A 129,312-nucleotide genomic window follows, 5' to 3' on the forward strand; every position below is an offset into this window, starting at 1 on the left:
ATCCAAATGTCCCGTGACTTTTCCTCTGGTGGACTTTCAAAGTCAGCTTCACTGGCGAAGTACACTGACCAGGTATAACATTATGACCACCTTCCTAATATTGTGTAGCTCTCCCTTGTGCCTCCAAAACAGTTGTGACTCATCAGAGAATAGACATGGACCTTCTGAGGGTGTCCTGTGGTGTCTGGCAACACAATGTTGTTAGTGGGGGCCCACAGATACTTGATCAGTTTGGGATCTAGTGAATTTGGAGGCCAGGTCAAAACCTTGTGCTTTTTTTTTTAGTTGTTCCTAAAGTGTCTTTGTGTGCTGGGGATGGCTGCTGCCATCAAGTAGTGTCATTGCTATGGGGTGGGGGTGCCTGGTCTGGTGTAGGTGGGTGCTACATGTCTAAGTAACATCCACACCAATGAATGCCAGGTCCAAAAGTTTCCCAGCAGAACATTGAATTGTCACAAGATGGTCAATGTTATTTACTTCTCCTGTCAGTGGTCATAATGTTTGCCTGATCATCAGCTCTTCAAAGTACTTGCGGAGGATTAATGAGGGAATCTTTTGGTAACTGATGCTCATTAAGTCTTTCCCGATTCGTACTTCACTAATTAACTAATCATTAACTAAGCGTTAACTCCTCCATGGAATTTGATGAGGAGTTGCTCATTAGCTAATGGTTAGCTAGCAGTTAATAGTTGTCATTCCTTCCTCAGCAACTGTTTAAAAATTTGCATTCTATATCATAAAATGTTAACAATGTTCTTAATAATCTACTGAAAGTAAGAGTATTATTCCCAAACAAACATGGATGTTAGCATTGTGACTGTGAGCATGCTAGCAAGCTAACGCAAGCTAACGCAAGCACCATTTTGGCTAAACGCAATCACGGCTTTACAGTACCTTTGTACTGATGATTTATTTTATCCATAGCTTAAGAGGGACTTCAGTGTTTCTACATAATTCTACTTTATACATAATACTGTACTTTAAAGATAAACTGCATTTCAGTAGGAACGTGACCTTTTAATCTTCAACATTTATCTGACAGCTAGCTGCTGAATGTTGCAAATGGAAAAAAACCTTTATAATGATCTTCTTATTTGTTTCTTTAAAATAGATTGCTCCCATTGTGCATCCACATTATCCCCCTCTGCCTTAAACGTGTTACATTGATCCGGAGACTATTCTTATACCCGTGAACACAGGAAGTACACACTCTGCACCTTTAAATGAGTCAGTGAGTGCAGTTAACACACGTGGCTGATACGGAGGGTAAACTCGTATGACACCTGCTCGTAAACGGATCTGATGAAATAAAAAAAAATAAATTAAAAAGGTGCAACTCCCCCCTCCACCTCCCTCACCCACAGCCCAAGTGGAAACTGTATTCAAAAATAAAAACGATGACGTTTCTGGCTCTTGGCTGTCGTCAAGACGTCATAGGCAGTTTTCCACCCAGGTCTTCGGAGAGTGTCCCTTTTTTCAGCTGATTATTTTCGCACTGTATCTCAGCTAAACTGAGCCCCGTGTTCTGAATTTGACCTGTTAAAGCTGCTGGTGATTCATTACGGGAGGATGTCTTGTAATTTTTCGACAGTGCTTAGTGGCAAACACCATCTGTAGCAAAGTTTTCTTATTTTTAAATAGATAAAATCAAACAATACTGGCTTTTACAGTTTGTGAAGCATCCTCTAGGTTCCATGTTTAGCTTTTTACTGGCAAAGTGACTGATAGATCATTAGGTTTCCTGAGGAAAGTTCAAAGGCCAAAGAAAGCCTCTTTGCTGTAAGATATTTACAGGTGCATCTGAGGCTTGTGTTGGTCAGTGTGCTGCCAAGGAGGGTGTCCACATGAAGCTTAGGCCACTGGGACTCACTATAGGTGACTAATGAGTTTACTGAAACCCTTTAAAGCACCAGGGAGAGGAGCCAAATATGCCGTGTGTCCCAACAAATAAATAAAAAGAAACAAATGTGTCAGAAGGGATGTTTCTTTGAGGGGCGACAGTGAATATTTATATAAGATCACAGCTGATTTCGTGCATCCAAGACCAATGATGAATGCAGTGCCTCATGTGTACGCTGTCACACGTGCGCCGAGGTGTGATGATCACACCATATTGTGTGAACGCCGAACTCTCGTTGCAGTTCTTCTGGAGAGATCGGAGCGAGAGCAGTGTGGCAGGAGATGTCTGCGGAGGGAAGGGATGCGTCACTGGATTAGTGCCTGAGAATCCGTCCCAGCCTCTTCCTCCTGAGCCTGCTGAGACGCCTCCAGAAGGGCACGGCACTCAGCGCTCGCTTTTTCCCCCCCTACACCAAGCCTTCCACATGAGCCAGCCAAGCCTTACCTCCCCACCAGGATGAAGAAAGAAAAGAAAACGCATGCTTTACTGTTTCTCCTCCTGCTTCACTTCACCTTGGGTAACAGTCTGTTGTTTTTATTTCTGTTTCTTTTCTCATCTTTGTGTGTTGTTAAGACTTCTTGCCTTGCTCTTATCTGGTTAATCCTCTAACCCACAGAGGGCATGTCCATCTTAGTGTAGACTCTTCATGCTGCTTGTGCTTCTTTAAATTCAATGTGTGATGAATGTGTTTTTTTTTGTGTTTGCATTTTAATAGTACCGCCTTAAATCCAAATATATGTGTAATTAATCTTTACCTTCCTCCCTCCTGCTTTCGATTCCTGCCCCTTTTAGCAAGTGAGTGCAACACTTCTCACCTTATAGTTAATGTTACGTAAAAACATATCAATGTGATTTATGTGTCAGGTTTATATTCTATGTGGAGTATTTTTCTTTATCTGCTGCTGCTTAAATAACCTGGATCATCTGTTTTTATCATAAAGGGCAATCAGACTACGCTCCCTATTTTCATGACAATGGTCCTGGCAGTACAAGTGGGAATATGGCCTTGTTCAGCATCTCTGAGGATACACCTGTTGGTAAGTCTCACGTGCTAATTAATAGGTGTTGTAATAGTGATAGAGTTTGGATGATTTGGGAGGCGTGAGGTGAGGTTTAGTGTCGTTGAAGGTGTGTATTTTAAGCGCCGAGGTGTAATGGTGAAATTATGACACGTGGTAATCGAGGCTCCGGCTAATCACGGTAATACCTTTTGGATTGTGACGTACGCCAAGACTTACGGGAAGAAAACAATATGGATGGCGCCTCACGTGACCCGTGTTGTTTACACCGAATGAGAAACAAAGGCTGTTGCACATATGCCGCATGATTTTACACAAACAAACCTTGATTTTTCCCTCAAAGGAACACAGATATACATCCTGAATGGCACAGACCCGGAGGGGGATCCGGTGCGATACGGTCTGGCTTTTGAAAAGGGCTCTCAAGAATATTTCAGGGTGGAATCCAAATCAGGAAACGTGACACTAATCAAGGAGCTCGACAGAGAGGTGAGCCTGTTAATGGAGACTCGGCAACAGCAACAACAACACTTTTGCCCAAAGTGACAATAAAATCATTCTTTTTATAGAAACAAGACGAAATCTCAGTGCTTGTGAGCATAACAGACGGCCGCAATAAGGTTAGTTTTTATTGATTGCTTGGTATATTTATATCAGTTCACTGTCAATATAGTCAAAGCAATGTGCTTGACAAAGTAATACTTTTAAATATATGGACTATTTCAATCCTTTGTTGTTCATTTCTCACTGGAAAATGACCCAGTCTTTTATTTGCAGTTGCAAATTTATTTCCTTGTTGCTTCCAGGTCGTTGAGACCGTGAGAGTTTTTGTCACGGACGCCAACGATGAACCCCCTGAATTTCAAAATCTGCCTTTCACCGTTGATATTCCAGAGGTACAGTATATCAAATAAAACACACTATATACTGAATATTATAAATGCCTCTAAAGGTTCTGCTGAGCCACTACCGACATCTGAATCTTGACAACTGAGTCAAACATGTTACGATGATTTATATTAAAGTGGTTTTTGGCATTTTTGCATTTCTCGTCTCTTTAACAGAACACCGTTCCAGGAAGTAGCATCTATAGAGTTCAAGCGGTGGATAAAGATCTGGGCTCGGGAGGCAGTGTTTCCTATTATCTGCAGGTAACTTAAATTTTCCATTTTTATGCAGATGATGCACTTCTCTTTCTTTGTAAATATGAGTGGAAAACGGTTTTAAAAATGAGTCAAATCAGAGACACGGGTAAAACTCTGTGTTGAATTCCAAGCGCTAAACCTAAACACTTATCCATATGTGTGTAATTCAAATTCATAATGCATCCCAAACCAAATATTTCTCAAAAATATTCATGCTGTTGTTTAGTTAAGCTCAGGCAACTCCATCTATCTCTACTCTGCCACTAGGCAGAAATAACTCTCTCCACATGCAATGCCCAGGATTTTACGGCAGCACGTGCACAGAAAAGCGACCCAAAGTAACCCAGGCTAAAACAGTTAAAGCTTTTTTAGCCTCTTCGCACATGACATCAGGTTGGAGTCACATATAGGGCTCTTTGTAGCTTGATTCCACTTACCTGTGCATCTGTATCTCTTACATGTTGGAATACACCCTTATGGTTGCCAGGAAGTTTATCCCCTTTCGTTCCCAAGACCTGATTTGAAAGCGTGAACAAGCATTTGTTTTTGGTTTATTTCTTGCTATTGTTATCTATTGTTATTTCCATTTGAAGTGTGTTTTCATTATTAAGGCTTTCACCACTTTTCTCTGCATTGCGATATTGTTAACTGGTTCGGTATGGCCCTAACACTCGGGGGTAAGACCAGAGGTCGAGGTGACATCATGAGAGCTGTGCTGCCATGTGGAGGGAGGAAAAGGGCATTCGAGGGATGGGATAGTGTGCGGAGAGAAAGATTAATCTCATACCAGAGAGCAGTCTGGTTATGGTGTTACTTTAATGGATTAAATTTCAATTACATTTGAGCAAGGCATTGAAGGCTTAATAGGGGCTTAGGTTTGGTGCGGGCCAACAGCTTACAGCACAGTAGTTGTTACTGTTCATGTGTCTGCGGTGCCACGAAACTATCCTGAAAAGTAAAAAAAAAAAAAAACTGGTTGGAAATACCCTGAAGATGACTTAATGTGTGATTGTTTTTGTTATCAGCCCTCTCCATTCGCCAAGTTCACCATCGACGGACACAGCGGGATCCTCAGAGTTAAACCTGGCGAGACTTTGGACTATGAGACCACGCCAACACATTTTATGACAGTAGTTGCAAAGGTGAGAGGTCACTGTCATGCTTTATGTATGGATTGGTCCGATCATTTTGGTTTTTCCTGCAGCTGTAACCAATACACTAATCAGCCACAACATTAAAACCACTGACAGGAGAAGTAAATAACATTGACTATCTTGTGACAATCTTCTGCTGCGAGACTTTTGGACATGTACACCCACCTACACCAGACTAGGTACCCCCACCCCATAGCAATGACACTCCTTGATTGGCAGCAGCCATCCTCAGCAGGACACACAAACACACACAAAAACAGTGAGGAACAACTCAAAAAAACATTAAGAACAGCACAAGGTGTTGACCTGGCCTCCTAATTCACTACATCCCAAGTATCTGTGGGATGATCCACAGAGGCCCCTCCCCTCAAAGGCCCCCAATAACAACATCCTGTTGCCAGACGCCACAGGACACCCTCAGAAGACCCATGTCCATTTTCTGATGAGTCACAACTGTTTTGGAGGCACAAGGGAGACCTGCACAATATTAGGAATATATGGACATATGTCAAGTTTGAAGTTCAACATTCAAGTTATGTATTTTTGACATTTATTGCATTTGATTTGTTATTATTATCTTGGATTTAAGACAACTACCTTTCTTTAGGAGCAGTGCTTTTGATGCATATATTCAGGTGGTCTCTCAGTCTTTTATTGGACTTGTCTGACAAAGGATTGATTGTGTTACTCCTACAATGAGTCTAAGCAGTTCCGTTGAAAAGATTATTTTATTTTACTTATGTAGACAACACATATTGCCACTAATACCTGGCTTCAACTCATCAGATACTGAAAGGTTGCATAAAACTCACAATGCAGCATGACTGGGCCTTCATGCTGCATTAACCCTAACCCTAACCCTAACCCACCTGTGCGACTTTACGACAACTAACACTCTGCCTTCCTTCTGCCTCCCTACTTGTTCCCTCAGGATGGAGGTGGAAAGTACAAGGGGAAGCATCAAGTCTTGACCTCCACAGCCACCATAACAGTCAACCTTATGGACTCCCAAGACATGCCTCCATCCTTTGTAGGAACCCCATATTTTGGCTACGTCTACGAAGTCTCCGTTCCTGTAAGTCTTGTTCTCAACAAGTCGATTATGTTGCTGCTTTCGTTTACATGCCTTAAATAAATATATTTATATACGTGTCCTCCAGGGTTCCGAGATATTCACGGTGTACGCTAAAGACGGCGATCAAGGCAATCCTAACCCCATCCATTATTCCATCATGAACGGTAAGAAATGAGCCGAGCTGCTTGTTGTTAATTAAGATTTATTTCCATCTCCAAACCCATCTGCAACATTTCTGTCATTGCCTTTCAGGTAGCGATGGCGTCTTTGACATAAATAGCACCAGTGGATGCGTCACCCTGACAACGTATCCTTCCCTGCTGAAAAACGAGCTGTACGAAATAAAAGTCAAGGTAACCGTCGTGTTTCAGCCGCTCACTCTCCTCTACCTCTCGAAAATGTGTTGGCTGTTATTCCTGAATGTGTTAATTAAAGCGTCGTTTTTAAACCCAGGCGTCTGAGGTGGGACCAGACAGTCAACCGCAGGACTACGACGTTACCACAGTGACGGTCCGGGTGGTGGATCTCAACAACCACCCTCCGACATTCTACGGGGAAAACGGGCCACAGAGCAAGTTCGAGGTCACGATGTACGAGCATCCGCCTGCGGGGGAGATCCTCAGAGGCTTTAAGATCACAGTCAATGACTCCGATCAGGTAATTCATTCACAAATTTCTCTCGTGTCACTGGTGCTTTGATTCTTCAGGGATCTGCTACACAACAAAAGTACTTTTCAGGATTCATTGACTGTGTTTCCTTTTGAGCACATTGCATAAATACTACTTACCAAAATATCAACAACAATTAAAAAAGCAAAAAAGCCAAATCTGCTCCTTAATTCAAGATAAAAAACTAATGGTTGCATTATATTTTATGGCTCTTATTTACGTTATGTGCTTGTTTCTTAGGGAGCCAATGCTAAATTCAAACTGAGGCTTGTGGGGCCGAGCCGAGTGCTTCGAGTGGTTCCCCAGACGGTCCTGAACGAGGCCCAGGTGACCATCATTGTGGAAGACACATCTGGCATCGACTATGAAAAGGGACCAACGCTCTCTTTTAAGGTTAGACTTTGTATACGTGGGTTATAATACAATCCATTGCAATTGATTATTAAGTGTCATATTTCATTTGTGGGACAAATTTACTATGCATTTTTTACATAACTATATCAAGACAGGTCAAAATTTTGTTTGCCGTATGCTTTGGGTTATAAACCAACTAGTTTCTCCCAAAGCTGTGTCCGTGTACGATAAACATTTAATAATTTCTCATGTAATAACTCAAATTTTATAAGGATTATTGGATTTTGAGGTTAAACAATAATTACTTTTCAGATTAAACCAAGACAATTCTGCTGGTGGTGAAAGAAAATTGCCATTATCTTCCAGCAATTTCTGTTATTTTCGCACTGTAAAAGAAATAATCACATGTTAATACAACTTGTCTCTCTGCAGCTGCTTGCGGTGGAGATCGACACCCCTGAGCGCTTCAGTGCGACGGCCGACATAGTGATCAACCTGCTGGACACCAACGACAACGTCCCCAAATTCACGTCCGAGTATTACATCGCCAGGGTCCCCGAGAACTCTCCCGGAGGCTCCAGCGTTGTGTCTGTGACGGTGAGTCAATCACGATTAAACTCTGCCTTAACCCGAAGCAAAGTGATTACATAAGCCATCAATCCTCCGATAAATGCATATTACTCTGTGGCGGTTTATTCGATGAAAGCAGGTTGGTGCCAGACTCAAAGAGCTTAGTGCTCGCTTGCTTTTGTTGTGGCAGTTTCTGAGTCGGATTCTGGCATATGCTCGGATTATTAATAGAAATATTGGCACATTTGTCTCTTACCTTCCATAATACTATATGTACCCTGCAACCAGACTGTACTGTAGTCGTTTCTACTGCGTAGTAAATAGATTAAGTTTGCTCCACGGTTAATCATGCTGACCTCTACCCACGGCACACAGTGAAAGACTCTTAAGACCACCTAAGATCCTGTTTCAACCCCTCATGTGACTCTATAAAATATAATTTACCAGCTAGGTAAACAATATTGTTTGTTTCCCACAGTGTGTTGGACAGTATGCGCTTTGAGCATTTGTATAATCTGTTCTAATTTTCTCCTATAGGCAAATGATCCAGATTCAGGCGCTTGGGGTGAAGTCAAATACACGATTTATGGATCTGGATCAGATTTGTAAGTAGAAACCTTTCCACTCCTGCCAGTTTAGACTCAGTCTGATCAGATATTTAACTCTCGCATTTCCGCGAAACAGGCTAAAAGGACACCAGTCTCCATCCATGTTTGAGTCTTTGATGGAAGCATGAAGCCAATTTGATTGGCCCCTCTGCTGCACAAACAGCTCGCTCTAAAATGGCTGCGAGTTGCTGGCTAATCTCCTAATTGGATTGGAGGGTTAAAAATAGACAGCCTGGCCCGTCTCACATAGGCAGAGCCAATTAACATGCAATGTGACAGCTGGAGCTACAGGAACGGCAGCTTTGAAGAGCAAGGCAGCATGCGCTGAAGGAAAAGTGAGAATTTATGCTCGTCTGCAGGCGGCGACCTGAGTTAATTGTGCGAAAGTTATCAGTTTCAAGGCAACTCGTGAATTTTCACAGTGGAAAACAAGACAGAAAAGTCTGCTGAGTAAAATGGCAGCGTGCCCGCGGCTCTACTACAAAGTATTGAGAGAGCACTGTAATGAGTGCCTTAAATTTCATACTTGTAGATATTCATGGTATCATTAAGTGTTAAAGTTACCTATTAAAAAATAACGCAGTGGTAAAGGACAGTTAGTAAAGATTGGAGGAGTCTATCACATGGTAGGGGGTGTCTAAAACATGGACTGTCTGCTAAAATGAATCAGGAAAAACAACATCTAATTTGTTGTTGTGTATTCTTAATAATCTTGAGTCTAAACCATGACTATATTTTTGCTATATCTTCCTTCCAGTAGAGGTACTAAACTTTCTTTTAATAAATAACCAGTTGTGTGTGTCATACAAAGATTCACAGGAAGTGAATTAGATGTACCTGGTCTGTTGGGATGTCTTTGCTTGTGACTCATACGCTGTCTGATCTAAACTGCAGGTTCACCATCCACCCGTCATCCGGCCTCATCTCCACGCAGCCCTGGACCAGCCTGGACGCAGAGGTCAGGTCCAAATACAACTTTTACGTCAAGGCCGAGGACTCAGAGGGGAAGTACAGCTTGGCTGAGGTGTTCGTCACCGTCCTTGACATGAACGACCACTATCCGGAGTTTGGTGAAGAGCTCCTGGAGAAGACCTTGGTTATTGGCACACCTGTCAAAGTTGAGGTACGTCATGCTGTATTATATTCCCTTTGTAATGAAAATAAAGTTTTCTGAATCGTTTTCTGAATCCGAATCTTTAGTTTGACGACGTTTTATCCAAAAAAAATATATGACCATTCTGCCACGAAAGTAATTGTTGCAGTCCTCTACTGTATAGAAGTCAATGGTTGCCAATTCAAGCTCATTTAAAAAAATAAATAAAATCTAATTCAATTTGTGTGAACTTAAAATACAACAAGACTGCTTTAATTTCCATGTCTAATCTTCTGTTTTCTTTTACCGTCATCAAATCTCACAAAAAGCAAGTGCCTTTTTTTTATCCAAACACTGATATAGCTCATTGTTCCGCGCTCCACTGTCATTTAAAAACTATTAAAATACCATCAGTGAGTCACATCAACACACTGGGTGTCATCTTCCTAATTTACTATAAAAATATTCGCATGAACATTGAGTCAGTCCCACATGAATTGTCCTGCAGCAGTAAAACTAACGAGTACGTCAACTGTGTAACAATGTACAGCTGAATATTAGCCAAGAAATACACAATTCTCCTTTTGTTTAGTAGGAAACTATATCATAGAAGCATATATTTGTGACACATCTTCAAGGCATTAAAGTGGAACTACTGTTTTTTACAAACTGGACCTTATTTTTGGCATAAAATACGATCATTTACTCACCCATATAACATAATTTGTAGTCCTTCGGGAGATATTTAGATCTGCGTATATCCATATAGTGGGAGTGACTGGGGCACCGAATCGCAGCCTCTAAATAGCGCATTATCTGCCGCGAAACTAGTTAATTTCACCAATATTTTGTCATCGTACGCTAGTGCTATTCCCCGCTATGGTACGACCACAACCTCAGAATTTGAAAAATATTCAGCCATGTTAGCAGTAGCAAATTACAGGCTAAACAAGCCTACCGTCGCGGGTGCACGTGGCTCTCAGAGATGACATCATCCAGGTCAGAAGACATCATCCAGGGTCTGTAGGTCAATCTACATCCGTATGATGATAACAAGTAACTTCAGACTCAACGGGGAATAGCACTAGCGTACGTTAACAAAATATTGGTGAAATGAACGAGTTTCGCGGCAGATAATGCGTTATTTAGAGTTTGCGTTTCGGTGCCCCAGTCACTCCCACTATATGGATGTACGCAGATCTAAACATCTCACGAAGGACTACCAAAAAACACAAAAGTTATATGGGTGAGTAAACAACCATATTTTATGCCAGAAATAAGGTCCAGGTTGTAAAAAAAACAGTCGTTCCCCTTTAACTTATGCCAAACATAAGTTACTGTGAATGCTTAGACTGACACTCTCTTGAATGTGCAGGTACACACAGAAACATCAAATATGAACTCACTCAATATTGCATTTAGGTCATTGAACTGTCAAAACGTGTACACCTGTATTCATTTTTTTACAGGCAGTGGATGAAGATGCAGAGTCTCCAAACAACGTCATCGAGTACTCCATCATGACAGCCGATCCCGACAATGCATTTGACATCAACGCCAACACCGGGGAGATCAAGCTGAAGCCCTACATCAAGTCCATGGAGATCGTGCAGAACATCACAAAGCAGAAGGACTGCAGATGGTCCCTGGTGGTCCAGGCCAGGGACCGAGGTTCTCCGTCCTTCAGCACAACGACCGTGGTCAACATCGACATCACGGAGGCGGTAAGATTTTGACGTGACTCGTGGCAGGCATGCTCGCAGCGCTTCCTGTTCCAAGCCTGAGCTATAGATTTAAGTTTTCATGCTACTACTGCATGCAGCTGCTAATTCAGCATCCTTGTTTCAGCCACTCACATTTCACCGACTGTATCTTCTTTCAAGGATAACGCTGCTAGTTCTGCTAGGGCTTTTTTTATTTATTTATTTTTTTGAAAAGACTAGAACCAACAATGAATTTGTCCTAATAACGAGATGTCTGTACTATCAAAGCCTGATGAAGCTAATCCTCTGCTGTTGCCCAAAAGCTATTAAAGCTGAATTAGCGGTATTTCTGGCCTACTTATTAATTTGTTACGGATATTAAATATAGCATTCACACATTAAGAGGACATGGAACAACATTTGCATTTATTTGGAGCTGTTCGTTTCTGGATATCTAGCTTTAACTCTGCTAACACTAAACTGACTTTTAATACGTTAAATCGTTTAGTTGTACACGTAAAAAAAAAATGGATTTTCATCAAAGCAAGTGGCCAAACCGAAAGATTGCTCTGATTAACGGCATGTGACTGATCTGCAAAGCATCATAAAAGCCATTGGTTACAACTTAGAGAGCTAATTAAAGACGCTTTTACGGAAAAATGTCGATATTGCTTCATTACGGTGATAAAGGCCTGTAGAGAGCAGTTGCAAAGACACAAAGAGTCTTTAAAATAAACTTCAGTGGTCATCTTCACCCTCCGGAGTTGTTTTGTTCTCTTTAATTTAATTAAGCATTGTTTCGTGTCTCACTATAAGGTGTCCCATGGTGAGACACTCAGTCATGCTACTCACAGAACTGGGGTTATCGTCATAACCTTGAGTTTGATGTGTTTCTAATAGAATAAACTTTCTAGCTGTGGCTACACACATATTATTCGTTTGCAGAATAAATTCATACTGGTTCTGGTCTCTTTCTCACATTTATAATGTCAGTTTAAACTATACATGAACTGCAGCATTATCCCTTAAAGGTTTTGGTCGTTTACATGAATCCATGTTTTCCAATACTTCCTGTTTTTCACTGTGCATTCATTCCTTCACTCTTCATGATGACTCAGTGTTTTTGGTTCTGTTTTTGTCTTGTGATCGTGCTTTTCAGATCAAAGGCCGAGTTGTTTCATACTTCATGGGCCTCAGCAAGCGTCCGCTGACTGTTTTTGGAATTCAGCATTGTCACGTCCCTCATTTTACTAACCATCTGCATATCCACCATCCTGTACTGTAATGCAGTGAAAAAGTCCCGAATCAACCCCGAGAGTAACTATATTAAAGTGGTGCGCAGAGCCAAGTGAGGGGTGACGGATACCACTACATTATTCACTGGTAACCCTTAAAAAGATGTTTACTGGGTGGCTATTGTCTGTAAAGGAGTATTGGAGCACATTTAAAGGAATAACTTTATTTTAATCAAATTTTTGATTTGAAAAAATATATATACACGCATTGTCTTTCTAATAATGCAGCTTTCATTTTGCTCACTTGTAATTAATTTAATGTAAATATGTCTAAATCACATCTTTATCTAGAGCATGACTCAGACTGTTTGGCTTTAAAATGAACTAAGATGAAGCCTTTTACTTGAGACTTACATTTGGATTTGTCCACTTCATTTTTTCTTCACACACTGACAGTTTTCTCATGAACTGTTGTTGTTCGGCCCTCGGCCCACGCATCAGTCAAAGAGAAATCCTAACGCAGCGCACTGCCAGACGCATTCCCAACAACTTAGCTTTGCATCAGCAGTCCCGTACTGTAGAAGAGAGGAAGAGGGATGACTGTGTGTGTGAGCGTGAGAGTGATGTATTGTTTTTAGACATGTTGTTTGGGCCTCCTCTGTCAGTGCTTTGCTCATCCATCGCTCATGCTTTCATGCTTTGGACTAACGCTGCGTGAAAGGCTTGGATTCAAACTACTGTATTTGTGCTCTTTTACAGACTCCTCTCAAGGGGCCTATGGCGGCCTTTTTAATGAAAAGTAGGGACGACCCTTTGAAAGCTCTAGTAATGGTCACTGTTATCATTAGTCTATTGGTAGGAGTGACTGTCTTGATCTCTACGGCTTTGTACATGCGCAACTCAAAGTCCAACAGGATCATGCCGGCGCGTCGCGTCATTAAGAGGCGACCCAGGGACCAGCAGGGACCCTGGACGTTCAAGATGCCTCTCATCAAATTCACCAGCCCAGCAGATAAGTTCCTGATCAGCGACGGGGATGGCAGCCCCAAACGGGACATCAGCAGCAGCAGCCCCCGGCAAAAACCTCCACCTCCCATTGCTCCCTGTCTGCCGCCTCCACCTCCTTCTAACACGCGGACCAACGAGAGGCCGTGGGCAGTCCCGACGATATCCGGCGCGCTGGCCTCCAGAGGTTCCAAGAAGGCGAAGACTGGCCGCCGCAAAGAGGGAAACATGAGCTCTGCTTTGGTGTCGGAGCTTAAAATGAAGCTGGAGCAGAAGATTATTGAGAACAACCAAGGTTATTATTAACGGTTCATTCTTTGACAGTTTCGCTGCTCTAATCTGAGCTCCGTGTGATGATCTGGTAGGTTGGGCCTACCCTGTAGATTATTCATGAGGGAACAACAAAGATTTGCAGATATTTATGTCTTAAGATATTAAAGAAACGGGCTGCACCGGATCCTCGGCTGACCTGTGAGCAAAAGAAGGGATTCGGCTTGAGTCGGCAGGTTGTAGATAGATCACCACACTGCCATCTCGAGGAGGATCACATCATCTTAACCGTAAGAAGCACCCACTGTAAATTGCCCGGGGAGAGGATTAATAAGACTTAATGTGTATACATAAGTTGCGTAACTTCCTCAAAAGAGTAATGAGAAGTGGGTTTTCAGCACAGAAATAGGATTTTTTGTTTTTTACCAAGTGAATCCTAAAAATAAAATCATGCACGGCCATGAGAGAAACAACACTGCTTATTATGAAGTGCTAAAGGACCCATGTGTTGATATTTTTACCGTGCTACATCAGCCGCTTGAAAGCTGAGGCGTCGCTCTTTTGTATGATTACAATGTGCCACTGTAGGTTTTCACAGTAACATGAGCTTGCTTGTACTTATTTGAGTGAGTAATGATAGAAAGTCGCTTTTGTATAAATGTACATGGGTCCGTTTTGAGTGTACAGCATTATTTGAATTATCCACGATCTCCAGTTGTGTATTGCAGCGGTAAATATGATAAACCAGACCATCTAACTCCACTAGTGGGCAAAGATTAGTCGTGTACACTTGAAATGTCCGAGCTCAGACGTATAACCTGCTTGGACGTTTCCCTTTATAGATATTTAAATGTAGAGTCCACGCGTTGTTTCTTTCCATGTTTCTCTTCAATGCCTTCATATGTGGGCAAACAAAATGTCATGGCTGTAATAAATATCTCGTATCTGACTATATCTTAACTGATTACTATTTTAAATAAGTTGAGAAAAACTGTATATCTTAAATATAAATTACACTTGCCTGGTCCTTCAATGTAACATATTTGTACCGTCTTTGTACTGTCTTTGATTTTGAATAAATATTTGAAATATTTATTTGGTCTGTGCTCCATTTTATCCAGAGATTACCGGTACTTTGTTTTAGTTTATTTCTTTAGTTTGTTTATAGTTTCATTTAATTAATGAGACATTTTAGAAAATACAAAAACAAAGGTTCTCAAGCAGTAACAGCATGATAAACAGCATGATAACTCAAAGGCCACTTTTATGAATAATAAAATATAATTTTTTCTACTTCCCTACATTTCAAGAATTTTTTATATTATTCTATTCCACTACATTTAACTTCGCAGATTAAGATAAACCTCCCATATAGGTTTACTGAAGAGCAGTTTTGAGGCTCAGTGTGATGGGCACTGGTGGTAGCCATCTTGGCAGCATCTGTTCTGCCTTTTTAGACTTTTTTAGACACTTTTAAATGGTCAGTTTTAATAAAATTGGATAGGGAAAGTAACTATACAACCAAAAATCATTGTTTGTACCAGGCTTTGAGCTCATTTATTTGTGCTTTAAAGCAACATATTTCAACACGGGGCTCTATGAAGACTGACTCGCTTTTGGAATCAGCCCCAAGTGGCCATTTGAGGAATTACACATACTTTTCCAGCCGCGGAGGTTACGTGTTATGTATGTTAATACAATGCTTTGAAGGTTAAGCCTTGGGTTTCCAACATTTTAAGCATGCTATCCCTTAAGATAAATTAAAGTAACTAAAACTTTAAGTAATTAAAATTTGTGGCCCGTGTTTCACGTAGAAACTGCTCTTCTTCCCTACTCTATTAACACTTTTACGACCCAAATTTATCTTGTGACCATTTTGAGAGGTCCAAGCCTTGGATGAGACCAGTGGACTAAACCACCTAGAGAGTACTCTAATAATATTAATAAATATTTAAACATTTTTACTTCCTGTAACTGAGTGTTTCTTCTGGTCAAACCATTAAAATGCAAAAGTGCGGGACAATTGTTCTATCCTGATTTTTAAAAATAATTAATAGCTTTTGGTTTATCTGTTAAAAACAAACGTAACATAGAAAAGAAAAACATAATAAGATGTGATAACTGCTGCAGCAGGACACATGTACGGACATAGCGAGCTTACAGCTGTCATTAAATGGAAATATCATGTTCTGCCGACCGGGATTCAGATAGAAAATCACTTTAATCTGCTTACCAGTGTATGTATAAATGCACGGGAAAAACACTCCTTATGCAACAAATCCTCTGAGTGATTGTGCTAAAAAATCTGAGCATGTCTCAGCATTCATCTTTGACTTCCCTTTAATCCACATCTATTCTCTCCATTGCAAGACAACTCATCAGAAATATGTAGAAAGCAAACTATAAAAAATAAACACGTGTTTTTTGATATTTTTTTTTTTTTAGCCAAGCCATTATAATTTGTGATGATAACAAAGAAATACATGCAGCACTGTGTGTGAACTTAACTCAAACATATTTTTTTTCTTTTTTTTTACACATTTAGCGTCTGGTATCAAAACACTGAGAAAAAAAAAGAAAAAGAAACAGAAACTTCTTGACAGATAATAATAAACTCTCCCTATAACAAGGAAGAAAGGCATCTCCATTTTGAGCTGATAGCTTGAGATATAAATTTACACTCACAGCCCCAGTTTGTGCCTGTTAGCACAGTATTTGAGAATTACAGTAAGACTGCAGCGAGAAACGAAGAAATAATATTCAAAATATAGTCAACCTACGTGTAATATATACATTTTCCAATACTTTATATTTGTTTTAAACCAAATCACACAACACATCAACATATTTCCTGTGTATTTGGATATGTCACATACGTTATGTAATTGTTGGGGTTGTATGAAGTACTTATACTTAGCCAGTGTGTTACCTACGACAAACCGCTGTGGACAGGGTCAGCAGTAAAATGTATTTTTGTCAACGTAAAGATTGATAACAGTTTAAGTGTATGGCGTATTAAGAATATTAGCATTGCTTTACTTTTCAAACAGGGAACTGGAACCTTTACATTGATCTATGCCACCAGACTCCATTGACAAAAACTGTAGTTTTACCTCAAAGAACAAAGGTGTCTGACTACTACGTTTGTTTGTCGTTGTGTGACTTTTGCGTCTAAGTTCTGATTAATGTGTTTTTAAACAGTAGACCCGCAATCACGCATGCTCTGTGTGGTTAAATTACAGTTTTCGTCAATAGAGTCTGGTGGCTTTAAAGAGAGCAGTGCAACGGCTCCAGGTCAACGTCTTACTGTAAGCTAAATAATGAATAATATTCTAAGTATATTGCATAACCCTTAAACTGAGAGATTATATATATTTTCGGGCCTTGCTTTAGGTGGACCTTATTTTAGGTTGCTGAAGTGCATTTTCTCGCTGACCCCACTGAATTTCATTGATTGGATTCCAAGCTGTTAGTACTGTCTACTTCCCTAAAACTGGGCTCTTGCTGATCACCATCTGCACAAGGCAATACACTGATTTTGCATACGAACCTCATACAAAATTTTATTTTGTGGCACACTATATTATTTCATGGATTGTAGGAATAAGCTCTGAACAGACATACGTTTGATTATAGATCACAGATATTTATTTTTACAGTGAAAAGGAGGCTTAACTCTATGAAATGTAATGTGAATCCATGAAAGGCACAAACTGGAGCTTCACTAAAAACCGGCATTATGTACATGCACACATGACTGTGCAGGTCTTGACTTTGGGCCTAGTACAGGTAAGCTGCACTTCCTCCTTTGCACTTATCCTCAGACTTCCGTCTCCTTTTGTGCCTTTCCTCTGAGTCCCTGCACAGGTCTTCCTCGCTGCCCGCCTGCAGGCTGTCGAAGGTCCCCTGCCTCTCCGTCCCCGGCAGGTTCTCTTCATGCATCCTTCGCTTCTTCCACAGGTCCACACAGCGCTCCACACAGCTGAACCTGGCCTCCGTGGTGCAGGCATACATGCCAGCCGGCACGGCCATCACCATGGCGCACACGATGACTATGATGTGGATGAGCCTCTCTCTTTGCTCCATCTCACTGATGTCGCTCCCCGTCACGAACACAATGCACTGGCCTTCCCTCGGTGGGTGGTTCTTCAGGCTCAAGCACACCTCGTATTTGGTGGCGGGAAGCAGATCGCTCACCGAGTAGCTGTTGATGCCCGGGCCGATGTAAATCATCTCCTTCTTGGGTGAATCGAATTTGCCAAAGTGGATGGTGAACCAGGTTTCTGCAGGGTTGTCCGTGGCTGCGTGCCACTCGAGGGTGATGCCGTAAACCGTCTGCTTGGCGATGCGAATGTCGATGTAGGGGTTCTCATCTGATGACAGCATGGGGACAGGTGGAGGGAGAGGGTCGGAGGAATTGGGGGAGATGATGCTGAGTGTGACGCTGACGGAGGAGTTGCCAATGAAGTTGTTGGCCATGCAGGTGTAGAGTCCTCTGTCTGCCAGATGAATGGAGGGAATCAGGAGCTGGGAAGTGACCGTCTCCTCATCTATGTGGGTCTCTGTAACTGCAACAAGCAGAGCACAAGAATGAACATCATTTAACTCAGTAGCTTGTTGAAATCTGGTAATGCTAAGGCAACCGTGAATAGTATTGTTCCTGTATCTTTTTATAAAATAGATGCAGCATTAATGTTTAAGGTATCTCTCACTAAGTGCTCACATTTTAATGGATGGTACTGATAAAAAAAAAAAAATCTTACCAGCAAATCCTCTTATAATCTTCAGGCTGTACATCCACTGGATGGTTGGGCCTGGTCGAGCCTTGACTAAGCATGTGAGTGTTGCATTTGCTCCAAGAGGTAAAGTGATGTTAGTCTCTGGGGCAGAGGCCACCGGCTGCATGCACGTTTTTAACTGGATCTCATGGAAAAACTTGTCAGCTCTGGAAGCGGGGCCCGAGCACATCAGATAAGAGTTCATCAGAATGATGGGAGGGCTGACCGCCCGGATGAATTCAACAAAGCCTTTGAGGCGGCAGTCGCACAGCCAGGGGTTGTCGTGCAGCCCCAAAACCACGTTGGACACCAGGCCTTCTTTCCCCCACGCTTTCTCTGCTTTTTGGTAAAGTGGCCAATTAATGAAGACGTCTTTCGATATGACACTAAGCTGATTGAAGGATAAATCTAAATAGGTCAGTGCAGGTAAGTGCCTCAGAGCGTGTTCGGGCAGCACATCCAGTCGATTGCGCTTCAGGTCCAAAATCTTAAGTGTCGGGGTGTCCTGAAACGCTGTCCACGGCACTGAAGTCAGCTTGTTCCCTTGTAGCCTCAGCTCCGTCAGGTTGGTGAGCCCGCCCAGGCTTTTGATATTCATCAAGGTGATCTCGTTGAAATTCAACCAGAGGAACTCCAAGGCACTAACTTGGGAGAAAGATCCTTGAGGCAACTCTGTCAGGTGGCAGTTTTCAATTCGGATTTTAGTGAAATCATTTGGGATGTCCTCCGGGATTTTTCCCATGGAGGTTTCCATACATAGTAAAGACCTAGAATGGTACATGAGAAATGTTTTGACCAGGGATGACAGTGACAAGCACGTTTTATCTCATGTAGTACATACAGCATCTGCACAAATTTATAGATCTTTAGGTTTCAGACACAATTGACTATTAGCAACATTCAGTATACTTAAATCTCTAGTTATCTCTAAAGTTTCAGTGGTTACTCACCTCCCCAAATTATCATCTGTGCAGGAGCAACCGAAGAGACAGGTTGACGATCCAGATGTGACGAGACAAAATACCAAAGCGATATGTAATGCGACATGAAAGGCGTCCATGTTCCTGGACGAGCTTGTGAAACAGGCCTGCGAGGGCAGGACATGCTCATGAGCTGCATGGAACAAAGCCTATTACCTTAATCTTCCTTGACGTAACACTTAATGACATGTGAGACACAGGAAAGGTGTATTAATAGTAGTGGTCCACTTTGTCCAGAAAGCATAGTCAGATCTGCTCAAAAGCACACAAACGTCAACATTTCATATTCACAAACGTCTAGTTTGTGAAGAGATGACGTGAAGTTAAGTTTGATAGTGCTGGAGTCCTTCTTTCAGGTATGACCCCAAAAGGCTTTGCATCCGTCTAATTACATTTATTTGTCACCCACCGAAGTAAAACAGGAGTCCCATCTGTGTCATGTGGGCCGGAGCATGTCAGGCTTAGTGGTGCTGAGAGGGAGGGCCGCAGAGAGACAGAGACAGATGTCTGGAGAGGACTGTAATCTGACCTCAATAATCTAAACACTGGTTGTCTCTCAGGTTGTTAAGGGCCAAATCAGCACATAAAGCAAGTAGTGTGAGACATCCACAGAGCTGTAGTTTCAGTCTTTAATGTTTTTCATGCCACGTACAAACATTTCATACATGTGCGTTCTGATTTAAAAGGCAAAAACCTTAATGGGATGATCCGTCGGTGCGTCAGTGTCTGTTACCGGATACATTTTAAATTAAGGACATACTAAATATACATTTTCGCAGGTTTGTTAGCATGCCAAACATGTCAACCAGACATATATACTAAATTTCTTATACAGTTTTTTTAAGCTGGTTTTTCCATTTTTTATTGATGGAAATATTTGTATGTATCCCAGGTTCTAATGTGTCACTTGCGTATCATGGTGGCTCTAGATGAGTCAGCTGCACGAGTTTTCTTAGCACTCATCCTCTGCAAAAGAAAATATCTGTACCATTTCTTTTTACATGTTCAGAAACTGATATACTTCAGCAAAGTGGCGGCTTGACCAACTACCAGACGAGCACTGCCACCCATGCTGCTAGCTTGGCTGCTAACACGGCTAATAACGGCTAATAATTTAATCTAGCCGGTTCAAACTAAATCTAGACACTCCAAATTATGATTTAAAAGGGAAATGTGTATTTTCATCTCATAATTTATGCTAATTCAGCTCACTCATCCACTAATACTTGCAAAACATTACAACTTTTAGTGCTAGCATACGTCCCCTGCCCCAAATTAGCCTGGTTGCGCTAAAGCTGCTTTATTTTTTGGTAAATTTGCAATTTTTACTGATCAATTAGAAAGTACATATTCTGAAATGTAAGAAAAAACTTGTTTGAATATAAAAAATATTTATTTTTTACAACAGTAGCTTCGTACATACACATATATTTCAGATTACAAATATACACACGTTATAAAATGTGCTGTAGTTTAGGTTTTCAATGCAACAGTCAACCTGGCACGTTAACATTGTACTGACATACTAAATATAATATTAGTATAATATTTTATATATTTTACACAATGAAGAGGTTACATCTTGGAACAAAAGAAAATTGACTGGTTTTAAAAGAGTTTAGGGCATTGAGACATTTTTTTTTTCACCTTTAAAAGTGCATGATGAATACAAAAAAAAAAGATATTCTTTTTACACATTTACACCAGATGTAAATATTAAAACGGTTTCCCTTTTTTTTTTGCTATCCACCAAATGAAAGGTGGTTTTTATTCCCACAAGGCTGAAAAATAATTGAATACATCCAGTGCTGGCAGAGCTATCAGTTCTCTGAAGAACCCTAAAAGAGGATCGTTTGAGTCTTTTGAGTCTCTGAGCACAACGGTTTATCTGTACACGTCACAGGCCATTAGAAGACAAAGTGCACCCTCTGGAAACTGAGGCATACGTTTGGTTTTTAGCAGAAGTACTCGTTTGGTGGCCCTTCAGTCCTGGCTGTGGCCTCCGAGTCAACACTGGACCTCGATGAGAGCAGCCTGTTGGACTCGTCGGGAGTCGTCATCCTGGTCAGATACTCGCCCTCCATCCCTTTCGCTTTTCCGCCAGGGCCCAGGGTCTCGAAGGTGACGTACGAGTCCTGCATTTCCTTCGTCTTCCTCCCCAGCAGCTTTTTGCAGCGTTTCTTTAGCGCCCCGCAGCACACAATCAGTGTCAGGGGGACAGCGATCACGCACGCCACCGTTATCACCACCACGTTAATGAGCTTCTGAGTGCCACTGGCACTGGCTGCCTCGTCTGTTGAGAAGATTACACACTGCTCCTTTTTCGGGATCAGGCCTTTGACGCAAACGCAAGCAATGTACTTTGTTTTTGGCACAAGGCCTTCGACGGTTATCCGGTTCTTCCCGGCGCCCACATTGATCCGACGCATGTCTCTCTCACCGAATACAGCGTATAGGATGCTAAATTCTGTTGTGTTTGTGGCTGTTGGGGCTCGCCAGTTCAGAGAGACTGTGTGGTCAGTGTCACCAATAACCTTCACTGAACGCACTACCCTTTTCTCAGGAGCTTGCTGCAGGGATGAGGCGTTGGCTGCTAAGTTACTCAAAGCGTCCACCTCCGCAGGACTCTGAGTGTCTGGGGGTTTGCCTCGCGCCAGAGACACACCGTCAGAGATGCTGTAGCTCTCTATCTCATACTTCCCAGTCACACCTTTGCCATTAAGAGGTTCAATTATGGGCTGAGCAGCCGCGGAGGTAGGTGGAGGAACGTATCTGGCGATGAGTTTCTCCTGGTATGCCGCTCTTCCAATGCCACCAGGCTTCTTCCCTCTTGTTTTCTTAGAAACACCACCAGCAGCACCTGCACCTGCTTCCTCAGACCGAATGGAGTCTGTAATCACCAAGGAGATGATGGCGTCCGCGGTGCCCACAAAGTTGGTCGCTTTGCACACGTATTTCCCAGAATCTCGGTAGGAGACTGCAGGCACGCTCAGAATCGACCAAATGATGCCCTCCTTTGAGATCTCTTCCTGAACTGAAAAAATCCAAACATCCACAGAGATAAGCTGATTGACGCAAAAAGAATAATCTCCTCGACACTTGACTGAAATAGACGATGATCTAATCTAACCGCATTTGCAATTAATTCGGCGGAACTCACCGGTGCCGTTGATTTTCTTGCCGTCGGCTCGGCTCCAGGACAGCTCCGGGATGGGGACCCCGACTGTGCCACAGCGCAGGAGGACGTTGTTGCCCAGCGAGCTCCGAACACGAGCCACCGCCGTGTGGACCCTGGGGCCCTGGCACCTCTGCAGCTCGGCTTCGGTGAAAAGAACCCCCGACAGGCTCTCCGGGTCAGCACACCTCAGCCTGGTGTCGACGAGAGCCACGGAAGACGAGGGGGACTTCTGAAACTGGACCAGGTCGTACAGCCGGCAGTCGCACAGCCATGGGTTGTCGTGGAGACCTGAAGAGGAAGGGTGACAAAGAGCTGTCAGTGTAAACACTTGCGTAATGTTTTCTCTGACGTGACGCTGAGCCATTTTAAGACCAAGAACCTATATTTGCAAGAAAGGGAATTAGTGTGACAACTTGTCACACTGCACACAATAACTAGAATTAGACTAATCCCATCTCAGCTTTAAACACTACTCAGTGTCATGCCAGTGTACAAAGAATACTTTCCAGCATCCTAAAATGTCACAGCCTGATCCTCACCAAGAATTAGTTTGGAAGACTCAGAGTCCTGGGGCGGCTTCACGCTCAGCCACATTGTGAGAACCTCAGCAGGAACGGTCGTCAGGCTGTTGCTGGATAAGTCCAGATAGGTGATGTTCTTTATGTACGCGGTGGCTTCGGCTGGGATGGCGGAGATCTTGTTGTTGTGCAGGTCCAGGAGACGCAGGCTCGGCATGTCAGTCAGAGACTCCCAGGGGAAGGAGGTGAGGGAGTTGCCGTCCAGCCTGAGCTCGTCCAGGTTATAGAGACCCCGGAAACTGTCGACGTTCAGCGAATTCAGTGAATTGAAAGACATCCAGAGAAACTCCAGACTGTTGAGGTAGTGGAAGTTCTCGCTGGAAATCCGAGTGATTGCTGTCTTCTCAATACGCAGCTTTGATGTGTCCGTGGGGAAGTTTGGAGGGACCACAGTGATTTCTGGATCATTGCAAAGCACACTCCTGCAAAAAAATAAAAATAAATATTATTTATAGTTTTATATTTAACTGTATTGATATTAAAGCTGGTTTTAAATGGGATGGGACTCTAGAAAGGTATTTAATATTAAACCAAACACATTTACATTAGTTTATATGAGTAAAACGTAGTAACCTATTGTTCGGTAACAAGGAAAGGAGATTAAAGAGCAACTCCAAGTTAATCCTCAACTATAGAGTGACTGAAGAGAGGAAAGCTGCAATGAAAATCAATTTTGCACGCAAAGGAGTAACACTTCCACTGACAAGTCAAATCCATTCAGAGTTCAGATTACTGTACCTTGCTTTTGATCCGTCGCTTAATTTATGGAAGAAGCAGCTGCACTGCACAGGGCACGAACTGCTCATCAGAGGAAGAAAAACTAAAGCCGCGCAAAAAGCATGAATAAAATGTCGACTCATGGTTCCTCTATAAGCGAGCAACTAAGCGCTATGCAACTAAAACTACAGTCAAATAAAAAAAAAATGAATAGGCTGCTGCTGCACGGACTAACGTGGCACCGGGCGCATGGTAGTGGCTTGCAGGCGCACAGCTCCACACTGCTCCGACTGGTCTGAATCCAGAGATAAAAAGGATAGGCAGGGGATTAGAGAGGGACTTGGGTTATTTTCATTCACACGATTAGGCTATTGCTTCCTGGATGCTGATAGGCTGTATGGTTTGCACTTTCAACCCCAGGGAACAACTTTCCAATATTTTTTGGATAGTTAATTATTACGCATAAAAGAAAAAACAACAACAAAAAAAAACATACATCATAAAAAAAGGGAGGCTGCAGGTGCTTCTTGCATACGGAACATGAATATTTGAATTAGTTCAAATCTTTGCAAAATGTGGAATTATTTGGCATTATTAGTTTGAATGCTTTCGTGTTCGATGGAGAACGATTCAAACAATTTAAGTTTTTCTTTCACGTCGTTTTATTTATTTATTTATTTATTTATTTAAATAGCAATGAATGACCACTAGATGGCAGTGAATAGTCGCTAAGGCGCACAGTGGACTGAGTTGTTATCAGCTCCAAACCTCCAGTTGACAGCAACAGTGTGTCTCCAACAAGGTGATCAGTGGGTTTAAATACATCATCTAAAGCATTTATAATAAGTCCTTTATTGGTATTAGATTATGTGTGAATTCCCCGCAGACACTATCCATAAGATCTGCGGCGTACACTTGTGAGTGTGACACACTTTGGCGCGCGACAGATGTGTTGACACTGTCTCTGAGGGGTTTTCACAGGTGCAGGGGTTTAAAGACGCGGCCGCCCGGCGAGATTCCAAATCCCTTAATCCAGTCATCTCCCCTCGTCTCTTATTATTAAATCCTTGTTCTGTTTCTTTTCGGGGAGGGATGTCCCAGACAGGAAAACCTCCAAACATGAACATGTCTCCAGACATCCTTTCCCCCCTGTAGAATCAGGGGGTAGCTAGATGGTGATTTGCAAGAATAAATTTTGAACCAAATGTCAAAAGTGTGTTGAATTATTGGAAATTCACACATTTGGAGAAAGGGAATAGACAAACAAATGAAATAAAAACTTTACAGAAACAGCGTAGCTCCAGGGTTAGCTTTGTTCATGGCTTATTGAGTTCACACCCTTTAGTCCAGACTGAAATATCTCTTTTCTTTCCCAGCTGCTACAAAGGGATTCATATTTGGTGTTTTGATGAATCCTGCCTCTTTAATTCGGTCATAATTTAAATATGCCAGTGCTTTGATTTGTGAAGATATCTGCAAAATTAGACACAGATTGCACCCAGGTGTATTCGATTCACACTTGACAAAATGCTCTACAACACTTTGGCGCATGATAGGAAACAAGCGGGAACCACTGCAGTCGAAAAATGATTTATCTTCTAAAACAAGCCTATTCTTTGTCTTTAATTCAGATCCTTCGCTGTGGTAAATCTATAAAGTCTAAAAATAAACAGTTACACGTAAAACTGAAAAAAAAAACGTGAGCAAAATACCAAAGTAAAAGGTGTTCTTAACCAAAAACATTATGCCTACGTGAAACTAAACGAAGGGAATGAATCAAGAAGGAAGAGTACGACTGTGGAGCGGGACAGAAATATTTCCCTCCATCTCTCCTCCCTTCTCGCCTTCTTCTGAGTGTCCATTAAGAATTGTTCTACGACCTGCTTATAATACTTCATATATTTGCACATTAGGCCAGCCAGCTCATCCGTAATATACACAGATCAGCCACAACATTAAAACCACTGACAGGAGAAGAGAATAACATTGACCATCTTGTGACAACACAATGTTCTGCTGGGAAACTTTTGGACCTGGCATTCATTCATGTGGATGTTACTTAGACATGTAGCACCCACCTAGACCAGACCATACCAGACACCCCCACCCCATAGCAATGATGGATGCACACACAAAAACACTTTAGGAACAACTAAAAATAAAACACGAAGAACAGCACAAGGTGTTGACCTGTCCTCTAAATTTGCTAGATCCCAAACTAATCAAGAATCTGTGGGATGATCCAGAGAGGCCCCTCCCCTCAAAGACCCCCACTAACAACATCCTGTTTCCAGACACCACAGGACACCCTCAGAAGGCCCAGGTCTATTCTCTGAAGAGTCACAACTGTTTTGGAGGCACAAGGGAGACTTACACAATATTAGGAAGGTGGTCATAATGTTAGGCCTGATCGGAGTAACTACTACTGTCACTGGCATAATTTGGCCATAGTTTTTTGTATCTTCTGTCCCACCTCCCTCTTCGCATTCTGTCTCTCTGCCCTCTAACCCCAGGTGGCCCTGCTGGTTTCAGTCTCAGGGTTCCTGTAAAGTTTCTTTAACACCGTACCTGTGAATTAATCTGCTTTACCGCCTTTCATTTCTTCATCGCTTCACAGGACTAAACAAACCCTCTTGTTTCCGTCACCTCGCTCCCGGACTTCAGCATCTGTTGGTACGAACGCGGCCTCAACAGGGAAGCCTTTGTTTCATTGCAAAACCAGCAGATTATGACGGAGTAATTAACTATTTGCCAGTGGACTAATGTTTAACCGCGAGCGTGCAAGCACTTCAGAAAGGAAAAAAAAGAAAAAAATATATTACACCCAGGGTATTCAGGTCAGTTGCAGACATGGGTTTTATTCCAGATTTTCATTTGTAAAATCACGATGAAAAAACCTTGTGATGAGATGACGTTAACCCTCTAGGTTTTATGGCGATTCCAATTTATAGCAGCTGATCGGTGTGCTGCGTTCACTCCTGCGTTCATTCCTGCTGCCTCTTGTTTCATCACACTGAGCTGCGGCAGATTAACAGATTGTGTCGCTGAATCTTTTGCGAAATTTGCTGCATTAATGCTCCTGTATGGTGCCACACTGCTCCCCCCTCACCCCCACCCTCCTGGCCTCTACCAAACACCTTTACAGGCTTCTTCTTGGGATTAAATCAGATGCTCTCTGGGAGATTTTACCTCCCATGTGTCAGAGAAGCGGACGCATCGACGCTGCTGGCTGCGAGGGAGTCTGTAACCGGACGGTACGCTGAGCTTTCAGTCCAGACAATATGGGCCGTTTCTGAAAAGGGGTTTTATAAGTCCATTGGGACACATCATTACTTCATAGTTAATGAGTTTGTGGTAATCTGTGGGCAGATTAGTGCTGCAATCAGACTCTGCCCAAATGTTACATTTTAAAAGGTTTCCGGCTGCTGCGAGGGGCCAAAGGTCACATTTGCGCTGTCCTCATTTGACGGGGTCATTTCAGTCAACAGTTCAAGACATAAAACGAGTAAATGACTGAAGTCCTGATTCTTTGACTGGCTTTCTGGATTGATCTTTGAGAATGGCTTAAAAGAAAAAGCTTTATTGTCTTGTACTGGACCGGAAATTTAAAATTAGTTCTCTGCGTTTGACCCATCCATTTGTCCTATTATTCGACTAGGTGACCCTCCAGTCCCAGACCGCTTCTAAAAACCACTAGGGTCAAATCTTAATGGTTTAAGAATGGCTTTCGTGAAATAAAGCATTGTGTAGTTGTTCACCAACTTAAACTTTTAATGTTAAAACTTTCCCTGGATTCCCAGTGAGCTTAGTAAACATGCTGACTTTGGACAAAGGCTGTAGTGGCCTAATAACTTTTATTGTGACACTTAAGCTTGTTTAACACACAAATTTACCACCAGGATTCAGAAAAACTTAACTGATTGCTTTAAGGCAGTGGTAACTTATTGTGGATGTGAATTAGGTCAAATCAACCAACGTGCACAAAGTAAAACAGGAGGTTCTGCTGGGAAACTTTTGGACCTGGCATTCATTCATGTGGATGTTACTTAGACATGTAGCACCCACCTAGACCAGACACAGGCACACACACAAAAACGCTTTAGGAACAACTAAAAAAAAAACATGAAGAACAGCACCTGGTGTTGACCTGGGCTCCAAATTCACTAGATACCAAACTGATCAAGTATCTGTGGGATGATCCACAGAGGCCCCTCCCCTCAAAGTTGTTTTTAAACAGCCAAGCATGCCCCTAACTGAGAGACTGCTCTGCAAGAACAATGCCCCCTTTAATGGAGGAAACTTCGGGAACCAAGTCCTCTAACAAGAAGAGACGTGCAATAAATGTCACATAATGTTATGACTGCATTAAAGTGATAACGCTGGGGTCGAGCCGAGTTCTGCTGCAGGATTGACCAACTCACCCTGCAAGATTAAACAACACGCGGGATCATTTACAAATCAATATCAATGTCCGATGAGTGAAAAGACACCATTTCCCATGTTTCCCCTCTCTTCCCTTATCTGCACTAAACAAACGCCTGATTTAAGTAAACTGTCCGACGGAGGGCCGGTCTTAAAACATACAATAACACCTAAAACTGTCTGTGCGTTTCGATCTGAGAGTTGCGCAGCAGCAAACTTTCCTCAAACGCGCAGGGAGTCTGCTCGTTAGGACATTCTTCGGGGGATTGCAAAAGGGGGTTTACAAAGATTAGGGTCTTGATGCTTTTTCACGTGAAAGAGCCTTTATAAGGAGTCGTTTTGCTGGAGGCTGGCGGTTAGTTACGCTGCAGCAAAAACAAAACACACAAAAAAGGAACTCGTCTTGCGCGCACAAAGTCGAATTTGAGCGTTTCAAACATGGCAGCGTATACGTTACCGGAGGGATTCACGGAGTTTGATATGTTTACATTCGGGACAGCGCTTCTGGTTGGGGGTGAGTGCACAGGGCCACACAGGAAATACACAGGAAGAGCTGCAAGAGTTAAAGGGATAGTTCACTCTGAAAATGCATGTCTATGTTTTCTAACTTGTGATGCCATGTATCCATTTTTTTTCACACCATAGTTCTTAAAAAGTAAACAGTTGTGTGTGACATGTTTGCTCCAGTTTTAAATGCATTATGTTTGCACATTTAAACTCATAAAGTTTAGGATAAGATGGACCGACACCTGCAGAAGTAAAAATGCTCTTTCTCGTTTTCAGGGTTGCTTGGGTTCTTCCTCAACGCCATCAGCATCGTGTCCTTCCTCAGAGTGAAGGAGATGCGAAATCCCAGCAACTTCTTCGTGTTCAACCTCGCCCTGGCCGACATCAGTTTGAATATTAACGGACTCACGGCGGCCTACGCGAGCTACCTCAGGTACAGTATCAGTCAGCCGTGTGTGTGTGTGAGCAACATTTGTTCACTAAATCCTTCGGCAAACCCCCCAAAAACAAAGAGAGAGGTCCAGTGTTATATTCTAAATAAGCCTCTGGCTTTCATAATCCAATCCTCTCCTCAATCCACTTTATTCGGAGTGAAACATTTCACAAGTAAATCTGTTGGAAGTTACCAAACAAAAGCAGTGTGACGCAAAATAATGCAGTTTTTAGAATCACTCTTGTTTCCTCTTTCCGTCTTTATTGACTCTCGGGCATCTCAATAGAAACAAGGTGTCTTTTGAGTACGGCAGAGAATAAACAAAAGAAGCATAGCCTGGCAAATGAAAGCATGCCAGGTATTTTTTATTATTTTGCCCGCCTAGTTCATCAGTGGAGGGACCCTTATAACGGTCTGTTTTATGCAAAACTTCTCTAAATCATCTCTAAAATCTCTTTATCGCCTTTTGGAAGGAGGACTAAACCATATTAGACATGCATTAATTGTAGCTAGGTGTAGCTAATAAACAGCTAACCCTGTGTAGTTCACTGAGTGGTTCTCAACAGCAGGGCTGAATTAACCCACTAAGGAGCCACGGGTAAAAATATGCTGTGGGCCCCCACTCCCCCCCCCCCCCCCCCCCCCCCCAATGTCTCTTGTGTGATTTGGGTTTCTGTTTAAAATATGCACAAAAGTTATTTAGCAAAATAAATTTAATTGATAAAGGTCTATGAACAATTTGATCTCCGACGATGGGTTCTCAACATCAGGTGATAATGCAGATGGTGCTTTACGGATCCTGTTGTATATGCTTTAGCGTCGCACATTTTTCGCCAACTTGCCTCGCTGCAAAATTATCAAAGATGCTCGGAGTTAAATTACTCAACCCGTGATGAGTGCTTCTGAGTAGGTATTGCTCGGTGGGTTACTCCAGAGAAACCATACGATTGTTCTGCAAGCAAAATGCAGCTTATGTGTTTGTTTATAGCCAACGTTCCTCTGCATAATGACTGAGGTTTCGTTGTGTACTCCAGGGTTTGGCCGTTCGGTCAGGAAGGCTGCAACTATCACGGTTTCCAGGGGATGATATCCGTTCTGGCCTCCATCAGTTTCATGGCTGCAATCGCTTGGGACAGATACCACCAGTACTGCACCAGTGAGTACAGCAAAAAATCAAGTCGTAACTCACTTATACGTCACAGAAACTGATATAAAATCGCAAAACGTGATGGTGTAGATACTTAAATGTTATATGATTTTGTATTGTGGGCCATTTAGCAACTGAAGAGATCAGTCAATCGAACAGTTCAGTCAGTTAATGGTGTTTTATACATATTTTAAATTAAATATTCCCAATAAACAACAGTAATTTAATAACTAATTTACTGTAAGTGATAGAAAGAAGATAAAAAAATGTCATGTTCTTAAAAATTCTATTATACGTGGGTTTGTTCTGTAGGACAGAAGCTTTTCTGGAGCACGACCATAACAATGAGCTGCATCATCTGGATTCTCTCTATCTTCTGGGCTGCTGTTCCTCTCATGGGATGGGGCGTCTATGACTTTGAGCCCATGAGGACATGCTGCACACTGGACTACACCAGAGGGGACAGGTAGACTTTACGATGCTACAACTGGAGTGTCTTAAGAGATGTTCTCAGCGACAGCAGCTAAATGTGGCATTTTCACAACTATTATCATGTTTCATATTGTTTTTTTCCCACCCAACAGGGACTACATCACCTACATGCTAACTCTGGTGGTGGTCTACCTGACGTTCCCAGCTATCACCATGATGTCATGTTACGATTCCATCAACAAACATTTCAAGAAGATTCACAACTACAGGGTAAGGGTTTAGCTGTTCCTGGAGTACGCAGCGTAACACAGCATCCATTGGATTTGCTGTATTTGGAGACACAATCCTCCAAAAGTTAGTCCAGTGGCCACTTGTGTCTTCCATAGACATGTACAAAAGCATGGTTTTAGCCTTTATAGCTAATTTCCCCATTTATAACAACTACACGGAGGTGAATCATATCAAAGCTTGAAGGTAAGCATATGTGGGTGTTGTTTCAGGGGGCTAGCTTCCCGCCTGCCTAAGCTCTACTCATGCTCCACCTCTTTGTCCAGTTTACCACACTCGGATTCAAAACAGTTCTTCAGGAAACCTTTGGGCAATGTCACAAAGTGTTCATCTTTCTGCTGATCACTTAAAACAAAAATTTAAATCAAGCCATATTCCAAAACTCAGAGATGATGAATTCATGGCAACCTGGGTTACATCCGTAACTTTCCACCAACTCCAGGGTGATGCAGCTTTCTCTAGCTCTGTCAAGTTATGGCAAACAAATCACTGCTGTTATATTGTGAAATACAGAGAGATTTACCTGCTGCTAAGATTCTTAATCAACATTCTTGTATTTACAAGGGCTTTAATGTAATCCCTTGTATCAAAGTCCAACGATATATATTTTAATTTACCAGTTATTATATATATATATATATATATATAAATCTCCTCAAAATCCACAATATAGCTGTGACACAATGAACTTTTATTTTCTAGTTCAACACCAGCGTACCCCTGAGGGTAATGCTGATGTGCTGGGGCCCCTACGTGCTCATGTGTATCTACGCCTGCTTTGAGAACGTGAAGGTCATCTCTCCAAAGCTAAGGATGGTGAGTGCTCCTTTTTGTTTAATGCAGTCACTGAAAAAGATGAATATGAGTGTCTTTGGTCTTACTTTTGTGTTTTTGGGCATCATAATAGACTCATCAAGGTGTGGGAAAGAAGTTAGCATGTTGCTAGAGCTAAACAGAACTCCAGATCCATCATGGTTTGACCTGCTATACTTGTCAGAGTTTGCATGAACATCTTGGTTCATTAATTAATAAAAATCATGACCATAACGTCTAAAATAAGATCCCAAGTTGCGATAAACCACTACTATCCTTTAAGTACACCATGGTTGAGTGATGGAATTGTTTCCTCTTGCAGCTGCTTCCGGTCATTGCAAAGACAAATCCCATCTTCAACGCTCTCCTCTACTCATTTGGAAATGAGTTCTATCGCGGCGGCGTTTGGCACTTCCTCACCGGACAGAAGATCGTCGATCCAGTTATCAAGAAGAAGTAAAAAAGAAAAAAAAAAAGATAAAACTCAACATGTGCTGGCAAAAAAAAAAAAATCCGAGGCCATCATCTGCTCTTGTGAGACATTCCTCATCCTGACGTACTTCAGTAAACATGAGTCATTATCATTTTCATACCATTTTAGGCAGTAGATGAAACTCAAGGTCAGATTTTCTTTTCCCTCTGGATTTATGTAAATCTATAAATTGTGCTGCAGGTAATTTATCCTTCTTAACATTTATTTTTTTTGCTCCTCCGTCCACATTTAACACTCACTCAATAAACACAGATGTTGCTGCTCTTCTGCTGTACGTCTGTTTGAAAATCTCCATAACTGAACGGCTGTTAAGTGAGAACCTAAATACAGAGATGCCCTTTCATGGATTAATCAGGAGTGTTTTTCCGTATCTAATATACTCGTAGAAAGAAAAAAAGAAAAAGAAAAGCCTTCATTGTTGTTGTGTGCATTCATTCATTCATCTTCTGTAACCGCTTGCCCGATGGAGGGTCGTGGGTCGGCCGCAGCCTATCCCAGCTGTCACTGGGCGAGAGGCGGGGTACCCCCTGGACAGGTCTCCAGTCTATCTCGGCTAACATAGAGAAACCATTCACACTCACACCTACGGCCAATTTAAAATCACCAATGAACCTAACCAGCATGTCTTTGGACAGTGGGAGGAAGCTGGAGTACCCGGAGAGAACCTACGCAGACACATGGGGGTGGTGTGCCACCTCATTGTGTGCATGATGCAATAAAACTGTACCCAACACAGAGATGCTTTTAAGAAGAATACAGTACAAACATACATATCAAAATACTCGACAGCATGCACTCATGAACAGTCCCATTCCCAGACAGAGTAAGACCATAATAAAAAGTCTGGTGGTGCAGGTTTTTATGGACCTGTATCTCCTCCCAGCAATGTCATGGAGTGACAGTGACTCTCTGAGGGAGTGGAGGTGCTGCTGTGTCTTCTTCATAACACGGCGGCGGTGTTAGCCGCGTCAGGATAGGTTGTTAGCGATGTGGGTTCCCAGAAACCCTTTCCACACAGCCTCCACTGATGAGGATGTGTGGGAGTTTGGCTTTGCGCTACCTGAAGTCCAGAATCTCTGGTTTAATTTGTTTCGCAGAGGTGATGTAACCTCTGTATTTAGCCAAGAAGCAGTTTCCGTGTTAAGGTTGTGTTATGCAATTGTGCTACTACAGAGGCAATGAGAACGAGGAATGTTATGGCGTATCCATCTCCAGGCAGTTTTGTGCATTTTGTTGCTTGAATACACAAACTTCTCCAAAGCTGTTACAGTATCGGTGTCGGAGAAGCGCTGTTGTCTCGGAGCAGCTAAACACATCCACTCCAGGAATAATCCACAGCGAGACAAAATCTGTGTCACGGAGAGTGACGCTCTTGCCACCAGGCCAGAGCGTCAGCAGGTGAAATCCTTTCACCGTCAATGGCAGCCAACGTCTTAACGGGGGGGGGGGGGGTGTCAGACCTAATGAACAGTCACGCTGGGTCAGAGTCCTGAAATAGTGTCGTGGGCTAATAGACGTATATAACACAGCGTTTAGGGTGTTGACAGAAAGTCACAGCAGCGGTACGGTTTCTCTCATGAGGAAATTACTTGATAATATGAGGTGAATGGTTAATTAGCCGGAAGCATCTTTAGTGGTTTTGTTTTTAATAATAAATAGGTGGAGATGGAAGACTTGACACTGACATAATTGTTAGTTTAACTCATTCATTTATAATCAAAACAACAGCGGAAACATACTGTAAAGCATGTTTTCCTTTAAGCTAGGGACGCTAGCAACACTTTTAGCTCAAACAGAAAAATTTCCATTGGATGAACAGTCATGATCCTCTGATTTTTGCTTCTGTGGATATGTTCATGTTCCATCCAGGCTTTGTTTTAATCTTTTCTGATGATTATTTATTAGCATCATCAGGTCAACACGTGAATTAGCCCAATACTGGTTAAATATTCCCATTCACCTCATCCATACTGTCTGCGCTAACGCTAATTAGCAAATGCTAGCATGCTAACAACCTTAATGAAACATCGGGCCCACAAAGCATTAGCATATTAGCACTGTCATTCTGATTTTGCATATTTTGTGTGTGTTATTATAAAGATCTGTTGGAAAGTTGAAGCTGGGAGAAAGTTAATATCCTAATGTCGGATGAGCTCATTAGGAGGTATTAAATGTTGAGAATAATCTTCCTCAAAACTCCACTGCTGCTCATCCACCCTGCACGGTTGAGGCTTTTCTCGGGAAACGCTGAAGAACCCGACAGATTAGCTTCAAATTCTTGGAAGCCCTTTGACACACGGCTGATTACAACACAGCGTGTTGTGTGTGGGCTAGTGATCTAAATGAGTCTGTGCCGTAGATAGAAGCAGCAGCAGCAGAAACAGGCTCACAGGAAGAAGGGGGACGGCTTGTCTCAGGCAGATATAGCCTCAGTGAGCTTTGCTCCAACACAAACAAGTAAATCTGACAACAAAGCTTTTTATTCAGCACAGTCAGAATTTGGACAGGTGTCCGCACACAAGGTGAGGGGAAGATGTGCTGTGTGTATAGTCACAGACAGAGATACATATATAAACAGATCAGGCATAACATTATGACCACCTTCCTAATGTAGGTCTCCCTTGTGCCTCCAAAACAGTTGTGACTCATTAGAGAATGGACATAGACCTGCTGAGGGTGTCCTGTGGTGTCTGGCAACACAAGGTTGTTGGTGGGGGCCTTTGAGGGGAGGGGCCTCTGTGGATCACCCCACAGATACTTGATCAGTTTGGGATCTAGTGAATTTAGAGGCCAGGTCAACACCTTGTGCTGTTCTTCATGTTTTTTGAGTTGTTCCTAAAGTGTTTTTGTGTGTGTGCCTGTGTCAGGCTGCATCTTACTGGGGATGGCTGCTGCCATCAAGGAGTGTCATTGCTATGGGGTGGGGGTGCCTGGTCTGGTCTAGGTGGGTGCTACATGTCTAAGTAACATCCACACTAATGAATGCCTGCCAGGTCTAAAAGTTTCCCAGCAGAACATTGAACTGTCACAATCAATGTTATTTACGTCTCCTTTCAGTGGTTATACTGTAATGTTGTGGCTGATCGGTGCAGATAGAAAACAGTAATTATGCAGCCCTGACAGAAGCCACATGGGTTCCCACATGGTACATGTTCAGAGAGATTTAGTTCATCACAGCCAGATTCTGACCTTAAGAGCACCAGGGCGCCAGGGTTGGATCCTGAAATAGTGATGATGTGAGGTGATGAGTTCCCACAGTGCAACGCCACACCCCACTGCACAACAGCTGGCATCAGGAACATCAAAATGTTCCTGTGCATTTCATCACCTCGAATCACTTCAACACATGTTTAGCAGCAAAAATAAATAAAATAAAGTAGCCCTTTCTGGAGATCAGCCACAACATTATAACCACTGATAGGTGAAGTAAATATCATCTTGTGACAATGCAATGTTCTGCTGGGAAGCCTTTGGCCCTAGCACGAGGCCCCTCCTCTGAACCCATAGGACCCAAAGGCTAGCACTATTCTGAAAGTGTTCCTGGCGCAAGACACGACAGGACACCCTCAGAAGGCCATTCGTGTCCATTACCCGATTAGTCAGAACTATTTTGGAGGCACAAGGGAGACCTACACAATGTTAGGCAGGTGCTTTTGCGTTCTGGCTGATCAGTGTAACTCAAATGTGGGGATATCGCTTAACTTTATCAAAGGCAAAGGTAACATCTGCATGTTTTGCATCTGAATAACAGTTTGAGCAAGCAAAATAAATAATGTAAAATCATCTGATGGAATGCACTTGTTTGCATAAAGTCCAAAATCACAGAACAACCTTGTACCGGCCCATCAATTGGCTTGTGCTTGAATAAAAGTCGAGTTTACTTGTGTAAAAGACAATCCATGTCAAAGGTGAGAGTCACTCATTAGGGACACAAAGCAAAGGTCGGAGTTAATGCGTCTTTAATCATTACACAATAGAGTCCATAGGTCAGATTATACCACGGAGAGGACGGAGACATGTCCCGTGATGAATGTTATCTGTTACAGCATACAGCATGTGTGTAAGGTCACTGAAACTTTGACAAACTGTGTCAAAGATGTGTCATATTGTGTCTCTCGTAATGTCTTCACATCAGAAACCAACAAATCCATAACTCAACCTGAGGTTTATTGTTGATGCCGCTGCCTCTCTGCAGGGAATGAGTTTGACTCAGAGATTATCCACGGAGGCACACATGTGCACGCTCTCTCATATCTGCACATCTGCGTTTTTAAAAAAATAAAATAAAACTCCGGCAATATCAAAAAGCATTTATGTAAATGGTGCCAAGCATCTCTCATTAGTGAAATTGGTTAGTTATTTCATGTGGCGCGTTAATCCGTGTTGCCGTTGCTGCTTCAGATAATCCACTGAACACGCCGTCTGCTGATAACATCGTCCAGTGTACTGTTTTAAAATATAGAAATATCTGGAACAAGTTCACTAGAGAAGATACAGTAGATAAAGGGAGTAAAATGCATAAAGGCGGACATCATGGTTTGATTGTCTTTTTTAGTATTATTAGTTGTAGTACAGTGGCACCTAATTAGATTAAATAAAATGGGATTCATTTATCCAATGAAACCCATTTGAACAACCAAACTTTATTTTGTTGTCTTTCATTTCTGCAAATACTAAAAGAGTTTGGCATCTTTAGCAGATAATTATTAGGCCTGTTAATCTGGTGTTCTCTCTCAAATCTTACTGATGCAATCAAACTTTTTTTTAGTTAAATTATTTACTTAGATTGGTTCACTTTAATCTAGTTGTTGAGGTTCCAGTCCCGTCTTTGTTGTCATCTGTTAGTCTTCACTGCCCTCTACTGGCAAACCCAAAAAGTAATCTGACAAATAAATAAATGAAATAAATAAATAAATAAAATGTATAGTTTAGACATAAAGTGTTTCTTTTGAGATTTTTGGTTTATTAATTGAATTTATTAAATGAAACAGGACTGCCGATGTAGATGTTTCTCTCACTCAGGTTCCTTCTTCTAGCCATCTTCTTTTTATCTTTTCTTATAGTTTCAATGGTTCAGTTTGTCTGTGAAGCTTCTCCAGTCTTCACAGACATCCAGGCCATGGTACATCCAAAAACATTAAAAGAAAGGGACCTGGACTTGTAGAGTTTCTTGAAGATGTTTCGCCTCTCATCCACCTCACTTCTTCAGGTTTTAATGAGCACATCTGTGGACCCTGTCCCCTTTCTACAATGAACTGGTGCACTAATTACCAACTGTCAGTCAGAGGCTGACAAAATCTTGGGGGCAGACGTTAAGACTGTGGCAGATTATATCTCAGACAGTCCACCTCCTCTGTTCAGAGTTCACTTTGACATATGACATGTCTTATTTCACTCCTCTTTCAAGCAGTCTGTCTTGGACACGTAGATTGCGGAGGCCTAAATTGTTTTCTGACAAGGCCAGCTCTCCTGTGTTGAGCCTTGTGTTGTTTTGTCTCCCCGTTGTACAAGTCTGTGCGTTCCCTACGAGTCCTTTAGAACTGAAGAAGCTACTTGGATGAAACGTCTTAAAGAAACTCTACAGGTCCAGTCTAGTTACTTTTCTTCAGCTTTTAGGTCTTTGTTGTCCTGCATCTACTCGTTTTCACCACAGGGTGTCGCTGATGTCTAAATTAACATGAAGCTGCACATTATCTGTACTTTGATATACCGGATAAGAGCTTCTTCTTCTTCTTCTTCTTCTTCTTCTAATCATTCGTGTAAATACATATTTTTATTCCTATATTTTTTGTGTGTTTTTGATTACATTATAAGGAAGTAATCAAGAATATGCGTGCGTCACAGAATAAGTGACAATTTGTATTTTCTTACGTGGCGCTGAAATCTCCTCAAGTCCAGCAGCGGGTCCTTGTGTTCATGTGCCTTGTCTTTTTGGAAATTCAAAACGTAACTAATATATTTTAGTTTTCATTAAGCAGTTAAAAGATTTACTGTCTTCTATCCTATTAAAGTGGCACCAGTGTTTAAAATACACAAAATCCAAAACCTCTGTTCAAATTCTGAGATTTGATGTTTGTGGTGTTTTAAGATTTATTGTTAAGATTGCCGTGAGGCGGATCTCCTTTGGAAAAGCTTTATCAGCTCCTATAAATAAACGTGACACGTTATATTCCTCCATGACACCAAAGCCAAGAGCCTCACACAGGACATTAGGAATAAGAAAGGCTTCTTTTTTCTTTTTTCATCCCTCTCTTGTTGTGCTCACCGGCTCTTATTGGTTGAAGTGATTGCTGCCATGGTTGGAAATTAACATAAAGGAGGCAAGTGGCGAAAAGGATCCGCTTGGGGGCAAGCTGGTGATGCGTCATAGCTCTTGGTGAAAAGAGGAGACAAAAAAAAGAGACTAAAATAGCGCCGAACCTGGGGGTTAATGTGCACCAATGGCCAAGAAGTCACTCGTGGTCTCAGAGCAGAGCGCAAAAGTGCCACAGGTGATAGGAGGTATGAACGCAGAGATGAGGGAGCCTGAGCGTCCTATGTGCCGCAAATAAGTAACAAAAATTCTCCAAACTAAACTTTGCCATGTAAGAATAGTGAGGGAAACCTCTGCGAGCTGCAGAAAATCTACGATTTCACCACGTCACTTCTCGGGAGATCATGAAACATCATCGGATGCGGCTGAGCCGAGGACAAGTTGAGGAAGCTGAGGAAAGACATCTTCACCGATGAAGCAGCCAAGTTCCTCTGCGCCTCTCCCTTTACGCACAGGCGAGGTGAGGACGGAGAGCGTTACATCAATGTAGAGGGAACACCAATGAGTCATCCGAGGTGTTGAAAAGATCGGCAGCAGACTGGGAGAAGCACAACTACAATTCTCAACCGAAAATCATTTTTTAAAAAGCACAAAATGGATGGAGAAGGAGGATCATCCGGGCTGGCCAAATCAGCCGCAGTAAAACTGTCCGAGATGGGCGAAAGAACCAAGCAGTTAGGCACCGCGATAAGGGATCCTCACCAGCAAAAACGGATCATATTAGTGATTGTTTGCGTGGCTCTCCTCTTGGACAATATGCTCTACATGGTAATCGTGCCAATTATTCCAGACTATCTTGCTGATCTGGAGAGTGAGCAGTCAGAGCACGTCCACTTAGTGATGCACCCAAACTCTTCAGCGAACAGCACAAGCCAAGACAAAAGCAACAAGAACAATTTAGATATCCAGATAGGAGTACTCTTTGCGTCTAAAGCCATCCTGCAGCTGTTAGTCAACCCGCTGTCTGGCACTTTCATAGACCGGGTTGGATATGACATTCCACTTTTTATTGGACTGACTGTTATGTTCCTGTCTACCTGCATATTTGCTTTCGGGGAGAACTATGCGACGCTGTTCATGGCCAGAAGTTTGCAGGGTCTGGGGTCCGCATTCGCGGACACCTCTGGAATCGCGATGATCGCAGACAAATACACGGAGGAGGCAGAGAGAAGCAGGGCTCTCGGCATCGCTCTGGCGTTTATCTCTTTCGGGAGCCTGGTGGCGCCTCCCTTCGGGGGCGTCCTGTACGAGTTCGCGGGTAAGAGAGTGCCCTTCATCGTGCTCGCCTGCATTTGCCTGGTGGACGGCGTCCTGGTCCTGGTCGTGATCAAGCCCTTCTCCAACAGGACTAGAGAGAACATGCCAGTCGGCACCCCCATATACAGACTCATGGTTGACCCGTACATCGCTGTGGTGGCCGGGGCGCTGACAGTGTGCAACATCCCCCTCGCCTTCCTAGAGCCCACCATAGCCAACTGGATGGAGACCACCATGCACTCCTCTCAGTGGGAAATGGGACTCACCTGGCTACCTGCCTTCTTCCCTCACGTCCTCGGCGTGTACATAACAGTGAAATTGGCATCACAGAATCCACATTTGCAGTGGTTCTACGGAGCTCTAGGTATGGTTATCATAGGGGCGAGCTCCTGCACAGTCCCTGCATGCAAAACTTTTGGACAGCTTATCGCCCCGTTGTGCGGCATTTGTTTCGGCATCGCTCTGGTAGACACTGCCCTGCTGCCGACTCTTGCGTTTTTAGTAGACGTGCGTCACGTATCTGTTTACGGTAGTGTTTATGCTATAGCAGACATTTCCTACTCTGTCGCGTATGCTATGGGTCCAATAGTGGCCGGGCAGATAGTGCACAATCTCGGTTTTGTACAACTTAATCTGGGCATGGGTCTCGTCAATGTGCTTTACGCACCAGCACTGCTGCTGCTGCGCAACGTGTGCCAAATGAAACCGTCCCACTCGGAGAGAGATAACCTGTTAGAGGAGGCTCCGCAGGGGCTGTACGACACTATAAAGATGGAGGAGAGGAGAGCTAAAAAGAAGGGCTACAGTTCAGCAGGGAACTGCCTGCCGGTAGACGAAAACGGGTTCGACCCTTTCAGAGCACAGCGGTCCTTGTCAGAGGAGTCGTCCGGTCCGGAGTGCACTTAGACCGGTGTCTCTCTGCACCGCCACCCTAAACATTCCCCCAGGGGAGACTCGGAGATGAGGCAGGCAGGTTAAAATCCAGTGATTTAAACTTTTATGTAAGTACCGATGTGCAATATAAAAACACCCAATCACCAAAATCATGATTGTGTGACCCGTTTTCCAAAGTTTCTTTTTTTTTTAACATTATTATTATTATATTTTATTATTTTTTTGTTAACTGTGATTTCATTGTGTCGAACAAGTCTATGTAGCGTTTGTCATGGACGTATAACTGGAGTTTTGTGAGAGATCTATCAGCTACTGTTGAATTTGTGTGTATTACTGAGTATTATATATACATATATATATATGAAAAAGAAGATATTAATAGATAAATGTGCGTACAAGATTATATGGGACCAACTATAAACAGCACATTTTTCCTCCCTTACACAAAATAGCCTATATTTTTAGTTTTTTTTTTTTACTTGCACTTGAAAGGCCTCTTTTTCTTTTTGACTGTTTAAAATTTCGTGACTTTTAATTCCGTAACTCGTGGGCCTGTTTGTTTGTTCTTATTTTTTTTTTAATTTGTTGGAAATTAAATGTACATTATGACAAATGGATTTTGTACATATGTGGATATATGCACAATGTAAATTGTTAAAACATTACGTGAACCTCTGCGGTGTGTGTGTGTGTGTGTGTGTTTTGTTTGTGAGGGCGCGCGTGTGCGTGTGGTGTGTGTGAAACATTTTTATTTTTTTTTGTCAAGACGTAGCTAACGAAGTCAGCCTCCTTAAAGATGAACAAACAAACATGTATTCATTTAACGATTTGTGGTTTTAATAAATCTCTGTTTGGATCTGTGTGACAGCGGTGATTTCATTTTCATTCTCGACGGATAAAAGCGAAGAAGTTGTTGCGGAAGTTGCAAATATGATTAGTTTGGATGATAAAAAATAAATACCCAAATTACGCATTGCTCTCTGAGAAACATGGTCAGAAAGGAGAAGTTTAATTTGGAGTTCGTGACACATAAAAGATGAAAAACTGTGAATGAAAAATATAAGTTAAATCATGAGTTCTGATTTCAAATGCGCACAGACACATGAAAAGAACAATGACCACAATGTGAAAGCCAAAGTTTTAGAGGAGAAACATATTTATTTTCCACAGACAGGTTCATGTCATGTCTAAAAAAAAAAGCTCAGAGACTTTCCAAGAAAAAATTCCAGAAAAAAATCCCTGACTCCCTGACAGAACGTCTGAATGACAAGACTAAACCAGACTCTCTGCCCTTTTTCTTTTTTAAAATACATTAAAATTATTATCAGGTGAAGGCGGAAGGGGGGGAGGGAGGGAGGGAGAGAGGAAGGGGGGGGGGGGGGGGGTGAAGCAAGCTGTCAGATAATATGTTCCGCGAATAGATTTCGATGGGAGGAGTTTTCTTTGCCTCAAGGGGGTAGGTAAACCCACACACCTTCAGCATCTTTTTTCCGAGGCGCGCCTTTAATGTGGAGCCACAGCCTTATGGCGAGGCGTGGGGACCCGGGGAGCAGTCCGGCGCCTGAACGGACCTTTACACGGGCTTTCGCTGCGTGGACGTGGGAGGCGATGTGAACTTTTTTTTGTTTGACTTCTCGAGTGCTGCGCCGACCAGGTAAGGTAATTATTTATTTGTAAAAAGCAACAACAAGGGAGATTCAGTGCGAATTAAAACAAAAAAACAATTAAGATCCACTGTATGAGCTTCTCTGGCGCACAGAAGAAACATTATTCATCATAAAAACTCTTTTAATCCAGTTTAAAGTTCACTTTGCTCTCAAGATAAAGTTTTCTAAAGCAGTTCCTTCAAACTGACTTGCTTCTGATGATGCAATTAGTCGCAATGTCATATATTTCTTTAAAATGTGAACACCTTTTTTTAAAAATTAAAATACATTAATAACTTGAACAGTTTCAGTTGATTTCGAAAAAAACCCCACAAGGAATAGAGATGGAAGAGTCTACAAGATGCGCATCTCTCTGCAGCGGTGAGGGATGAGGCGCAGCTGGAATTCAAGGACAAGCAGCAAATTGCATTAGAGCGCCAAATGATGAAGAATGGAAGAGCGCTGGCTCACTTTCAAACCGCGCAGTGTGGCTGCATTTCTCAATAGGCCCGATATCACGTAGTGCATTTATTCCTTTTCTTTCTTTCTCTCTCTCTCTCTCTATTTCTCTTTTAAATGTCTTGACGTGCTCCACGCAGGGAAAAGCCTGAACCCAAACCCCTCTCCACTGGGTTTCCACATTACTGGACTGGATTGGGAAAAATGCCAGTCACGGCGAGAGAGGCTGAAAGAGACCGAGGCAGCCAAGTAAGACAAAGTGTCCCCGTTTCTTGTCCCACGGACAGCTCTATTCTGTGTGTTCACATAATTTGGGGAAGTCTCAATCCGCAGCGCTGCCTCTGTCCGCGGGGGTGAAGTTGGCAAAGTGACGGTGGTGGATTTCAGGACCACGGACAGCGACACATTCATTAAATGACCGCTAGGGGCGGGAGTTAGAAAGCAGGCCTTACTTACTTACTTTTCAGGGATATAAAACCTTAATGAGACATAGAATATTTCTGTTTAAATCAAATTATCAGCCAGATTATATATTATAAAAGACACTGTGTTTGCTGCGGTTTGATTGGTGCTGATTTCCCCTGGTTTTCCTACACACTCAACACTCCCATGGAGTCTTGGCTAATGCCGTTGCACTTATCAATATTATATATAACATCTTGGCTTATCCAGTATGCAAATGATCAAACATCAGACAGAAAAGATAATCAGTTTGCCTTTTCCATCCTCAAAACAAAACAATACCCATGAGGTTGTGGAATTTATTCTTAAATAGGCCTCGGAGCATTCAAGATGAATTATTAACTGTGGCTCTAATGATAAGAGCATGCAGAAAACATGCAAGGGAATTAGTCCTCTGACTAATGAATCAGAGGAGAAAATGTCGAACAGATGTCTCCTGATGTCTCTTCACCAGCAGCCTGTTGTATTTGTGACACCAGGCGCTGCCGAAGGTCCCCGTGCCCCCGCTGAAGCAAACCCTCGACACTTACCTGAAGTGCGTCCGGCACCTGGTGAAGGAGGAGCAGTTTAAGAGAACGAAGGCCGCCGTGGAGAAGTTCGGGGCTCCGGGTGGCGTCGGGGAGGTTCTCCAGAAGAAGCTGCTGGAGCGGAGGGACAAGACGAGCAACTGGGTAAACGCTCACATGTAATAGATGAACAGTGGCGCCCATACTCACTGCAGGTGCACAAAAAGAATCCAGCCTACAGGGTTTTCAACAAAGATCTGTTGCGCTCATTTGTCTTCAAAATCTGTGTCCAATCAATTTGCTCTACACATATATATATGTTTAATTTGGGCTTTTATCGTGTGGTTTATGCAGTGAAATCCAAATCTGCTCTACTTTGAGTGACAACTGCTTCAGATTTAGTTTTTAGAATTCCAAAAGAAACACGTAAATAAAAGAGCTGAACATTTATTCATTTATTTTGTTATTTGAGCCTTTGCTTGTCGTTCTCTGCTGCAATCTCCCATCCTGACCGCTCAGACCGCTGCACATCCACCTCAGAGAAATCTATCACACTCCCACTCTCCTTTTTCATCTGGCAGTGACACTCCGTAATGCTGTTTATTTCTTTTTTTACTCCACTGCCCACAGCTCCCAGCGCCGCTGAAAGCACCACCTTGAGTTCAATATGCTTAACGAAGCAACATTTTTTGCTAAAAAAAAAACCATCCCTGTGTTTACATTTAGATCTATGACTACTGGCTGTTGGACATGTACCTCAACAACAGGCTGGCCCTGCCGGTCAACTCCAGTCCCGTCATGGTGTTCCCGAAGCAGACGTTCAAAGATCAGAAAGATTCCCTCAGGTATGTTGCTGGACGGATGTCGTTGGGGGCTGTAAAAACATGTACTGAGATCTTAAACTTTTATATCTGCCCTCCACCAGCAGCACCACGGACACTGACGAAGGTGTTTTAGTGAGATTCAGGCAGAGAGTGCAAAAAAAGAGAGCAACATGTATGACAAATTGAAAAATGCTGCATCTCTGCAACAGAACACGCAGTTATTTACACTTTATGAGTCAGTTTGCAGGAAATATTTCAGCCAAACTTAAAGTAAAAGTCAAGTTTTGGTTTGATTATCTAGATTAAAATGAAAACAGACTAGAATCAACTGAATGCACTTTTTATTATCAATAAATCTGCCAATTAGCTGTCACTTTAAGATGGATTTTAAATGAAAAATACCAAAAAGTGGACCTGCAATTAAATTACTGAGATTATTTTGAGACGAGACAAAAAAATATTCTCCATAAATTGACTTAAATGATTGATTTTCTGTCAACACTGACCTTTAAAGCCCATGAGCTGAGAGGTTGCGCCGCTCATTGACAAATTAGGAGTAGATCTGGGACATGTATGTGACCTGTAAACTAAAAGGAAGCACAACAACGCACCAGATGAACTCTAAACGTCACATAATAATGCTGCATCAGAGAATGTTACTGTTTAATTTGCTTGAGAGGGTCAGTGTAATGCTTCCCCTCAAACGTACACCAGTGAAACATCCACCACACTGCTGAGAAGAACAACGTAAAGCACACACGCTCAAGCTCTTCGGATGCTGACAGGGTTTATGCTCTTCTCAGCAGCCTCAGATTAAGATCTGAATTACAGCCATGCAGAGAACCTCTGCCCGTTATTAAATGAGCCGTGGTCCAGCAGACATTACACCGGTCCGTCCAGCCCCTGTAACTCAACATTAGCTTTTGTCAGCTCGCTGCGCCCTAACTGAATATTTCCAGAGCACCCCAAGCAGCTGGTAATCCACTGACACGGCCACTTATTAGATTGGGAGTGACAGGGCCAAGCTCTCCGCAGAGACCGCTGGTCAGGCCTCAATTAGGGGGTGTGGTGCTCTGCGGCTGCCTCCTTTGTATTGATCTGGCTTTGAGCGTAATAACGCCCGAGACAAATGACACGCAGCATGAGACCTGACAAGGCGCTGTGTTTACCCCATTTGCCCACACCGCCCACTCACACATAGAGACGGGCTCTCTTTCACACACATAGACACACGCAGCTCGCTCACTGTATCCTAGTAATTTGCCATAATGTGATTACCGTTAGTCCTTTGAGAGATGGGAGTACATCTAATTATAATCACCAGCCGCTGATGTCGCTGTGTATGCTCAGTGTTTCACATCCAGCTCTGCACCCCTGCTTGTTTAAATCTCAACCTTCTCGCTCTCTTAAGATTCGCCGCTCGTCTCATCAGAGGAGTGCTGGAGTACAAAGCTCTCATCGACGCGTAAGTTCAGCCTCTAATGGATTACCTGCCGCCTTGAAAGTTTCACCTGTAATAATGAGTCATGAGAGCCCTTGTAAGGTGATCCGATGTGTGTAAATAATGTCTCTCAGGCGAGCGCTGCCGGTTGACTTCGCTCGGGGCCAGCTACCCGGGACACGCATGTGCATGGAGCAGTACTACCGCCTCTTCACCTCCTACCGCTACCCGGGGTTAAAGACGGACACGCTGGAGGTCAACGTGAACGTGGGGCCCTCGGCGCCGGAGCACATGATCGTGGCGTGCAAGAACCAGGTCAGGACACTGGCCTTTGAGGAGACATGTCACACTCCATCACACTCCTAAGTGAAGACAGTGTCCAGGATATGTAGAAAGAAAAAACATTATCTGAAAGGAATAGTCAGCTGCTTCCAAAAATTGGATTCTGGAAAATGCATAATTGGAAACATATCTTGAAGCACTCTTGTAGAGCAGGGGTGTCAAACGTACGGCCCGAGGGCCAAAACCGGCCCGCCAGAGGGTCCAATGTGGCCCGCGGGATAAATTTGCAAAGGACGACAGATTCAGGCAGAGTGCAAAAGTGCAAAAACAGAATCATGTGAAAAGAGCAACGAGAAAGAAAAGCAACATGTAAGACAAATGGAAAAATGCTGCATCTCTGCAACAGAACACACAGTGATTTACACCTTTGACTCAGTTTGCAGGAAATATTTCAGGCAAATTTAACATAGAAGTTAGGTTTTGGTTTGATTATCTGGATTCAAATGAAACTGAATGCAAGTTTGAGGAGACTTGTCACACTCCATCACACTTCTAAGTGAAGACAGTGTAATGCAAATCAACTGCTTCCAAAAATTGGATTTTGTACAATAAATAATTGCAAACACATCTTGAAGCACTCTCACAGAGCAGGGGTGTCAAACGTGCGGCCTGAGGGCCAAAACCGGCCCACGAGAGGGTCCAATCTGGCCCGCCAGGTTAAATTTGCAAAGGACGAGGAGAAGAAGAAGGAAGAATAAGAAGGGAGGAGGAAGAGAGGAAAGAGGACGAGGAGAAGGAGGGAGATAAAAATGACAAAGAAGGAAGAGGAAGAAGGGGATGGGGAGGAAGACTAGGAGAAGAAGGAGAAGAAGATGAAGGAGGAGGAGAAGTAGATGGGGAATGAGGAGTGGAAGGAGGAGAAGAAGAAGGAGAAAGTGCATCTTAACTGAAATTTACAATGTGCTTTTTTGCACTAAAACAAAGGAAGTTGTTTTTATAGCTTAATAAGCTGTTCTGTTTCTGCTCCGGGCCCCTTCAGATCAAATTGGGGCCCCTGAACTAAAATGAGTTTGACACCCCTGTTGTATAGGATAATCTTTACTATCAAAAAAAAAAAAAAAATAGCATTCAATAAAGTTACAAAACAAGGGGAAGCAAAATGTTGTACAAGATGTAAAATATATTATATTTATAGACAGAATAAACAATAAGGCTTCTATAAGAGGAGTTGGTGGATAATCGTTTGACTGATTACATGTAGAATCTGACCTACTGCTGAGATAGAAGAGCCAGGTCCAAGTATGAATGGCTGCATTTTATAGATCCAGCCTGCAGGCACTGTGGCTTTCTGTGCAAAGCTATCTACTGATGTTTAAAGCGTCTATTTGAATATTTATAGCTCTCACCTGGAAATGTTTCTGGGAGGTGTCAGCCTGTAGCAGAAAAGAGAGAGAGAGGGAGTTAGGGAGTTAACTTCATTACCGTTGATTAAATCTGCCACTTTGTCCGACAGCTTCCTTGAGTCTCGTTTTTAAGCGTGGGCAGTAGAGGAGGGAGCAACTGGCCGTTTTTAGCTCCTGCCATTATCACTAATGTCCCTCGTATCTCTCACACAAGAGGAAACTATACGCTCAGCTATGAAGCACAATTAGCAGGAAGGAACGTGGTATTCCCTACTACTGCTAGAGTTGTGTCGTGTGTCTAGAAATGGGTGAGGACAGTGATTTGTTTCCCTCTCTAGTTTTTCGTGCTGGATGTGGCCGCAAACGGCAAGCAGCTCAATGAGATGGAGATCTTCAACCAGCTTGAGAAGATCGTAAAAATGTCAGAAAACGCAGAGGAGAGACTCCCTCCGTTTGGTATCCTGACGTCTGACGGGAGGACGGAGTGGGCGCAAGCCAGAGATGCACTAATAAAAGGTTTGTTTTTATCACGTTCACTGTAAGCACTTCCATACGATCTAGATTCACCTACTAGTTCCTTCCTCTCCTTCGTCCAGATCAAACCAACAGGGACTCCTTGGCTGTGATGGAGACCTGCTTGTGCGTGGTGTGTCTGGATGAGCCCAGCGGCCTGGAGCCCAGTGACACCAACAGGGCCCTGATGATGCTGCACGGAGGTGGCCGTGAAAGGAACGGTGCAAACCGCTGGTACGACAAGTCAATGCAGGTGGGACTATAGCTCTAATGCACTTCAGTCGTCTATTGATGTAAGGTTTGGACAATTAGTTGACTCACCGTCTCTCAGTTTGTGGTAGGAATGGACGGCGTGTGCGGAGTGGTGTGCGAGCATTCGGCATTTGAGGGAATCGTCCTGGTGCAGTGCTCCGAATACCTGATGAAATATATGTAAGTTAGCCCAGTGTAGAAGGATATAACTTGGCACTGAATATAATAATGCAGTGTAAGAAACAGTGTCGTCGTTCTGAACAGTACAGGATCCAAGATGGCGAAGTCGACCACCTTCAGAGAGCTTCCTCCTCCAAGAAAGGTGCTCTGGAAATGCAACCCACACATCCAGGGACTCCTGTCAGCGTCTGGAGACAGACTTCAGAGGCAAGACCAACACAAACAATCACCAAACAATCACCAGAGACATTTAATCTCATGTATTTTCATATTATCTCCTTCAGGCTGGTGGATAATCTCGACATGGACGTATTCAAATTCAAAGCATATGGGAAAGAGTTTATTAAAAAACAGAAGATGAGTCCAGACGCCTTCATCCAAGTCGCCCTACAACTTACATTTTACAAGTAAAGTATACATTCGCTGTATTTCAATCAGATCTACATTAAACTGGAATGTCTTGTCATTAATATATCCGTTTGAATCATCTCTGTCATGCACTCAGATGCACTGGAAGGCTCGTGTCCACTTACGAGAGCGCGTCGATTCGCTGTTTTCAACAAGGCCGGGTGGATAACATCCGCTCAGCCACCGCCGAGGCCCTGGCCTTCGTCGAGTCCATGACAGACGAGAGGGCGACTTTCACCGTGAGTCATTTTTCTCACTTTAACCCCAATTAGCAAGCTCCCGCGTTGCCCGCTCATCACACCTGCTTAACTGGAACAGGTGCGACGGGCCGCCTTGGCACGCCAGACCCTGTCTCCCGGTTTAAACAGATGACATCCCTGCAGATTCAATGGCTGCGCTGGTGTCTTTTCTTTTGAATTCACTTCTTTTCTTTTTACTTCCTTAACAGGATTCACAGAAGATTAGTCGTCTCAGGGAGGCGATTAAAGCCCAAACAGATTATACAATCGCAGTAAGTATTATTTTTAAAACATAAGGGTAACTCAGATTAGCATTAAACCCAAATAACATTGCATGATTTTATTCCTCACAAGAGACATCACAAGTGATGCACCCATCATGCCTAGTGTCTACTGTACAAGCCTGTGGGGGCAGTGCTATGATCTGGGGTTGCTGCAGTTGCTCAGGTCTAGGTTCAGCAACATTATGTTGTCCAAAGAATGAGGTCAGCTGACTACCTGAATATACTGAATGACCAGGTTATTCCATCAATGGATTTTTTTTCTTCCCTGATGATTTTCCAAGAGTGGTTCAGGGAGCATGAGACATCATTTTCACACATGGATTGGCCACCACAGAGTCCAGACCTTAACCCCATTGAGAATCTTTGGGATGTGCTGGAGAAGGCTTTGTGCAGTGGTCAGACTCTCCCATCATCAATACAAGATCTTGGTGAAAAATGAATTGTTAAGGAGCTTGATGGCCTGAGGATAGAACCTCTTTCTGAGACTCTCTGTGCTGGACATCAGACTCGCTGCACTTCCCTGACCGCGGCAGTGTGAGTGAAGAGGCAGCTTTTTGGGTGACAAGATAAAATAAATGGAAGAGCACACAAAAAGAAAAGAATAGACATACAAATATAATACTAAACCCTGTTTTATTTCTTCTTTACTATTACCTGTGTTCTTTCAGTTTTGCTCATGATCTTTTCTGCTCTTATTTTATCCAGACCTCCATGGCCTGGTGCCTGGTGGTGGCACACTGCTAATGTATTTCATATTTATTTGCATGCAGGCCATTGGCCAAACCTTTGAAACACGCCACAACAGAGCACAAATGTTACAAGTCTAAACTGCTTTGAGTAAGTGTGGTGAGTCACTGAGGGTAAATCATGTGTTCTAGTCATGTTTCAAAGTGTAATAGTGCAAACAAGATCAATAAAAAATACCTCAGCAGACGCCAGAAGGGAAGAGTCCACAAGGCTGAGGTGGTGCAAGCACCTGAAACTAAAACAGCATTCATTAACATGGGATGTGTAAATGCATTCCATGAGTTTTGTTGCTCAAGCTCAAGCTGTAAAAATGTTCAGATTTTACAAAAATTATAATAAATGATGCTGTGGTTTTCCACATTCTGCCTCATCGAAAACAAAATACTGAGTGCCTTATGTCATTCCTTGATGACCTTATATGTACAGAGGAGCTGTGCCAGGTGATAAAAGAGGGCAGTGAAGTGGAATTTCACAGTTCTCTCTCTTTCCAGCAAGGAGTGGTTTAAGGAGTGGTAGAGCAGCACGTGTAGGATTTGTCAATGAGGACTGTGGTTTAAGTTCAAGAACTCTTTTAAGCGTGTGGCAGCACTGAATTATAAGAGGAGCCAGTTTTGGCATGTCTCTGATATGCCAAAACAGATAGTCTGGTCGTCTTTTAAGTAGAGACTCTGAAGCAACCTTACAGATGCAGGCTTCCTTTTCTTTTATGGCAAAAATAAATACCATATTATACATTTCAATACGGAATGTATGCATTTCACATGCAGATGAAGGTATAAAGTTCCTCAATGGATCGCAGATTGCAGACTAAGTGCTGCACCTGTCTAAAGTATTACCAAGGAACCCAACACAAATCTTACACAAAAGATGACACTGATCGAAATATTCTGTCTGGGTAGGTTGTGGGGCATCCTGTAAACCAGTGGTTCTCAACTGGTCTTGCTTCGGGACCCACCATCACCCCTTAATGACAAGCTGTGACCCAAATCAAAGTAAATTTTCAACTTCTCAAATTTACTGAATGAAAAGACTGCGCAGTTTGAACCTGAGATAGAAGAACAGAATATCGCAGTACAAAACCACAAAAAAACAAATGTAATGATGAACCAAAACGAGCAGCGAGTGACCAGCGATTCTAGAGAGGGAACTATTCCCTTTTTACGCTCAATTAGCTGCATTTTAATTAAAACCAAAACTCTTCACTTCAGTAACTAAAGCCTTTTTTAACAGACTCAACAGTGCTTTCATACACAAACATGAAATAAAAAAAAGTCCTTTAGCTCGCGGTTCCTGGTGGAAGGGCCAAGCTGGGAAAAGTTGGAATTCCCATGTTGTATCCAAAAACCGTTCAAAAAAGGCAACTGGACTTGTAGAGTTTTTCTGAGAAGACGTTTCACCACTCAACCGAGTAGCTTCTTCAGTTCTAGGGGACTGTTGGAAAGTCTGAGGTTTAAATAGGAACTTGGTGAAACGTCTTCTCAAAAAAACCAGTCCAGTTGCCTTTTTTTGAACCTTTTTTGGATATACCATGACCTGGATGACTGAGAACCTTCACAGACAGTTCCCATGTTGGAAGGCAGTCTTTGGCAGACACTGGAAGGAAACTGGCCGCTCCTTTTGGATCCTTTGAAGTAGCTTGTTAGCAGCTCGGTGCTAACTAGCCGTGTGGCTCCTATTCTTGGAAAGCTTAGCCTGCAAACTTTCTTGGTGGCTAATAGAACCTGTGCAGATTCCTCAGCAGGCACTCGCGTCTCTGCTGTGAGGAAAGGCCTGGATCAGTTTTCACACCTGGAGGATTGTGGGACTTTTAGGGTTCTGGTGCTTCCTTTGTTTCCAAGACAAAGAAAGCCATGTGATCAAAACTTGGTCATGCGTGGTGAGCTTCCATCGCTCACCACCAGGTTCAGGTCCCAACAGCGTCTGTATTTCTTCCATAATGGCTGTTTCAGTAACAATGATCCACATTTTCCTTTGAAGTGACATGATAGAGTTTCTAAAAATCTTTAAAAAAAAAAAAATGTGCGTTTCAGGCAATTACAGGAATGGCAATAGACAATCACCTCCTTGGGCTTCTGAAGATTGCACAGGAGCTCAAGATGGAGAAGCCAGAGATCTTCTGCGATGAGACGTATCTGGCCAGTAACCAGTTCATCCTCTCAACCAGTCAGGTAAAATGAAATCGCAATTCTTATCAAAGTCATAACACTGAACACCGGTTTCTCTTTTCAGAGCACTGCTTTGCTGCTTTACTACCACTCCTTTTAGCTGGATAGAAAGGGAAAAAAAAGAGACACTAGCAGTCTACTTTAATTTTTCAAACGGGGACTGAGACTGAAAAAGTGCACGTGCAACAAAGCAAAAGTTTACTACAGGCGTCACACTAATTAAATATTTCATGCTGGTGTTTGGGGATTCTGGTTGAGGTCTACTAATTGGACACTTTGCCAGAACCTACTGCCCTCACCAGTGCGCTTTTTCACTTCACTTCCCTGTGCTTATCTGTAGCTTTCTGGACGGCACTTAAAGTACTGCTTTTCTTTCCTTACTTAGTTTTTCTTCTTTTTTTGCAAATCAACATTGCTTCATGCAGCTGCATAATAAACTTTATGAAAATACCTGACTGAGAGGTGTAACTGCACGGGGTGACTCTCAGCTTTGGTGCACTTTTGCATTTCTGGGTGCAAGACAAATTCACCTTTTCAATGTTTAATCTCAAGTAAAAATCTGTTGTTTTTCTGCAAAATTATCTCTGTTGTCAGTTAATGAACTGCAACAATAATTGATTATAGCGTTCTCTTGCAGCGAGCGCTTTTCTACAAATTGCACACTTTGCATGTGTAATGCTGAGACAACTCATCTGTGGGAAAGCTGGAAACGTTTCTGCTTCATCTGACTCTTTATTTAACAAAATAATGAATTCAAAGATGTCTCATTGAACTCCGGGGACCTCTTTTGAACAGTTTTATCTATTATCTTATATTATCATTATCTGGCTGTCTGTGGAAAGCTGGTTAATCCATAAAAACGAATCAACAAATGATAGCGAAAATAAAAATTGTTCTTCTCGAATGCTCTTTCCCCTGACACGCTAAAACTGTGTGCTCTTGCCTCCAGGTTCCCACAACGGTAGAAATGTTCTGCTGCTACGGCCCGGTGGTGCCCAACGGCTACGGCGCCTGCTACAACCCGCAGTCGGACCACATCGTCTTCTGCGTGTCCAGTTTCTGGGAGAACACCGAGACTAGCTCGGCCGTTTTCGTCAAAGCCCTGAACGAGGGCCTGCTGGAAATCAGGGACCTGTGCAATAGATGCTGCGCCGCGGCAACCACACTGGCTAATGGAAGCCAGGGAGCCGGCCAGCCTCATAAATCAGGGAAGTAAGCCATAGTGAGAAAGAGAGAACGCGCCCACTCTTAGATTTTAGCCTCAGTAGTTGAGATGCCTTCATGTGTCTTTGTTGTTTGTGCAATAGTCTTCTTCTCAAAACAAAAAGCCTTAAAGCTGTAGTTATATATATATATATATATTGTATGTAAATAGAAAATATGAATGCAAGCTAGAAAACAAGTTATTTTTGGGGGTTCTTGTGGGTGAAAGAATGATTTGGGGTCCAACGGTGACCTGCTCGACTTGGCAGACTGACTTTAATTGGTCTGCTGCCTTTAGGAAACTGAAGCCATGTCCGCTTTGTAGCACTGACGCGAGGCTCAACTCCTCCGTGCGAGAGTGATTCTGAACTGAATGAACCGGATGTACTGTATATCTTACACACTTAGTAGTAGTAAAAGAAAATCAAAAAATAAAGTATATTCAAGTGACTTACACGTCCTGTAAATGTGACCCTGCCGACCTCCCTTGGTGCGCGCCATTAACTCCCACCAAAAAAAAAAAGAAAAAAAAGAAAATCCATTTAAATGTGTTATTTTTTACTAAATTCTATTTATTCTACGTGCGGTTGCCAAAGAGGCTTTGCACGCGTGAAGTCTGTCCGATCAGGCACTTTAAGATATTTCTGTAAAGACGCGAACGAACTGCGGAGGGAAGAAAAAAAATGTGACGTGGTTTCAGTGGCACATCTGAAGTCGTCTCGCTCGTACTGTATGTATTCTATGTCACAGCAATAGTCAATATATATAAAGTGTAATGGTGCAAGGCACGGTCCAGTGGTGACTGAGGCATACCACTGTGTTCATGTGTATATAAACGCTTTGTATGTGCACTTAGAGGTAGAATGAAGGTAGAAATGTATTGTTTTCCGTGCAATAACACAGTAGAAAGTACAGTGAGGGGTATATGTGCAATTTCACCAAACCAGCTAGATTGCATGCTTATAGATGTAATATAAATGTCACTACAGTTGCTATTTTTGATATCCAGAAACATATTGCAGTGGATTCTTGCACGATCATCCGGAAGTGTACCGTGTGATTCCTCTACGTGTGTGATGTGTAACGTGGGTGTTGTTGCGGCAAATCGAACCGGCGAACCTTAGCGGTGAGAATCGTTGAGGGTATTTGTCACCCCGATGTCGTCCAGATGTTGTGTTACCTGTGTATCATCGTCATCTGCCAAAGTGAATGTGAACTGTGAAGGTAATTCCAAAAAAAAAAAAGAGAAAAAAGACACATGTGCATGTTTATCCTCACATGATAGCTGTATTTTTATATGTCTACTGTAGGATTAAAGTAAAATATTATGTTATTAAAAAAGGGAATACAAAATGCCTTAATGCAAACTGTTTTCCACGACTCCTGCCAAGATGTTCAGTGTTCAATGTCTTACCTCAGATTATATTTGATGTGTTTCTACTTGTCTAATCTGAGTCATGTATCTAAAAGAATGTGATATTTGTGTTAATCGGTCCATCTGTATCTATCTGTAACGACAACGTAGTATATACGTGGCCTCACGAAGTAATGTTACACTTGTCCACGGTAGCATAGTCGTGATTGGTAATTAATGTATAACCTGACTGGGGGATTATAGTGTTTTATTAAATCGTGCGAAGTTCTATATTCATCATTCTGAAGGCAAAAATAAAGAAAAGAAAAGAAAACTTATTTATTTTTTTAGGCCATAGCAATATCTGGTTGTTTGAAGACATCGCCGACTGTAATGAAACTGTCACGTTGCAAAAATGGATATGCATAAATAAAAGGAACAGTGTTACGTCTAACGGTTTCAATGTTTTCGGTTGTAAATTTCAAGAAATGTCTGGAAAAGTGTTTGGTTTGGTGGCAGTGGTTTTAGGAAAATGAGACGATCATAGAGAACATCAAGTATTTCTGTTGTCTGGGTGTCGGAAATGCACATTATTTACTATTGCCACAGTCAGTAGAACCACTCTTGTTTAAATTGGATACTCATTTTTCTGCAACTGTGGGATGCATTTTACGACTTAAAATCACTTAAACAGTGCAATATACACAGATTAGCCACAACATTATGACCACTGACAAGAAAAGTGAACAATGACCATCTTGTGACAATACAACGTTCTGCTGGGAAGCTTTTGGACCTGGCATTCATTCGTGTGGATGTTACTTAGACAAGACCCCCCCCACCCTATAGCAATGACACTCCAGCAGGATACAGCCTGACACAGGCACACACACAAAAACGCTTTAGGAACAACTCAAAAAAACATGAAGAACAGCGTTGACCTGGCCTCCAAATTCACTAGATCCCAAACTGATCAAGTATCTGTGGGATGATCCACAGAGGCCCCTCCCCTCAAAGGCCCCCCACTAACAACATTCTGTTGCCAGACACCACAGGACACCCTCAGAAGGCCCATGTCCATTCTCTGATGAGTCACAACTGTTTTGGAGGCACAAGGGAGACCTACACAATATTAGGAAGGTGGTCATAATGTTATGGCTGATCGGTGTATATCTGCTGCTACTCTGCTGCTGCTTTGAGTCCCATATTCCAGAAGAGATGAATGCAGTCTTTTATTAACACTGAAGTAAAGGTTTGTAACTGTGCACGTACAAAAATCAATCCGCTCACTTTAATTTATGATCTCAAACCTAAAACTAAGCTAACAAAGTGACTGTGAAGTAACTCCTCACAATGGTGCTGATTAGGCTCAATTACAGCTGTATGTCACTGCACTCATTTGCATGTGGTTTTCTGTCTCCAGCGCGGCCTCTTCACTTCACTAACATGCTTCCAACAGATGGGCTCGTTTTCACCGGCATCTGATACGGTCTTTGGGGAGACACTCAAATTTAATTCTCCATTGGTTAAACCGCTGAACCAGGTCGACCAAGTCGTAGTTTTTTTTTAAATGTCATTTGTGGCGTCGTTTGATGCCACTGTGGGTTCTTTCGGCAGGGATTGATAGAGTAATGACGTTTTAGTTCTTTATTGTCTGGTCACAACACAGTTACACGTATAAGTGTTCTTTGCAGGCGCAGTCTCGCCCTGCCAACAGCCACGCGTGTCGTCTTCTGTGTTGTGTCTCATCTCTCCCAGGTCCAGCACGCTACTGTGTTTAAAAGGAGAGAGTGATTAGTCCAACAGGATGCAGGTGCGCCAATCACTCTCACCTGGTGCTGCTCTCATGAACCCTCTCCACACCTCTCTCCTGCAGCCGATGCACCACGCCCCCTCCACATCATTCTAACTGCGTCCCATTAGGATGCATGCTATTCCATCGCGTCACAACATTATTGCATAACTGGCGGAGAAAGGAGAAGAAACCTTTAACTAGCGACTCTGGCCTGTGAACACAATCTGATGCAAGTAGAAAGAAACAAAGTCTGAAACTGGCTTTACTTACCATCACCAGATCACATCTGACAGTGGCCTCAGTACCCCACATCCCCCAAGACAATCCTGTAACACAACAACTCCTAAACTTTACCAAAGTCATTCATTCATTCATTCATCTTCTGTAACCGCTTGTCCTCTGGAAGGGCTGTGGGGGGCACACAGCAGTTATGCTATACAGTAGTAGCACAGAATTGCATGACTAGTAATAGAGATGAAATTAGAGGACAGGAGCTCAGTGTGAGAGAAAAGAGAGTAGAGGACATGTGCTCAGTGCATCGTCCCCCAGCAGCCTAGGCCTATTGCAGCATAACTAAGAGCATAACAAATATCTCCTGAACAAGTGCAAATGACACAAAAGTGATATTGGTGAGTAAACAATCGTATTTTATGCCAGAAATAAGGTCCAGGTTGTAAAGAAAACAGTAGTTCTCCTTTAAACCTGACCTTGAATGTAGAGAGGATGTCTGAAATGTAGCCTGGATGCGTAGCTACCATGGTAGCTCCAATATCCTCATGTCAGAGTTTGTTGACTTGTTCTGCAGGGAAACTCTATGTAAACACTGTGGTTTAAGTTTTTTGGGAAGGCAGGGATATGTAAAAGCAGACATTTGGAAGCTTTTTTGAAAAAACGGCACCTCCATTTCAATCAAGTTTATGCCCTAAAGATAAGTACAAAAATCTATATCTCAAGGTGATTATCATCTACTGCGCAAATGGTGCCTCATCACTGAGAGGCTTTTAGTCTGAGTTGTATTAGTCTAAGCTGTGCCAACTCCCTCCCTCACATATTGCTTCCACCACCACCACCGGACCTGAAATGCTCCTTTTTGCAGTAAGTTTGATAGATTTTCTGTCTGTGTTTATTACTGTTCTTTCTCATTGGGTACTCACCTTAATGAAGACCATACCATCAGCAGGTATAGTTTGAGCATCGTAACAAAAACCCTACAAAAGTACTTTGTTAACTGACTTCTATATTTGCAGTGATGAAGACAAAAACAGTAGGTGCCTGCAAGACATGAAATACGATCCAGTAGGCCAAGCTGAGGAATAGATAACGTGTTTCAAGGCTGATCAGATGACAAAACACTGCACAACGTGTTATGTTGCACACAAACAGCGTTCTCAGTGGAGTAAAGATACTAAGACACCAGCTGTTTTATATATTGTAATGACAAGCATAAATTAAACCATGGAAATATGAAGAAACTGCACCAAAATACTTTATTACAACATCTATGCTGACTAACTGAATGAGAATACAGATGTAAATCCTCTATCTAAGCTCTCAAGCTTCATAATCATGGGTTCTTTATTCCATATACAGAGCCAGTGTGGGGGAAAAACACCAAACACCGCTGTGCCAGGCACCTCACAAGTCTGGCTGTCCAGCCACGGGTTTATTGACAGAACATTAAGCTGGGTCATTGAAAGCCGGCGCTGGCGGCGACCAGAGCTTTCCCTGCGTGCGGAGCAGCTTGTGACAAGACTTGGCGTTGAGATCAATGGAGGAAGCCCACCTGGAGACGGATGACGGGGAGAACATTGCCGCTAATAAGCGTCTGCCACGCTGCAGACAGAGTCGGAGCCTTACCTGCTGGCTGCTATCGACTGGAGAGTGGAGCAGAGGGGAGCAGGGCTGTCCATCCAGACCCTCTCCTCTATGAGCATGAGCCAGAGCGCCAGAGAAACGAGAGGCGGCTGTTTCCTTAAGACGCTCACATGCAAATATCTTTAATCAGCGACAGTGGCTCTTGATCACTTATAAAAAAAAAGTCTGGATCCTGTCTCAACAAGTGACCAGTGAGCATGCTCTTAAAAACCCATCCGCTCGCACAAATCAGGCCACGGCAGTCGTAATGAGCATCTCTAACTGAACATGTGCGCATGGATCAAAAACAGGAACCAATTAGCTACGCCAACACGTTAACTATCAGGTGACTCATAAACCCCCCCCGAGCTTTGATGAAGCCGTATATGAAAATGAAAATGAGCTTGACATTTTCCCTTTCAAAGCAGGACAGGAAAGAAATGTACCGTTGTCTTTGGATATTGACATTTAAGATGGCACCCTCACAATCTTTCAATTAAGGCCGGCTCTCTATATTTTAGCTGTCTGTTTTCCCTCACAAAGAAATTCGGATAATGGCCGTTCTGGCATTTATGAGGGAACCGCTCGCGGGGAGAAGGGAGCTACACTTACACACCATCTTAGAGCCTAATTGGGCAAGAAGTGAGGCCCCATTAGACGATATGAGGCTGTGTGGTATGTGCTGAGGAGCTGGAACGAACGCCTTCCCCAGAACCAGACCCGTTTGAGATAGATGTGGACACGAGCACTCGAATATTGCTTTGACAGAACCCTTCACAGTGAAATTCAGATCCTGTGCACTTCAGCTTCATACCCTGACCAAGCTGCGAGTCAGAATTAGGAAGAACGTGAAGAATTTGGGACAAGGACTGCAACATTATTTGCGTATCACCACAGTTAAAGGCAAACTTCACACAGCTTCGTTTCAGCGACTGTCAACAGTCTCTTCAGCTGTTACGTTATAATGAGGCTCTGCCAGATGACAACATGACAACTATTCATCTTAGGGTTGGCTGCTTCTAATTTCTTTTCCTATTTACTCCCCGGTCCAGCGCAGGTACTTGTTTTCTCATGGTTCCTAAACAATAATCCATCCCCGCTGCTGCGTATCAGCCGGGAACACAAGCTACCGCGCTACTGTAAACGCAGCCCCTAAACAGCGTTGGCAACGTATGATTCATTCCGCGATTGGAAGATCAATAACCAATTTGAAGACGACCCGGCGGAGAGGGTCCAGATTGCGAGGCCGCGCTTCGATGTGCGGCGTAAATCTCGGGTGGTGGACGCGTGTCGGGGGCCTGCCACGGCTCCTGCTCCGGGGGGAGATGATTTATGCCTGCGCCCCGCGACAGGTCCAGCGGTGGTTAGGCTCTCATCGAACAGCCGTGGCTAATTTGAGCGGCCTCGGAGAAAGAGGTTTCTGAATGAAATAGAGGGGGGCGGTGAGCGAAAGGGTCAGCGTGTAACCAGGAAAAGAGGAGAAAGTTGTGATCGCCGAGGAGGGGAGGGGAGGAGGAAAAAAAACTCAAGAGCTGCTAATCATTAGCTTTATCATCATAATCGTTATCATAAGCACAGTGTGCAGCTCACAACAATAAAAACGCCTCAAGCGATCACGTGCGCTTAATAGATTTGAGCAGATAAACAAAGAGGATGTGGATGGGGAGCGAGTCAAGGCAGCGGAAGGTAAATGGTTGTGCCAGGCCATCATCTGAAGACCAGAGTCAATCATCCACAAAAGCCTTGCAAAGAGACAAACGCTTAAATGCTCTCCCCACATCGGAGTAACAACGACCCGTCCGCCTGCATGGCCTCCCGATTCAGCATGAGAGCTGGTTGCGTAAGCGGAGACTATGAAAGGATCCGAGGCGACAGGAGGGAGAAAAGTTAGATGGAAGGAACTCATTAGGAGAGCTGCACTCTCCTCACAAACCCCGTCTCCGTAATGCAGGGGAATTTGTGAACTTGGCCGTGAGCTCTGAAGGATATCTCACAGCATTCGACAAGTGAAAACCGCCACCAGGCAGCTAATGGCTCTACTGTCATGAGGGCAAATAAAAAGGCATGAGTTCGGTTTTAGTCATGTGACACACCGTTTGCAAAAGGCGATTCTCTCGGTCGCCAAGTTCCCCAACAGATCCGCTCTGCCCGCCTTGGCCAGATGTGAGATGGAGGGACGGTTGGCGGTTGGACTGGGAGGAAGAGGAGTTAAAAAGGAAAAAATAAATAAAAAACGCGTGCTTCATTAAGTGCTCAGCTCCCAGGTGGCCGTTTGTCCCAGCAGCTTCGTCCCTGTGGAGAAAAGGTGTGTGGGGTGGAGAGGAGATGAGCCCGGGGTCGGCCCGTATGAACAGAGGCAGCATTCCCTGAGACCCACAGCTGCCAGTGACTCCATCGCTCTCAAGACTCCAGTAACTGAACCACGCGTCGCGGAGCAGCACTCACCTCCTGCCAATTACGGTGACCCATTAAGGAGAGCTGCTTGAACAGATGGGAGAACTAAGGTGTGTTCAGTTGTTTGGAGAAAAAAAAATAAAAAGAGACAGTTTTGATGCTGATGTGGTTTAGGCCTTTCGTCTACAGGGACAAGAAGAAAGTTTTTGTGAATTAAGGATCGGGGAAAAGTTTTACAGCTCACCAGTGAACCTAACCAGCAATGTCATGCTGGTTAGGTTCATTGGTGATTCTAAATTGGCCGTAGATGTGAATGTGAATGGTTGTCTGTATCTCTGTGTTGGCCCTGAGATGGACTGGCGACCTGACCAGGGTGTACCCCGCCTCTCGCCCGATGACACCCGCGACCCTTCACAGGAACAAGCGCTTACAGAAGATGAATGAATGAATGTTCTGTCTTTATTGACTTTGTTTTATGGGCCTGTTTTTAAAATTGAAGATTTTCATGTTTTTGTGAAGCACTTTGAAAAGTGCTATATAAATAGTCAATTCTAAAACGTACTGGGAGCCAGTGGAGATCTGCAAAGCCTGGAGTGATATGATCCCTTCTCCTGGTTCTGGTTAATAGACTAGGAGCTGAACTTTGGACCGTCTGAAGTCAGGAAATTAATTCATTGTTCAAACAGGTAAAAAGGCTGTTACAATAATCCAGACCTAATTAAATAAAAGCATGTAAAACATAGTCTCTGGTCACTAAAACGTTGAATTGTATTCCAGATTTTAGAAATGTTCCTCAGACGGTAAAAACAAGTTCAACAACATCACAGGACCTATGGTCTCCCTGCAGAATATTGCTAATGCCGTGGTGCTGTATTGGTCAAAACCACTTAATATGTGACTCAACACTTGGATCAGAATCAAACCAGATGAAGTCCAATCCAACAGACGAGCTACTGTAACGTTGATGCTGGTTCTTGACAGAAAGATGTCAGAACAGTCAGTGTGTCACAGTTTGTTTGTCATGGAGCTGGATCACTCAGGGTTCCCATGCTGACCCCTGTCGACATACAATGGGCACGTGAGGATCAGAACTGGACCATGGAGCATTGGAAGAAGGTAACCTGGTCTGATGAATCACGTTTTTCTTCTATATCAGGTGTTCTTCACTTACCTGCAGAACCCAAAAGCCAGTGTGTTGGATGTGGGCAAAGTTCTGCAGGGAGAACACTGGTCCAGCCATTCAGGTGGAGGTTAGCTGACATTTTGCACCGCCCACCTAAGAGATGTTGCAGATGCTAATGGGAATGGTATTGCCTGATGGCAGTGGCCTCTTTTTAGCAGAATGATTCATTGTGCCAGAAAGCAAAATATAATTCAGGAATGGTTTAAGGAAACACAAAAAAGTTCACTTGGTCTGCAGAATACCCCAGATTCTAATCCAATCAAGCGTCTGTGGGATGTTCTGGGGAAAAAAGTGGGATCCATGGAGGCCACACCTAGCATTCAGCTTGTTGAATGAAGACTAAATGCATTTTTTAAAAGCCATTTTTAAATATCCACACCATACACAACAACCCAAATCGGCGTAAGCTAACAAATGAGTTCCGTGACTGACCTTCCCACGCTGGTGATGCACGCGACAGCTGAAACGAAAACATCACCACAGGGAATGAACGCAACGTGATCAACGAACACATTAAGCTGCATCGTTCACAAGGGAGTTCCCTGAGAAATAAACTTAATGCAATCACTAAGAGGAAATAAGACATCAGCTCCTTTAAGGGCCGCACAGCTGTGAAGTAATGTGGCATGGACGCTCTTCACAAAATCTTTGTTCAAACGTTGCACATTCTCATTTGTGTTTATTTACTTCCACTGGGCTGTGAAGGTAAATGAAGGAGGAGGAGGAGGAGGAGGAGCAGGGATAAGCGAGCTGGAGCTGTAAAGTAATGGTTCTGTGTTTAATGAGCGGCCGGGGAGCGCAATATCTGGTGACAGAGAGAATCCCTCTGCCGAGCCTCTGTCACATGGGAAGGGCTCATCCTAAATCTCGCTCTTATTGCTACGAGCGGCGCGACAATATCTCACTCTGGAGACAGAACTTCCCGAGTTTTTATGGCTGCCCAGGTAATTGAACAGCAGGAGGGGGGAAAAAGGTCTAATCCACTTATCCGTAAAGGAAGTGCATCCAAACCAAATGGCTGGTGAATTGATATTAAGATTCTTTACCCGCTCTCTGTTGCCTTTAACTCTCAGTAATTTATCAATGGGATGCGTTAGTGAACCAGCGGCGTTCGGCACCGGAGCGATGGCGTTACTTAGGCTACATATGTCCTGGTGTAAATAAGCCTGTCAGTTTAGCCACTAGTTCATATGTAATAGAGGACAGGGATGAGGGATGATAGCGGTGCCGCTTTATGGCCCCTCAAGCCACACTTGTCAAAGAAAGTGGTGCGACGAGACAGCTCAGAAGCGCACGACAAATAGGCTTTGTCTCCGTAGTTTACAATTACCCAACACAGAGACAAACAATATAGCATTCTCAGTCTCTGAACTCACTCTGAAGTCTCAGCTGGCAGACGCTGGTGAAAGCAGCAGTGAGGAGGCAAACAGAGTCAGAGTATTAATGCCACGATTTTCACATTTCTACGCCTCAGTTCATATCCGCGATGTCTAGAGAGAATGTATCGTGTGTAGTCAATACTCAATGCTAAGGAATAATTAGAGCATAATTTGCTGAGTGATGGATCAGAACGTGTTTTCTGAGGTCACACTGACCATAACCTTTGAGCTTTGTCCACCAAAATCTGATCACATCATCATCCGCGAGCTCAAGGGAATGTTTTCCCCAAATGCCCGTCCTTGCTCGCCTGACGTAGCCAATTTTTATCAGATTATGAGTCTGTTAACACGACATTTTGATTTAATTAGGGGGGCGTGTTCCAACGGAAACAGAAAAAAAATAAACTTAACGCATATGGATAGTCCTACAACCAATCTGAGCCACTTTCTTCTACAACAAAGCCTGCTCATGAATAACAGTACACAATTGCATACTTGGTAGTTCGGACTTCACTTCAAACCCATGAAGATGGTAGTACACACTTGTTCTGTAATTGGAGGGTACTCGATGACGCATGCACAATGCATTCAGGGATACCTGGCTGTCCTAAGTCCACACAAGTTACCTCCCATTGTATCCTCAACAATACATTCTGGGAATAACACATTTGCCGTGTGCTTTGGACTGGAACAGTACTTGGTCAGTGACTGGTGATGCTTCACAAGTCAACAAACACACAAGTACAGACAAGAACACGCATTGATTAACAACCAAATTGTTGTTAATTTAAACGGAGAACAGATGTCGTGTACGGCTACGTCGCTGTTACTCTTTGCAAAAAGACCTTACCCAAACGATTTGATTGGCCCCGCAGATCTGTGCCAGGGCATAATCAGCTCTCAACAGAGAGACTCCAGATTGTCAGTCCCCCACATAAAGTTTGTGGGCGGGAGAAGTTTGAGCTGCCTTCAATGGTACAACGTTAAAGTAGAAATAAACATGTTTACAGTCTGGCACAAAAAAGGTTCTGTCTCTATAGCTACGTACTGGTATACCCTGGACATGTCGCTAGTCTATTGCAGGGCTAATACGGAGACAACTCACACCTATGGACAATTTAGAATCACCAATTTACCTGACAAGCATGTCTTTGGACGGTGGGAGGAAGCCGGAGTACCCGGAGAGAACCCACGGAAACTCAACACAGAAAGGTCCCAGTCGGCTGATGGATTCGAACCCAGAACCTTCTTGCTGTGAGGCACCAGTGCTAATCACCACACCACTGTGGCCCTGAACTTTAATATAACCCGTTTAAATTAAATCAAGGCTTAAAGGTATGTAGAGTGAAACATGGGTGCCCTGACAGCCTAGACTTACAGTAAGTCAAGTGGGTTAGGGTTAGGGTTAGGGTTAGGGTTAGCCCGACACACACTCCATCTTTTTGACCATCTTTGAATTGAGTCAGTTGGAATCAGACACAATCAAGATGGTGATGACCCGCTGTGTGGATGGCATCACAATGGGTTCATCCATCTTTATATACAAGCATAAAACAATGTTTTTCCCCTCAGGAACAAACCAGATATACTAGTAAATACACCAAGAACTACTTTTTTTTCCTCATTGTTGTGCTTTACATCCTAATTTAAGACTGATCATGACTAAAACGTGAAATAGAGTGCCCCCAGTTATGAGATGAGTATGTCCCATTTATGGTTTGATTAAAAAGGATGTCTCTGTAAGGACTGGAGGGCTTTCACAGATGAAATCCAATTAATGCTGGGTAAAAAGGCCCAGCAGGGACTCACTTTTTAACCAGGAAACCCTCAGCCCCCTATGCAGCCTCACTGGTGAATCAATGGACACATAATACGGGTGGTTTCTTAATTTAGCTGCGCATAATAGCGATTTGTGCCTTTCTTGTCCAACTTCCGGTGAGGGCATCGCTGCATTGTGTGCTGCCACTGTAACAATGACAGCTCCATAACAAGCCCAGTGCACGGCAGAGCCTAGAGGGTCACTCTGCTAGCGCTACTCTTAAAAGCACTGAAAGCGCGTGCAGACAGCTCCCTCCTCTCTATGGACGGACGCACACAGTCAACCTGTGACACGTGACAGGCCCTAGCCTCAAGTCACTCTGCCTTGATATTCCCCATGGCCCGCTGTCAAAGGCTCTTCACATACATGCGCAAAACAACACATCAAGCGCTCTGACATGTTTGGAAAAGACGCCGTTCTCTCTTTCAGGGATTAACTGCTTCTCAGAGCACGTGGTGGCCTCTTTCAATCGAATGAGAAATAAAAGGAAGTGTTTCATTGGATGCAATATGAGTATACGCCCGCAAGAGCAGGCTGAGTCATCAGCGTCTTTATTGTTTTCCAGGAAATGTCTAAAATACCATTAAAATACAGCAATCAGGCATAACATTAAAACCACTGACAGGAAAAGTGAATAACATTGACCAGCTTGTGACCATTTAATGTTCTGCTGGGAAACTTTTGGATCTTGCATTCATTTGTGTTGATGTTACATAGACATGTAGCACCTTCCTAGACCAGACCAGACACCCCCACCCCATAGATGGCAGCAGCCATCCCCAGCAGGATGCAGCCTGACACAGGCACACACACACACAAAGATGCTTTAGGAACATGAAGAACAGCACAAGGTGTTGACCTGGCCTCCAAATTCACTAGATCCCAAACTGATCAAGTATCTGTGGGATGATCCACAGAGGCCCCTCCCCTTAATCCATAGGACCCAAAGGCCCCCCACTAACAACATCCTGTTTCCAGACACCACAGGACTCCCTCAGAAGGTCCATGTCCATTCTCTGATGAGTCACAACTGCTTTGGAGGCACAAGGGAGACCTACACAATATTAGGAAGGTGGTCATAATGTTATGCCTGATTGGTTTACCCACTAAAGAAGATTTCTTTGGAAATACTAGGCCAGAAACCGCATAATGCGAGACATATCTTTTAAAATGTCGCTTGATCATGTTAGTTCCTTAGGCAAACAGTTCAAACCCCTAAAATGTCAAAAGTAAGATATAACCAAACTTGATGTCTCTACTTTGTTTTCTCCCTAACTACTATGTGACTTCACCGCCATGTGTTGCAATCTAATCATATCCTGGAAATGATCAAGGCCAAAAGCCAGTAAAATGTCTCCTTTGAAATGTTTGGGAAGCATCTGTCCCTGGCAGCTTTGAAACCCACAGAGAAACATCTGTCTGATGCGGAAACACACCTGAAGTATCCCAAAATCACCGCGTACGCGCACATCAATACGCTCCTTTGCAAATAACATTTAAAACGGTTTTAAGGCAAATATATAACGGTGTGTTTCATACTCGCAGTACCACTTTGAAATCTTTGCCAGGGAACGGAATATATTTTTCTCTTTTTGAAATTATGATCGGCCTCGCACGGACACGGAACAGATGGTGTTATCTACCTCGTGGGTGAGAGAGACAGCAACAAGTGTGCAATTAAACGCCTGAAGAGACGCTTCACTGGAAACAGATAAACTCCGGAAAGCAAACCGATTCGGCCGTATACCTCAAAATTATTAGCTCCTATCTGGCGCATTTGGAGAGTTCAATTTGATGTCTGGAGATCCTAATTCACGGTGAAGCAAGATCAGCGTGCATACATTAAAGCTAATGAACAGTTGATGCAATATTACATGCTCAGCAATATGTGGACTGGCCTTAATTTAACAGTTTTGCATGCAATCTTGGAACTACTCATCTTTGCGCGATTGCCTGTCCGGCGGTTTATTGCTGAGGTTGTAGGTTTCACAAAGAAAAATAAAAGGATACGTTAGAATTTGGGTTTCCGTCGAGAATAAACGAGGAATTATGCAACATAAGCTAGATTTTTTTTTCCTCCCATATACATCCTTCAAGAGCTTTGACACCAGTTGCCGCGGCAATCAGGCTACGCTCCTCGCGCTTGTGTGCGAGCAGAGAACGTCCTTGCTCCGTATTTCATTCAAGCTGAGTCAGTATCAATCACATGACGCTGCAGTGACAGATAGGCAATCTAATAACACTAGGAGCAAAAATAACTCCACTCGCTCAATCCTTGACCTTACAGAGCAAGCAGTCAGTTTGGTTAAAAGCCGCGGCTATCACATAAAAATGGATTTTCCTTTGGGATCAATCGCGGGGGAAATATTTGAACTAAAATGGTTGTAGAAAGCTGTCGCTAATAAATAACTGCTGCTGCTGCTGTCATGCATTCATACATCGCCTCCATATCCTTTAAAGCAGCCCTTACTTTCAGAGTATTCTGGACTGCAGGCTGTTTAACCCTCCCACAAAAGACAATGCAAGCATTTTTGCGGAGCAGTGAAGGAACTGCCTTCGGACGAGGAACCATCTCAGCATATGCAGAGCCGGAGGAGAGACGCAATTACCATCAAACGATAAGCGGCTACTGCTGAGGCGCCACAAAGGACGCGGGAGGAAGTGGTGAAACATTTAGGTCACGCCAAGTTCAAGCCGAGCTCGCAGTGCGAGCTGAGGACATACACGGGGCGAGATCTGCAAATGGGCCGCGGCACAAATTGGATTTAACACAAGAGCGATGTTTAAAATTTCAAGAGCACGAGGAAGGAAAACATCCTGTCTGGAAGGAAAATTAGTATTTACTGATGGTTTATTAAAATGAATGGCAGCAGGGAGAAAATATTGCAGTTTGTTTGTTCGCACGCTGCAACTGTTCTTCCTTGCCACAGCTTCACAAACACACTTTTTGGTTTTACGTGTCTTGTTAGAGTTTCTAACTACAGGTTCAGATGGCTGTGTACAAGATACACCTGTGCTAAGGGTCTTGCCAAAAATACTTCTTAATAAATCCCTTTTGGAAACCGCGGTACATAAATTAATTAGAGCAGACAGTTATTCTAATCACATTAGGGCGAGCGCTTTGATATCTCAAATTTAATTCGAACTTTTCGACAGGTAACTTTAGTAAAAGTGTGGTGATACTGCACAACAGAGGTAGATTAGAGTGTATTAACCCCTGCTCTGAGGTTAATTTGAGGTTTCTCATCAAACTTTGAAGGTGTTGCTTTGACACATCAACCATCTCTACTAGTACCAATGCTGTAAAATAGTAATAATACATTATTACCAGGATTAGAGTCATTTGCAAATTAGCTGCATGCCACAAGAGCCCCAACGCCTCAGGTGCATGTGCAGCATTCATCTTTCTTTTCTTTCCATGAGGCATTTTATCACAGAAAGGACAAAATATGAATAATTAGCAAAACAGCGCTCATGACAACGAATCCTATTTCTGTCTTATGTCTTCAGTCCAAACAAATATAAGCCACAGCTCCCAGGGTTTCATCAAACACATCAATATTCAGCCGATAATGCCTTTAATCTGTGGCCAAGAGAACCTTGCACTGCTCCTCCAAACACTGCAGGGAGCTTCCGCTAATGATCAAAAGTGACAAGGAAATACGAAGTAAATAGCTCATAATTAATTTAAACTGGCCCGCCATTTATAATACAGCAGCCTGTATTATGGAGCTGAACTTCTTGGATTGGAAGCAGAGTTCAAAAAGAATCCAGTGATGAATTGTTTGATGCTTTTTATGTGCGCTCTGGGGTCCATTGGGAAGTCAGTCAGTGATGTAAAGAAAAGCTGGCGTTACTCTAGTGCTGTTATATGTATGATATGCAAAATGCAATGTACCTTTAAAAAGTCCCCATGAATGTCCAGGAAAGTGCTACTGGAAAGTGTTTCCAGTAAAAACAGAGCTGGAGAGCGACACCCATCCTGAAAAGACAAAACTGCTGAGAGACGAAAGTGGAAATGCTGCTGTTAGATTAGAGATGCAGGAGGAGGATGGGAAAATTTAAGGAAGAATTGCATTTGACTTTACAATTAGTACACGCCCTCGAGTGCAGGATGAGTCATCACAGTTTAATTGATTTTATTCATTCATTCATTCTTCTTCTGTAAGTGCTTGTCCTGTGAAGGGTCGTGGGTCGGCTTGAGCCTATCCCAGCTGTCATCGGGCCAGAGGCGGGGTACACCCCGGACAGGTCTCCAGTCTATCTCAGGGCTAACACAGAGAGACAGACGACCATTCACATTCACACCTACGGCCAATTTAGAATCACCAATGAACCAGCATGTCTTTGGATGGTGGGAGGAAGCTGGAGTACCTGGAGAGAACCCACGCGGACACAAGGAGAACATGCAAACTCCACACAGGAACCAGTCAGCCCATGGATTAGAACCCAGAACCTTCTTGCTGTGAGGCATCAGCGCTCACCACCACACCACTGTGCTGCCCAACCTCCACGTTAACTTCCCGATTGATGACAAATGAATGGGAGACGCATTTTTATAAAAACCTACCTGTTTGAACTGCATCAAGGCTTACATTTATGTATAATTAAGGGTGTGGCTGGTTTAAACTGTTTTCCAAGGCGTCTCCCACCTGCTCACTTGGGTCAGGTGGCAACGACCAATGCATCCCTGCTAAATGTACATTTCTTGTTTTATACACACACATATTTATACATTTATCTCTTCCCTTTAAATCTCAGCGCACAGGAAAAGTATTTAATTTAGACAGATTGCTTTCTTTGCACTGGATGGGAATGCATACAATTTAATTTTATACTTTTTGTATATTGACAATGAGGATTATGATTCTGACTGACCTTAAAAATGGCTGTTCAGGAATCCTATGAGATGGCGTCACGGAGGTCTCGTCCACTCTTTATATGAATTCGATGGTCTAGATCAAAGATATCCTTAAAAACTAAACAAGGTACTTGCATTAATGTCATTAATCGCATTAACTGATCAAGTAAGTAAGTGAGTTAACATCCTGTACGCAAAACCCGTCATTAGACCTGCAGCTACCACTCTGCAGTCTGCTTATGAATCCCCATCTGCAAACTGTATTATCTAACTTTTCCATTATCACAGTGCATGTTTAAAAAGACTAGACACTGCGCGTGGTCTTGACTTGGTGACAGATGGCGGCCTAAAGGTCAAAAACACACATGACGCTCACAGTAGAAGGGATCAGTGCAGAAAGATACCCCTGTGAGTCTATGGTGGATCCCCTCGGGAGAGAGATGCCACCAAAGGCTTTTTATTGAACTCAGCAAGCTACAAAGTGAGACCCCCACTTCGCCAGGTCCTGATTCCATAAAGGCAGACAGCACCCAGGCTTAGAGACGCCCACGCCTCATTCATTCGCTTCCAGGCTCCCGGGAGTCCATTCAGTAACGTGTTCGACCAAAAACATTTAGTCAATAAAGTCCTGGATAATCTCTAAACTGACAGATAACAGCTCATGTAAGTAGATAACAACAAAAAGAGAAGCACATCAGAAATATACAATGGTTTCCATTCGCTAAAGGTTTTACTCTTCTTTAAATAAATAAAAATATGGTTTAAATGTGTTTTGTTAAATGAAAAATAAACTTTTGTTAATACCGTGAACCTATTATTACCAAAACTGCCATCGTCTTCTTGAGCCAACAGAGACTATTCACACTGGAGCCCCACCGCCCGACTCACACATCCTATGATCTCCTCTTTACTTAATGAGGTGTCATGTACAGTTTATAGAAAAGGTGTGACCTTATTAAACTGTGAGTGAAGGGGTGAGGCGATGGCGCCCGGGAAAGATAAATGGTAAGGCTGTATAGTCCACGGGACGCTGTTCACGGGACAAGACGCCATCGTTCTGATTGCTCAGAGATGTATGACTGACATTTGTTGGTTCCATGTAAACGATGCCGCTCAAAAAAATGTTTGAATATTGAATTTCATTAAAACAGATTTTATTCGCAATGATTGAAAAACAAAAGAAAATGTCCTTTTCTCGCTAGTATAGCCATTTGAAAATAAGAGTTTTACATTTGCATCTCTTGCAAAATACATAAAATAACCGTACAAAGGTCAGTGCAATCACATTAAGCAAAGAAAAAGTGTTTTCAGTCTAACTGAATAAATGCAGAGATTATTTTTTTCTCCGAGAGCCGGGCTGCTCTTTAAATCAAACCACTTTCCTGAGACTGCTCCAAGCTTTCCAAACACCATTCTTGTTATTCTTTTCCTTTAACTTGATTTCTGACAGCCAATTCAATTAGGCTGGATATGTGTGGGTGTGAAAAAAGAAAAAAAAAAAGCAACATGACACACTGAGAAGATGGATGGCAACCTTTGCTTCACCATTAAAATCACAATCGCGTCGCAGTGAAGCTCAATCTACTGCCGCGTTACCGGCTGCAGCAAAAATGAACACGGACCGGTCCGCAGCGCCAGACAGGGTCATAACTAACCGCCTCCTGCAGTTGAGCTGCTTTTGAGGATTGTTTAGATTTGATTTTTTGGCAGCATGTGGTCAACACCACATTAGGTCTGTCTTCTACTACTGAATAAGGTAAAAAGCCAGAGTGAGAACATTTTAATTGGTCAAATGTTCCATTTTCCAAGGATAAGGCACGGTGACTCATGAGCCACCTGACCTTAACGGCAGTCAGTGGGTACGTGTTGTCTGGCCGAACCCCTGTTAGGACTCATCGGGCGCCAGGGAGGAGCTGACCTGTTGGTAGATGAAGGAGTAGAGGCTGACGTCAGGGCGCCGACCGAGGCAGCTCTTGCACACTGAGCTGTAGTAAAGCCCCAGGAGATCGTACACCTCCCCTGTGACGAAGACAAGGAGACCGGGTATATCGTAGAGTCAACATTGTGGACTGATAATGGTTTAATTACTTCACATAATTTGCCACACAGCAAAGATTAAAACCTTTGAACATCAATAGAAAAAGCTCAAAAAGAAAAGGCATAAAGAAAGTTTTGTAAAAAGAAAAGAAGCAGGCGTCACAGCTGCTCGTCTCACCAACAGTGATGTTCTTCCGAGTGAGGAAAGAGTGCATTTTGTGGACATCTGTCATGAGCTGGTTGTCACCGAAAGTGAAATAGGCTACGTCTCGGCCCGCCTCGGCAGCTGCCAGCATCTGGAGCAGAGCTTTGAGGGGAAGAAGGGTCGCGTTAAACCTCAACCTCGGCTTTTTTATGAACAAATCAATATATTTTCATTCTCTCTTTCTTAGATTAAATTAACAGAGATCCGAAAAGTAATCCGGCAGCGTTTTCCTTTCAAATGGCAGCCTCTGCAGCCTGTACAGTAAAAGGTAAGTAATCGGGGGAATAGGTCTCACCCCCACTGAGAACTCTGGATTAGTTACAAAGGCAGGCCAGGCCAGGCCCCGGAGAGCTGTGAATATTTTAAGAGACTGGAAATACGTCTGCTGATTAATGAAGGTTGAAACATCGGCAAAGTTAACGAGCAAAACTGAATCAACATTTTCAGAAGGGGGCTAAGCTGAAATATCCCCACGTTTCAGCAGTTTCTCTCCCCTGCGCCGTTTCAACCGCTTCCTTCAAAAAATTTTCTGGCAATTAAAAACAGGCGGCCATGTCAGGCCACAGAAAGTAAACCTAGGGCGGGGGAAAAGAAACAGAATTACGAAAGCTCTTCCCTGGAGGCACGTCATTAAGTAGACAGTAGGTGATTGTGCCTATGGAGAGACCTTAATATAGCAAACTAATAAATGTGAACGGATGTATAGCTTGTAAGCGCAAGAGGTGCAAGTCAGACAGAAATCGAGAGGCAGAGCTGCTACTGGAAAAAGCTCCCCCCTCAGTGACAGTGATACAAGGCACGGACGGAAAACTGTAACAGATTGATGGACCCGAGCAGGCGATCAATTTCACTATTAATGAAACATATTAACTTTGTCACTTGATCAATAGGAGGAAGGCGACGAATAGACCTTAAGTAAATGAACGCATTCCCCCAGAAGACAAATGGATGCCCCGAACTGATCTGCTGGAGCCTTTCAATCTGAAATTTATTCCGCTATATCCTGGATGAGAGTCCAATTAGACTGCCAAGAGCACAACCGTCATGATCTGAGCGCCTTTTCCCCCCGACTCGCAAAGATCTACTGACGGCGGCGTTGCGTCACCGCTCACCTTTGAGGCGCGTGTCACCTCCAAAAACCCCGCAGCCCCAGTTCCCCGTTGCCACGGCTGCGAGGTTTTGACTTGGTTCCTTCGGGCGAGCAAAGCCACAGTAAGCCTAGATAGAGGTAAAGACAATATTAAAGGCAGCAAAATTAAAAAAATAAAATAAAGAAATCTAGAAAAATAAAGAAGCTGAGATTCGTTATATAGGGCGTGATAACACTGTAAAACATTTGTTGAGTCCAAAATCATGCACGTCAAGAAGAAGAAACTGACAAACAGGTCTGACAAGCGTCACATCTCAGGAGGACCTCATAGTTCCAGATCTGGGGGCATATTTGATAAAAACCAGACCTGCAGAACATCTCCATAACCTCAAACATAAACGGAACGAAAAACTCAATGTCGTAATTGCATTTTACATCGATCAGTGCACGAACGCATAAGGGCTGGTTGCTGAGGCTGATCGTGCATTACCAGTTTTGCATGCTAATGCAAGCTGGACATGTCCTACAGCTGTACCATTTAACTGGCAAAACAAGACTTCTATTATGAAATAGTTACGGCATATGCAATGTGTGTGTCCTTTATACAAAACAAGTGATTTTTGTCTTTTTTTTGAGAGGAGAAAAGCGAGCAGCCACAGTGAGCTGTTAGATGAAGAGCTGCAGACAATGCACTGAACAGATAACCAACTCCTATCACCTGCTTTTTTTTTTGTTTTTGACGGAAAAAAGGCAAATTAATGACTGACTTCTTCAATAAAATGACGGTAGTTTGTTTATTTTCTTTTGTTTTAAACCACATTTGCCGTCACCACCAGTAACCACAGCGTCAAATTGACCCTTTTTCCGAGTCTGCCACTTTAAGTCCCACGAGAAATAATTTTCTAAGAGCAGGACATGTGAAAATGAAAGCTCTGAAGGGGCTCTGGACATTAATTTTCACACTGGAAATGAAGAGGATAGTGAGAATGAATTGTAGGTGCCCATCCCTTCTCTGACCAGTCATAAATTCTTCCCTGTGAAAGGGCAGATGTGACAGTTAGCTGAACAATATTCGAAACAGGATTGATCTTCGTGTCCGTGCATCCCTCACACCCTTGTCAGAACTGTCAAACACCTCCATGCTTTCTGACAGCAGACCTGACAACATCAACATCTTGATTTTCTATTACAAATAGAAGAAGACATGGCTAATCCGGGAAGAATACACATATGGAAACACCCCAGTTTAAAAAAAAAAAAAAAAAAAAAGTGTTGTAATGCTAATGTAATAACTGTGATTAATTGCTCTAAGGTCAATTATGTTCATTAAAATTCATTCTGTGCCTAATGGACAGAGTAATGAATACGATTATGCTTATTCGCTGCAAATACAACGATCTATCAGTAGATATTACACGCGTATGACACTTAATAATAATAATAATTCATATATTTACCCTGAGAAGAGTAAACACGTGTCAATATTATCTCAGCTGTCATTATCGTCATCCATTAGCAACCAAATGGATCGACCCTGCAATCATTAAACATGTGCAAACTAACTGTAACGCCAAGTTAAAAAAGATCTAAACCGAATTCTGTTCTCATCTTTTCTTAACAGGTAGAAAGAGAGGAGAAAAGGTTGAAGAAAGCAAGCAGGAAGCAAAGAGTAAAAGACAACCTTGTTGAGCTCTCGGTTGATCCTCTCCGGGTGAAACTGTTCAAGATGGTTCCTGAACTGCAGCGCGTCGATGGCCACGATCTCGGTGCATCTCCTCTGCCAACTGTCCCTGGAACAGAGGACAGCGAAACAAGCGCGCTTTGGTCAACTGGGGAAATAAATTCTTGAATCTACATTAGTGTCGGAGATGGGAATTTGAACAGAATAAAACAAAAATAGTGACAAGCTCTGTGAGAGCTCCGTTTAACCACAATCACACGCTAACGTGCCGATGTCCAGCAAGTTTCATGTTTACCAGGTCATGTCCGGTCATTATTAGAATCTAACATTCAGTGGATCTTCAAACTCTGCAGGATTCATCCTCTGCGACCATGAATGGCTTCACTAATGTGCCACAGCAATCCATCAAACTGTTCAGAGTAGTACAATTACTCAATCAGCGCAAGGCAGTGCATCGTTCTTAACTAAGTGGGAGTGATGAAGGAGTTATTTAAATACGTTAAAGCGTGTAATAAATACCTTGGAGTTGTGTCCTGGTGGCTGCCATTCCACCGGTAGGTCTGTGAGTAGCCTGTGTATTTACTGTACTGCTGCGTCCCTAAAAACAGACAGGCACCTTAGTTACATTGCTGAGTAAACACTAATATAAACCTCAGTTTTTCAAGATGACGCAAAACTGAAAGGTAAATATTACAATGTGCTGATGTGCACATAAATTCTGTTTCAACTTTGGTGCAAAAAACTGTCAAGAAGCAAAAAAAACAATGATTGTTGTTTGCCACTGAAATGATTCTTGAATAAACACAAAGGAAATGAATTACTAGACAAATAACACCTTTCAGGGAGTGCGATCAAATCTAAAACAGTAGCAGCTGTCTCCTGACAAGAGGAAGGTCAAATTATTACCCCCCCTTGAAGCGATGCGAGCAGCAGCGACTGGCCGCCGGCCCACGGGGGAACACTCGACGCCCGCGTGGGGACAGGCAAACGGCACAGTCAAACAAATGAGCCGGAGACAAATTAACTACCCCTTCATTAGCGCTCATTAGTACCTGGCTGCAGAGAGCACTTGCAGAGATGCTTCATGCTGCAGGATGAATAAACCAAGTGATTAGTAGGGGAGCCTTGGTCAGCGGGTATTGGGAGGTCCACACGGGAGGGGGAGGGAGGGAGGGGGGATCTCCAGAGTGCACTCCACTTGACAGATATTGCACTAATCACCAGACAGCCTTTCATTGTTTTAGGTAATAAGCTAAATAACTGCCTGAACAAGACACTGAAGGACCTAATGTAGTTCACGAGGAAGCAATTGAAACAAAACAGATAAAGAGAAAAAGAGAAGAACGGGCAAAAACACATTAAACCTGCACCGGTAGGAAAGCTAAATGAATATTTGTATTTACATAAGAGCTCTAATGCTACTAGCAGAACTTAATATTGGAAAAAAATCTATTATCAGTATAGAAATGATGTTATAAATGGATAAAAATGCAAAGCTGTGAACTGTGAGATAACGCTATGACTGTCATACTAGAGGGCCTTGTGTTAACTATGCAAACACCTGGCCTTTACTGGTCCTCCATAAATATCAAACTCTGAGATCAAACATTTTTGCATTTGAAAGCGACATTCCCCAGGAACAAAATTAATTATGCTTTTGATTTCTATGCGACCCGTTTGTCATTTAAGAATCGTTTGGAGCGGGGAAGCAGATCAATCTTGGCCCAGGGAAAGGTGTGTCCGTTTGTTAGAAATGTTGCCTAGAGTAATAAAAAAATATAAATCAGCAGGTATAATTCACAACGTCCTGAAGGTTGTTCCATTCATGTGTAAATACGTCAAAACAATGCGTCTCATACTGGTGGTGGACCAGATCCTGAAAGGTCAGGAGCGTATCTCATTGCCGTGTCAAGGCAAAACTGGACGAGGGAAGAAGTTTTACTACGGTATTATTTTCAAGGTCTGCATGTGAACAAACAATCAATCTTAATATATAAAGAAAAATGGTCAAATTTAAGAAGAAAAGTAACAAAGAAATGCAAGATAAAATTCCCCCATGCCACCTTGTTGCAGCTCCTCTGCTTACAGCCTGCAAGCAGTATTTTCTGGTCAGTGCAGCCATCACTGAATCATAGGACTTCTCCTTGATGCTATTTATACCTTTGACCGCTCCAGTGGCAGCCAGATATCTAGCAATCAAGGAAAATTCAATTAGGCCTGGGCACTTTTGTAAATTTCAGTGCAGAGGTAAGATCCATTAGCTTTCTATACTGTATGCCAAAACATATCACGGGGTTGGGGAATGATTTACCACGGGACCACGATGCAGCTAAGGCTTGGACTTTTACAACAAGGGGTGGACAAGAGACACGGGCGGGGTTTAATAAAGATGATGGAATGGAAGAGTCCATTAGTGGAGCAGGTCTTCGGTAGGTCTTCCAGCTATAATTAATTCTGGGCCCTAGTAATAAAGTTAAGTGGCGTAAGTGGAGGAGCGGGAGAGAGAGAGACGGCCAGCAAGATGTCTGAAGGTGACTCTGCCAAGTCAAAGTGAGAAGCTCTTATGGTGATGCATGATTGGGAAGATGGCATATCTGGTGCCTCTCTTCCTGTTCTTATCCAAAACCCTCTTGTTATGCAACGCTAAATGCTAAATATACATTTCTGACGTCTATAATTTGAGGACTTCAATTTTCATTTTCAAAATATATTGTAACATATCTAATGTTAGATACACCGATCAGCCACAACTTTAAAACCACTGGCGGGAGAAGTAAATAACGTTGACCATCTCGAGACAATACAATGTTCTGCTGGGAAACTTTTGGACCTGGCATTCATTGGTGTGGATGTTACTTAGACATGTAGCACCAACCTAGACCAGACCAGGCACCCCCACCCCATAGCAATGACACTCCTTGATGACAGCAGCCCCAGCAGGATGCAGCCCATCAGCACAAGGTGTTGACCTGGCCTCCAAATTCACTAGATCCCAAACTGATCAAGTATCTATAGGATGATCCACAGAAGCCCCCTCCCCTTAACTCATAGGACCCACAGACCCCCCACTAACAACATCCTGTTGCCAGACACCACAGGACACCCTCAGAAGGCCCATGTCCATTCTCTGATGAGTCACAACTGTTTTGGAGGCACAAGGGAGACCTGCACAATATTAGGAAGGTGGTCATAATGTTATGCCTGATGGGTGTACTTTCTGTGCCTCTGGGAGAGGGAATAACTCTGCATACCAGCACGTGGCAGTAGGCTGCATTCGTCATTCAAAAAGGGGAAACAGGAAGAGCAAGAACAAGATATACGACAAGATATACGACAAGACATGATAGAGCAATGCTTTCCAATAATTTGATGTTATGCCAAACCAACGAGAAAGGAAAGTATATTTCCACGGCCTCAGGTCACAAGTTTAATGTCAATCAAATTTTGGCTTCACAGTCACTGCAATGAAAGCTGCTTTTACACCATTAACAATAAACCTGAGCCAAAAAGACTATAAAAATAAAAATGGTTGGGATCAAGTGAGTAAAAGCTGGATTTACATTTACATTCGATTACAGTAGGAGTTTCTTATACGTTCTATGAGATGCGCAAAATGAAGAATGCTGACGTAGGGGCCAATGATATCCCTGTCTATTTAATTTATGACACCTATATAATTCAAACAAGGAGTTAAGAGCTCAATAGATTATATTAAGTAGAAGCAGTCGTTTTCTAGTAGCCCAGCTATAACTTTCAATTTATTTTACTGTTGCAGAATCACAACTTGATTTGCGTAGGCTTTTTTTTTCACTGGATGTCTTCTTCAAACACAATCAAGTTCCTACAACAGTCTAGACAAACAGCGTTAGACAGATAAAAAAAAAAAAAACAGGTGCCATCAGCCTCCTGCTGGGGCTCCTTAAGCCTAGATCTTGTTACTGGGTCTCCTGGCCTGTCCCAGCCTTGTTTGTTGCAAACACTCAGTTGTGAAGTGTCGTCATGGAAATTACTCAACAGAAACACCCAACGGCGCAATCAGGACAGCCTTGTCTCCAAATAAGAGACTCTACCGTTTGCAGCCAATCAAAATAAAAAACGTGACAAGGACAGACACAGAAAGCAGAGCAATTGCTCCAAACAGCCCTTAGCCTCTTGCTGAGTCAGAATGGGGTAAATTGAAGAGGTGCTTCACGCTGTGTGCGCAATGTTTTCTTCAGTCAAATTACAGGACAGGCAAGTCAACCTGATCAATCTGATCAGGACTAATGGATCTGAATCTTGAATAATTGAACAGCTGGAAAATATTGTTCGTTACAACTAACCTGTGATAATCAGACACTCGTTATGATCCAGGGCTTCGGTGAAGAGGCGAGAAACTATTAGCTCGGGGTTAATGAGGAAACGGATTTCCTCTTGGACGAGACCAGAACTGGTGACGCCGCCTCCTACGAACTGATTGGCAAAATCCACCTGCAAATCAAGACAGCCTGGTGAGGATGAGGGGAAACATCATGGAACTCAAACCAAGCCCTTGACTTTATTCTTATATGTGGATATAATCCTATAGAACAAAAGAAAAGACAGTTTCTCAAGCTTATAACAGGAGGAAAACACCTCACGAAACAGTCTCTGCCCTTTTTATCCTATTTGTGACAGAATTCCTGACAAGCTGATTGGGAAGTAGGCCTAAGGTGTTGGCATTACTCAGACCTCTGTCCCCTCATGCCAAAATGAGCTCCCCCCAGGAGCAGCACCTAAGAGTGTGGCTGCCAGTAGCAAATATCAAATCAAGAGAGTAGTCCTGCAGTCCAAAGTAAACATCCTCCTCCAGTCATAGCAAAGTGCTCAGTGGATTTTCTTTTATTTCATTTCAGCCTGTTTATGATTCAAAAGAAAATACACACCTCATTGTTTCGGCTCAAACGTGACAGTTGTTTTAACCAGAAAGCAGCCATGTGGAATATATAACCTTGTAATTTCAGGATTGACAGTTATTGCTCATTGGCCAATGGACAACCCTGACTGAACACATCACAACCCCAGCAAGAAGCTGCAAAAGGGGGGGGTGAGGGAGCAGCCTGAGAGCAGATCTCCCCAAACTGGTCACTCAACTCTGGGACAGCGAGCCAGCCTCCAAAGTCGGCTTTGACAAGCTGTCAGCACCCCGCCGCCACCCCCGCCCCCAGCAGGGCGTCCATCAATCCGAGCTGCAACGCGCCCCCGGAGCTGGTCATGTGTGCACATCAGCTGTCAGTTTGTGGCAACTGGAGGCAAACAAAAGGTGAAAGCCAGAGCGGGCCGTCCTGACAGTGTACAGGAAGCATGGCCGACACGGAGAGCAGAGGAGGATCAGAGGCCTCGACCCCAGTCCCAGCACACGGTCCCTCTGACGTGTCACAGGCTCCTTCAAAAGGCCTTTTTCAGCAGTAGTAAGCACTCTGGGTGGAAGAATGACGTGGCTCAGTGAGTGACTATGACACTGGGGGAGGAGGATGGATACCAAGCACAAGTAGGACCATCTCTGAGACGCATCACACAAGTACTTAAAGTTTCTCTTAATCTTAATATGATACTGTCTTTCCACAAGTGAACACTTCTTCTTCTTCTACATGTCGTACCTGAAGCATCCCATAACCATCATCCTCAATGGTCCCTTCACAAGTAATGTGGAGCTTTGTGAGCGGAGTCTGTGAGCTGAAACACAGAGATTGCAGGACATTTTCATAGAAAGAAGCAACACCCTCCTTCGTCTACTAAAATTATAAAAATACAGATCAGGCATAACATTATGACCACCTTCCTAATATTGTACTGTGTAGTTCTCCTTGTGCCTAAAAAACAGTTGTGACTCATCAGAGAATGGACATGGGCCTTCTGAGGGTGTCCTGTGGTGTCTGGCTACAGGATGTTGTTAGTGTGGGGCCTTTGAGGGGAGGGGCCTCTGTGGATCATCCCACAGATACTTGATCAGTTCGGGATCTAGTGAATTTGGAGGCCAGGTCAACACCTTGTGCTGTTCTTCATGTTTTCTTTAGTTGTTCCTAAAGCGTTTTTGTTTGCGTGCCTGTGTCAGGCTGCATCCTGCTGGGGATGACTGCTGCCATCAAGGAGTGTCATTGTTATGGGGTGGGGGTACCTGGTGTGGTCTAGGTGGGTGCTACATGTCTAAGTAACATCTGCACCAATGCCAGGTCCAAAAGTTTCCCAGCAGAACACTGAATTCTCACAAGATGGTCAATGTTATTTACTTCTCCTGTCAGTGGTCATAATGTTATGCCTGATCAATGTATTCATTGATTGTAGCATAAACAATTGGAGTACCTTTTCCAATTTAGTGGTTTATCCAAACTTCTTCGGGTGAATGTCACAAGTCCAGTAGGTACTGAAAGACAAATCGGTAAATGTCTATTCTATATCTGACTTTACAACAACACAACAGCTTTACTGTTTTCAATAAGAATCTAATCTGATCACCTACTTTGCTCAGTGACACTTTTAAAATAGCACATCAGGGTTTTCAGCTTCTCAATCTTCCTTGAAGAGGACCCCTCAAACAACCTGCAAGCAAAGAGAAATGGAGGATTTCATTAAAATGATGAGACAACGTGATCTTTATAGAAATGCTTACTTTCTAAAGTAAGCTTTTTACACGGCATCCCGGCCAGCCACGAACGCTTTCACGATCAAAAAACTACAGCCAGTACCAGGAAAAACGTCTCTCTATAACCAGTCCACTCTAGCCATGTGAGTTCAGTCAAGCTTTAACTTTTGATATGAATTAGTTCATCTCTCACTCAGCCTCCTTTTCAGTCACTAGGCGATTATGTAGGAGCTCCTTCGCTGCTGCGACGGCTGATTTGCCCCAGGCTTGCCATCACGGAGCAACACTCATGTGCCACTTCACAGCACTCACACAAAAAAAAAAAAAAAGGAAGAGAGAGGGAAACAGGGCTCCCTCTTTGGGGAAACATTAAGAATCCCTAAGTCCCTTTTAAGCAGCGGAGTCCTCGAGAGGCAGGAGGTCAATCCCCCCTAGAACAATGCACGAACATATTCATGGACAAAGCTGCTTGCAGCGAGGTGCGGTGGACGGGACTGAATGCACTTTGAGCATTAGGCCCACCATCTTCCCCACAGAACCGCCTGACGTGCCACAATAAAAAGAGAAAAAATTCCATGTGAAGGAAATGAAATAATGACAAAAGCTTGATGCACTGAGAGCCCTTCAGGGGCTGAGAAACTCATTCATCGAAGTCAACTCCAGCATTCATTTTTCTTTTCTTTTTTTTTGTCAGCGTGGCCCCTAGAAACAATCATGCCTCTTGTAGTCCTCAGGGAAAATGTCTTTGACATAAGCTAGCCACTGGTCAGGGCAGCCTTTTAGTAACAAATAGCAATATGGTCTTTGGGAAATAGAGAATTAGTACGCAATTATATAAGAGCACTATGCCTCCTACAGATGTGCAGAAAGCTATGATGTAACTCAGGGTTTGTGCGTCATGAAAACTAGTGTGGATACTCAACTACACCTTTTTGGTAAAATCATAAAGGCTGAAAGGACGTTCAAAGAAGCAAAAAGTACTTAAGTGTCTTTATAGTCGCTTTAATCTCAAAGCAAATATAAAGTTTGCATTAGGATAAAACAGCGTCAACAAATCTCCTGCATTCATGATGAGAGAAAAAAGGCTCCAAAGAACTTAACAGCCGGCACATAGGCTACCACACTGGTGAATTAAAGATATTTTTAGCGGGAGGAAAAGAGGGAGACTCTGGCTTCCCTTCCAAATTAAAACAAAAGCTTTACGTGAATGAAATTCTGATGCTAAACTCTTTCACTGCCTTCTGAGAAATAGCCAGCGGCGTTCCGTATCGTCAAAAGCAGCCATCTGAGTCAATGTTAATCTAATTTCCTCTTCCATTTAGGTAATTACGATGTGATGCCAACAGAGATGGGGTAGATGGGGGGGCACATGACCGAGCGGTGGTCTGCAAACTGATTTTTACGTTAAACCACCCAGACAATCTCCTCTGTGGTTTTGGTTTAAACTCCACATTAATAAAGGTATGTATTGCACCCTTCTTTTATATTTGAAGAGTGATATATTAATAAATAAATAATTGATATAATAAAAATGCACCTTTTCCACCATTTTCTCAATAAACTGTACACATAATACTATGCATCACCCTGGTTAGTAACATCTTCCGTAGACAATAATACGATGACACTGCAAATAAACTGCTTGTTCCGGCAAGTAGGGCAAGATTAAGACGACTCATTTACTGTGTAGATGTTGTATGCTTTAAAGTCCAGCCAGGAGATAAAACGATAAAGAGAGAAAAGCACATACAGTAGTGCCCCCTCATGGAATTGAAGCTAGTTGCCACAGCGGTGTTATTTCCAAACCACATCCCTACATCACCTGTAAAAGTTGATGCCTGGGTAGTTGTAGTACTCGCTCTTTCTGGAGTTCCGCCGGGGGAAGGTGCAGAAGAAGGCGTTGGCGAGCAGACATGCCACCTGCTCCTGAGACATGGTGATGGAGTGGTTCATGCCTTCCCTGAGGAGCGGTATTGGCTGGGGGGGGGGGGGGGTGGAGGTAAAACAGAGGAAGGTCAAAATCATTTGTTTTTGGCAATTTAGCAAACAAGACATTGAAGTATGCTGCACAAACGCAATCATTTAGCGGGCACTCTGCGCTTCTTGAATCAGTCATGATAATTACAATCATGGTCCATTTGTGCTCATGCATGTGAGCCATGCTGCCAATAACGGGCTATTGGTTTATAAATAAACATTGCATCTGTTAAGGCAATGCTGTAACGACAATGTGGAGAGTCTGTCAAATTAAGACTAGAGGCCAACAAGAAAAATGACTTTGGCTGCAACTTGCGTCACAAAAACACTTAAAATTTACGGTTTATAGGAACAACACAGCATCAGTGTGTTGTCTGGTTTTCTCCACCTCAAACATTGAGCACAGTTTTGAACACAAACAGCATTTTCAACTAATTTCTTTCCATTAAAAAATGCATTATTCTGCATCTTTTTGAAAACGGCCGATGATTGCAGGCGACCAAAATAAACTCTCATAATGCAACATGTCTAGAAGTGAATTTAATACTGAAGGCCTTTATTATGGCTTAAAACACTGCCAGAAACATTCATGAATCTATCACAAATTTCACTTGTGTGGGCCAGTTTCAGTGGTAAATTAATCAAGCTAGAAATAAAATAAACACAGATGTAAATATTAAAATTTGATGATCGTGTGCTGGGCCAGATGAACAGCCTTCTGCCAGCTGCGAACACTTATCTACATGCTAAAGAACCAGATGACCAAAAGGACTATAAAACATCTGACAAACGAGCATCAATAGCTACGTGCCTTGACCCCGCAGTATTTACTACTACATTATTTGTCATGTTGTGACCTTTGGGATCAACCTGCTGCTGCGGCGATCTACCATGTCGCAGACCAGTGAGTCTGTGTCCGTTAGTTAGTGATGGGTGTTACCTTGGTGCAGAGCTCAGATGCGCTCAGCGCTAATTGCACCATGTCTGGCAGCAGGGAGTCAAACAGATGTTCGGCAGCATCAGGCTCCAGGACCTTGGAGAGAGCACGAGATCTGTTTATGTTTGTTGTTTTGCCACAAAATTCAGCTGTGACATTATTAGCGGTTTGGGTTGATTAGTTCGAGACAGGCGGGGGAAATTTACAGCTCTGATAGTTAAATAAAAATGTTTATGTGCAATCTTACAGAGAAACAAATACTGCTATGAGAGGGATTAACAACCTGAAATACTGTGTATGCAAATACAGATACTTTTATATTGAACATTAAAAGGGAATCTGACAGTTATGGCTTTGTATTATTAAAATAAACCTGAGTGTAGTTGGACAATCCATCTCTAACAGTATTTCAACAACCAAATATTAAAGCAACATATCTGTCATGCGTGACTCCACCACACATATGAATCTTATGGTAAACAGATGTTATATACTACCCATATTTACACCCGTATTGGCTACAAAATGTCAGAAGGATCAATCACGGGGCAATTTCATCAAGGTTGCACAGCCATGACAAGTGATTAAACAGTCTTCCTGGAAAAGATGCAAATGGCATCAAAAGCGTTTGAAATAGAAAGGACAGTGTGTTCCCAGGACAAGGAGCCTTGACTGGTGATTTAGCCCCTGGACATTTATATTATGGCAAAGGAAGCCTGACTAAACACTGTCGTAAGTAATGACCTGGCTGACATCATAAACTGCTCCTATGGGCGTAATAAATGAAGGCAGTTGACAAGAAGGGGTGGGGTGGTGGGGGGCAGGAGATACAGCTGAGGTAGTATAAGCCGAGCTCCTTAAATCAGCAGAAGACGGTGCATCAAATCAGCTCAACTAACTCCGTGTATGACTTGATACGAGTCTGTACATCACACCAAACTGACAAACCAATCAAGCGAGACGCGGGGCTGGAGGCAGCGGAGAAAACCAGAGCTCCCATACAGATTTAACACCTCACACTCCTTGTTCCTATTCGCCACAGACCGAAGCGGTAAAAAGAGCCCGTGAACATGTGACTGTGTAAAAATAAAAGATGCGTGTGCTCATAACTGTAAATACAGCGCAGGTTAGGGTTGGCGAAAGCGATACGAACAAAACCGACGCCGTCCGTCAACAGCTATTCAGTTATTCATAAGGTACAGCGTCCAGAGATGAATATTCAATTAAGGCGCCTGGCCCATCACTCCAAGCCATTCATGTCTGCTTTTCTAAGACGCTCAAGATCATACGGCTACAATTGGGGATTGGATAAGTGAGAAGAGACTCATTGAAAAATGTGTACATTACACTGCATTGTTTGCATTTATATATTTTACAGGGAAAATGGAAAACTAGAAGATTTGCAGTAGGTTAGTCTGTGATCATCACCGGCTCCCTCCCCTTCTGCATGTCAGACTGTTAAAACACAGGTTTTCGGACCGAGGGAAGGTCGGAGTAAATTCTGTAAGCAGCAATAAATGTTCGTGGGTGTCAACTTGCCAAAAACATAGAGCGTAAATAAAGCAACAGTGATATTTATATGGTGATAAAAAGGTACCGGCAAGTTTGATATGACACCCAATTATACCACTTTTGATCAAACGCTTTACGTCACTGTCTACCATTTATATGGCTATTTTAATACACACCAGTCAGACATAACATTATGACCACCTTCCTAATATTGTGTCGGTCTCCCTTGTCTCCAAAACATCAGAGAATGGACACGGGCCGTCTGAGGGTGTCCTTTGGGTCCTATGGGTTGGGGGGAGGGGCCTCTGTGGATCATCCCACAGATACTTGATCAGTTTGGGATCTAGTGAATGATTTGGAGGCCTGGTCAACACCTTTTCAGGTGTTCCTAAAGCGTTTTGGTGTGTGTCTGTGTCAGGCTGCATCCTGCTGAGGATCTGAGGATGGCTGCTGCCATCAAGGAGTGTCATTGCTATGGGGTGGGGGTGCCTGGTCTGGTCTAGGTGGGTGCTACATGTCTAAGTAACATCCACACCAATGAATGCCAGGTCCAAAAGTTTCCCAGCAGAAGACTGAATTGTCACAAGACGGTCAATGTTGTTTACTTCTCCCGTCAGTGGTTTTAATGTTATGGCTGATGCGCACATTTTACAGTGTGACAAAAAAACTATGCTATGTCTGAGGTGTATTGCAAATCCAAAACTTAACCTTTTATTTGTCTTAACATGATGATATTTTGTCTAATAGAGTTTTTATATCATAGATGATGACATACATATAGGATGCTATTGATTCACCAGTGTAATGCTGGAGTAAAGCATTCCCTGGAATGTAATGTCAGCCATGTTCATTTCTGACAAGTTAATAAATGTGACCTTTTGCCTAAGGATTAAATAATTTCTCCATACCCCCCCACCCCGCTCCGTCTGGCCTGCAGAGGCAAAGTGTAACGTTCTCCACCCCTTGTGAAATCCATTACTGTTCTTCTGCAAATTGACAGAAACACATTCAGGATTCTGACACGCATGATACAGGCCTTGCATGTACTTTTTTTTTTTTTTTCATGTAAAATGTGAGCTATCACACCAGCCGATGTAATCTGGATGATGCCAAATAGTGCAGGGTGAGTGAGCGCACCTTTACCATAAGGAAACTAAAGCCTGTAGTTTATATCAATGTCACAACGCAGCCATCTCTCCAAATGGAAAACTCCCATCACCGTCACGAGCCAGACAGTAGTACAGCCCTCTCTGATTCTCTACACGGGATGACGCAGAACGCATTAAGACAACAGATGATGGATGGCCACAGACACTGACAACCCTGAGCAACGACCAATGAACCAACAGAGCTCTCGTCATCATGATACAACTCAGGTTTATTTTTAGGCCCAGCCAGTAGAGAGAAAAAAATATTTAGGGATGGTAAAAGAATAGGTGAAAAGAACACCTTTAAAAGTGGAAAAATTAAAAAAAGCTGTGAGCAAATTTTATTTAGATAATTCCCACACTTAGTTATTTACAATGGAATTAAAAACAGTGTGAATTCTTGGGAATTACCTTGTATTCTGCTTTAAAACATGCTAAATTTTTATTTCACCCACCTGTTCAATGAACACTCCCAACTGTTGTGGCAGAAGTAAGTAAACACTTTTATAATCTAAAACAAGTTACTCCAGTAGCTGCAGATTTTGGACAATTGTACCTTTTACGCAAGTGTTTCATCGTTAAACTAAAAATTATACTTTAATTTATAACTCTCAATCACTCAATAATAATGACCCTAATCCAAATCCTAATCCTTCTTCGACACGTGTGCTCCTTAATGTTTACGTTTATTCAATGACGTCCAAAGGGGTATTTTTCCTGAAGACGTTATTCACTACATTTGGGATCGGTGGGATTCATAAAGAAACTGTTATCAGAAAACACATTAATAAATATATCGTTTACCTTAGTGCAGTACAAATGCAGCGATGTGAAGTCCCATTTCTTGGCATTTGAGGCGTTGTATTTCAAAATTGCATTCTGTAACAACAAATTATTATTATTATTTATGTGTACAACAAACTGCTAAAGCGACACAGTTCCTCTCAATTTCTGAGCCCATGATGCCATCTTATGGCACAGTCTGGTAACAACATCTAGTAAATAATGGTTGCTTTCTGATCAGGGGACCAGTTGCATGGGAAAACTATGTCAGATTATCACTCAAAGCAGAGTGTTTAACATGTCTTTGAACATCGAGTTTTAGAGACGTTAAACTTGCCTTCAACTCCTGTGGACTTGTAACTTTATCATCAAAGGTTTCCTTGATCAGCTCCCACCTGCTCTTATTCGTCAGTTCTTGTGTTTCCTGGGGAAGAATGAAAAAAAATGAACATGTTACTGTGGTTGCTGTTTAAAATTATAAATGAATGCTACATTAATAAGCACAATGACCTGTATCTTTTGACATGCTGAAGTGATATTAAATTAAATATGGCAGGGTTAATGAAAAAAGGCACATAATGTGACTGCCCTCTTTACATGACTTATTAATGACTGAACAAGTATGTAATTTAGCACATGTATTAATGTCTGTAAAGCTTTTCAGTCATCCAGGTAATGGTATATCCACAAGCTGAAACAAGCCCAGTTTTTTTTGGACACATGTAACATAAATACTGTAATCTATGACAACCATGGTTTGATATCGATATTTAAACCTTTACCTCATCTACTACAGGAAACAAGTTGTGCCTAGAACAGGGCATCTTAACGTGCACATCATCCCAGGCATCCCTAAACTTGGTAGGATACGGAACAGGAACTTCCCCACTCCGAAGATGGTCTGTCTGTCAGTGGGAATGAAAAAAATATGGTGTTAGAACATGCAACACCTGTGTGCAAACCAAACAGTCCATAAAATGCGTATCTGTCCGAAACCTGAATACTAATTTACATATAAAATATTGCATGGCAGTGCTTAGTCAAAGAATGTCTACAGTCAAAGTCATGAATGTGATTCTATAAAGGAAATAAAGGAACATAAATGTAGCAGACTTTTAAGGTTTGCATGAATCAAGCCTTTATCAGAACGACAATTGATGAAATCAAACACAAAGAAAGAAAGCAAAGGTCTCTAAACCTCTTAAAAGTTTGCCTCGCTGTCTGAACAGAAATCTGCACAACGAAGAAAGAAAGAAGCGCTCAAACCCTTATCATCACAGTGTGCTTGCCAGGAACATCCTTCAGCGGAGGAAGCCGCCCGCCACATTCTGGCATTCTCTTCAGCTCACTTATAGGCGTTCCCAGCCACTTCACGTCAGCGGAGGTAGGTTCCTTGTCTGCACCTGGTTTCTCTGGAGATCTCTTTGCCTTGCTCCGTCTCACAGGTAAACCTTGTGATGAGACCCCTGGAAAAAAGTCTGTTATTTTGTTACTGTGTCTGAAAGAGCCCTCTGAGCTCGCTCCCATTTCTTGCTTTTCAAATCCATCATCGTTGCGGGACTGTGTCTGCATAACGCCACTCCTTGCACAATCCTTGGAAACTGGTGACTCATGAAGGTCTTGATCCTGGACTTGATCCTGGTCTTGATCCTGGACTTGTGGCGTCATGGGTTGGGTTTCTTCATCTGTGTCGGAGACGTATGATTTTTCGACGTTTTTGCCGCCTAAAGACTGAGCCGAGGTGCTTTGTACGTCTCCATCATCACTCATGTCTGCATCCTCTTGGGTTTGGCACACTTCAGCTGTAACTGTGCTTTTTGAGGGCTTGACCAACCATCGATCAAGAGTATTTCTGAACTTCTGTTGCTGCTTGAGTCCAATTCTTTGAAGGGAACCTTTTGTCTTTACACCTCGCAAACCACCTTCTCCGGTCTTTGGCTGTGCCTCCATGTTTGTCTCTGTTTTGTTTTCTCTTCTTTCTTGGTCTAGGTCACCAGCACTCTGGCTAGATGGGCCTGGGGGTATAATAAAAAAAAAAAATAGGTTACCCAAATAAAGGAGAAAAAAAAAACCCATCAAGTTGCTTGTTATATACTCTGCTGGTTAATTATTATCTAACCTAATTACCTCTGACAGAAGATGGTGATGTTGCACTAGTTTCAACCCTTAGTCTCTTCGCTAAAGGTTCAAAGTCTGTCAGTGCTGTCATTCTATAGAACCAAGAAAGGAAGAAATAAAACAACACATAAGACATGACCATCCCATGTACAGCAGAGGCACAAACATTAAATAAACATTAGATTTAAACGTTAAAATACATCTTAAATGAACTCACAATACAACTTGAGCTGACACCGCGACTGAGATCTTATTTGCTTTTGTCCAGACTTGAACCTTGGGCAGTCCTTTTCCCAGAAAGTGTGCAGATCTTAAAATGTAGTATGCAGCCATACATGACACAACCTATGCAAAGAAAGCACACAACAGTGCTTTAGTTAGGGATATAATTACAAGTGTTTAACTGTCCTGTAATTTTAAATTTAGTTATTTAACTAATAAGCGCTTTCTGAAATGTTTTGTGTTAAATATGATTCCGCGTTTTGTGTTTAAATTGTAATTATGCGCTGTCAAACGCCAGGTTGACAAACTATGCGGCTTCCAAGCAACCCATTCAGCTGTAGCCTAGTATTGGCTAGCATACATGCTAACTAGCTTTGGACTACGCCAGGCTGTAAAAACACCCGGTTCAGAAAACACTTGAGCAGATATTGTGTAAAGTGACACATTCCTAGCAGAGAGAGATTCGAAGTACACAATGAGAGCTTGTGTGTCATTATTAAAAACGCACAACCGTACTTTATAGTGTCAGCGGACGAGATGCTACACTGGGGTTCCTTTTGCTAAACGCCAAAACACTTCCGCATGCGAGTGACGTAGGAGCTACGGAAATAACGCGATAGCTTGAAAAACTATTTTCATAATTTAGAAGCGCCAATAATATTTTTAGCGTAGCAGTAAATATCTCGAAATTCCTACTGACCAAGCATAATTACACATTTATTTTATTTTAATTTATTTTATACTATATTTTATATTTTTTTACAGAAACTACTGGTTTACGACAGTCAATAGTAAAGCATATTATTTAGTCGTCGGTTAAACTTTCATGGTAGCTATTTAAGAAAAACAAACTCTGACAAATATATATAAAAACACATATATATATACAGTCTTGTCAATGCATCTCTTGTGTTTGTTTTGTTGAGCTCACCTGCCCTTAAGCCACACCCATAATGACGCGCCTGATTTACAGAAGGAAAAAAAACCGAAGGAACGACCCTTGAATTCATTGTAAAGAAGACGTTCCGTGGAACTTGTGGGGCACGTAGTCGAGAGACTTTAACGAGGATCATGATCAGAAAATACCTCCTAATCGCTGTGTTCTTGCAGTGTTTTGTTTCTGTGGTCGACAGCAAAGGTGAGTCAAGTACATTCTCTCTATGGAGCAGAAAAAGAAAAAAGCTTTTTCTTTTATTGTGGCTGGATACTTGCATTGCATGGCTGGATACTTTCACTTCCTGTAACCATCAGCAACCTTACAGCCGTACATGTTCTGTAAGGTTATAAGGTTTTAATTGTAAAAGGACATTACTCCTTTTCCAGAGAATGTTGCAACTAAATTGCTCAGTTCCTTGTTTTGGGGGTGTGTGCCGGAATAACCTTTGTGCTGTTATCTTGAGGGAGCAGCCACAGGTAAATTTGTCATTATGTTTATAGTTACTCTTTCTGTACTCCTTTCTTTCTCCCAGACCTTTTCAGTGGGCTCACATCAAAACCTTCCAAGTACTCCATTGTAAATCCTCAGGTGGTTCGCAGGTGGAGAAGGAGCATCAACAGGCCGCCACAGTCAAAAGAAGTAGGCACCTGACTTTAAAAAAGCAAAAAACTGATGAGTCAGTATGACATCATTAAGAAATGATTTCCTTGTCACACATTTAGGAATTTGGAGATGAGACAATTTCTTATGCGCTTGACATTAACGGCAAAAGGCACATTCTTCATCTAAAAAAGAACAGGTATGTGCAGGTTACGCTTAACTTTCCAGTTTGTGCTTAAGACAAAACGTCCCATGAGTCTTTTCTCTTTTCCTCAGGGACTTCTTGCATCCTAATTTTGTCCAGTATTCACGCGGCGCCGCCGGCAACTACAGCTCGTCATATTCAAGGCAACATGTGAGCGGATGATTGCTCATTCTGATTTACAGGACACTTTGAACGCCGCAGCTTAAATCTGTGTTTGCTTTCCTGTTCCTAGGTGCACTGCTATTACCACGGAGGCGTTGAAGGATATGAGAACTCTGTGGTAGCGCTAAGCACATGCTCTGGCCTCAGGTTTGAAAGGTTTTCTTCTTTTAAACGGGTACTGCGTTGTGGTGCTGGTTTCTATGCCCCCATTTATTTATTTTTTTGGTTTGATAAACGGAAGCAGCTTCTGATTCTTTGTAAAATGGCCTGACTTCCTTCTAATGTGTACTCCAACAAAGAGAAAATGAACGTTTTGTATGAGATTTTGAATGCACCATTGTAATATACCCGACATATCCTTTAAATGTGATGATGCTTTCACCTGTACCAGATCAACCCCTGTCTCTTATGTTAAAACGTTCACATATCAGTGAATCTGCTACTTCTTCTCTGTAGGGGTGTGATCCTCCTTGGAAATGAAACCTTTGGACTTGAGCCTGTGCCACAGTCCAACACAAATGAGCATCTTCTCTACCTGCTGAAGGACGTTCAATCGGAGCCCGCCACCTGCGGGGTCGTCGGCGAGGCCACGCCAACGCCGCGCCACGAACCGTTCGAGCCCGGCCAGTCGCTGACTTCTCTGCTGCGGGTCGGGATGCTCACTGTGTTCGCTTGAACTTAACATTTACCGTGTGAACAAGATACGTAGATGTGATTTTAAGTGCCTGACTTTCCTTCTTTGATGTTGGTTGTTCCTACAGAGGAAGCGCAATCTACCACAAACCAGTTACGTGGAGCTGGTGCTGGTTGTTGACAATCTCAGGGTGAGTGCGTAACCGTTGAGGGATTGTGTAAACCACAGTGATATTAATGCAGGCGTTTTTTGTTTTTTAAGATAAGATGCAGCGATGTGCGCGCTTTCACGTTGACTCGCCAACGTTGAAACAGTCAAACAAGTTATTTTACCTCAAGTGTTGAAGTGCTATGTGCTGTGGAATGCACATTTATCATTATTATCAGTATAACAACACTGACAGACATCTACCAATTGTTTTAACAGTTTACATTTAAGAACGGTAATGAAACGGCCGTAAGAGAGGAGATGGTGGAAATGGCCAATCTGCTGGATGGGGTGAGGTTTTAAGTTGTTTGCAAAAGAAAATTTGCCTAATCCTAATGTTGTCTTTGTGCTAGTGCTGTGCAACGATTTAACTAATGCTATTGTTTTCTGTTCTTTACTAGTACTACAAGCAGCTGAATATCCGTGTTGTGCTTGTTGGCCTGGAGATTTTTAAGGATGAAAACCCTTTCAGCGTGGAGGGGTCGGCAGGAGAGGTGCTGGGGAGGTTCGTCCAGTGGAGGAAAACTTCCCTGATCCCAAGAATCAGACATGACGTCGGTCAGCTTATCGTGTAAGCGACGTGTGGTGTCAAATTACACGCTATGATACAAGCCCTATAGTCGTAATTGCTGTAATGTGAAATGTAAAGTTTAATTTGCGACTTGATCCGCTCGTTTTGCAGGGGTCGATCCGGGTCATACCCAGGAGGCGTGTTAGGCATGGCCTTTGTGGGCACAGTCTGCTCGGTAGCAACTTCTGGAGGGATCAACGTGGTGAGTTCAACTCCCTTTTAGCTCCTGACACCAGCTGACATCCTGGTGCTTTGACAGCGTGAGCCTTCGCGCTGAAATTGATACCGCCTCCATTATTCATGCGGAGAAGTGCAACTCATTCCCACATGCCCTTAATAGCAGACTGGCCAAACAGGTTAGACTTGAATACCGACTTGCTACCAGCCTTAACAGGGCATCTTTATTTGGATAATTAAATTCCGTAGATTTTTTTGCACTGCAAGTTTACATACAATGCATTTCCCCTTCACCTCATCAAAGAAAAAAGTCTTTTATAACTCTTTCTTCCTTCTATACACATCGATCAGGCAAAACATTATAACCACTGACAGGAGAAGTAAAAAACATTGACCATCTTGTGAAAATACAGTATTCTGCTGGGAAACATTTGGACCTGGCATTCATTCATGTGGATGTTACTTAGACATGTAGCACCCACCTAGACCAGACCAGGCCCCCCCACCCCATAGCAATGGCACTCCTTGATGGTTTGCAGTAGCCACCCCCAGCAGGATGCAGCCTGACACAGGCACACACACAAAAATGCATTAGGAATAACTCAAAAAAACATGAAGAACAGCTTTAGGTGTTGACCTGTCCTCCAAATTCACTAGATCCTAAACTGATCAAGTATCTGTGGGGTGATCCACAGAGGCCCCTCCCCTCAAAGACCCCCCAATAACAACATTCTGTTGCCAGACACTACAGGACACCCTCAGAAGGCCCATGTCCATTCTCTGATGAGTCACAACTGTTTTGGAGGAGGAGACCTACACAATATTAGGAAGGTGGTCATAATGTTATGCCTGAATGTACTGAGTGTATTCTTTTCTTTTTTATATTTTTTTTTACAGTTCAGTGGCAGCAATCTGAATTTTATTTCCACTGTGGTGGCCCATGAGATGGGCCATAACATGGGCATGAATCACGACAACACGCGCTGCAACTGCAATGGAGGCAGCTGCATCATGGGAGCGAGCGCTAGGTAAAGCATGTTGCACAAATACTGGAATTGTGTTTTGTGTGCGGGCTCCCTCTCTCATCAGTTCCACTTCTCTAAACTTCTTTCCACTACACTAGGAGTCTGTTAACGTGAGGCTTGTTCATTAACGGTTTATGCTGTTTCCCCTTGTAGCGGTTCCACATCTTTCAGCACCTGCAGCGCAGATGATTTTGAGATGCTGGTCATCCGCGGAGGCGGGGTTTGTCTGAGAAATCCGCCCTCCCCGTCTGATGTGATTGGCGTTGCTGAATGCGGCAACGGTCGTCTGGAGGAAGGAGAGCAGTGTGACTGTGGCAAACCAGAGGTAGAGTACTTCTTCATAGAGTCGCACGCACAGGAAGTAAAAGCACACAATAGTAGGTCATTCTAATACAACATTTTACTGTAACATAGCTCTAACTTTCATTCGAAGAAATAACACATTATATTTAAGGAAAATTGTGCCTGAGCATCAGATATAATAACCAACATATACTGTATCTATACCAGATACAGATTCAAAAACAATCTCAGATAAGATCTTTCTCATTTATTTTGAACTTGTGTGTTCAAAGTCATACTCCATTCAGGCTGCTATTTTGAATAGGAAAATCTCTAAGACACATTTTAGTCTAGATAATTATTGTGCTGTTTTCTGTTTTTAGTGTAAGCATTTTTTCCCTTCTGTTTTATACAGGAATGCAACAACAAGTGCTGCGATCCGTCCACATGCACGTTTACAAGTGGTTCCAGATGTGCTATGGGAGACTGCTGCGACAACTGTCAGGTCTGCAATGCGTTGGACTTCAGCTGGAGTTCTCGCAGCTCATGACTGCACCGAAAAGAGGCCGTTAAACGTGGAAATCGTACTGAAATGTGTTTATGTCTTAGATCAAAGTTGGCGGGACGCCCTGCAGAGAGTCTGTCAACACGTGCGATCTCCCCGAATTCTGTACCGGCAGAAGCGAATTTTGCCCTGACGACTTCTACGTCATGGATGGCCTGACGTGTGAGAACAATGCGGCGTACTGCTACGAAGGCCGCTGCCAGACGTATGATTCCCAGTGCCAACATTTGTTTGCGCCAGGTACTTTCGGTATTATTTCACAGAAAGTTTTTAGAGGTTTTCCAAGTGCCACTGCAATACATTCCTCTTTTAACAGACCATTTTTCTCAACATGCATCTTGACTTGTCATAGTAAGGAAACTGTTGTATTAATTATTAACGATGTCTCACTTTTGTTCCCAGTAAGCAATGGCAGGGAACCAACTTACACAATAGCAGAACCTCCCTTTAATGGAATGAGGCCACTTTTATCACCTGTTATAAAACGTCTGCCATGAAACTGTCGCCTACTTTATTATTGTGTAGTACTGGTAGTGATCACCTGGCAAAGTATGAATTCACTTATTGTGAGTATTTTAACCTGGACATTTGTTTCTCTCTTTGGCAGACAATGCAAAGAAGGCAGATGATATTTGTTTCCAACATGCAAATGTCATGGGAAACAAATTTGGAAACTGTGGAATTAATAGTGGAGGAGGATATATAAAATGTACTGTAGCGTAAGTACTCAAGTTTCCTGTCATTGCATGCAGTGAATATAACGATTGATTATACTAACATCCTGCGATCTGGTGATGTTTGATTGCAGCTGGGCAAAAGCATTTATATCTAATATATATTCAGGATGGTCCTTCAACTTTAGCAACGTTGTCAGTTAAAGGACAGATTAGATTTGTTTCTGTCCGTAACTGACTGTGTTCTGTTGAACCTGCGCCGCAGCAATGCCATGTGTGGTAAAGTGCAGTGCACCAACGTGGACGTGAACACGCCCCCTGCTGGTGCCACAGTCAGTATCCAGGTAGTCCAAGGTTCAAAGTGCGTTAACGCAGACTTCAACCTTGGCACAGATGTGCTCGATCCTGCCTACGTTAATTCCGGCAGCCCTTGTGCAGAAGGAAAGGTGAGCTGACTCTTAAGTATGGAAACTATTTTTAGAAATGCACATACCATTAAGGAGGAATGTAACCAGGCATGAATCACTAGAAAATAGAAAAGGGAATGATTCATTATGACTTCTCTTTCAGACCTGTGTGGACTTTCAGTGCGTGAACGCTTCCGTTCTACTGCAGACAGACTTAAACTGTGACGCTCAGACCACCTGCAATGGCCGAGGGGTAAAACCAGAATTTTCTCTACTCAGTTTCCAGCCAGTCAAGAAAAACTCTGACTTTCCTTTTGGTTTTTCATACTGCAGATCTGTAATGACAAAGGGCACTGCCACTGTAACGATGGGTGGGCTCCGCCCAACTGTGATAAGTCAGGACGTGGTGGCAGCATAGACAGCGGTCCCGCTCAAATAGGTAAGTGACACAGAAAGCCATAGTCACTGTGCTATATGCTATATATTCACCTAAGGCCACGTTTATTATTGTTATTTGGAGCCACATATTGGACGTTCTTTAAATGCATACATTGAAATCTAATACAGATATGTTTGATCGTGTTTAAATCAGTTTTTCTAGCTGTGCTTTATTTCAGTTGGATCTACAACATGGTGATCATTCAAAGTTGGCTGTGCTGCCTCTAGTTATATATATTAAATCTTTTTTTTTTTTCCTCTACTTCAGACTACTCCCTCAGGGATGGCCTGTTGATCTTCTTCCTGTTGGTTGTTCCTCTTCTGGTGATAATCATTCTGGGGCTCCTCTTCGTCTTTAGGCGAGAATCCTTGGATCCTTGCCTGAGAAGAATGCCTAAGTATACAAAAACGTACATTAAATAAAAGAATTCTCTGATCACAGACTGTGTATAAAAGATGGATATGGTTCCCAAAAAGCCAAGATGGCGACGGCCAAATGCCAAACTCAAGGCTTCAAAAACGGGCAGTCCACAAGCCAATGAGTATTTTACGTACAGTCTGTGATACAAATATACTGTATATTTTAAAAGGTTGTTTTATGATTTGATAAAAAATGGATTGTTTTTCATACTTTTCTTTTTCTTTTGCAGACCCACAATTGCAGAGTCAAACGGCAATGTTCAAAGACGCACCACTACCCCGCCTACAACCCAGCCTACAATACAGACTCCCCCTCAAAGGGTAAATATGTTTTTCTTACAATAATCATCATTGCACATCATTGTAGTGTAATATATGTTTTACAGTGAAAAGTCTGGCTTTTTTCCGTAAAGACTGACTGATTGTTTGTTCTTTTTTCTCCTAATTTTAGCCAGCATATGCACCTGACACTGCAGTTCCAATTTCTGGGTAGGAATGTTTTTGTTTTTTTTTGTAATATTTATATATATATATATACTAATTGAAGTTTTTGGTGCACAAGCACACCTGTCTAACCACTTTTAACTAAACGTATGCATAATCTGTCAGTTTCAGGTATGGAGAACTGGACTATTGGAATGATGCAGGAGCAGACAATAATACTCGGCAGGGCCCTGGAGCGCCCAGACCAGTCCCACCCAGACCAGCCCCACCCAGACCAGCCCCACCCAGATAGCCGCCGTCTTGATTCCAGTTTTAATTGGCATATTTTCACTTGTATAACATATGGCGTTTACTGTACAAAAAGAGAGTTTTAAAACGTGGTATTAATAATAATAGACTCACCGTTACAGGTACACAGCACCTTTGTAAGATTGTATGATTGTGGTGATGGATGAGGCTGGTGAATATTTATTGGCATTTGGAAGTTTTATGAGGTTCTTGTTTCTTACTTATTGGAAATACATGTAAACTAAATGTAAAAGAAGAATCAGTATTTTAAAGATTTTGTGAATTAGATTTTTTTGGATATTAATTGTAATAAAAAAATACTATTCGTGTAAATCTTTATTTTTTTTTAAATGTAAAGGTATGAGTTAATAATAATGACAACACAATTTGTATGCTGGAAATAACAATTGCTTGCTGCTTCGTGACCGAATTGCTCCAGGGACCATTCCCGCTGGAAATGATCCTGGAAATGGTGGAATGTGAAATGACCTCACTTTTTCTATGGTGGTTTTGTTGTTTTAGGCAAATACACACCAACTGATCTCTTTGATACCATTCAAACACTCGGGCATTGATAGTCTGTAGCTTGTATAAGGAAATTAAGTGCTTGCGCTATTGATCAAAGTTTTAATTTAACCCTCTGGTCTATATGTGCTTTAGAAATAAACTTTGCATTGAACACATTTGGTTTACAAAAGAAATACTGTTTTTTTTTATTATTATTTGAAGTAGTTTTGCAGTTTAAATAGCCACCAGTTTACCAAACCAAAAAAATAATATAAACCCTTTCAAATCTATACAACACCTCTAGTTTTCCTGGGATTATGAACTCAGAAATTATTAACAATCTACAAAAAAAAAAAAAAAATATGGATTACCCATCTCGCTCGAGTTTGTAGAACTTTATTTTGAAAGGACGGAAGCCGGAACTTACGTGTTTTTTGACGCCACAATGCGGAAGTCGTTTGTCACCTGCGGCTCTGGGCACTCTATGTATATTACTGCAGCTAAACATGTGCAGCGACATGTAAACAGTTTGTTTTTAAAGCGGCTGTCTTGCAGGACATGGCAGCAGAGGAGGCCGGGGGCGTCGGGAGGGCCCCGGCCTGCCTGTGCGTCCTCTGCGGGCTGCCTGCGGCTGGGAAGTCCACTCTGTCCCGCATCATCGTCGCTTCCGCTGAACAGCAGCAGCGGGGATGGAGAGCCACTGTGGTGCCGTATGATGACCTGATCCCCGAGCATGCTTTTCAGACCAGAGTGGAGGAGGACACCGGTGGACTGGAGGAAATGGTAAATAAACTTTTACATTAGACACAAAACAACCACATACACCGATCAGGCATAACATTATGACCACTGACAGGTGAAGTGGATAACTTCTGACCTTCTTGTGACAGTTCAGTGTTCTGCTGGAAAACCTTTGGACCTGGTGGATGTTACTTAGACATGTAGCACCCACCTAGACCAGACCAGCCAGCCCCACCCCATAGCGATGACACTCCTTGATGGCAGCAGCCATCCCCTAGCAGGATTGCAGCCTGACACAGGCACACACACACACACAAAACCGGTTTAGGAACAACTCAAAAAACAAGAAAAACCTGGACAACACAATATTAGGAAGATGGTCATAATGTTATGCCTGATTGATGTATATTTTGGGTGGACTATTGATTGTATACATTCAGTTGAATATTTGAAAAATACTGTGAAAATACACAGATTCTGCGGCACAGTTCAAACTTTAAACATTAAATCTAAGAAAGTATATTAAATTCCATATTTTCAGCACACATTATTTGGTTATGTAGCTCTTTTATTTATTGGACATCTCATTTTCCTTTCTAGCACACTGAATGGAGGTTGCACAGACAGGCAGTGTTGCAGTGCATTGAGCAGTTCTTGCAGAAGCCCGGAGAGCCTCCGAGCAGCTCTCGGATCAACAACACTGCGTGGGAGCGGTGCGTTCGAGCCCTGCTGCAGCCGCCTGAAGCTTCGGAGTCAGCCCGGGCTCCGCTCCTTCTCCTGCTGGATGACAACTTCTACTACCCGAGCATGAGATACGAAGTGTGTCAGCTTGCGAGAAAGTGTAAGGACGCTGCATTTTTGTCGCGCGACCCGTGCCACCGCCGTGCTGTTTAGGCGGTGGGTGAAAGTCGTCCGCTTGTCGTTGCAGATTCACTGGGCTTCTGCCAGGTGTATCTGCAGTGTGACTTGGAGTCGTGCATCAGCAGGAACCAGAGCAGGCCTCAACCCATTCCCACTGATGTGATACTGGAGATGGTGAAGCGCTTGGAGCCTCCGAATCCGCAGAAGAACTCATGGGAGATAAACAGCGTTTCACTCAACACTGCAAACAATTTATCCAAATGTGACATGTAAGACGGCAGAATAAGCGGTTATTAACATTTATTACTTAAGGTCGTGGTGCTTAAATGTGTTTGTTTCTCTTCCAGCCAAAGGGTGATGGAGTTAATCTCCTCTGCACTTAGTAACCCACTGAGCCCAGCTGAAGACGACACTGAACAAAAGGTGCAGCTCATACTGTGTCTAGCGTAATCTAAACATCCTGCTACAGAAGTTCACCATTTCTCTTGTCTCATACGTGTTGCAGGAAGCCGACCGACTGAAATGTGCCACCAGCGTGGTCCACCAGGCTGACCAGGCCTGTCGACGCCTCGTCTCCGAAGCCATGAAGACCGCCAGAGGTGAGCGGCGATTTCACATTTCACTGACCACGCCGCCACTTGTAGCCGAGCTTAACGATCACGTTGTCGTCCCAACTCCAGAGCATCGGGTCCCCTCGGAACGCATGAGGTCTTTGGCCGCTCAGCTGAACGAATCCAAAGCAACGTTCCTGCACGACCTGCGGAAACAGCTCCTTCAGGACGTGCCTTTCATTCAAGGGGAGGACATCAACGTGGAACTTGTAGTGAAAAGAGCAGTGGATGTTTTTGATGGCACGAGGAAGGAGATCTTGTCGAGGATCATAAATGACCACGAATGACTTTCATTTGTTTGTGAAATCGCTTCAAAATGTGAATGTGTGTGTTTACTGGACACTAAATGAAAAACTTGTGTATCATTTCATTCATTTATTCAGTAATCAAAACTCGAAATATATATATATATATAAAAAAAAGGAAACAAGTTTCATTATCAAACATCAACATCATTTCAAACATCTACGTGATTTCTGCAAATATGGTACTTTAAAAACTATTATTAATCTTAAATTTCCTTTTTCTGTTAATAGTTAGATAATCACACACATAAGCCGTTTATTTTAAAAGAAATGAAAAGTTAGTAACGTTACTTCACATCATGTGACAGCGTGAGGGCTACAGCTGATCCTTAAAGTCTCTCAACATTAGCTACCATACAGACAGACAGACAGTGAACTTAGATTTTGTACTACAAAATGGTATAGCGGTACAACAAAACTAATTTATATACAAATGTTGATTAAAAAAAGAAAAGCTTCGAAGATAGCAATACAAAAAAAATAAATATTGAGATGCGCCTTCATTTTTTTTCTTTTCTTTTCGCATTTAATTTTTCCAGCGTACGGGGTGAGGTATAAATAAATACCAGAAACAACCAGGATTCGGACGAGTCTGCCGAGACACAAGCTTACGTTTTGTACAGACGACAAGGGCTCCCAGACTCTAAATAATCCCGCTCTACATTTGTCACAGTTAAGACGTGTCCAGCTCATTTAACTACGGCGGAAACTTTGGTTTATAATATATACAGACAGTTGGATGAACTGACTTGAATACGTAGCAGGTTAAGCTTGAAATATTGGTTTAAAATACTGACGTGGTATTTTATTTAAACTGACTCGTATGTAATTGCCTGTGTAGTTACTAAAAGGGTTGTTGCAGGCCTCAAGTCAGGTTGTAACATAAACGGGACTCACTTCATAGTGTTGAGATATTGCAAATTCAAAATGTCCGAATACATTCAGCTGTATAAGCAAAGGAGTGCAGTAGTCAGGGAGCATTATCTAATACTGCCAGCGAGGTGCTGCAAACTATGCTGTGTTGCAAAATGTTGTGTGGTTTCGTACAACATGAGAAACACAACGTGGGGAGCAGCAGGAAGGCAACAGCACGGCCCAGTTAGTGAGTGTAAAGGTAAAATAACAGAAAGCTGTACATAAAAAATATGATATGTAAACTCACACCAGCTGTGACACGTGTGTGTACTCGGTGAGCACACCCTTCATTACACTACACACCTGTAACATGTCATCGCTGCATTTTGCATGATTGTGACGCTATCGTATTGACAAAGTGTCGACAGACTCACTCATCTGCCAAAAGTACTCAAGTATGGATTAGTAGTAAACAGTCTGACCATGTTAAGTTGTTAGTGAACCGGTTATTTAAAACACAAGACACCAAAAAAAGCTTCTACGCTGCAAAGGAGTCACTTTTTATGCTGTCCACGGGCGAAATGGCACGCAAAATCATATTTGTCCATGCACATGTGACCACAGATGTTGCACCGGAATGGATGTTCGTAGCCGTGGCAGCCCATGTGAATTGTGTACAGGATATTGTCAGAAAAGTGAATGTCACAGTGTTGGCACTTGTGTAAATGCTGGTGGTTCGGCGTAGCTGCGGCAGGGGTCGGCGTGCTCGGCTGGCTGTTGCTAACGCTCGCAGCGAGAGCGTTCATGTTGTTCTCCAAGCCGAAGTCGGGAACGGGGCTGCAGCACTCGTGTCCTGAGGTGGAAGATTCATTTAAAGGCGGAGACGACGTCTGGACTCCGTTTGAACACATTGCAGCGTGTTCACTGGAGACGTGCTGTATGAGGATGGGCTTCTCGTCTTTTAAGGACTCCCTGTCTGGGGACGCGGGAGCCTGAGGGTCAGGGTGAAGGCTGGCCAACTGGCCCGCGAGTGTAGACAGCTGGTCCAGGGGGTTCTTAAAAGTCAAAACGTTTGCACACCGGTTATGACATTCATTTTCATCCACCCTGGGTGGGTTCTTATATTCGCCGTTATTCAAATGGTGGATCTTGTGCGACAAGTCACTCAGATAATCCGACTTTGGTATTACCACGGGGGGAGGGTTGAAATTGATGAGGAGCCGCCGGCTGAAGCCCAGCGCGCCCGTCCTCTTCTGCAAGGCGCTCAGCATCCTCTTGTTGGCGAAAGGGGCTCGGACGACCCTCGTGGGGAGAAGCTTGTGGCGGCGGCGGCGGTGGTGCGACAAGTTGCTGCGGTCGCTGCATCGGAAGGCGCAGAGGTCGCACTTGTAGGGCTTCTCTCCCGTGTGGGAACGCATGTGGGCTTCCAAGTGGCGCTCGTACGCCGAAGCGAACGGGCACAGCTGACAGCGGTGGGGCTTTTCTCCTGTGTGAGGAAACGAGTGCCAAGCATACAGAGATGAGTACGATTTAGTACGTGCACAGGGTGAAGGATTATTTCCACTTCCAGAGAAAAACAGACTCTCCCACTTGATATGAGCCACTAGTTTATCATTTAGTGAACAGTATGTCTGGATTAAGTGTTAATACAGGTGGCACACTGACCTGTGTGGATGCGGATGTGCTCTATTAAGCGAGCCATGCCCTTGTTGGCATAGCTGCAGTAGCTGCACTTATACTTCCCATCGCAGGTCCTCTCCAGTCCGTCCATATGCACCTCAGACCCGTCCTCCACCGACAGGCTCACCTCCACGGACGGGGGGTCCAGACCGTTTTGCTCACACCTTGGGGCAACTACAAACAAACACAGCAGGATTTCTCCATCAGACTCTGTATTTATCAAAAAGACATAAGCCATTTTATTTTAAAAAAGCTGTGGATCGTGCATTTATTCTCACTGGCTTGAAAGGGCTCCGCTGACTCCTTCTCTCCACAAACAGATCCTGAGATCATGTTGACATGCTGGGTTTGCTGTGTCAGGTATTCTTGAAATTCCTTCACAAAATCCACAGGCTCGGTCTTTATCTCTTCCATTGTCCTTCCCCTCTGTTGAACCTGAAACGACCCGAAGGAAGGAAACAATGAGACGACCCTTTTAACAGCTGGTAACCTGGGTGCAACCGTTAGCTAGCGTTAACTGTCAATAAACATGGCTAGCTTGTAGCTGCTAGCAACGGTGCTAACGTTACCTGGGTATATAACGCCGTTGGGCTTTTTTTTAATTTAAATAAAACAACAGTTAACGCCACGTTCAACTTCTAAGCTAAATTATTGGGAATTAAACAGAAAAGTCTATGCGGAAACCTGACTTCAGCACCGTTGCCTGGTGAACGCGTGACCGCTTCCCCTATTTTCTCATACGTCTGCGCTGCGCGTACACCCAAACGTAACTGTTGCCTTCATGAAAATCGGAAAAATAGCCACTCAGATCCAAACATTAAAAAATGACTTACGAGCGCTTTTAAAACTACCGGCAATTTTCTTGTGGGTCCAACTTTATGAGCCCCGCCAGTTGTTTCCCTATTAAATAGTCTGTAAATAAGCATAAAATGTCACACTCTTAAAAATAAACGCATCCTTCATGTTCGGTATTGCTGGTAAAGATATCCAATTCTTTATAAGCGCTCTTGAATGCAGCATCAGCCCTCTGGTGGACGAGCACGCATGTAAACATTTCATAAGAAATCATGGCTGCTCCGTTGGTTAGGATTCTCTCAAGGGTGAGACGTGATATAATACACATTGTTATTTATATCTGAAGTGTCTCTGCACTGGATTATAATATATTTTCCACAGTACGAGTCTTTTATTCTAGGAATCGCATACACGGGCAGGCTCTTGCTAACGTGACATTGTTAGCTAACGTGCTAATGTTTGCTTTGCTAAACCTGGAGCTATCAGAAGGGGGCTAAAACAAAACAAACAGAACATTAACTCAGCCAGGCTGCGTGGTTTGCTAAACGTGCGGGTAGTTATTTGTGCTTTTGTTGGTTTTCAGTCCTTTAGACAGATCTCCAGGCCATGGGGGGCATGCCAGGCTGGATGGAGGAGCAGCTCCACCAGATCTGCTCCAGATGTGGCTGCAGACCAGGCAGCAGCTGCTGCTGGGGGGGTCCTCTTCCCTCCTCTTCAGACATACTCAGAGGAGGAGAGCATGATGAGGGAAGCAGGTGGGCTCTGAAACTGGTTCTCCTAGTGCTGCAAACATATGGAAACAGCAAGTCCTTAAACTGTTTTTTCCCCTTTTGACAGTGAAAAAATATGCACAAGAGCGCATCGCTCCACATGTGTCCAAGATGGATGAAAATTCTGCAATGGACGAGGAAGTGCTCAAATCCCTCTTTGAACAGGGCGTATGTAATTCATTTAATTATGAATGAACAGATGCATTTTTACAAGTCATTTTTCAGCACATTGACTCTCTCTTATCGTTTTTTTTATCTGTACAGCTCATGGGTATTGAGATTGACCCCGAATATGGCGGCACCGGCTCCACGTTCTTCTCCTCCATTCTGGTCATCGAAGAGCTGGCGAAGGTGGATCCGTCTGTGGCCGTCCTCTGTGACATCCAGAACACGCTGATCAACACGCTGTTCGTCAAACTCGGTACCCCGGCTCAGAAGGAGCAGTACCTCAGCCGGCTGTCGACTGACATGGTGAGCAGGGTGGTGTTTTTCCCTTTGAATATGAATTCTACAGCTCTCTTGTTGCAATAACTTTTGCTGTAATGTTCTCCCGCACTTCCTCACGTACCTCTGACAGATTGGAAGCTTCTGCCTCTCTGAAGCAGAGTCGGGGAGTGACGCTTTCGGTCTGAAGACGCGCGCTGACAAACACAAGGATTATTACGTAATCAACGGATCGAAGATGTGGATCAGCAACGCCGAGCATGCCGGTGTTTTCCTGGTGATGGCCAATGTGGATCCTTCTGCTGTGAGTAGCACGCAATTAACACATTTGTTCCTGTTCTCTGTGTGCGCGCGTTTGTGGCGATGCTCTTTGGCGCTCACAGGCAATAAACGAGCTCTTTTATCATTGCCAGGGATACAGAGGCATTACCTGCTTCATCGTGGACCGGGACACAGAGGGGCTTGAGATTTGCAAGAAGGAGAACAAGCTTGGTCTTCGTGCGTCCTCCACCTGCCCACTCAACCTTGATAATGTCAAGGTGCAGACGAACATCCTGCACTACACTGAATTACTGTCAGGCAGCACACAATAGGGATGTCCCGATCAAGGTTTTTTGCCACCCCGATCATTTCATATTCAGCATCGGCCGATCCAAGTCCCAATCCGATCTTAAATGCACTAAATTTCCTTCCTTGGACATTCATAAAGGCTGTTCTTATTTTACTGTCTTCTCCTAGACCACCTGTGCATGCTGCAACTGCTTTAAGTCTAATAAACAGAGCTGTCAAAGCTAATGTAGCAAGAAGAGGGTAGCTCGTACATTTGCTCCAGAAGCTGCAACAGATCCAATGCCATAAACTTCATATTCCTCCCTGTGGTTTTGGTTTATGGCAGACCATCATAAATAAATAAGTACTAAAGAATGGGCTTGGCTGAAGCTCCATACTGATCCGATCATTTAAAAAAATGCCTGGATTGGCCCGATAATGATCTCCTGTTACTGATCGGGACATCCCAAATACATCCTGTGATTTTTACCTTCCGCTCTCTTTGTAGGTACCAGAGAAGAACATTTTGGGAGAAATCGGCCATGGGTACAAGTATGCCATTGGAATGTTGAACGAGGGCAGGATTGGAATTGCAGCCCAGGTGAACCATGAGACCTTTAGTTCAAATTATGTCTAAGATGGGAACTTTGCATTTGCAAACTTTGCCTCTGTCTGTTTCAGATGGTTGGACTGGCGCAGGGTTGCTTTGATCACACCATTCCTTACACAAGACAGAGAGTGCAGTTTGGAAAACGTATCTTTGACTTCCAGGTTACTATGCACAGTCGACTACAACTATTCTTCTTCATCTGGAGGCCTGCTGTGTTAGTCACCGAGCTCTTACGTTGTCACGGTACTCTTTATATTCCAGGGCATGCAGCATCAAATAGCCCACGTGGCGACACAGATTGAAGCTGCTCGGCTGCTGACATACAACGCCGCTCGACTAAAGGAAGCCGGGAGGCCTTTCATTAAGGAGGCGTGCATGGCTAAATACTTCAGTGCTGAGGTGAGCTTCCTGATGCACTGAATATGAGTCGATACAAGGACATTTGTGGACGTGTTTATGTGTATTTTGAGATTTTATTGTGTGATCTCCAAAGCTTTTTGTGATTTTATACATCTGTTTTATTACCTCTTTGTCTGAGACTCAAGGATGAGGTGATTAGAACGTGGTGTCCAAAGTTACAAGACACATTGTGGCAGGGAGCACGTAACTCAACTTGTGAACGCAAAATCACAGAAATGCCTCGATGGATTTTCCTCATATTTGCCACCGATATCGAGCTGAACTGATTCAGTTGGAGCAGCTCCACCAGAACAAGTTCAGTGTTCACAGATCATTGTCTCAAATCCCGTATCTCATTAACACCTCGAGGGAATTTCTCCAGCTCGGGCACAAACGTCCAACTTGGATCCGAGGATGAACAGATCAGATTTTGGCGTTCAAAGGACACCGGGACCTCACAAACACACATATTTTTTGTCATAAAGCAGCTTGTGAACCCAATGCTAACTTTTTGGAGTTTCAGTCACTTCACAAAACACATTTCTGGCCATAACTCAACAGATTATACTCTAATTATGACCTAATTCCACCCAGTCTAAAGGGATAATATGACATTTTATACCCTGAAGGTCAATTGTTACTATGCCATTGTAATGTTGGACAAAAACACTATATTATCTGGACAGATGTAGGTGTAAACTGTACCTTTAACTAGTACAAACATGAGGAAAACTGTCGTAAATTTATCCTCTTACCCTCTCTACCTGTTCTTCGTCAGGAATCTCTTCTAATTAAATTATGTTTTCAGTTTCGGTGACGCATCTTACTGCTTACATTTAGGTCTTATGTTATCTCTCGTTTTGTCTCTAATCAGGTTGCAACCCTAACCACATCTAAATGCATCGAATGGATGGGAGGAGTAGGCTTCACCAAAGACTACCCCATAGAGAAATACTACAGAGACTGTAAAATCGGTGAGCCCGACCGCACGAGTGCTTCACCACTCGACACTGTTCACATAAATATCGACTCGTGTTTAGGTGAGGCGTAGTTTGGAAGTTTTGGAAGGCTGCAGGAAGGTCAGGTGCAGCCGTTTGTGATTGGACCAGAGTGGGGAGGAGAGAAAGCCCGATAGCGGTGGCTGTAATCGGACCCCGCAGGAATTCCCCTGTCCTCCCACCCCCCACCCCGTCCGAGTGCCATTATACCAGCACACAGCCAAGAAAGCTGCCAGGGAGGAAAGTCACTTTTGCTTTCATCGCCACCATGTTGGCTCCCCAGTTCTCCAGCTGCAGAAGACCGGCAGACTGAGCTGCATAATAACCCCCGTTGTGTCCTGGTTGTGAAAGCCGTAGATTCATGCGGCGTGCAGGGAAATTTGATAAAGTGGAGCTTATTTTTGCACAGCAGGAATTCACTCTGACGCTTTGTTTTGTCTCTTTGTGCAGGTACCATTTATGAGGGCACGACGAATATCCAACTATCCACTATGGCCAAGTTCATTGATAAGGAATACGACTATTGAGACCTTACCCTGAATGCACCATGGCGACACTCCACGTTTATTTTTATTTTTTTGTCCTCACATAACTTTAGCAGCATTAATCTTGTTGGTGTAGACTTCTAGACCTTTTTTGGAAGTTCTTGTTTACTCGTTGCTTCTGATGTTACTGATGATGTGATTACATTTCCCCTGCCTTATGGTAGAAACGGTTCTGGTGTAATGATGTTTTTATTTTGTTTTGTGTTATTCGTTTCTACTGAAGAGTATTAGAGCTTCTGGAAAAAAGCGTTTTGTTAGTTATTCTGAGGGAAAATAACAAAAAGAGACAAAAAAAATCAGATTTTAAAGCCAGAATTATGAAAAAAGTCATAATTCTGGTGTTAAACTTGGAGTTTTGGGCAAAAAAAGTCATAAGTCTGACTTTAAACCTAAATTCTGAATAAAATCAGTGATTATTCTACAAAAAAAAGTCATAAAAACATGATTTGGATATATGTTTCTGATGTTTTTTACAGTGGCCCTAATCCTCTTGAGGTAGCTTTCCGTCACTTGTTCAAACTTCTAGCAAAAACACAGCATTTGTCACTTTACTTCACGTATTTGTCGTCTTCTTATTGAGACATCGGGATCAATTGTGCAAGAAGAATAACAGACGCGATCCATATGTTGCAATAAGACCGTCAGTCTGAAAAATATCTATTGTGATTCTCCCTCTGATCCCTCAGTGCCTTTCTGAATCTAAATCTGAGATCTTGAGTGTGTTGTCTCTGCAGGATGCTCTCCAGCAGCTGGATTGTAACAGTTCACTTGTGTGCTCCACACATATTGCACAGTGAGTCGTTTCTCATTATACAACAAATTATCTGTAAAGAATGATCCGTCTGTAGCATTAAATGTGAAGCGTTCTGCAGTGCAGTGGATCACCGTCGTCTGCTGTGATTTCAGGTCTATACCCAGCTGCCCTCGCTAGGTGGCAGCATTTCCCCGAGCGACGGCTGCGCCCGTGAGTCGAGGCAGCTCCTTTCAGAAAAGGCAGCCAATTACCACGTCTTTTAACAGCCTGTCACCGCTAATGATATTTTATATTAATTTAATTATGCCGGTGCTTCAGATGGAAAGAGCCCGCCGTGCGTAATCGACTCGCTGATAATTTTGCGGTTGAGACTGATTGAATTTCACACAGATGAGCTGCGTCCCAACTGCACAGACACAGAAAGAAATGCATGTTTCTTGCAAGAGAGTCGTCATTAATTCATACTTAACAGAAATTAAGGGGGGAGGGGTGGTGATATATATATATATATATATATATATATTAAAAAAAAAAAATGCAATGGTAGAGATTTGCAGCCCTGATGCCAAACATTAAGAGGTCCAGATTCCCATTAAGTAAATAAGAGGATAAGAGTGTGTCCATAAAAGTAGAATGACAGAGAAAATAAAGACAAAGTAAGAGACAGATAAATAAATGTATTAATTTCTGCACTTACTTGATAATATACAAAATAAATAAACTAAATATCTAACATCCTGTCATAGTAGATGATAAGATTTTACTGGTTTTACTGACTGAATACTTAGTGACACCTGTTGACACCTGGTCCACATTTGAGACGAGTGAAATGTACTGAAATAATTTCATTTTATTGAATTAGAGATGTGTGCAAGTCACAGAATCTTTCTACCTCCATCTGATCCTGTGAAGGAGACCTCTCTAAAATTCAGGTTTACTCCGATGAGTTGTAAACCTTCCACTGGATTCAGTTAATCCAGATGAAAATTAATCAAAATGCACTTCTACAAGATTTTTCCAAAAACATCTGAACACGTCACTCACTGAATGCCCTTTCTTTTCCACTCTGACTCGTGGAGGGCCCCGGTTTAATGAACACGAGCCGGTGGAAACGCGCAGCTATCTGCTTTTCACCTCGCCACCTTGCCAAACGCGGCTCAGCCACAGCCTCTTTCTCCGCCCCCATCTTTAACACGGCTATGAGACCTCTAATTATGCAAGGATTCAAGTAGCTTTTCACAAAACACAGTGTTGTCCTCCAGAGCTGGAGAGTGCTCCATGAGCTAAAAGGACAGGCTGCTTATTTGTAGGTTGAGCAAATTCAATTTGTTTGATTAGTTCTCTGCGTCTGCCTCAGGTTTGGTTTAAAGGCTGAATCTTAAATGCTTTCCACAATGTGGTTTTTGCAGATTTTTTTTTCTATGTCCTCTTTATTTTTGTCCGTATGCACTAAGCAGGGACTCACAAGTAGAAAAAAAAAACATCTACTGTCTATCCAATTGGTGCAAATATTGAGGTCCTTTTACTATTTCTGGGACAGAGTAACAGGTTTAAATTCATGTTCAGGCTTTAAAATGCTTTTTTTAACTTTTATTTTATACTAATTATCACCTAATTTGATCACACTGGTTTGCATTTAGGCCTATGTCCACACACTAATATGATCTGCTTCATACAAGCACCAGTAGTGCTGTTATATGTGACATAAACAGGGCTATTGTCATCCTCGTGCATGCATTACATCACCTGCTGCCCTGCTAGGTTTGCAGGTTTTGTACAAAGCCGATATGAAAAGACTTTATCACGATGGCAAGCATTCAATTTGATGCTGGCCTGCTGTAGCGCTTCCTGGCTAATACAATTACACAGAAGTCAATGAGCTCCGGTCCAGGTGAAATGCACAGTGCACTTTGCTTTAACAGGTGGAGCTTGGTGCTAGCTTCGACAAAACCTGAGGAAAAATACATTCAGTCAAGAAATGCTGCATTATTTTCTATAGAATGATAATATGTTTAAGTTTTTGTTGATGTATTTTGGTCCCCGTGGCTCACATCTGCGCGTAAAATGTATGCGTAATTTGCGTAATCACTCCACTTTCCTTATGCCTGTGTTTATGTGTGATAATCTCTGGACCATTTATTCAATTTACTGACAGGTGATTGCGGCTCGCGCACGCCTCCCCAAAACCCGGAGACATTTTCCTCTTTAATCTAATTGGATGATAAGTGGGTGCGTACCGCGTGAGCCCGGAGCCAAAACGCCTGCGCGGCCTTTTTCTTTGGAGTCTAATTCTCGCCACAGCCCCCTCGCGGTTTCATCTCAAATCCTATTTGCTATTGTACCTGCCCAATAGCAGAGACCGAGCGCGTTTTAACTCGGATGGCATTTTTATTTCATCATTACAATCCAGCGCAAGTTGGACGCAGTGATCTCTGCGCTCTCGCCCCGATCATCATCTCTGGAGGAGCAGGACGCAGCTTCGAGTGTCTTTTTTTGTGTGTATCTTGTTCTCTCTTTCTCGCATTATTTTAACACCAAAACCAGAACATCCCTTTTGAGGTGTTTTAACGTTGAGATCCTTTTTTGATGGTGATCCATATCGGACAGTAAACGGTGATGGCAGACTCTGATACGCAAGAGACGCGCCAGCCAGCAAAGGATTCACCGTTCTCCATAAAGAACCTGCTGAATATTGAAGACAAGCCAGCGAAGCCGAAAAGCATCCTCGGCTCGTCCAAGGGAGTTTTTGAAGGCAGCTTCTTTTCACGGCTCGGTGAATTGGCTCTCCCCCGGTTTGAGTTGCCCACACAGAGAATTGGACTATCTGCGCAGTATCTGGAAAGAGCATCCACCTGGTGGTACCCGTACACGCTTGGGACGCATTTTAGGACCGGAGGTAAATATCTGTGCTACTTTGAATTCGAGTTTGTGGTCATAATTCCTGAAAACTATAATAAGAAATACTCGTGGTATCCTCGTATTATTAGATATGCCAAAAGGCCGTTTTGCTGTAAAACGAATTTAAATTAATTCTTACCAAAACACTGAAATTCCCTTATATAAGTGTTTTAACCACTGAAAAAATACATACTCCATTAATTAACAGAACAAGAACGCTTTAAAATACATTTAGTTGTCGTTACATATTTTATTTTAATCTGAATTCTGCATATCGAATCTGAATTCTTTTTTAAAAATATTTTTCCTGCAGGATCAGAGAAGATCAACCTGAGGGAAGCATCACCGGCACCGGACAGGCCCTCCCCAGATCTCCAGAAAAGCGACCAAGATGCCAAAGAGGAAAGCGCCGACGAAGACATCGCGCTGGACGAAAGTGACACGGAGGAGCCAAAGAAAGAAACAGACCAGGACGACGACTGGAGGAGAAAAACCGACGAGCTGGACTCCGATAAGAAGCCGTGTCGGAAAAAGAAGACGCGCACGGTGTTTTCCCGGAGCCAGGTCTTCCAGCTGGAGTCCACTTTCGACATCAAGCGCTACCTGAGCAGCTCGGAGAGGGCAGGCCTGGCCGCGTCCCTGCACCTGACCGAGACGCAGGTGAAGATCTGGTTTCAGAACAGGAGGAATAAATGGAAAAGGCAGCTGGCCGCGGAGCTGGAGGCGGCCAACCTGAGCCACGCGGCGGCGCAGAGGATTGTGCGGGTTCCCATTCTTTACCACGAGAACGGGGCTCCAGAAACGAGCGGGGGCCCCGCCACAAACTCACCGGGCAGCCAGTCACTCCTGACTTTCCCCCACCACATGTACTATTCCCACCCAGTCCCACTGCTGAGGCCTGTTTAACACTGACTGTGTCATAATACACTGTACATATGTTTTTAAACGAGAGTGAGAGACTGAGAAAATAAAATACAATTTTGTATATTTTGTAGATTAAAGGGGACTTATTATTATTATTATTATTATTATTATTATTATTATTATTCTCTTGAGCAGAGTCCCTCTTACAGCTCACATGCTCACATGGGAGGAACAATTATTGCATTAATATTATTGTAACTATTACACTGGTGAATTATATATTTTAATGTATTCATTTGAGAAGAAAAAAAAGAACTCGTTTTGAACAGGGTTGTTGCCGTCTATGTGTATTTTACGAAGATTTGTGTCAGTGTTTGTAGCTTAAAATGTGGAACTGAATATTTTGATATTTTCCAATATCGTGCAATACTGTTGGCTTCACACCAGGCTACCAGGTTTTGTCACCTATAGCTCAGTTTAATAATAATAATTAAAAAAAAAAAGAAGAATTATCTTTGTTATAGTGAGGACAATCATGTGATCCCTAAAAAAAAAATATCCGGTAAACTACAGGTGATGCTGGCAATTATCATTATTATTATTATTTTTTTTTAAATGATGCAGTGGTTGGCAGTCATTTTAAAGCCACGGAAGAGACACAATTTTTAGCCTCTGTTTTTGTGTTTGCTTTATTTCTGTTGTTGTAAATGAAATTCTGTATATTATATGTTCTTACACTCAGTAAAGGTTCGTTCCAAAAAGAAACGTATGGATCCTTGACGCAGCTGTCATGCACACGCTTGGTTTTGTTGGGTTTTTGTAAACATTTCTGTGGAAAGACTTGATCACACTGGAGATTTGCAGTCCTCTTAAAAATTTGAAAATGCTTTTAAATGAGTAAATCAACGTAAATCAATTTTCTTTTTTTTTTAAGATGGGAAAAAAATTATGATTTGAGAAGAAAAATCATCTGAGAGAACCAAATGCTCGATTTGTGGTCATTATTTAGCCCTTAACATAATAGTCCTACAGGGGTTCATTCTCGTGTGTGCTTTTTGACATAATTCATTATTTCTGTGTTTGCAGATAAATGTGCTCTACAATAATTCTAAAATAATAGACCTAACAATTGTAACAGCAATTACAAGATAAATTCAAATGGTTTTATTAGTCCAGAATCCATAAATTAGAAAGTTCATACATTTAACCACATTAACATTAGGGTAGATTTTTGCTGTGACCTGAGAGGAGGACTGAACCAGCCTACATGTGACCTAATGCCTTTTAAGAGACAAAAAGAATATGAAGAAAATGATTCCTATGTGCATGAAGCCAATAGAACATGCTCTGCCAGTGTACCTGATGAAAAACACCTAAATGTTCCATTCATAAGAATAATCAAGTCTGTAGCAGACTGCCTTAAAATTAATTTTATGGTTTGTTATAAATATATTTATATATATATTCTGCATATTTACTATAGCCTTACATATTTTAATATACCTACAATGTGCTTATCTTAAATGAAACATAACTGATCATATTCCGGAACTACTACATCCTGTAGCAGGAAGCAGACCTGTGTCACGTGATCTGTGTCGAGACAACGGAAACATCCGGTCCGAGTCAAAATCAACCAATGAAATCTCAGGCGCCAACTTGAACATTCGATTCGACCAATCAGCGTCCTGAGGAGCATCGGCAGCAGCAGCGCTTACAAGGGAAGCTAGCTTAACGGAGGCACATTGTCTTCTAGCATTTTCTGTCCACAACAACTATCATATTTATTTGTTGTAAACCAAAGCATAAGCTATAGTCTGGTGAAATAAAAAGGACCGCTCGCGTCTGAAGCACACCGAACCGAAACGGTAAGTGAAACGGCTATCGCCAGGGCTTGTAGTCGTTGTCTTTAGCGTCCTAAGCTAGCGTTAGCAAACACCGGTGGCAGTAGAGCTGGGTTTGGTGTATTTGCTGGGTGTGACGGAATAAATCGCGTGGTAGGTGTGAAATAAAAACTAATGCGGTTGTAAAGTCACAAAGTAAATTCACCTTTCCTCCAGATCTACCATCTACAAAAGGACGCAATTTAGCTGGAGTGTTAGCAGGTTTAGCACTAAATAGCTAACTGGTTTTCCCTAGCCAGATCTGTGCAGGAAAGCCTTTAGACTAGCAGACTAGCAGGGCAATTCACTCCCTGTAAACTGACTAAAGTATTAAACGAACCTCGGATCTTTTGTATGAAGTTGCAGCAAAACATCCAACGTTTGGTTTCTAATTACATTCTTCAATGTTTTGTTTTTCAGGCTAACGTCCAAATGTTATTGGTCAGTTAAATGCAGTTGTCAGAAATCTTCAGTTAACACAGTATGTTTTGCAAATGGTGGCTATGGTTCAGATAAATATAATGTGCAGTGTAGTTTCAGATGTAAATGTCAAAGTCATCGCTGTAGCACTTCCTGTTTAATTGGATCCATGCTTTGTTTATACTCAATATACATCAGCTGGAGGGTTGCAAAATCTAAACTTAAAATGAATTATTTCTCTTCTGCAGATGACGGGCTCCAACGAGTACAAGCTGAACCAGGGACCAGAGGACAGCATCTCCTCTGTCAAGTTCAGCCCCAGCACAGCCCAGTTCCTCCTGGTGTCCTCTTGGGACTGCACCGTCCGCCTCTACGATGTCGTGGGCAACACCATGCGGATGAAGTACCAGCACTCGGCTCCGGTTCTTGACTGTGCTTTTTACGTAGGTCGCAGAACGTTTGTTTGGGCTCCCTGTTGTCATGTCTAACCCACCTTGGTAGTCAAGCACAAACACAAAATATGTCACCCTTTACTTGCAGGACCCGACACATTCTTGGAGCGGAGGTTTAGACGCGCAGTTAAAAACTCACGATTTGAACACAGACCAAGGTGTGTCATAAACCTGATTGGTATATAGCAACTAAATGTGACGTTAATCTTTATGGTCGAGTTCGCTTGTGTATATTTTAATGCTTTATGTTTCCTCTAACAGATACAATAGTTGGAACACATGATGCCCCCATTCGTTGTGTGGAGTACTGCCCAGAAGTTAACGTCATGGTAACGGGTAGCTGGGACAGATCGGTTCGGCTGTGGGACCCACGGACTCCCTGCAATGCTGGCACTTTTACACAGCCGGAAAAGGTAGAGCCATAGAGACACATTAGTCCTTAACAATGCTGTTCATAAGAAAGTTATTTAAGAATCACTTAAATCTCGTTAAGTATACTTTTAACATAAACTTTTACAATTGTATGGTCAACTTTCTTGATCTTACAACCTTCTACTTTCACATCTAAAGCTTTAGAGATGTTATTAAATTACTTTTTTACTTTTTTAATCGGATGTATTTAATGCAGGGAAATGATATGCCATGTTCAGTTTATTTATTTATTGGTGGGGCTAGTGTTATGCCTCTGTCTGGTCTCATACGTATCATCCTTGTGCCAGGTGTACACCCTCTCTGTGGCTGGGGATAAGATGATCGTGGGCACAGCCGGAAGACGAGTCCTGGTCTGGGATTTAAGAAACATGGGTTACGTGCAGCAAAGAAGAGAGTCCAGTCTCAAGTATCAGACTCGCTGCATTAGAGCCTTCCCCAACAAACAGGTAATCTTTAAACGGGCCACGGTTCTAATAACATTAATAAAAGTATATTTGTGTTAAGCCTTGACGGGTAATTAACTCCCTATACAGTCTCATATTAATGGTACAAATTTTAATGTACAGAATTGTAACTTCATATCTTCTGTCTTGGCTGCAGGGCTACGTCTTGAGTTCAATCGAGGGACGTGTAGCTGTGGAGTACCTGGACCCGAGCCAGGAGTTTCAGAAGAAGAAGTATGCCTTCAAGTGCCATAGGCTGAAGGAGGATGGAATTGAGCACGTCTACCCCGTCAATGCCATCTCATTTCACAGTGCTCATAACACCTTTGCCACAGGTGCGTTTGGCTAGTTAGGTCTTGATAAAGGGGAATATTTGTTTCTTCCTACGTTTTTTTTTTTTTTCTTTCCTATAGTTGAGCCTTTCTGTTTTGTAAAGATTTGCCACTGACCTTTATCACTGAGCTGCCAAGGTTGCGTGCAGAACCCAGTTAATATAGATCCATATCTCATCTGTAACGCAGCTTAAAACGTTTGAGGTTGACCTTGAGCCTCTCCTTTCACCAGGTGGCTCGGACGGCTTCGTGAACATCTGGGACCCTTTCAACAAGAAGCGACTGTGTCAGTTCCACCGTTACCCAACCAGCATTGCGTCGCTGGCATTCAATAACGACGGCACCATGCTTGCTATCGCCGCCTCCTACATGCACGAGAAAGGAGATATCAGCCACCCGGAGGACGCCATCTTCATCCGCCAGGTCACAGACGCTGAGACAAAGCCCAAGTGAGTCTTCCTCCCCCCCCCGTGCGGTGCCCAGCAACACACAACATGGTAGTTTACTACTCCCTGAATCTGTAAGCAGTCCTGTTTACGAGGAGCACGTCAGGCTGCTGCATTATGCTGATCAGTATCTCTGTCCGTCCACTTTTCAATATCCGACAGCTGAAAGATAGACAGATGAGAACCTGAAAATCCAACCTCTGGTATCATCTGCTGTTGTACACCCAGCGACCAGACAAATAGAAACTTGTTGTAGAATTTAATGCAATCCACCACAGCCGGACTGTAATAAATACTTACACTGTGACATTTTAAATTATTTCTTGAAAGCAGTCAGACGGAGGCTTGTTTGAACGTTGTGTTATATGTCGCATTATTAAAAATATACCATAAGAAGTAACCCAGAAGCAGTTACATGGATGTGCTTGTTTTTGTTTCGTGTTCAACATTGTCTTAAACCGAGAACAAGTGTTTCTTTAGTGAGGGACAGAAAACAATTGAGGACCACTGGTATAATCCAACATTTCCTTGTAACTGGTAGAGGCAGAGCGTAGTATTAATTAAATGGAAAAGTCAGTGAGTGTGGCGGAAGTGTGGTCAGGTCATCGATATCGCGGCTCCTCGTGGCTCCACTCTCGGACCGTACTGCGCTCCAAAGTCGCAAGATGGCGGCGCTCGTATCCCCAGGAAACTAGCATCAGTTTGGCCAATGCAAAGACGTGGCGGCACATTGTCCATATTTATATACAGTCTATGACACATATTGTCACATAATGACCTCCTCCTAGGGTGGATCCAACTGTAATAAACATCTGTTTTAGCAGATGTTTCTGTATGTCAGAAAGGTAGATTAGGAAGTTTACATGATCTGCAACCTTCACACTACGAGCCACAAAAGTTAGAAAATGGCCAAGCGTGGTCAACTAAGGCCTCGTCCACACGTACGAAAACGATCTTTTTCCTCTCCGTTTTCGATGTCATCGTTTCAAGAAATATCCGCGTCCACACAGGTCCATTTCAGCACGACCGAAAACGCTACTTCATATTCCAGGCCTATAGGTGGCGCTGTTTCAGTTTCAGAAATTCACCAAAAACGGAGAGAGGAAGAGGCGGAGCATGCGCATAAAGCTTGAGCGCTGTTTACAAATCGGCTTTAGAAGAAACCAAACTCAAGGAGAAATTATATTTTGCCCTGGTAACCCTAATAGGCTCAATATCTTCTCCAGCAGGAAAACTAGCATGTAGTCCGCCATTGTTGTTGACGTTGTTATGAGACGTCTCGCGGGATATAAGAGGTGGAAGGCTGCTCGGGGGTGTGGCAATGACGCCATCGTTTTCTCCGTTTCTGTCTGTCTACACAGAAACGCAAGAGGTGTGTTTGCGAATTTCTCCACCCTGGGACCCGTTTTCAGAAAAGTGCGTTTTAGGGCTATGCGTTTACAGGATACGTGTGGAGGATCGGCCAAAACGATGCAAAACTTCTGCGTTTCTGTGTGGACAGGCCCTAAGTTTTCTTTGGATTGTCACTGAGTGTTAAACTGTCTTTGAACAGGTGCAGCAAACGCCCATGATTGTTTATTGGTCATTGAAGCGTTGACAGAAAGTTAGAACCAGCTCAGCTTTGATCTGTAGTGTAGTATGTCGCACCCTTTACTCGTTGAGCATCAATTTGTGGCTTCATATCGTTGGTTTCCACTGAAAATGACTTGTAGCCTGATGCTTTTTCATTAAGCTTCTGTTCAAATATTTTATTGATGAAAGCAGCAGATTTATCAAACCCAGAAACCATTGTTGTCTTTAATATGTTCTACTCCATCCTCAAAATATCAGAGTCTCCAGGTTGCCTGGTTTTGCTTCGACAGATGTGATTTGGTCGTCTCCGTGCATCGATCCAGCGATTCCTCAGCTCCAATTAAATCTCTTCCCTTTTGTTTCTGGTTTACAGGTCAACCTGAGTGCACCGTGGAATGGTTCCCTCCGACGCCTTTATCACATTGGGTTTATCTGCTGGCATCCAGTGTACCACTACCTTACCGTTTCGTGTTGTTTCTTTCCATTCCAGTACGCCAGTTATTACTTCTCTGTTGTAAGTAATGTTTGTTAAAACTTTCTTCTCTCATGTTAAATATTTTATTGTTTCTTGTCTTCTTCTGTTTTTCTTGGCGATAACTGATTTATACACACCTTTTTGTCAGTTTTTGTACTCCCATTTTAACACAACACACGTCTTTGGATCAGTCTTCTAATACCGATGCTGACTGAGTTTGTCACTTGCTGTACAATAAATTCTCAAGTTTTGACAAACGGCCTGAAGTCGATTCATACTTTTCTAACGTGCCGCAAGGAAAAGAAGACCTGTGATATTCTAGGAATGTGTCGGGGCAGAGGAGGTTGCTCCTCTTGATGATGTGTTGAGGGAAAGCGAGGATCCTCTCGTCTTGGGGGCTCCACTTGCCCTCAGACCGTGACCCGCGCTGATAGGCATCAGAGGTCTGTGTCCTAAACTAGAACCTGCTTTATTATTGGTGGGGAGTAAACTGGATGACCCGGCTGCGATCGCCAGACACTTAGGTTCACACTCAAGTAAAAATAAAACAATCCTGATTTGAATTGTAGTTTTATTTGAGAAACGCACGCAAAGTACGTCAAACGCAGAACCATTACACAGATTACGTTAAAGAGGATGACAGCGGAGGTGATTTAGCGCTCTAGTTCTTTTTTTAAAAATTCATTATCATTGACTATCTGCTGTTTTGCGAGCTGTTACACTGGTGACAGGCTTGGATGCAATGCAGACCTTTTATAATGCAGTATATGAATGGGAACACTGAACCCACAACAGTGCCCTGCAAAAGTCTAAGTGCCTTCTTTTTTTTTTCTCCCCCTCTCGGTTCATATTTTTCAGTGGCAACTAATGCAATTTCTGAAGCCCTTCAGCCAAAGCAGCAGAGAAGATATAGATGTCAATTATTCTATTTAAGAGCCCCAATTTTATTTTTTTTTCTAATGGCTATCTGCTTCTGCGGTATCCTGGAAATGATTAGTTCGGTTTGGTGAAATGATGTAACTAATTCCCATGATTGTCGATAATGAGTCTGCCTTTGACGTTGGATTATGACTGCAGCTTAATATGAAATGGTATTCATTTTGGGACGTAATTACTGCCCGTGATGCAGGCAGAGGACGGTCAGGGGTTTGTTGTTGGGGTTACAGTGAATTACCTTGTTTCCCATCATCTTTGGCTTCTGCTAAATTGTTAAATTTAATCCTTTTAGACGTGCGTTGGACCTGCTGGGGTTTATTTCGTCTGTGCTGGATAGGTAAAAATAAGTGAGCAGCTAATTTGTCAGGCGCATTAAAGCAACTAGTATTTATTCTAGGGATGCGCCGAAAACCGAAAATTGCTGCGGTTGTTGCTTGCACGCGTTGTTTCGGCAATAAAAGTCCGAAATTTTTTGGCCGAAAAACCGAAAATGCATTTTCGGCCGAAACAACATGGCCGAAACAGGATGTTGTGGTGATGCAAGCAACAACTGCAGCAATTTTTCGGTGCATCCCTAATTTATTCCAACCTTATACAGCTTACGCACAATGTTTTCCTTTTAAAGGCTCTAATTTACCAATTGCAGCTAATTCTCACCATCTTCCCTAACCCTAAGTCTCCACACAGCTCTCCAGTTTTTTTTTTTTTTCCTCCTTCGTTAGAGAACATCCAGATGACCACATCTGCGGCCGTGTGGCCAGGCTCTTGTTTCCAACCGCTGAAGTGTTGCAGACAGTTTGGCTCTACATGAAACCGTTACATGACAATTAAAATGGGCGATTGTGCTCCAACAGCCTGTCAGGTGCATTTAACCCAACCACAAAGGGCTCTTATGTTCACTCAAGAGGCCGCGGGTGACCTTCAACCAGACACCGTATCCCTCAAGACCGGTTTCTGATATTGATATTGATGCTGATATTGAGCGGATGACGCCGTCCTTCGTGATCTGCGGAGAAACGGGGAAATCACATGACGCGTCAGGAAAATATCGACGTTTTCTCTGCAACACGCGGCAGAGATGCAAAGTTTTCCTTCTTTGTTTAACAAATTCAAGATTTCAAGTGAATTAGGTCGTTGTTTCACCTTGGAAATGAACGTTATCCTAACTACATTAGGACAGTAGGTTTTTAATAGCTTTACTCATCATTAGTATTAACTTATGGTTAAATGATAAGCCGTTAATCGACGTATTTTAATTGCAATTTAAAGCCGTGAATAGAAGCTGAATTGTAGGTTACCTTCTGTAATGCACCAACACATAACTAATAATGATAAATGAAATATAAAACTATGCCCAATGGTTAGCTAACTTTTGGAGGCAACAGCTGACGTAGCAGAAGTGCACCCACCAGTTCACTAATTAAAGTTTCATATTCGTCTTATTTTATCTGTAAATCATAATTAGTCTAAACATTAAAACACACCATTTACAGGGTTGTGTTATTGTGGTTAAACAAGCTCGGCTGGGGATAGTGTCATGAGTTCTTCCCAGTGTAAACAGAGACTTGAGAATGACCTCCACTATTAAGAAAATGCATATTTGTATTAAACAGCATTAAAAGGTTAGTAGAAAACACAGACAATACATTAACTGTGTCGGATACATCCTCTCAGTTGGCCTCAAGAGGAGACATGTCATTATTTGGGTGGTTTTCTGTCTCTGCTAAACAATTTCTTGATGAAATCCCTGTTGTGCTTGATCGTTTTACAACAAACCATAAAATCCACACTCCTCTGAGGAAGGCTATGGTCAATTTTATTTCTGAGCAACAGAACGTCTAAAGTCATACAACGGCGTTTGCTTTATTGTCTAGTCACCAAAGGTTATTGCATTAAGGTGAAAGCCTTCAGTTTGTACATATCAACATTAAACTGGGCTACAATGAAGATCTGGGCTTGTCCTCACAAGACTCGCATTCTGTCTACGGTACACACAAAGCAAGGGAAGGAAACCTGACCCTTCCACTTGGACATGGCTGTGGCCCGCCACGGCACCTCACCCCAAGCTGCCCCTGCCCCGAGGAGGCTTTTAAAGAGCTTTGGTGGGCGAGGCGACATCTTCTCAAGAGCATTATAGTTACATTAGAGCCTAATCAAACGACAAAGCTCAAGGCCATGCAACCCACTGCTATGTTTCACACACTCGACAATCCATCTCTTTCCGGGCCAGTCAGGCAGGCAGCATGGGACTGACTAGTGAAGGGGAGGAGGAAGGGGGGGTGGCAGCTCACCTGGGAGCTGGACTATAGTAAATCAAAAAATCTCAAGGCGTGACATGAGGGTCAGATTCGGGCTTTGAGGTTCCATTTAGGCTCTTGGGCTTCGTGCTGCAGATTAATCATTTGATAAATAAAATGTTTGGCTTGGGTGTTTTTCAAATCAGGGCCTGTAAGATTATTAAACCACATTATATTTAGTGCATGCTCTCAATCATTTTGAATGAAAGATTGTGTGTTATGCCAAAGTTGGATTACAGTTTCTGACCATATTTCAAATTATGTACGCGTTATTTTGTCACGCTACCTGGATGGCTGCAAGGTTGGTCAGTCCACAACTTTGAGGGATGACATTTTGGACATTGGTGGTCCCCAGAGACGGAATCCTACAGACTTGGTCATCCCTTGACTTTTAACCTAATGGCCCCATAAGGTTGTTGTCTGTTGTTTCAGCTGAAATACCGCAGTCGTTTTTGAATGAATTCTCCATAAAATTCATTCAGTTTCCTTCAAATTCCTTCATACCTACAACGGTTAAGATTTCATCTTACCCAATATCTTGGTTTATGACATAAAACCTGTAAAACTATTCTTCTTCTTCTTCTTCATCTTGTTTTACGGCGGTTGGCATCCAACTATAGGTGCATTACCGCCCCCTTCTGCTCCCTGTAAAACTATTGACTTGAATGCACTTTTTGTTCAGCACTAATTAGTGGATGATAGCATGCTAACACTAAACTAAGATGGGGAACACAGACATACACTGCCTGGCTGAAAAATAAAAGTCACCACCTGGATTTAACTAAGCAAATAGGTCCGAGCCTCCTATTGGATAATTACTGCATGGGTGATTATCTTTCAGCTGGCAACAAGTTATTTAACCCCAACTGATGCAGTGAGTAGCTTCTCATTTCTTAAACAAACATGTCTAAAGACACATCCTGTGGTCGTGGAAAATATGTTAGTCTGTTTGAGAAGGGTCAAATCATTGGCATGCATCAAGCAGAGAAAACATTTAAGGAGATTGTAGAAACTACTAAAACTGATTGATCGTGATTGGCAATCACTTAGACGCTTGGTGAAAACAAATCGTAAAACAACTGTGGAACTCAGAGCTACGTTTAATAGTGAAAGTAAGAACATTTCCACATGTACAATGTGAAGGGAACTCAAGGGATTGGGACTGAACAACTGCGTAGCCTTAAGAAAATCACTAATCAGTGAGGCTAACTGGATAAAAAGGCTTCAGTTTGCTTGGGAGCATAAAGATTGGATTCTGGAGCAATGGAAGAAGGTCATGTGGTCTGATGAGTCCAGATTTACCCTGTTCCAGAGTGATGGGGCATCAGGGTAAGAAGAGAGGCAGATGAAGTGATGCATCCATCATGCCTAGTGTCTACTGTACAAGCCTGTGGGGGCAGTGCTATGATCTGGGGTTGCTGCAGTTGCTCAGGTCTAGGTTCAGCAACATTATGTTGCCCAAAGAATGAGGTCAGCTGACTACCTGAATATACTGAATGACCAGGTTATTCTATCAATGGATTTTTTTCTTCCCTGATGTTCACGGGCATATTCCAAGATGACAATGCCAGGATTCATGGGGCTCAGATTGTGAAAGAGTGGTTCAGGGAGCATGAGACATCATTTTCACACATGGATTGGCCACCACAGAGTCCAGACCTTAACCCCATTGAGAATCTTTGGGATGTGCTGGAGGAGGCTTTGTGCAGTGGTCAGACTCTCTCATCATCAATACAAGATCTTGGTGAAAAATGAATGCGACACTGGATGGAAATAAATCTGGTGACATTGAAGAAGCTTATCAAAACAATGCCACAGTAAATGTGTGCTGTTATCAAAGCTAAAGGCGGTCCAACCTGGCCAGGCAGTATAGATAACAGATTCTGAATATCCTGAACATCAGACTGTTTGTGTTGTTAGCATTCTGACATTAGTGTTTATCCTTTTTATGTTAGGATTTAGCCAAAACCAGCTAATGAACCCTACTGACTTGGTGATATCTTGTGCCATCAAAGGGTTGATGTTGATAGTTTTAAAGGGATATCATGACATTTGGTAGATATATTTGTGTCCCCCCTACCCCTAGGATAAATTAAAATAATGTGAGCATAATGTGGAGTTTTAATGTAGCATCTTTATTTCGCTAATTGGCAAATGTTAGCATGCTAACACAGGAAACCAAGATGGAGATCATAGCAAATATTAGCTACATGTCCCGAACATCGGAATGTTGATACTGTTAGATCGTGAATGTGTTAGCATGGTGACTGTGGCATTTAGCTCGCTTAGTTTAGCATTTAGCTAGTGTGGCTGTAAAGTTTTTCATTGACAAACTTTAAGGCTAAGTTAGAAGTACTTCCCTGAAAGTTGTGCAACAAGATGTGGCAGTAATCATTAATTTAACATATAGTTTGTAAGATTGTGCTTCAGTGGAAAAAAAAAAAGTGCAGCATTCAAAATAGCCTTCTTGAATGCCACCTGTCAAACTGATGAATGTATGTATAAATACGAAAGTGGCAGTCAGTGCACTGGGGGCATGTTTGGAAATGCATGGCCCTGAGGCTACTAAACAGAGTTTAAAGGTAAAAATGCATAAAAATGAATCTTTTTTTATCACGAAAAAAGAGAAACGAGTGATTTATTTTAGTGTAAGTCGTTGCCAACAAAGCGGAGAAGCAATGCTTGTGGTTCTTATTGATGAAGGACACCTCTCCCATGTATAGGGTGTCATAGTTGTACCATGGCTAAGTTGATAATTTCCTCCAGGGGTGAAACCACTTCAACACAACTGATCTGTGACCTGCAGAAGTTCAGGGTAGCTCACAATATATTCCACTTGAAAACGTAGAACCTGTTGCAGTGTTATCACTGATTTGCGGTCAGCTTTGGAGTGACAGGCAGTTATTTTTTTTCAAACTTTAAAAAAATAAATTACAGGGAAGGGGGGAGGGGCGCATCCCAAGGGGCGACTTTGAAAAACAGTAAGTTGTTATCCCCCTTTTAAACTGAAATCAGATTGCAGCCCTTTTCAGGCCAGCCTCTTTGTACGCTCTCCGTGTCTATGAAGCTCTCTGTGCCGTTTAATGGGTTCATGGCCACGGGGCAAGGGTTACAGTTTGTCCTTCCTGCAATTAGCATTCACGGTTAGCTTAGCAGAACTAATGCACCACATCTTTGAGGCTCAAGTTTCCTCTGTGCCTGTGAGTGGCTGCGGGCGAGATTTAACTGACTACTTGTATCCGTTTCAGGCGGCTTTATTAGAAGTTATTGGCAAAATCCCCTGAAGAATAGCATGTCAGGCCGGCTATTATCAGACAATTAAGTGTTGGTGTCACATTGATGCTCTTAAGAAAAAGAAAAAAGAAGAGGAGATGGATTAAATTGTTCACACCTTGTCCTGTTAAGGTTTGTTAAGGTTTGCTAAGGCTTCAGGTGGTGTAATTACATAGGGGACTTAATTTATAGCAGGCAGAGTCACATCTCTGATCAATAAGGCCCATTTCATTGCCAGTATATATTCACTTCTCATGCATTTCCATCTAAATGAACTGTGTTGTCATTATTTTCTCGTCTGGTTTGCCCTGTGACATTTAGGTCAAGACACTGTGATCTCATGGAGGTATTCAGCGCACTGGAACAGTTACACCAAAGCTATTGTGGTGGCCCTTGTGGGCCACGGGGATCTCATGAGTCTTAAGTGACACTGCCGCTGAAACGAAGCAGCTTGGAGCTGTTTTCCTGCTATTAGCTTTCGCCGCGTTGAGCACCATTACGCGGTGAATCCGCGGACGTTCACATAGGTTGACTGAAGTGTTGCTTGAGACGTAAAGCAAATGTCTGTATGTAGGCCGTAACGCGGACTGCGGGACTTTCGGAGGGTCGGTGAATGCGTCTTTTTTAGATTAAGGGAGTAAAATGGCAGCAAAAAGTTAGGTCAATGCCAGAAGCAAGTAATTAACATTAATAAAATATATAAATAAAAGAAAAAAAACACACTGAAGCACAACTTTCGAACACAGCTGCCAACTTTACAGTAGAATAGAACAGAATGTCTTCATTGTCATTGTACAAGTACAACGAAATTAAGGCGACCTAAGGTCCCCCTTAGGTGCCGTAGAAGTACTGGAATAAAAATAAATAAAAAAGTAAAGGAAATGTAAAAAAAATAGAATTAAAAAATTATAAAACACTAATGTGACATAACAATCCCATTCACACATAATAATAAGTCAACTGTTATTGCACGTCACGTGAAATTATTGCACAGATGTGTTGCACATTATTACAAGAATTATTGTGTGAATTATTGCACATTCACATTATTATTTCTTTACTGTTTGAGTTGTTCAGTGCCATTACGGCTCTTGCATAGAAGCCATTTCTCAGTCTGTTGGTGGTAGCAGTTCAAAAAAGCGAGTGTCCAGGGTGGGTTGTGTCCTTAAGTGTCGCCTGGGCCTTCCTCAGGCAGCGGGAGTTGTACAATTCCTGTAAAGAGGGGACGGGGCAGCCGATGATCCTCTGGCCTCTTTAGAGACTCAAATATTTTGACATTTAAAGCGATTTATTGAAGTTTGTAGATTCAAGATGCTGGATATTGTTTGGCAGGCAGATTTCGAAAGTGGATATTTAAATATTAAACCGACAAATGACACAATGTTATTCCAGTAACATACCAGAGCTGGATAAAATCAAATAATTAAGCAATTTTTTGGATAAAACAGAATTAAACTGCTTCAAAACGTTCAGTTAATGTCCATAATTGCTATGGATGTTGGAATACTTTTACTTTTTTTTGTTTTCCATGTGTTTAAACACCAACCTATGGCTAAGCGTGGAAAAATCCATCTTATTGAATATGAACCACATTTGTCACTTCCTAAGTGCATTCTGTCTGCGTGATCAGTGCATTATGGAGCCAAATCAATGACGCAAAGAGGAGGTGCTTTCATAAACAGCTTTTGATTATTGGACATTATTAACTTTTCTTTTTTTTTTAATTCGATAAAGTGAAACAATGCGCCGTGCCATCGACTCACGCACAGATTAAGCAAACTAATGTGCGCGCAGAGGTCAATTCTGTTGGTACTGTGCTTGGAACAGCGGCGCGGCGGAGAAGTCTGGTTCTAATTCATCATCGTCCGCACATTATATCATTATTGATGGCTCTTGCCCTGGGCGAGTCCATTTGTTTTTCAGATTTGTGACAGGCGGCAGGGTGCTGCTGGATGGAGGTTTTGTTCTGCAGCCGTGCCATCAGCGCAGCACGCACAGCTCCCTCTTATTTATGTATTGATCGCCATGCCTCCCGATAATCTGGCACCTGACACATTTCGCGACATTATGTGGAACGGGTCAGCGCTAATGAAACTGCATGATGGATGTTGTTGTACGCAGCATTAACCCACACA

The 129,312-nt window shown here is 42.8% G+C and overlaps 13 protein-coding genes across 16 annotated transcripts; 9 read left to right on the forward strand and 4 right to left on the reverse strand.

The window, feature by feature from the left end:
• Positions 1–2,356: 2,356 nt before the first annotated feature.
• LOC311504438 (cadherin-related family member 1a) lies at positions 2,357–14,570 on the forward strand (the record flags this gene model as incomplete). Its single annotated transcript, XM_084567530.1, has 17 exons — positions 2,357–2,417; positions 2,842–2,937; positions 3,263–3,408; positions 3,489–3,539; positions 3,726–3,815; positions 3,984–4,070; positions 5,090–5,206; positions 6,150–6,293; positions 6,379–6,457; positions 6,546–6,646; positions 6,747–6,950; positions 7,203–7,355; positions 7,749–7,913; positions 8,424–8,491; positions 9,389–9,617; positions 11,057–11,311; positions 13,285–14,570. 17 exons carry the CDS (start codon positions 2,357–2,359, stop codon positions 13,834–13,836), a joined length of 2,598 nt encoding a protein of 865 aa, XP_084423656.1. The 3' UTR covers positions 13,837–14,570.
• A 2,546-nt stretch (positions 14,571–17,116) lies between these two features.
• Positions 17,117–19,638, reverse strand: LOC311503980 (leucine-rich repeat, immunoglobulin-like domain and transmembrane domain-containing protein 2; the record flags this gene model as incomplete). Its single annotated transcript, XM_084566921.1, has 3 exons — positions 17,117–18,368; positions 18,564–19,345; positions 19,529–19,638. 3 exons carry the CDS (start codon positions 19,636–19,638, stop codon positions 17,581–17,583), a joined length of 1,680 nt encoding a protein of 559 aa, XP_084423047.1. The 3' UTR covers positions 17,117–17,580.
• Positions 19,639–21,128: 1,490 nt separating this feature from the next.
• Positions 21,129–24,426, reverse strand: lrit1b (leucine-rich repeat, immunoglobulin-like and transmembrane domains 1b). The gene is made up of 4 exons (XM_084567011.1): positions 24,053–24,426; positions 23,276–23,736; positions 22,719–23,024; positions 21,129–22,592 (listed from the first exon to the last, which is right to left on the reverse strand). Exons 1-4 carry the CDS (start codon positions 24,172–24,174, stop codon positions 21,514–21,516), a joined length of 1,968 nt encoding a protein of 655 aa, XP_084423137.1. The 5' UTR covers positions 24,175–24,426; the 3' UTR covers positions 21,129–21,513.
• Positions 24,427–28,466: 4,040 nt separating this feature from the next.
• On the forward strand, positions 28,467–33,425 carry rgrb (retinal G protein coupled receptor b). The gene is made up of 7 exons (XM_084567615.1): positions 28,467–28,967; positions 29,237–29,393; positions 30,428–30,549; positions 30,853–31,006; positions 31,125–31,242; positions 31,963–32,076; positions 32,396–33,425. The coding sequence occupies exons 1-7, from the start codon at positions 28,892–28,894 to the stop codon at positions 32,531–32,533; spliced, it is 879 nt and encodes a 292-aa protein (XP_084423741.1). The 5' UTR covers positions 28,467–28,891; the 3' UTR covers positions 32,534–33,425.
• A 6,048-nt stretch (positions 33,426–39,473) lies between these two features.
• Positions 39,474–41,042, forward strand: slc18a3b (solute carrier family 18 member 3b; the record flags this gene model as incomplete). The annotated part of the gene is made up of 1 exon (XM_084567031.1): positions 39,474–41,042. One exon carries the CDS (start codon positions 39,474–39,476, stop codon positions 41,040–41,042), a length of 1,569 nt encoding a protein of 522 aa, XP_084423157.1.
• Positions 41,043–43,339: 2,297 nt separating this feature from the next.
• Positions 43,340–54,193, forward strand: chatb (choline O-acetyltransferase b; the record flags this gene model as incomplete). Its single annotated transcript, XM_084567288.1, has 14 exons — positions 43,340–43,384; positions 44,077–44,268; positions 44,830–44,948; positions 46,339–46,392; positions 46,503–46,683; positions 48,392–48,569; positions 48,650–48,819; positions 48,898–48,998; positions 49,083–49,205; positions 49,283–49,405; positions 49,504–49,645; positions 49,855–49,917; positions 52,707–52,844; positions 53,791–54,193. The coding sequence occupies 14 exons, from the start codon at positions 43,340–43,342 to the stop codon at positions 54,055–54,057; spliced, it is 1,896 nt and encodes a 631-aa protein (XP_084423414.1). The 3' UTR covers positions 54,058–54,193.
• Positions 54,194–71,820: 17,627 nt separating this feature from the next.
• LOC311504400 (poly(ADP-ribose) glycohydrolase) lies at positions 71,821–91,699 on the reverse strand. Of its 2 annotated transcripts, XM_084567441.1 has the most exons (18): positions 91,511–91,699; positions 90,990–91,117; positions 90,782–90,864; positions 89,921–90,669; positions 89,437–89,559; positions 88,992–89,078; positions 88,676–88,750; positions 85,215–85,307; positions 84,120–84,274; positions 82,175–82,254; positions 82,018–82,078; positions 81,315–81,390; positions 80,019–80,166; positions 76,216–76,294; positions 75,697–75,805; positions 74,038–74,143; positions 72,899–73,027; positions 71,821–72,702 (listed from the first exon to the last, which is right to left on the reverse strand). In XM_084567441.1, the coding sequence occupies exons 2-18, from the start codon at positions 91,103–91,105 to the stop codon at positions 72,569–72,571; spliced, it is 2,403 nt and encodes an 800-aa protein (XP_084423567.1). In that variant the 5' UTR covers positions 91,106–91,117; positions 91,511–91,699; the 3' UTR covers positions 71,821–72,568. The 2 variants fall into 2 exon arrangements, with proteins under 2 accessions (XP_084423567.1, XP_084423568.1); XM_084567442.1 differs by having other exon boundaries at positions 90,990–91,699.
• Positions 91,700–91,875: 176 nt separating this feature from the next.
• On the forward strand, positions 91,876–99,713 carry adam9b (ADAM metallopeptidase domain 9b). Of its 2 annotated transcripts, none has more exons than XM_084567651.1 (22): positions 91,876–92,132; positions 92,464–92,570; positions 92,654–92,730; positions 92,808–92,886; positions 92,969–93,045; positions 93,355–93,547; positions 93,660–93,722; positions 93,959–94,030; positions 94,141–94,310; positions 94,422–94,512; positions 95,385–95,515; positions 95,666–95,837; positions 96,210–96,299; positions 96,404–96,599; positions 96,967–97,078; positions 97,299–97,479; positions 97,604–97,693; positions 97,774–97,879; positions 98,147–98,288; positions 98,529–98,619; positions 98,750–98,787; positions 98,908–99,713. In XM_084567651.1, exons 1-22 carry the CDS (start codon positions 92,066–92,068, stop codon positions 99,032–99,034), a joined length of 2,472 nt encoding a protein of 823 aa, XP_084423777.1. In that variant the 5' UTR covers positions 91,876–92,065; the 3' UTR covers positions 99,035–99,713. The 2 variants fall into 2 exon arrangements, with proteins under 2 accessions (XP_084423777.1, XP_084423778.1); XM_084567652.1 differs by having other exon boundaries at positions 98,147–98,276.
• A 132-nt stretch (positions 99,714–99,845) lies between these two features.
• On the forward strand, positions 99,846–102,037 carry pstk (phosphoseryl-tRNA kinase; the record flags this gene model as incomplete). Its single annotated transcript, XM_084567727.1, has 6 exons — positions 99,846–100,320; positions 100,879–101,119; positions 101,207–101,408; positions 101,487–101,562; positions 101,645–101,738; positions 101,820–102,037. Exons 1-6 carry the CDS (start codon positions 100,096–100,098, stop codon positions 102,035–102,037), a joined length of 1,056 nt encoding a protein of 351 aa, XP_084423853.1. The 5' UTR covers positions 99,846–100,095.
• Positions 102,038–103,464: 1,427 nt separating this feature from the next.
• Positions 103,465–105,559, reverse strand: LOC311504550 (zinc finger protein Pegasus-like; the record flags this gene model as incomplete). Its single annotated transcript, XM_084567724.1, has 3 exons — positions 104,869–105,559; positions 104,576–104,764; positions 103,465–104,396 (listed from the first exon to the last, which is right to left on the reverse strand). Exons 1-3 carry the CDS (start codon positions 105,002–105,004, stop codon positions 103,465–103,467), a joined length of 1,257 nt encoding a protein of 418 aa, XP_084423850.1. The 5' UTR covers positions 105,005–105,559.
• Positions 105,560–105,590: 31 nt separating this feature from the next.
• Positions 105,591–110,712, forward strand: acadsb (acyl-CoA dehydrogenase short/branched chain). The gene is made up of 11 exons (XM_084567723.1): positions 105,591–105,690; positions 105,969–106,140; positions 106,223–106,323; positions 106,420–106,626; positions 106,733–106,903; positions 107,013–107,138; positions 107,657–107,749; positions 107,830–107,919; positions 108,020–108,157; positions 109,032–109,131; positions 109,606–110,712. Exons 1-11 carry the CDS (start codon positions 105,658–105,660, stop codon positions 109,680–109,682), a joined length of 1,308 nt encoding a protein of 435 aa, XP_084423849.1. The 5' UTR covers positions 105,591–105,657; the 3' UTR covers positions 109,683–110,712.
• A 1,318-nt stretch (positions 110,713–112,030) lies between these two features.
• hmx3b (H6 family homeobox 3b) lies at positions 112,031–114,258 on the forward strand (the record flags this gene model as incomplete). The annotated part of the gene is made up of 2 exons (XM_084567032.1): positions 112,031–113,350; positions 113,666–114,258. The coding sequence occupies exons 1-2, from the start codon at positions 113,071–113,073 to the stop codon at positions 114,256–114,258; spliced, it is 873 nt and encodes a 290-aa protein (XP_084423158.1). The 5' UTR covers positions 112,031–113,070.
• Positions 114,259–115,882: 1,624 nt separating this feature from the next.
• On the forward strand, positions 115,883–120,930 carry bub3 (BUB3 mitotic checkpoint protein; the record flags this gene model as incomplete). 2 transcript variants are annotated; one of them, XM_084567045.1, is made up of 8 exons in its annotated part: positions 115,888–116,084; positions 116,768–116,962; positions 117,060–117,129; positions 117,233–117,384; positions 117,691–117,849; positions 118,004–118,181; positions 118,411–118,627; positions 120,570–120,930. In XM_084567045.1, the coding sequence occupies exons 2-8, from the start codon at positions 116,768–116,770 to the stop codon at positions 120,577–120,579; spliced, it is 981 nt and encodes a 326-aa protein (XP_084423171.1). In that variant the 5' UTR covers positions 115,888–116,084. The 2 variants fall into 2 exon arrangements, with proteins under 2 accessions (XP_084423172.1, XP_084423171.1); XM_084567046.1 differs by lacking the exon at positions 120,570–120,930 and having other exon boundaries at positions 115,883–116,084; positions 118,411–118,631.
• Positions 120,931–129,312: the final 8,382 nt, after the last annotated feature.

This window comes from Chelon labrosus, assembly GCF_963514085.1.
Source record: "Chelon labrosus genome assembly, chromosome: 19".
In the NCBI taxonomy this organism is placed as follows: Eukaryota; Metazoa; Chordata; class Actinopteri; order Mugiliformes; family Mugilidae; genus Chelon; species Chelon labrosus.

Bases quoted from the DNA above. Each gene is read 5' to 3' on its own strand.
- lrit1b (XM_084567011.1), bottom strand. From the start codon at position 24,174: ATGAGTCGACATTTTATTCATGCTTTTTGCGCGGCTTTAGTTTTTCTT. The intron at 23,737-24,052 runs GTACAGTAATCT...ATTTTTTTGCAG, and splicing joins AGCGACGGATCAAAAGCAAG to GAGTGTGCTTTGCAATGATC. The intron at 22,593-22,718 runs GTGAGTTCCGCC...GGATTTTTTCAG, and splicing joins CAAGAAAATCAACGGCACCG to TTCAGGAAGAGATCTCAAAG.
- rgrb (XM_084567615.1), top strand. From the start codon at position 28,892: ATGGCAGCGTATACGTTACCGGAGGGATTCACGGAGTTTGATATGTTT. The intron at 28,968-29,236 runs GTGAGTGCACAG...TCTCGTTTTCAG, and splicing joins GACAGCGCTTCTGGTTGGGG to GGTTGCTTGGGTTCTTCCTC. The intron at 31,007-31,124 runs GTAGACTTTACG...CCCACCCAACAG, and splicing joins GACTACACCAGAGGGGACAG to GGACTACATCACCTACATGC.
- LOC311504400 (XM_084567441.1), bottom strand. From the start codon at position 91,105: ATGGCTGCATACTACATTTTAAGATCTGCACACTTTCTGGGAAAAGGA. The intron at 90,670-90,781 runs GTAATTAGGTTA...TTATACCCCCAG, and splicing joins ATCACCATCTTCTGTCAGAG to GCCCATCTAGCCAGAGTGCT. The intron at 74,144-75,696 runs GTTGTCTTTTAC...ACCTCTATCTAG, and splicing joins TCAACCGAGAGCTCAACAAG to GCTTACTGTGGCTTTGCTCG.
- adam9b (XM_084567651.1), top strand. From the start codon at position 92,066: ATGATCAGAAAATACCTCCTAATCGCTGTGTTCTTGCAGTGTTTTGTT. The intron at 93,548-93,659 runs GTCGGGATGCTC...TTGTTCCTACAG, and splicing joins CGCTGACTTCTCTGCTGCGG to AGGAAGCGCAATCTACCACA. The intron at 96,300-96,403 runs GTCTGCAATGCG...TTTATGTCTTAG, and splicing joins ACTGCTGCGACAACTGTCAG to ATCAAAGTTGGCGGGACGCC.
- acadsb (XM_084567723.1), top strand. From the start codon at position 105,658: ATGGCTGCTCCGTTGGTTAGGATTCTCTCAAGG. The intron at 106,627-106,732 runs GTGAGCAGGGTG...TACCTCTGACAG, and splicing joins GCCGGCTGTCGACTGACATG to ATTGGAAGCTTCTGCCTCTC. The intron at 109,132-109,605 runs GTGAGCCCGACC...CTCTTTGTGCAG, and splicing joins CTACAGAGACTGTAAAATCG to GTACCATTTATGAGGGCACG.